General features: G+C 35.9%; 6 protein-coding genes across 11 annotated transcripts in view; 2 read left to right on the top strand and 4 right to left on the bottom strand.

The window, feature by feature from the left end:
- Window positions 1–351: 351 nt before the first annotated feature.
- On the bottom strand, window positions 352–14942 carry gkap1 (G kinase anchoring protein 1). The gene is made up of 12 exons (XM_051116931.1): window positions 14825–14942; window positions 13981–14215; window positions 9893–10054; window positions 9720–9797; window positions 6936–7068; window positions 6828–6856; window positions 4733–4876; window positions 4485–4571; window positions 1121–1184; window positions 971–1041; window positions 788–865; window positions 352–707 (listed from the first exon to the last, which is right to left on the bottom strand). Exons 1-12 carry the CDS (start codon window positions 14926–14928, stop codon window positions 666–668), a joined length of 1227 nt encoding a protein of 408 aa, XP_050972888.1. The 5' UTR covers window positions 14929–14942; the 3' UTR covers window positions 352–665.
- A 1897-nt stretch (window positions 14943–16839) lies between these two features.
- qng1 (Q-nucleotide N-glycosylase 1) lies at window positions 16840–27017 on the bottom strand. Its single transcript, XM_051116934.1, has 5 exons — window positions 26661–27017; window positions 22828–23170; window positions 22477–22733; window positions 18021–18216; window positions 16840–17242 (listed from the first exon to the last, which is right to left on the bottom strand). The coding sequence occupies exons 2-5, from the start codon at window positions 23162–23164 to the stop codon at window positions 17013–17015; spliced, it is 1020 nt and encodes a 339-aa protein (XP_050972891.1). The 5' UTR covers window positions 23165–23170; window positions 26661–27017; the 3' UTR covers window positions 16840–17012.
- Window positions 27018–28096: 1079 nt separating this feature from the next.
- Window positions 28097–39620, bottom strand: hnrnpk (heterogeneous nuclear ribonucleoprotein K). 2 transcript variants are annotated; one of them, XM_051116929.1, is made up of 16 exons: window positions 39522–39620; window positions 38511–38617; window positions 35509–35606; window positions 35378–35434; window positions 34723–34766; window positions 33871–33943; window positions 32394–32507; window positions 32185–32313; window positions 31773–32107; window positions 30921–30974; window positions 30739–30781; window positions 30246–30258; window positions 29605–29640; window positions 29444–29505; window positions 29198–29367; window positions 28097–29053 (listed from the first exon to the last, which is right to left on the bottom strand). In XM_051116929.1, exons 2-16 carry the CDS (start codon window positions 38566–38568, stop codon window positions 29023–29025), a joined length of 1317 nt encoding a protein of 438 aa, XP_050972886.1. In that variant the 5' UTR covers window positions 38569–38617; window positions 39522–39620; the 3' UTR covers window positions 28097–29022. The 2 variants fall into 2 exon arrangements, with proteins under 2 accessions (XP_050972886.1, XP_050972887.1); XM_051116930.1 differs by lacking the exon at window positions 39522–39620 and adding an exon at window positions 39416–39480.
- Window positions 39621–39701: 81 nt separating this feature from the next.
- rmi1 (RMI1, RecQ mediated genome instability 1, homolog (S. cerevisiae)) lies at window positions 39702–43862 on the top strand. Of its 2 annotated transcripts, none has more exons than XM_051116927.1 (2): window positions 39702–39951; window positions 41924–43862. In XM_051116927.1, exon 2 carries the CDS (start codon window positions 41955–41957, stop codon window positions 43629–43631), a length of 1677 nt encoding a protein of 558 aa, XP_050972884.1. In that variant the 5' UTR covers window positions 39702–39951; window positions 41924–41954; the 3' UTR covers window positions 43632–43862. The 2 variants fall into 2 exon arrangements, with proteins under 2 accessions (XP_050972884.1, XP_050972885.1); XM_051116928.1 differs by having other exon boundaries at window positions 39702–39946.
- A 6726-nt stretch (window positions 43863–50588) lies between these two features.
- Window positions 50589–108516, top strand: ntrk2a (neurotrophic tyrosine kinase, receptor, type 2a). 2 transcript variants are annotated; one of them, XM_051116919.1, is made up of 18 exons: window positions 50589–51308; window positions 51729–51803; window positions 51883–51954; window positions 52150–52218; window positions 52605–52747; window positions 57757–57893; window positions 59910–60042; window positions 61407–61706; window positions 61811–61837; window positions 62116–62127; window positions 62209–62246; window positions 63870–63969; window positions 94946–95134; window positions 101089–101219; window positions 101310–101482; window positions 101782–102022; window positions 104613–104771; window positions 108246–108516. In XM_051116919.1, exons 1-18 carry the CDS (start codon window positions 51103–51105, stop codon window positions 108429–108431), a joined length of 2391 nt encoding a protein of 796 aa, XP_050972876.1. In that variant the 5' UTR covers window positions 50589–51102; the 3' UTR covers window positions 108432–108516. The 2 variants fall into 2 exon arrangements, with proteins under 2 accessions (XP_050972876.1, XP_050972877.1); XM_051116920.1 differs by lacking the exon at window positions 62116–62127 and having other exon boundaries at window positions 50590–51308.
- Window positions 108517–124272: 15756 nt separating this feature from the next.
- The window catches only part of agtpbp1 (ATP/GTP binding carboxypeptidase 1), a 51613-nt gene continuing 31706 nt past the window's right edge, over window positions 124273–144179 (bottom strand). For all 3 annotated transcript variants that reach the window (XM_051116916.1, XM_051116917.1, XM_051116918.1), the window contains 3 exons: window positions 143005–143181; window positions 132044–132213; window positions 124273–126266 (listed from right to left, as the gene is read on the bottom strand). In XM_051116916.1, coding sequence (XP_050972873.1) covers window positions 126092–126266; window positions 132044–132213; window positions 143005–143181 — 522 coding nt within the window. In that variant the 3' untranslated portion in view covers window positions 124273–126091. The remainder of the gene's footprint in view (window positions 126267–132043; window positions 132214–143004; window positions 143182–144179) is intronic.

Consider the following 144179-nt stretch of genomic DNA (forward strand, 5'->3'; position numbering starts at 1 on the left):
TCAGGGAAGACCAGAGCGATGTGGACTCCAACAGTGACTTTCCAATGTTTTTTTTTTTTTTTTTTAATACATTTTTGAATGTTGTATTTTGTAATACTGGCATTGTTTACTTTTTTCTTATCCAATATTTTGAGGAGACACTGTCTCTCTTCCCTCCTTGGACGAAACGCCTCTGCATTCTATGCACCTTTAAAGAACCAGAAAGGTATCTTAATCCCTAGCCTATATGCATATAAACATGAAATGTAAAATGTATTTTGGTCCAACACATTCATTACATAAAACACAATACATGGCGAGAATGCAATAACAGTTTGTTTCATGCATAAACAGCCAAGAGACTTTGAAAAAGTAGATTAGCATCTTTATTGAAAAGAACTCAGGATTGTATGCCTTTGATTCATAGTGCAGAGAACAGAAGTTTATTTATTCAACAGTGCAGAAGCAGTGGCGCTGACAGATGAGCGTCCGTCCCAGCAAACTTCTGTTCTTCTCATGAGTCACTGTGATCAGGCTAACAGAAATATGCAGCAATTAGCAGGAGTGTGTGTGACGGTGGTAGTTTGGTTAAGAGAGTGTACGGTGTTTCAAACAGGTATTAAAGACATTAGCAGCTTGACAAAGGAGGTGAAACATTCAAGCTGTCTGTCCTCTAATGTGCATCTTCATACGTCCCCGTCTGATGCTTTTTTACCTTTCCGGTTCCCCTGCAAAAAAGAAAATTGAACATATGCTGATTTAAATACAAGTCAATGTGATAGTCCTAGCCGGTTTGGATGTACTGTACCTGATGTTTCGGTTGTTCTGACTGTAAGCCCTTCACTTTTGACCTCTCTTGCTCCAGAGCGGTGTGTAATTGTGTCACCTTTAAAATGAGAAACAAATTTTGGTATGCAAATAAAATATCACAGCAACACAACACTAGTCAAAAGTTGCTGTATCTAGTAAATAAGTGGATGTGCAGACACACCTGTGAGGACAGCTCTTCTTTAATGTTCTGGAGCTCCTCCACCTGCAGCAGAATTTCAGCTTTGTCCTTCACTGAAAATAAAGAAAGCTGAATAAGAAGAATGAATGCTAGACTGCAGCGTGTCAGGTGTGTGTGATGTTCTGCACTCACTCTCTCCCTGTTGAAGCATCTTAAGCAGCTGAGCGTTTCTGGCCTTTACTTCCTTATATCTATCCTGAAAAACAACAATTAATTAGTAAACAAAAACGTGCTATTAATCACACTGAAGTCTGAACTCTTAACCACAGTGAGCTGTTAATTTAGCATCAGTCAAAAAGACAAACTACACACACATTCCAGCAGAACATCAAAACTATCACAACAGTTATTTATCATCTTAATCCAAAATTAGCCAAAATGTATTTAAGGCACACATTCTGACAATACTGTAATTAGTATTGACACCTAATTGACACTTTTAATGATTAGATCCTCCCTGCAGTCGTAAACATTATCACAGTTGTTTTTCAATTAATTGTGCAGCCCTGTGACAGTATAATGGGAAACATGCATTCAGGAATAGTTTACCCAAAAATGAAAATGACGCCATGATTTACTCGCCCTCATGCCATCCTAGGTGAATATGACTTTTGTCTTTCAAACAAATACAAGTGGAGTTATACAAAAACATATCCTGGCTCTTCCAAGATTTATAATGGCAGTGAATGGCTGTTAAGTCCAATAAAGTGCATCCATTCATCATTAAAAGTACTCCACACAGCTCCGGGGGGTTAATAAAGGCCTTCTATAGTGAATCAATGCATTTGTGTAAGAAAAATATCCATATTTAAAACTTTTTACTGTTGTAAGCATAGGGCTGGATGATTAATCCTAAAGTAATCGAAATACTGAACCTCTAACCAACATAATTTTCCCATGTCGGTTATTTTGTTTTTAAATCCTGTTACAGCGCCGCTCAATGTCAGTTCCAAAACAGCAGACCAATCAGAAGACCAGAGGTGGGGCAAACATTGCCAGCTTTTGTTTACAGTAGCAGGTTGGCTTGGCAACTTTTGTATTTGACGGCAACATGGCATTAGGCATTCTACATTGCGCTTTTTTTAAAAACCATACCTGAGCACTGCGTCTCAAGATTTAGATGCAAAGACGCATTATGTGTGAAGGGCCAGTAAGAACCTACCTGCGCATATAGACAGACAGGACAAGATCACTGAGAGGAAGATCACTATTATTATATAATAATAATAATAATAATAATAATAAAAGAAAAAAAAAAAAAAAGCTGTTCATAATTTGTAATCGAGGTAAAACATAAAATTAATGATTTTATTCAGATTTTGATTTTAGGTCACGTCGTCCAGCCCTACGCATGTGCGAGAGTGCCATTCCAGTGGATGACGCCACATGTACAGTAAAAAGTTTTTAATTTTTATTATGGGTTATTTTTTCTTACCCAAATGCATCGATTTGCCTCAGAAGGCCTGTATTAACCCTTTTTATGATGGATGGATGCACTTTATTGGACTTCGAAATATCAACCCCCATTCACTGGCATTATAAAGCTTGAAAGAGCCAGGACATTTTTTAAATATAACGCCGATTTTATTTATCTAAAAGAAGAAAGTCATATACAAGTGCATAGCATAAATGAGTACACCCCATGATCTATATATATATATATATATAGACTGGATTGCTCATTGTGTTCTAAACAGGCAGTGAAGCCCCCGAAAGTGTTTGATCCACCATCTTACTGTTCCCTACCGGCAGAGAGCACCATTGACTCACAGCTAGAAAAAAAAAAAATTACCTGATTTTAAGCATATCAGTAACACAGGACTAGTTTTTAGGATACGTGTATGTAAATTAATTTTTACTTTAAAAGTTATCTGCAATGTTTATAGTCTTTTTGGGCAGGATAAGTTTTGAAATCGTTCAGGTGGGTGAACGATTGTTAACTTGCCAACACAGTTAACTGATCCAGCACAAAATATATTTCTTTATGTAAGGAATTATGCAGGAAATATTAAACATAAACATATATCTGGTATTAGTATATGAAACTGGTTTGAATATACAATAAATAATACAATACAAGCCTGTTACTATATTGCTCTATGTTGTATTGGACTTCAAATCTTGAAGCTTTATTGCTTGATGTCTTTATAATCATATAATTTCCTGTTCATTCAATAAAATGTTTGCGAATACTAGGGAATAGTAATATGGTGGCGCTGTGGCTTCACTTCTATGACATCATGAGCAATCCAGTTCTCTATTATACATCAGTCGTACACCCCCTCTAAAACTTAAATTTACCAATTACTCTTTACTTACAACATATATTAGGGTTCTTTGTATATATAATGTTCCAACAAGCCAGCTTGATCAATGACTGAAGACGAATGTCAAAATTATTTACGAAAACAAGTTCTTATCAAAGTAATAAAATGTTGTTGCAAAAATTAGTACACCCTCCTGAAAGATACTAAATAGAAAAAATAGTGTAGGTTTAAGGCAATTTTTGATCTACAGGTAAGTATATTGAACCAAAACTTTTAAAGACAAGTCATTTCTTGACAATTAAAAGTGTTAATCTTCACTTTAAGTTTTCATTTAATGATGAGTGAGTTTTCGCTAGAAAAATAGCAGGCATGTAAGTGTCTCAGAGCTGGCAAAAGCGATGAAAAGACTGACACTTTATCTCACAGAGTACGACGCAGCCTGCAGAAGTGACATGCATGGTTGCTGTCACCACTAGAATTACCTACTGTAAATAAAACACAATTAACTAATTTAACCTCTTGCAAGGCCCATATTTACAAAATATAGACTTCTGGGAATCCATACTCTGGTCTCTAGAGACCAAGTCAATCATTTCGGATCCAAAAGCATCCAAAATGTTCTGGTGTTGCTAGAGGAGGAGTACAGTGAGAGGGGCCTGGTACCCACAGTGACATTCAGTGGTAGTAAAGCTCTCATATAGAGACACATGAGTGCTGAAGGTGTGAGGGAGTTGTGCTTTATCAATGCTTCATGAATTCACACACCACTGTGTGATGTAAGACAAAAATCTGAAACAGAGACATGTATTTCACTCAATCTTAACTCTCTCTCGAGCAGCTGTGGGGGATTCTGTAGAGACGAGATGAGCAACATTCCCCATTAAAGACCAGGGCATTTAAGGAGCTCGTCCTCCAGGAGTTAAACAGGACAGATGTGAAAATTTGTCATGAACTTGTACACTTAGTGCCAAGAAGCGTTCAGAGCAGTATACTTAAAGTTATGGAGGACATATTAAGAACTAGAATATTATATATCTGCTGAATTAAATGTAGGGTGTACTAATTTCTGCAATCCTTCATTAAACAAAACTGGCTAATTTACTTATTTTCATTTTTGGCTGAACTAACCCTTAAAAAAAAAAAAAAAAAAAAAAAAAACTGCACAAGCACATGCAAATGTTCTTTAGAACTCTAATAAGAAAGGATCTCACCACACCACAGCATCTTACCTCCCATTGTGAAATTGTCTTTTTCAGCTTTACAATTTCCTGGTCTTTCTTTTCCAGTTCATATTTTAACTGCTCAGTTCTCACATCCTGGGAGTTTTAAGAAAGAAAACGAGAACAACAGTTGTGGTGTTACACTGAGCTTCATTCTAGACTGCAGTACAGTCTTGTACAAATTATTTTTTCAGGTTTTTGTTCTTGTATCTGACTCAAGAAGAGTGAATGACTGAGTATTCTGGCAGAAGTCTGACCTGCTCCTGCTCTGAGGAGGTGTTGACCTCATGGCCGGCGCTGTTGCTGTACTGCTCTCTGCGCTTGTCACGCTGGACGATTCGGCTCACATCATCCTCCAGCTGGTTGAAAAACTTGTCATCACGCAGCGCCGGATTCACAGGCTTTGAAAGACAAAACAGGAAGATGAAACTGCAAATCGGTTCACTGCACATTTTCAGTCAGAATCCACTAAATATTGTCACTGCAGTATGATCAGCATGTGACACACTGTATGATGTTGAAGTGGAAACCATGAAGGGTTTTCAAATGTTTTGATGCCAGGGGACCCCCTCTTAAAATCATGTATAAATACATTTAAACCAGTGCTGTTATTGTTAAATAAAGATCAAGCTATCTATATTTATTCATTTAGCGGACACTTTTATCCAAAGCAACTTACAAATGAGGAATACAAGTGATTTTTCATTAGGAATACTAACAATACAAAGTTTCAAACAATATCCAAAATAGAACAACACTCTAAAAAACAAAAAACACAATTTGTTGAGTCAGCTTAAAATAATTTGTTACCCTGCTGCCTTAACATTTTAAGTTCAGTCAACTCAAATAAGTTTAGTCAATTTGAAATGTTAAGTTGTGCTAAGTAACAACTTGTGTTAAACTTAAAAGCTGGGTAAGTAACCCAGCTGCATTAAAATTTTAAATTGAATCAACTCAAGTATCTAAGTCGTCACTTAGCATAACTTAACATTTCAAGTTAAATAAACTTTTTTGGAGTTGACTGAAGTTACAATTTTAAGGCAGACAGGTAACAAATTATTTTAAGTGACTCAACAAATAGTTTTTTACAGTGAAGTTGGAAGAAAGAGGGATATAGGTACAGTAAAAGCACTTTTTTTTAAAATAAATGAGTCAGCAGGGTGTCGTTAACTGCTCACAGACATTACAAATCTAATTCTAATCTAAAATGTAATTTTTATTAACTAAAAGTTGAAATAAAATAAAACAAATATTACATAAAAACTTAGTACTATGGAAGCCCGTTTCTGCCATTTAATACAAAAAAAAAAGTTTCTCACAATACTTTTTTGTAATAGATGCGCAATTCTGACAAAAAAATGTATAACTTAAGTTATAAAGTCAGAATTGCGAGATATAAATTCACAATTCTGACTTTTTTCTTAAATGCAAATTACTTTTGAAGATTTTTTTATTTTTTTTCTCAGAATTGTGAGATATAAACAATTCTGACTTTGTGCAAAAGAAAAGAAAAAAAAAGTCTTTCAATTAACTTTTTTTTATTTTTTTTATTCAGTGGCAGAAACAGGCTTCTATATAGTAAAATAATAATAGTAACTATTAGTAACAAAAATTAGAAATGTTGCCCTGACAAGTGATTTTCTTTTTTTTTTTTTTTTTGGTTTAAGCTTAAGTAATACTGCTAAATTACTAAACCTAAAACTTAATTTAGGCTACACAGAAAAATACAAAAGCACAAAAAACAATAAAACTAAAATTAAAATATACAAATAAAAGCTCATTTAAAATAATAATAAATACTACAATAGCATATTAAGAATACTAAAATAATGTTTATTAACACTATGCAAATGAAGACATAAATTATAAATAAATTAACATACATAATTATATAAACATTAAAAATCACTGTGTCAAAGACAAAAAAAGGGAATATAATATAATCAGGAGAACATTTATTTATTTTTTATTAAATGTACTTTTTTTTTTTAACTCATAAGAAATATGTACTTTTACTTATTATATATATATATATATATATATATATATATATATATATATATACACACACACACACACACACACACACACACACACTTTTACTTTTATATAAGTATATATAATAAAGTAAAAAGTTCTACTAGTTTTTACTAGACTAGTTTTTAGAACATTGGACCATCAAATTTGTTCATTTTGCTAACGCATTAAATATATTATCTTATCTTAACACATTGACCTCCTTAAAAATACATGTTGTAAAACTATTTGTCTTTTTTAACTTTTTTTGTGGCCCTCTGGCTGTTTCAGATCCTCAAAGCAGCCTGAGCTTGTATGTTCATATTAACCACTCACCTCCCTGTCAGGCTTCTTGTTCAGCTGATCTGTAATAGAGACAGTCAGTTAAAACGGCAGTACGGTCACAGTCATTTATCTCTCATGATAAGAACGCAGCATTCTCACCCACGCCACCCTCCTGCTGGAAATCTTTAAGAGATACAGTCACTCGTTTGTCCTTCCCCTGCTGATTCTTCTTCTTGTCCTTCTTTCCTCCTGCTTTTGCTTTTGGTGACGCCGTCTCTGTTTTTTCAGCATCCTTGAGAGATTATAACACAACATTACACAACAAAGAACATATACTGTAGTTAGAAAAAAAGAAAAAAAGAAAAATGCTTAAGTAAGCATTAAAATAGCTGATATAAATGGTTGCACAATCAACTGCAATTATTATATCACATTATATAAGTATCACAGAGCGCCTGACTTCAGTATCTCACTTTATCCACAAGAGGGGGTATTTGTCTTGTCAGTACATTTTAAAGAGCCAGAAATAAAGCTCCACAAGTATGAACATGTAGCAGATTGATGTTTTGGCAGTGTGGAGATAGCTCACAGTAGCTCACTTAAAGCAATTGAACATCTGTAATTTAAATTTCATCCTGTTCCTTAAACTATTGTATGGCCTTAGGAACAATTTTTTTTCTGTGCCTAACATCTACTTTGCTGTACCATCCAGCTCTTAATGCATTGTTTCCTTCTTGAGCATCAGTGAATGCTTTCACCATTTGTAATAGCTGTGTATGAGTCCATGAATTGTCCTCAAGGTAAAAAGATGGATCTCAAAATCATGCAGTCATTGTTGGAAAAAGGTCAAATATGCAGAAGATGCTGGAAAATCAAGGAATGTGTGGGATCTGAAGAATAGCGGGCAGTTTAACTGTTCACAGGACTCGTACAGATACTGTAAAATGAAATTCCAGGACTTTCAAAGACTTTAAGCACTACTTTTTTGATTTTTAAGGACTTCAAACAGGGATCTCACTTACTGAACAATGTGTTTATTTCAAATTCTAAACAACAGGCCTATTTGAAGTCCCAGTCTAAATCAAATGATTCGGATCCGTGCTCCGAAGTTCCGATCTAAAGCAAAAGATTTGCAAACCTGTTCCAAAGTTGCGAACTAAATCAAATGATTTGTGATCCACTCTCAGAAGTCCTCATGTGAATAATGATTCGCAAACCATTATTTCAGATCAGGACTTGGAGTGTGAACTGTGAATCATTTGACTTAGATAAGAACTTTGCGTACCACAATCTAAATCAAATGATTTGGAACTTCAAATGGTGGATCACAAATCATTTGATTTGAATCATTCAATTTGCAAAATGATTCACAAACCCATTCCGATCTAAATCAAATGTTTCGCAATATGTGTGCCGAAGTCCCGACCTGAATCAAATGACTCATGATACATGAAGTTCCAACCAAAATTAAATGATTCATGATATATGCTTTGAAGCCCCGATTTGAATCAAATGATTTGCGATACACAAAGTTCTGATTTGAAGTCCCAGTCTAAGTCAAATGGTTCGGATCCATGCTCTGAAGTTCCGATCTAAAGCAAAATATTTGCCAACCCATTCCAAAGTTCTGATCTAAATCAAATGATTCATGATCTATGCTCTGAAGTCCTGATTTGCAAACCATTATTTCAGGTCAGCACTTGGAGCGTGGATTGTGAATCATTTGACTTAGATAAGAACTTTGCATATCAGGAATCATTTGATTTGGATCGGGACTTCAAATCATGTAGCGTGAATCATTTAATTTGAATCATTCAATTCGCAAAATGATTTACAACCGATCCAATTCAAATGATTTGCAATATGAGTGCCGAAGTCCCGAGCTGAATCAAATGATTCACGATACATAAAGTTTCAATCAAAAAGAAATTATTCACAATATACACTCCGAAGTCCCAATTTGAATCAAATGATTTGCGATACACAAAGTTCTGATCTAAATCAAATGATTCACAATACGCGATTTGAAGTCCCGAGCTGAAACAAATGATTCGAAATAGGTGATCCGACTGGAACGCTTCGAAAAAGTGGTTTAACTGATTCAGAGTTTCGAAAAGCTCCATTTCACCCTATACTACGTGCTTACTAAAATCATTACAAGCGGAGTTCAAACGACGGAGATGCGACCTTGTTCGGGAAACAGTTGTGACTAGCTAGTTCGTTTCCACAACAATGCATCGTACTATGGAGGTTAATCAGTGAGTTACGTCGTTGTACGGGAAACGCACCCCTGAGCGGTTCCAGCATAAATGACTCAATTGATTTGATTCATCCGTTTCTCTTTTTTGCCCATTCAGCCATGGTTACACGACACTGTCAGTACTACTACTTGCTTAGCTCTATTGTTTTCTGCAAATAACGGAAATTTGCAAAAAAAGGTATGTTTTTTGAATTGCGTAAATTTTGTGTGAAGAGATGCGTGCTTATTGACAAAACTTAAAAACTTATTTCATAGATACATTGTCTTACAATAATTCAAGCACTTTTCAAGTACCTCTTCAGGAATATTGCTATTTGCAAGGGCTTTCCAGTCCTTACATTTTAAAAAGTCATATTCAAGTACTTCAAGCACCTTGTATGAAGTCTGTGTTCAGGACAAACAAGGGACTCGCAAACATCTATCACAAAACATGGATCATTCACGTAACTACACACAGTATTCAGATTCAAAGTTATGTAAACTTTCGAATTTTTTATTTTTTTTTAATTCAGTTATGTTGTTATATTTGCAATGTCTTGTGATCCCTCCTATTCTGTTAAAATTAAAAAAATATTTGCAAAACTTTTAAAAATGTGATTTATAAGTGTTATTACTTTGAACTCGATGGTTACAAAATATGATATTTTAGAGTCATTAAATTTAATCTTCCCTTGATGTGGTACCTTTTTATGCTGCTCAAATTCCAGTTTACTCAGCATCAAGGCCTTCTCAAGATCCGCCTCATACAAGTCACTGGTCAGCTGGGACAAACACAAACATGAAGATGTTTGCATAAAGCAGGAGGGAAATGGGCCATGCAAAAGTCAAATTCTGAGGTTCAGTGAGAAAGGTTTACCTGTTCATCTCTCTGTTTCCACTCCTGCCAGCTCTCCTGGGGCTTGGAGCCTTGCTGGACCGCTGCCGGGCTGACCAGATCATTGGCTAAATCCTGCAGCGTGAGTGTAGAGGGAGGTGCTGTTGACTTCTGAGGGATCTTCTTAAAAGCAAGACTTCTAAGCTGCAGTGTGTAACAACAAACACTCTTTGTTAGCAGGCATTAAGCTGACGCTTTACCCAAAACAACTTCAACCCAAAACAGAACTAGTACGACACGCCACCCTCTGTGCCTGTAAGGATGTTATAAACGTCAACACTGATTCATCAACATTGCTAGTTCATTGCTAGCCGGCAGAGGAAGGCAGACAGAGCCACACACATAACGACAGATAGTTACACAGACAGACAGATCCACAGTTAGAGATTATACTAACAGCAAACAACATATAGAACAACAGGCAGATGATAGATTAAACAGAAAGAATGACAGATGCATAAAAGAAAGAACAATATTTAGATTTAGGCTTTACTTTACTAGTTACTTTAAAAAGGTAATCTGATTATGGCACTTGCTTTACTTGTAATGTGTTACCCACAACTCTCGGATACATAAATTGATTATGCCACAGTTATTGGCACCCAATTATTGCAATGTCCTTTTCCAAAAATAACAGTTTCTCCTATAATGCCTGATGTGTTTGGAGAACGCCTGACAAGAGATCAGAGACCATTCCTTGATCCAGAATCTCTCCAGATCCTTCAGATTCCCAGCTCCATGTTGGTGCTTCCCCTCTTTAGTTCACCCCACTCGTTTTCTACAGGGTTTAGGTGAGAACTGTGACGGCCATGGCAGAAGCTTCATTTTGTGCTCAGTGACACATTTTTGTGTTGATTTTGATGTTAATTTTGGATCACTGCCTTGATGGAAGATCCAAACATAAGATTTCTAACAGAGGCATTTGGGTTTAGATTTTTTATCTGTTGGTATTTGCTAGAATTCATGATGATGTCTAACTAAACAAGACGTCCAGGACCTCCGGGAGAAAAACAGGCCCACAACATTAAATATCCATCAGTATATTTAACCGTGGTACAGAGTACTTTTTATCCCTGTTTGCACCAAACCCATCTTGAGTGTTGCTGCCAGAAAGCTGTTTTTTTATGTTTCTTCTGACCATAGAAGCCAGTCCTGTTTGAAATTCCAGTCATGTCTGACAACTGAATATGCTGGAGTTTGTTTTTGGATGAGCCAAAGTTTTTTTTTTTTGGCTATTGTTTTTTTTCTTGAAACCCATTTGAACAACATGTGGTGATGTAGGAGCTGTTTGATATATATGTATATAAAAGTGTTTTAGGCTTTCTGACCCCAAGATTCAACTAATCTTTGCAATTCTCCAGCTGTGATCCTTGGAGAGTCTCAAACTTTCCTCCTCAGCATGCATTAGGACGATATAGACACATGTCCTCTTCCAGGCAGATTTGTAACATCTTTAGTTGACTGGAGTATCTTAACTATTGCCCTGATGGTGGAAATGGGAATTTCCGGTAACACTTTATTTTACAGTGTCATAATACAGAGTAATTACCTAATTAAGTACGTAGCAGTAGCCGTTGTTCTTACATGAAACAAAATGTACTTACTATGTAACTAACTTATGGAACAGTCTGTAATTACAGTTTGTAATTATGTAGATGTAATAGGCAGCCACTGTTACAAATATGTAACAGACCGAGTCTGTTACACAGCTACATATGTAATCAAAAGACTGTTGCACACTTTATACAACGTAATTAAAAATGTAAGTACACAGACATAAGCTACTTAAAATAAAGCGCATCAAGACTGTCCTTAAGTGTACTTCTTGTGTATTTATACTGTACACCTTATCCAGCTGCACCTTAGTTCGAACGCACCAGAACACAGCTTAAATACATGTGATACCTTTCTAATTACATTAAAATTACAGAATTACACAGGCATAAGCTACTTAAAGTGCATCAAGATTGTACTTGTAAGATTGTACAAGTAGTTGTGTAACAGACTCGGTCTGTTACATATGTGTAACAGTGGCAGCCTATTACATCTACATAATTACAAACTGTTCCATAAGTTAGTTACATGGTAAGTACATTTTGTTTCATGTAAGTACAACGGCTACTACTAAGTACTTAATTAGGTAATTACTCTGTATAATGGATACCTTAAATAAAGTTTTACCGAATTTTCAAAGCTTTAGCTCTTTTCTTACAGCCACTTTCTATTTTGTGAAGCTCAGCAATCTTGTTCCATACATCAGAACTATGTTCTTTGTTTTTACTTCTTGTGATTAATGATTAAGGGAATTTGGCCTTTGTGTTCCTCATATTTATAATCCTGTGGAACAGGAAGTCATGACAGCACAATTTCAGTCACCCGGGTGTGCTACAAAATGTTAATATGAATGAATATACTTCAGAGATATTTTACTCATAAGAATTTCTAGGGGTGCCAATATTGGTAGCCAACATGCATATGAGAAAAACATTTATTTTATAATGTGAGTTTCCCCCATTGTCAATTGTTTTACATCAATGAAAGATTTTCGTGAATTTTTTAATGAAAGATCAAAAAGATAAATGATGCAGGTTTATTTTCACAGCCACCTTTGCTCATATTTACCAAGGGTGCCAATATTAGTTGGCGGCACTGTATATAGATAGACAGACAGACAGACAGACAGACAGACTGTGTGCAGAATTATTAGGCATGTTGATAATCTGGTCATATTTTTTTACCAAGCACATTTTACCAATTCCAAACCACAACAATCTTAATAACTACTATTAATTTTGTATTTAATAATTTGTAAGTGATATATAACTGTCCGTGAAGGCTGGAAGTGAAAAACTCCTTATATTCAGGTGTGCAAAATTATTAGGCATGTTTTCTTTCACAGATAAAATGAGCCAAAAAAAGATATTTAACCCAGAGTGAAAAGTCCAAATTATTAAATGCCCATGAGAAGAATGCAATACTAATGCATTACAAGAATTTGCAAAGTTAAGGCTTCACCATTGGACAGCGAAATGCTTGTTGAGTCTGCATGGTCAGAAAAAACAGGTGGAGAAGAAAAGATGCATGTTAACTGCAAAAGAATTAGGAATGAAGGTGAAGAATTAGGTGTGACACCATCAGGAACCATTTAGTCTCCAGTGCCACCATTTTCCAGAACTGCAAACCTACCTGGAGTCTTCAGAAGTACAATGTGTCAGGTTCTCAGAGACTTTGCTTGGTAAAAAATCCTAAAAAATGCCCCTGACTTAATAAGAATAACAAGCTGATGTGTTGTGAAATACATGAAGACAGTTTTTTTTTTTTTTTTTTTTAAATAGGCTTTATAGACATAAGTTGAGAGTGACTCTTGAAGGACAAGCATCACATTCTTATTAAGTCAGGGGCATTTTTTAAGTCTACCAAGCAAAGTCTCTGAGAACCTGACACATTGTACTTCTGAAGACTCCAGGTAGGTTGCAGTTCTGGAAAATGGCGGCGCTGGGACTAAACGGTTCCTGATGGTGTCACACCTAATTCTTCACCTTAATTCCGAATTCTTTTGCAGTTAACATGCATCTTTTCTTCTCCACCTGTTTTTTCTGACCATGCAGACTCAACAAGCATTTCACTGTCCAATGGTCAAGCCTTAACTTTGCAAATTCTTGTAATGCATTAGTACTGCATTCTTCTCATGGGCATTTAATAATTTGGACTGTTCAGTCTGGGTTAAATATCTTTTTTGGCTCATTTTATCTGTAAAAGAAAACATGCCTAATAATTTTGCACACCTGAATATAAGGAGTTTTTCACGTCCAGCCTTCACGGACAGTTATATATCACTTACAAATGATTAAATACAAAATTAACAGTAGTTATTAAGATTGTTGTGGTTTGGAATTGGTAAAATGTGTTTGGAAAAAAAAATATGACCAGAATATCAACATGCCTAATAATTCTGCACACAGTGTGGATAGATAGATAGATAGACAGATAGATAGAGACAGACAGACAGACAGACATAAAGTAGATAGATAGACAGACAGACAGACAGACAGATAGATAGATAGATACACCTCATTGGCTTCACTCTGCTGCTGTTCCCTCTTTTTTCTTCTCTTCTCTTTCTTTTTGTCGTTCGTCTGATTGTTCTTCCCGCTGGGAGATTTCCCCGAGCGGGACTTCCCTGCTCCCCGACCCGCCTTCGGCTTCCCCGCATCCGAGTCAGAGTCCGAATCCGAGTCGACCTGCAGCAGAGCGAAGCGGGACGCCGTTGTTGGCACTGAAATCACCACTGATGCCATCCTGAACCTGCCAATCACACGATCATCACATCACACCGGATTCAGCGCTGCTTCACATGCAATCACCGTGAGTCATTATCAGTGACACAGTTCGGCACAGGGCTGGTGTAAACACTCATTTACAGTGATTCGTAGCATTTAAAAGTCAGTGCTAAATATACACAGAGGAAAAACTCTTTGCATATTCGGTAGCATAATAAACTGATAGAAACAAATACAACCAGCTTTAAGTTGGATTGCAAATCACAGCTGTAGTGTCATAAGGACTTTACCATTAGAAGGTGTAACGTTAGTAAATAACCGACTGCTGCTGTATTGGTGGATGTTTCGCTAGCTGAAGAACAGCTCCGATATATGTTTGTTGTATATTTTAGGCTGTTTTAAAACACACGGACTGCCTAGATATATTGCAGTTTAATGATCACAGCATTTGATACCCGAAATGTCGCTAGCTTAGACTTTTTTTTAGCTCGGCAGTGCTGAACACAAATAACAAACGCGTGCTATCACTCTTATTTTTTCCCTGAAGATGTTTCATATTATTAAGCATGTATCGTGTAAACCTGCCGGAATTTTAAGGGCAGGCTTCGTTAAAATAAACTAAACAAACTTTCACCTGTTTAGGACTGTCGGTAGCCTCTGCTTCGTGCAAGTAGAAACTGCAAAAAACAGGCGAGAGTATGGCGGCCTGAACGGACACAAAAGCTTCAATGGTATCATTGGGTGGAAAATGTTGTCAGGGAATAACAGAGGTCTGGATTTATTGAGTCGTACTCACTCCAGGTGGCGCTGTGCGGCTCATGAAGCCAACTCTCAATTCATTCACATTAACTATCAATGTCACTTAAGATATTTGTATACTAAAACTTACAATCGTTTAATTTTATAAATGTATATACCTGATATACAAAGTAGTACCTGGCCCAGAATTCTATACAGGCTTATTAAATAAACGTTTTAACCAGTAATCACAAATGACTGTGATTGGTCTATCACAATCAACGATGAGAAAAGCAACAGATACCACGTGATACCACTTAACGGCTAATTCAGCAGCGGTCTGGAAAATAATTTACGTCTTAACAATGGCAATGTGAGACTATTACGCAACCAAATTAAATTTCACAAAAAGTTAACATATGAAGATAAATCCAACTAACCAATTAGAAACGCCGTTCACCATCAAACCCCGCCCATTTCGGTGACGTTTCATACCAAGCGTCATTCTACCTACAGCCTTTGTAGGCCCGTCTGTAAATAGTCAAAAGCGTTTTAAAAAGATGCATGAGTACGAGTTTTATTGTCAGCAGTATATTTGACAGTACTCGCTGTTCTCAATGTTTTTTTTAATCACCCTAGTTTTAAAATATATTTTAAAAATCGAGCGTACTAAAGTTTAAAACATCAAACCTTAAATGCTGCCTTTGTTCCTCCCTGAATGCTTACAGTCTTTCTGTGTTATTCTGTCTAGAGCTTTGGACTATATTTTTCTCCCATCTTCTCTGAGAAAGATGAGCCACCCAACCTTGCTCTGATCATCTTTTTACTCCAGAAATCAGAAATTGTTTATGGGCATATGACTTTTTTTTTATTTTTTATTTATTTATTTTTTTTTTGCCATTAAGAAGGAGGAAAACCCACTTGACATTGAAGCGGGCATAAGACTATGGATCTGAGAGTACATTTGTGAGGTTTGATCTTTCAGTGTTTAAACTGGAGTGAAATATCTATTTAAAAGAATAGGTAGGATAGGGAAATCTATGATCCCATGAACCCGTAAATACCTGAAAAACTCCTCTTCCAGAAGAGAAATCTCTGCATAAAAAATGCAAAGTGCCACCCTTTTATATTAACTATACATCCTTGGTGAATAAAAGTATTAATTTCTTAAAAAAAAAAAAAAAAAAAAAGAAAGAAACAATAAAAATGTACTGACCCCAAACTTTTGAACGGTAGTATATATATATATTATTCAAGCCAGTGGCTTCTGTCATCTGTTTGGTTACACACATTCCTCAAAATATCTTCTTTTGAACAACTTGAGGTTGAGTAAATAATGACATTTTCATTTTTTGTCTGAACTATCCCTTTAAGAGAGGTTTTAACTATCAGATTCTTATTGAAAGGTGATGTATAGGTCAGAATGAATGGGAGAGTATACTATAGCATTCATTGGTTTAGTGTAAGTTGCTCCCATTGTAAGTGCATAAATGTGCAAATGATACTTTCTGAAACAGCACTTCAATTTTCGTGATGTAAGGGTGTCTGCTACCCTCAAGTGGCTGTGAAAGAAAACACAACCACTCACCAGCCTCTTCAGGTCACTGAAATAATCATCTAATGGCCAAAGAGCTATGTTTCATTGAAGTATAAGTGGCATCTGCAAACAAATGAACAAACAAACTCCAATTTGCTGAGCTATATTTGCTTTTAACCAACTAGTTAATGAATAAAGCCCCAGCAGAGTTAAGCTACAGATGTAGTTGTTAAACATTGGGAGTCAATTATGCATGAAACTTAATCTGTCTTGCATAAAGAATTAAGTGTTATGTTAAATGTTTTTTGAAGTCTCTTAATCATTTTCACATTAAAAATAAAAACACATTACACATTGCATATATTTTTTTATTTTTTATGTATTTCAGTATGTGATAATATAATACTGTTTGTAATACACATCCTGAGCATCATTACTGTGCTCCATCTTCAGAAATGCACAACAGCTGATGCTCCTGTGGTCCTGTGGCTTTGTTTGGATTTTTTTTTTTTTATACAAAAAAAGAACTTGAAAAAAGCTGATGCTGTCAGTAGTAGATGCAGCGTGTGTGATGTATTGGAATGTGTGCCATTTCTTTATGGTGTTTTTTAGCATATGGCCACAGGTAAAAGTCAATTAGAGCAGAGTTGATGTGGCAGCTCTTCCCGTCTCTCTCCTCCACAAGCTTCCACAGATGCTGCCGGATTCTCTCCACACACCAGATGGAGCAACCCCTGATCTCCACCTCTCTCCTCTCACCTGAGCTCAACAATTCACCTGTGAAAGGACCAACAATCACTACAACAATACTGATGAGATGACCTGTCTATTATTTAAGGATAAATATAACAAAACCTGTCAAGAAATGTCCATATTTCACCCAACAAAGGAAAATATATTTGGTTTAAAGAACATGAAACCTATTTTAAGGGCAGTATTTTTATTAATATTAAGCACATTTTCCAAGTTCTCATTACTGTAATGCAAAAAAAAAAAAAATCCCATTTCTGCCACTGAATAAAAAATAAAAAGGTAAAAAAGGTAATTGCGACTTTTTGAGATATAAACTCGCAATTGCAAGTTATAAATCCAGATCTGAGGAGAAAAAAAGACTGATGTGTTGACAGAATTGTGAGTTTATATCACACAATTCTGACTTTGTCACAATTGCAAGTTTATATCACGCAGTTGCGCCTTTATTTCTCAGAATTGTGAGTTTATATCACGCAACTCTGAGAACAAAAGTCAGAATTGTGAGATAAGTCGTAATAATCTTTTTTTTTTGTTTGTTTTTTTATTCAGTGGCAGAAACAGGCTTCCATAGTATTTACATATGTAATTATAAAATATTATAACTTTAATATTGTCATTTTAATGAAAAAATACAATTATAAAAAAATTCTGTATTACAGTAATGAGAAGTATCAGAATAATGAGTTACAATTTTTTTTTTATTCACATATAATCAAATTAATGTTGCAGTCTAGTTGCAAATTATACAGAGAACAAAGGTTTTGAATTTTATTAAAGAGCTCTAGAAAAAGGCACAACAAACCATTTTTCAGTGTCTCCATAAGGGTATCTGAGTAGCGTAAAGCGCCGAGGTACACGAGGCCTTGTGGCACCCTGTAGTCAGCAAACATGGTCAGGTAGTCCAGGTTCGGGATGTTTCCCTCCCCTCGAGCCTCCATGATGCCCCAGAAGTCTGCCACAAGGATCTGAGCTCTCTTATAAAACGAGATCCTCTTACCCTGCAATATACACAAAATGTGAGGTTATCATGAGCTGATAGTACTTATGAAAAAGAAGTTTGGTTTAGCATTCATTTAAAAGGCAACGAATGAAGGGGCCAAATGGAAGTTTTCATGTTTTTAAGTTCATTTATTTTATATGCTTTAGACATGTAAAACATCCATGTCAATTCATGAACTAGTTTCACTGAAATGAACTGTCCAAAAGAACCAGTTTGTGGAAATAGAATCAGATTTCCCTGTTTGCCCGAGTTTGTGGTTTACAGGTAATAAAGTTGTAAATAATGTTCAGTTTGCACAGACCAGTCATTTCACTTCATAAGTCCTTAATGCAGTGCCCTCCACTAATATTGGCACCCTTGGTAAATATGAGCAAAGGCAGCTGTGGAAATAAATATGCATTGTTTATCCTTTTGATCTTCAAAATTCTAACCTTTCATTGAAGTAAAACAATAGAAAGTGAGGGGAAATTTTTATTATGTTTTTCTGTAATTCATTTTGGCCACAGTTACTGGCACCCAATTAAGTCCTTTTCCAAAGATAACAGCTCTGAGCCTCTCTTATAATGCCTGATGAGTTTGGAAAACACCTGACAAGAGATCAGAGACCATTATTTCATACAGAATAACTCAAGATCCTTCAGATTCCCAGCTTTTTCCCTTCAGTTCACCCCACTCATTTTCTACAGGGTTCAAGTCAGGGAACGGGGACGGCCATGGCAGAAGCTTCATTTTGTCCACATTTTTGTGTTAATTGTGATGTTTGTTTTGGATCATTGTCTTGATGGAAGATCCAACCACAACCCATTATAAGATTTCTAACAGTGGCGGTCAGGTTTAGATTTTTTTTTTTTTCTGGCAGAAAAATAGGCCCAGAACAATAAAGATCCAGCAGTATATTGGGCATAACCGTGGGCATGGGGTACTTTTTATCTGACTGCACCAAACCCATCTTGAGTGTTTGTTGCCAAAAAGCTCTTTATTTAGTTTCATCTGACCATAGAAGCCAGTCCCGTTTGAAGTTCTAGTCGTATTTGACAACTAAATATGCTGGATTTTGATTTTGGATGAGCAAGCAGGATTTTTTAATAAAACCCTCCTAAACAACATGTGGTGATGTAGGGGCTATTTGACTTTTTTTTAGGCTTTCTGGCCCCTAGATTTAACTAATCTCTGCAGTTCTTCAGCTGTGATCTTTGAAGAGTCTTTGGCCACTTAAACTCTCTTCCTAAGCTTGCATTAGGACGATATAGACGTGCTCTTCCAGGCAGATTAGTAAAATCTTTATTTGATCTGAACTTCTTAACTATTGCCCTGATGGTAGAAATGGGGATTTTCAATGCTTTAGCTCTTTTCTTACAGCCACTTTCTATTTTGTGAAGCTCAGCGATCTTGTCCTGCAGATCAGAACTACATTTATTGGTTTTACTCCTTGTGATGGACAATTAATGGAATTTGGCCTTTGTGTTCCTCATATTTATAATCCTGTGTGACAGGAAGTCATGGCTGGACAATTTCATGCTCCGAGTATTAATTTCATTTTTGGGTGAAAAATCCATTTAAGTATGACTTAAGCATGTAAATTGCTTACTAAATTGTAAGAATGTATAATAAATGCATTTTATTGAATTTAAAAGTGCATTTTTGACCCACTTATGTAGTACATCTTTATATACAATTTCATAATTACTTCTGTCTTTGAAATCTGGTTAAAGTGTGCTGATGAATGTACTGACAAGCATTATAGTAAACTAAAATTCAATGTAATTTTTATTGAATGTATTTATTTATATTTGTAATTACACATATGTAATGATGTTGCAACTTAGTACATTTAAAATATACTTATATACATACATTCAAAATATACTAGAGCTGCAACGATTCCTTGATTTTATTTGAGTATTCAGTTTTTAAAAAATCCTTGATTGCATTTTGCCCATATCGATTAATCAGCAAAATACCAGAAGTGGTGCATTCCACATATTTAACCCATTTAAAAATTATAATAAAAGCATAATGCTATTAAGAATTCACAAACACTATGATTCAATTAAATAAATATATGCAATGCAGGTTTAATATATAAGATTTAATTATTTACATGTGCAGGTTACGCATTTGCATCTCAGAGTGGCTCCTTTCACAGTAAATGCTGCTCCACGAATTGTTATCATTTACATGTGTGGAGCATCTCAAACTCTGTCTTGTTTGGGTTTATTATAACATTCATCTGTTACACATTATGCATTTTAACAGTTTTGTTCAATAAAATCATATAATTAATTGACTTTGATACTTTATTTAAACTAATTATTATTGCCTCATTGCTATTATATATATTTTTTAAGTCATTTAAAGGCTTTTGTTCACTTAGGTCTATCTTTATTACTACAAAAAAAAAAAAAAATACTGTCCGAATAATCGACAGATTACTCGATTACCAAAACAGTCATTAGTGACAGCCCTAAAATATACATAATCTAGATATTCGAATATAACACAAAATTAAAATTATAATCAATTACTTGGCATGATCTTTAGTCAACATTTTAAAATAAGTGAAAAATAAGAAATTTCTTTCAAGCACAACAAAAGTTTTGTTAAAACAATTTTTTAAAAAATAAAAGTGAACTTTTAATTTGATATTATAAGGGTAAGGGCTGGTGATTTCAGAGAGGCTAGCACTCTCCAAAGCCACGCCTCCTCCAAAACATGTGAATGTGCACAGGCAGACCAGAGGCTAACCAGGCTGAATGAGCTGTCAGCTTACCAAATGTCTCATTCACTGCTGAGAAAACATTACAGTAAAAAGCGCCTACTATTGCAATAATAATGCTTTCCATTCTCACTCTGTCTGCAATAGCGTAATGAAACATGCTGATGATGTACCATGTCTGTGCAAACACATACATTGACAGGCAGCTAGGTCTGGTCCTATGGTCCTACGCCTTCCACAGATGATATAAATACATATAAATACATTTAGACCAGTTAACTTAGTGACTGCTATCGGGATGTGAAAAGATTTTTAACCAGCATAACAAACAGGGTCTCTGCAGGTTTTATGAGGGTAAATCTAAGATTTTTAAAACCTTTTTAAGACCAACTAAAGAAAATTGAAGGGAAAAAAAATTGAAGGGAAAACAATACAGCAATATGTTCTCTAAGTATAGTTTGAGTTTTACTTTGACTTTCAAATTAGCAGCAATTCAGCGTCTAGCAATTGTTTGTCTTTAGTTTGTTTTAGTTTTCCCTCTGTTCCTTGCTTTTCTTTGGTAAAAGTGCAGTGCACATTTTACTTTCACTTTCAAATTAGTGCAGATTCAGTGTCAAGCAGTTATTTGTTTTTAGTTTGTTTGAGTTTTTTTGAGTTGTTCACTTTCCTTCGGTTTCAAGTATCTTGTAAAAGCATCATGAGCATTTTACTTTCACTTTTAAATTAGCAGCAATAACATAGCATAACAAACTTTTTTTAACAAAACAAATAAAAATACACCATGTTATATGTCTAATATAAAATAATAACTTACACAAAGTTTAAATAGGTACAAAACTGGAAATCAGTAAACACTGTGTAACCAAATAAATATTAAACTTCCAGTTTAAATAAATAGTCAAACACTGTGGAACCAAATAAATTTTCAAAATCTTTTCAAAATCCAAAATATTTTGAAACATTAAAACATGTGCTTTTGCATTTCGATTTGAAACACTTCTGCAATGGTCTTATCTTTCTCACCCCTTTCTTCTGGTCAGTCAGCTTGACTCACTCTCTTCAGGTGATAAATGAAATGTAATCTGTGATGCACCTGTAGTTTGGCACACTGCATTGAACAGCTGCATTCAGTTTTATTTGTGTTGTCTGTTCTCTAACTGAACTAATTGGTTTTTATTACTATAAAACAAAGTTTTTCTCTGGGTGACTGACAGATGAAGTAGCACATACCGCCATCTACCGTGTATTGTTTAATGAATGTTGAGCGACTTGTAGCACAGAAATTACACTTTCGCTTCACTTTAAAATAAAACACATGAGGAAACAATCGCTCATGAAAATTGCCATGTGAAGATCATATGAATTTAAGACTTGCTGCTGTGATTTAAGACCTTTTCAAGGCCATAATTCACGGAAAAGCGATTTATGACTTTTTAAGACGTTTTTTAAGCCTACAGAAACCCTGAACAAAACATGTTTCTGTACCAAATCACCTACCTGCCTTTAAAAGGCTAAATTGTAAACGTATGTGAATATTTTTACCTCATACGTGGCTTCATCTCTGTATGACGGTATGTTCTCCACAATGTACTTCACCATCTTCTCTGCATCATTCTCACAGTGACTCATGAATACCCGGAAGGATCCGCCATGCTCCATGAGCACACGTCCGGCCTCTGTTAGAGCCTGGTGACGCTCTTTCAGCATCGGCATGGGAGTATCGCTGTCTGAGCGCAGGACTTTCGCCAGCTCGGCCTCACTGATCTGAGAGAAGTAAGTCGGGTTTGTAATGGGCACACCTAAACAAACACATCACACACATATCAAAACGTTAAACATATAATGTTCTCATCAAATGAAAAGGAGAATGATTCAATTCTGTAATCCAGTCACCTTCATCCATAGCTCTGGTCACAGCAGCACACAGAGACATGTATCCTCGATAGGTGTTTCCTCTACACACGACCTCACACTGCTCTTCCTCCCTCTCAGGCCAGAAGGAGAAGTTCATGGTGTCAGTCACAAACACCCAGTTAATGGCTTCATCTGAGTCTGGTGAAGGAGCCAGAGGATTCATCATCTTCCAGCCGCTGGCTGTGAACTCCTCGCTCTCACGGAGCTCATAGATCATCTGCGCCACTCGTTTAACTCCATCTTCATCCACAAACACATCTCGACTGCGCTCGGCAACAAACTGACTGGACTCTCGAGGAGACAGTGGCTTCTCCATTGGTTTCTGTGTTAACAGTAAAAATGTTGTTAAGAATTGAATACTAACATACTACTTGCATACTGCACTGTACTGCATACTATTGAAACAAAGGTCATATCAGGATTGCAAGGTTTTTGCAATAAAACCCACCTATTTGCTACTCAAAACTAGCCAAATCAAGTTTCGAAGAGGATCCCCCAGTAAAAAAACGCATTCCGGGGGGTAAAATACACATTTTTGGGCTGGGTTCCCCTGGTACTGTTTGCATTCCAGGGCAGGGTTGCCAGGTTTTCACAACAAAACCCACCTATTTGCTAATCAAAACTAGCCAAATCAGAGTTGTCAAGAGGATCCCCCAGTAAAAAAGATTAATGGGGGTAAAATATAAATTTTTGGGCTGGGTTCCCCTTGTACTGTTTGCATTCCAGGGCAGGGTTGCCTGAGGTTTTCACAACAAAACCCGCCTTTTTGCTACTCAAAACTAGCCAAATCAAGTTTGGCAGAGGATCCCCCTTTTTAAAAATATATTCACCTAAAATATACATTTTTGGGCTGGGTTCCCCTGGTACTGTTTGCATTCCAGGGCAGGGTTGCCAGGTTTTCACAACAAAACCCGCCTATTTGCTACTCAAAACTAGCCAAATCAAGTTTCAAAGAGGATCCCCCAGTAAAACGCATTCCGGGGGGTAAAATATACATTTTTGGGCTGGGTTCCCCTGGTACTGTTTGCATTCCAGGGCAGGGTTGGCAGGTTTTCACAACAAAACCCGCCCATCAAGTTTCGAAGAGGATCCCCCAGTAAAAAAACGCATTCCGGGGGGTAAAATATACATTTTTTGGGCTGGGTTCCCCTGGTACTGTTTGCATTCCAGGGCAGGGTTGCCAGGTTTTCACAACAAAACCCGCCCAATTGCTACTCAAAATTAGCGCAAAAGTAGCCCAGCCATGCTTCAAGGGGCCATCATTTTTGGCTAAATATTACGTTATTAGGGATCACTTCTACCCGCAGACATGAAAACAACCCGCGGCAACAGTATGGAAGGAGCCCAATTCTGTGGGAAAACCTTGGACTTGGCAACACTGTTCCAGGGGCTAAATAAAACATTATTGGGGTCGCTTCAACCCACGGACATATAATACAACCAGCGGCAACAGTGTTAAAGTAGCCCAATTCTGCTGGAAAACCGCGGACTTGGTCAAGATGAATGCACTGCATTGTGGGTTTAGTGTTCTACACATGATGCCAGTGCTGAAGGTAATACATTCAAAGTAATGTGAGTTACATAGTCAGATTTTTTTTTTAAGTAACTAGTAAAGCAAAGCATTACTTTTTAATATCGAAGGAGTTACTTCTCCAATACTTTGTCTATACCAAGCAAAACGACACATTTATGTTTATTTTTTGTTATTGCTGTATAGTGTTGAACTTTTTTCTCCTGCGTCATATTCTTCATGCAATTTGTTTGAGGTGTGCCCTCTACTATACAGACATGAATTTACATTTCCTTAAGCCATTAATTTCACTTTTGTTGTGAAAAGGGCTTTTACATTTGTAAAAGAACTTTTTAATTTTAAAAACAAACAAGCAAGCCCTGCCCAGATTTAAAAAATAACTCAAAAGTAACGTAACATTACTTTACATAAAAACTAATTAACGTAATTAGTCACGTTTTTTAGTGAGTAATGCAATATTGTAATGCATTACTTTTAAAAGTAACTTTCCCAAACAACATCCGAATATGCATACATCCCTACTATATACAGTCATGGCCAAAAATACCGGCACCCTTGCAATTCTGTCAGAAAATGCAACCTTTCTTTTAGAAAATTCTTGCAGTTGCAAATGTTTTGGTACTGACATGTTTATTTATTTACTTATTTATTTTTTGGTTGCATTGGAACAAAATTCTTTGGTAATCATCAGATTTCATGATACCGTTTACACGCATTCAGTGCCAGAAGCAGCAAAGCATGTGTTCTTTTCTTTGAAGGCCTCATTTCTTTTTTTGTAAACAGTGCCATGATGTCCTTTACCAAAGAGCTGTCCACAGTACATTCTCCCAGAAGGACTGTGGTTTTGTCACATAGGTTTTGGCAAACTCCAGTCTTACTTTTTTATGCCTTTGTGTCAGCAGTGGTGTCCTCCTGGGTCTCCTACCATAGCATCCCTTTTCGAGGGATAGTGCGAACTGACACTGTTGTATCCTGTGTCTGCAGATCAGCTTGAATTTGTTTGGAAGTTAATTAGCGTTCTTTATCCACCATTCCAACAATCCTTTGTTGTAATTTTTCATTAATTTTGCTTTTCCGTCTACGTCCAGGGAGGTTAGTTACAGTGCCATGGGCTGTAAACCTCTTGATGATATTGTGCACAGTGGTCACAGGAACATTGAGATCTCTGAAGATGGACTTGTAGCCTTGAGATTGTCCATGTTTTTCCAGTTTGTTCTCTCAAATCCACAGACAACTCTTTACACTTACACAAAGGTTGTGTAAAAAAAATTGCCCACACATGTTATTTGCCACAGGTGTGTCTAAATACAAATTACAGGAGCATCACATGCTTGAAAAGCAATTATTTCTTACAATTTTGACAAGGTGTCAATAATTTTGTCCAGTTCATTTTTGACTTCTGTGTGAAATGTTTTATCAAGTTTGACTTTTCTTCTGTTTTTTTGTGTTGTTGCAGTGCAAACAAAACCAATAAGCATGTGAATACCACAACATTTGCAACTGGAACAATTTTCTGACAGAATTGCAAGGGTGCCGATAACTAACTGAATGACCTTATAGGCCCTGTCCCAAATTGCATCCTAAACCTTTGCAGTCTTCCTTTGAGTCTGCACCTTTGTGTCATAATGCCACTTTGACTGTAGGGTAGAAGTCTGCCATGAAGCTCGTCTCAGTGCTGGCTTGGCAGAAGCCCACATAGTAGCCGCAAAGGGGCTAAAATGATGAATGGGACACCCTACGGTCTCATGGATACGCACATGCAGCCGCCACTGTAAGTCTGCAAGACCTCAAGTGCATGTGAAGTGTGCCATTGGGACAGGGCCATTCTTCTGGTGAGAACTGTGTATTGAGTGCACACTTTGCTATTGCACGAGGCCACGGCAGAGCATTTGTGAATGGCAGTGAAGTGACACAACTAGTATACTAGTAGACACAACAGGACAATTTTACTGTAGTAAGGCTGGATTACAGTCATACTACACATAATAAAACTTTATAAAGCATACTTTTTTATTAGTCACAAAGTACTTGTTCGGTGTAAGAAAGTACTCAGTGGTTTTGGAACACAGCCATGTTGTATGTGTGTATCTGATTAGTTTTTAAATGCAATTCATTATATTAAAATATTCATAAACTAAAAGATACTTCAAAAAACTAACAGACAGTATACTTTTCCACCTTTGTATAGTGTGTTTTAAATAAGTATTTTAAATGATTCATTAAAAATGTTGTATATATTTTACACCTTATGTTGTCAAGTGACTCGTTAAAATGTACTTACTGAAAAGTCTGTGTCCAAAAACAGCCACTCAGTTGAAAGTCCTTGTAAATGCAAACAGACAATCTTGCATTAATTTTCAGACACGCTGTAATGGTTGTTAGTAGTCAATGCTCATATTTGCAGAAGTGAGGCGAGTGCACGAGGGGTGTGTGGATTTCTCTCTGTACAAAGTACATTAGGTTGTATGTCAGCTGCAGATATTACAGGCTTTTCTCCTCGTACGTAAAACACATATTACACCTTCTAACGCGTTACTTAAACACACACACACACACACACAAGCTGTAGCTTTTCCGTGTTTTATTTCTATTTGCTAAAACTGCACTCTAGAGGCGGATTGTGTCTGGCCGTTTTGGCTTCAAGATGATTACAGATGCGCAAAAAATGCGCAAATATACGGTTTATAGAAAAGTTGCAAAGCTTGCTAAACTACTAAATAATATTCCATTTGTGTGTATTTTCTGAACACCGATTTTTTATTCGATGTAATTTTTTTTTTTTTTTTTTTTTTTTCAAGATGTGCATGCATGCTATAATGAAAACTGTGTCAGACAATATCTGAACTTTTCTTTATCTTAAAGTTTAAAACCATACAGATTACTGTCGGCCAAAGTGCAAAAATGTCTGAGGCAACATTTCAGCTTTTCTTTTTTTATTACGTGCATTGCATAAATGTGCAGCTCAAACAGAGTAAGACCACAGGACAACATTTTCTGTAGTGTGTATTTATTTTTTTCCCCTTTTCTTTTCTTTCTTTTTTTTTTTTTTTTTTTTGTTTGCATATGTCTGCAGTTTTTGACAATACATCATACAATGCATTCTAAAGAATATATAATTAATCTCACACAAATGTGAAAAAGATCTGGACAGTTTGTCACCCTATTCCACCTTTTTCTTCACTTAAGAGCGGACACGGTCATTAGAACATTTTATGGGCTTGGCTTCCGGTCTCATCCACGTTCAGCTATTTTTAGCTGTATATTGCAAATTGGTTTCTTACCATATTATTTTAATGTTTTATCTTAATTATGGACACATTGGCGTGTAGTGCAAACAGTTTTACCGTTTACTGCATGCATTCTTCTCATTATTTCCCTATAGCAGCCAATAAATCGGGAGTCTCAACCATAACCTTGCTTCTGCATTGAAAAAAAAAAAAAAGTGGACAATCAAAATTGTAAAACTGTATTTTGCATATAGAAAATTAAGCCTGTTTTTCAAAGCCATAGAGACTCAATAATTTTAACAATAATTAAGCACATCCCACCACAGCTATTAGTTACTGTAATGCAAAAAGTCTCATTTGGACAAATGCATACATAATAATGGTTAAATATATTGTGAAGTAGGCCTATACTGGTATATGTCTTATAATTATTACTTAATGTGTAGTAATTAGCAGTATTGACATTATTAAATAATCATACCACACTGAAAAAATGGCAATTTCTTTATTATTTCAGACAAATGACAAACTCTACAAATGTGCCTGGTTGGAGAATTTTAAAGACAATTTGAGTAAAAAAATAAAGATAAGAAAAATAAAACAAAGAATAGGAGCGTGAAATTTATTGTCCTGTTCTGACACAAATATAGTCTAAAACTTCAAATCCACTTTTGTTTTCTTCTCTTCTTAAAAAGAAAAAAGAAAAGAAATACAATGATTGTGGGCCTTCTTTTAGGATGGCAGACCTACAAAAAATTCCAGAGGTAGAGCAAATTTTAAACACTAGATTTTAAAAACCCAGCAACAGACAGGAGAAAAGACATACAAAAAAGTACTGGGAGCCTTCAGTACCTGGTGAAAATATCATCTGTATTTCTGAGGATAAAACATCACAAGCATGGAACAGAGAGTGAAAAGGATATATTCATATGTCCATAGTAATCATTTTCCATAGTATCATTGGATATTTACATTTCATCATCTAATGCCGTTTCAGAACGCTCAGAAAAACAAGACAGGTGTATAAAACTAAAAAATAATAATGGTTGTGTGACTGTGTGTACATTCTGGATCAAGCATTTGGAATAGTGGAAAAGGTTTCGTAACTCACAAAACATTCATTCCGAAAGGAAAACAACAACAACAGCGTCCTGTTGAACAGCAGTTATCTGCTCATCCAAGATTTCTGTGAAGTGACAGTTGGCCCATATAAAATTAATATTTATAAAAACAAAGCAAAAGAAAGAACAACCCCACAAAATCCACAATCAAGAACAACCAGAGGGCTCGGGCTCATACGATTCTATGAGGGATTGGTATGAAGGTGACAGACAGGGACACGTCATGTGTCAGGCCATCACGTGGTGATGGGACTTGAGCTGCAGCTGGATGGATATCCTGAGAAAGGTGGGCTGGTTAGTTCTGGCGTCCCAAGAGGTGTAGAGCGCTGGAGAATAAAACATGGGAGAGATGATCAGCAAAGACTATAGATTTACAACTTACTTGTGCATAGGGGAAACAGCAATACGCAATATGGCGGAAAAAAATCAGTATTGACTGTCGTATTGGTGTCGTTGAATGTGTCACTCACCTGTTCTGTAACAGGTACTGAGCGTTCTGGATCTGGTCTTGGGTTCCGGTGATGGTGATGATGCGGTCCTCAGAACCCTGCAGGGGCTCGTCGATTTTGATTGACGCTCCGGACTCGTGACGAATCTGCTTGATCCTCTGACCGCCTTTCCCGATGATGGATCCCGCCAGCTGAGGATCACAGCAGAGGGAGGTAAACACCATGTTTTCTTGTGTAAAAAGTAGCACATTAGGTGCATTTACTCACATCTTTGGGAATCGTCACTTGTGTGGTGATCACAGGACCTTCACTGTAACTACTTCTTCCACCTGAGCATACAGAGAGAGGGAAATGATCATAATAGCAGATTTACAACTGGAGAATTTTAAAAACAGTTGGGCTTCTGTATAACAGAATGGTATACTTACCAGATTGATAAGAGGAATCCCAAGATGAATTATTTTCTGATTTGAGAAAAACAAATAGAAATGGTAAATAAACTTATGTAAAGATAAGTACACTTCAAAATTTAGACATAACTTAGGTACATTAGGTACATTTCACTGCGTGTTGTACCTGTATGACTATGTATGTGACAAATAAAGTATCTTGAATCTTGTAAATTGGGCAACTTTCTTGATAGTCTTTTCGATGTCAAAGTATCCAATTTGCATGAATCCACAAACTAAATTCTTAAATTCGAAACATCAAATCTGAAAAATTAACTGTACTTAATGCTTTTAGACAAACATGAACATTCTTTTTCATCATTTCTTTAAAATAATTTCAGATAAACCAACCCCTACACAGTATGCAAGAACAAAAAATGTGGTTGACTGCTTCACATGTTGTTCTGATGATCTTCCTGTCTGAATGTGTACTGCTTAGCCAGAACTAGGTAATCAAATACTTGATAAAGGTTTCCAAAGGCTTTTGGTGAGACTAAACATGACTTAAAAAGGTAAAACAAATAAAGACAAATAAAATATTCTAAGCCAGACAGACTTCTGTTATTACCCACAATCTTACAAATGCAGAAAACTAAATATGGATTTAAAGACAAACTTACCATATCCATCATTCTGCAAAGCAAGAGAGAAGAAAACAGAAAGGTGAGACTTAAAAACCTTAAACACAAATGTTTAAAGGCAACTTACAGAAAACAGTGTGTCCCCCCTTTATTTCAATGGCAACTAAATACTCTGTCATCATTGGTTACACAGTAACACTTCAACTGCTACATTGCATGCTATTGTTAAGGAAACTTTTCCCCTAAAGTCACAATGAAACTGGCTGCAAATGTTTACATTGTGACACACAGAGAGTAAAATCTCAAATTCTTATATCTCACAAAAAAAAGCCAACTCAATATTGATTAAATGGTGATTTGATTTTAATTAAATATTATTATAAAGGCATTTTGTTTTTTCTGAATACTTCAACATTCCAAAAAAATAACAACTGCCATTTTATTTTATGGTGATTTGTAATGAAGTAATGTGACCTGTGGTTTTTAACAGATCTAGTTTTGAGTGACATCTTGAAAAAGATCGAATACTGACCATGCTGCCTCCATAACGATCATTGCGCCCTCGTCTTTCCCCACTGGAGGGAGGGGAAAAAAAAAAAAAAAAGGCAACAGTTAGCTAATATCACATCCTACTATAACAAATATGATTTCACAACAAGAATACATGACTGAAAACAAGCAAAATCTTAATGCTGATTCAGATAAACAACTTACTGCCTCCGTTCATCCATGTGGCCACGCTGGGAGCTGTAGGAGTACTGATCATCACTGTAAAAATAAAGAGACACAGCATCCATAAACTGTCAGTCAACACAAAGCAATACTTAACGATTAACCAAAATGAAAATTCTTGGACAAAATTAAAAATGTATTGAATCAAAAAATAAAATGTTACTGAATCAAAAAATAAAATATTACTTCTTTTCTCAGAATTGCGTGATACAAACTCACAATTCTGAAATTTTTTTCCTCAAAATTGAGACACATAAACTTACAATCACGAGTTAAGTCAGAACTGTGAATCTGAGAAATTAAGAACTTGCATTTGCAAGTTATAAAATCAGAATTGCATATTAACTATATATAAAGTCAGTTTTACAAGATAAAAACTCACAATTCTGACTTTTTTTCTCACAAATGTGGATGTTTATCTCACATTTTTTCTAAAAATTGTGAGATATGAACTTGCAGTTGTGAGTTACAAGGTCCAATTTTGAGAGAAAAAAAAAAAAAAAAAACTAATATGTTCTCCGAATTGTGAGTTTCTTTAACTGACTTAACTCGCACTTAAATCACAATTGTGAGATATAAACTTGCAATTCAGCAAAAAAGGTCAGAATTGTGACTATTTCTCAGAAATGTAAGTTTATGTCTTGCAATTCTGACTTTAATTCACAATTGTGAGTTTATATCTTAATTCTGAGGGAAAAAAAGTCAGAATTGCAATAAATAACCAGAATTGTGAGATAAAAACTTGCAATTACCTTTTAAAAACTTTTTTTCAGTGGCAAACAGGTTTCCATACATAAGCATATGTTTTAATGTAATTTCATATATCTATCTCACCCTCTCCTGTGGTGTGGGGGTCCCATGGGCATGTTTCGTGGAGGACGACTTCCTCCTCTTCCCCCTCTCTGGGATGGAGGGGGGCCCCTACGAGGGCTCATGTCATCATAGTCTCTCCTGTTCTGCATGTGGTGGCCGCCACGACCTCCACTGGGGGGCATTCGATCAAAGCCGCCACCACCACCACCGCCACCACCACCGCCGCGCCCCCTCGAGGAGAAGCCTCCCATAGGCCGACGGCCGCGATCCTCATACATCATGCTGAAACCACCATAGTCATACGTCTCATCGTAAAAGTTAGGGTCGTACTGCTGAGCTCGGCCTTTAATGGGAGCCTAAAGAGACACAGAGAGTTCATGAGAAACAGGTCTAATGACACCGTGACAAACAGCACTGTCAAACTCAATCTGACCTCCACAATGAGCTCCAGCATGGTCTTGATGCACTCCACCACCCGCTCTGCTTTGCCCCCAACGAGGACTACACGGTCAGTGGACTGAGGACAGCACTCCTGAAAGAGCTTGATGGTGGTCTGGGTGCTCTGGAAGAGAGGAAAAAAGATTTTGATCAGAAATTCATTTTTTATTTTAGTTAGTTCAAATTCTTATCTCATTGTCTTACTTCACGAAGTTCCTTAATCTTAGCGCCCTTCACGCCAATGATGCTCCCAGCTAGACTCTGATGGATGAGCAGCCTCAGTTCACAGTCAAAGTCCACACCATTATGATGTTGATACTGTCCAACCAATCAGAGACAAGAATCAAATATGTCATTCAAGTATCATATAGTGAATACATGTACATGCAAAATTATTTAATATCTTTTTAATTATATATATTTTTAATTTTACTATTTTAAGGGTTGACTTAACATGCACAACTTCTCTGTATAAAATGTAAATTGAAACTAAGAGATTAAGAGTTACACTAACAGCAAAAGGTTTTTGAACAGTAATATTTTTTATGTTTTTTTTTTTAAAGTCTCTTTGAAGTTTCAGCATCATTACTCCAATCTTCAGTGTCACGATCATTCAGAAATCATTCTAAAAAGCTAATTTGCTGTTCAAGATCTTAACATCATTATCAATACTTAATACAGTTTGAGTTTTTTTCAATTCCTTGATGAATAGAAAGATCCAACGATCAGCATTTATCTGAAATAAAAAGCTTTTGTAACATTATACACTATACCATTCAAAAGCTTAATCTCAAGTTTTTTTTTTTTTTATTTATTTAATTAATTCTATTTTGCAAGGATGATAAAGGCATTTATAATGTTACAAAAGATTTTTATTTCAGATAAATGCTGTCCTTCTGATCTTTCTATTCATCAAAGAAACCTGAAAATATTCTGCTCAGCTGTTTTCAACATAATAATAATAATGTTATTAATATTTTTGAGCAGCAAATGAATGATTTCATATTAGAATGATTTCTGAAGGATCATGTGACAGGAATAATGCTAAAAATTATGCTAAAAATTCAGCTTTGAAATCACAGGAATAAATGACATTTTAAAATATATTCAAATAGAAAACAGTTATTTTTAATAGTAAAAAAGATTTTAAAATGTTACTGTTTTTGCTGTACTTTGGATCAAATAAATGCAGGCTTGGTAAGTAGAGGAGGAAAAAAAAGATTTAAAAAATGTTACTGTTCAAAAACTCCTGACAGGTAGTGTACATTTAAAAAAAAAAAAAAAAAAAAAAAAAGAAAAAGCAGAAGAAAAAAGGGTTTTTAAAATAACCAACATACATGTTAAGATATAACACTTTTTTCGGATGTGATTAATCAATTTGACACACCACTGTATATATCCAAAATAAATAAATATATTAATAAATGCATAAATAAATGTAAATATTTACTTTAGATATATACATTGGTCTTGTTTAAAAAAAAAAAAAAAAAAGTGCAAATATTTTAAAATGTTTCCTTAAAAATGTCTTAATTTAATATTTATAATAAATTTTTTTTTTTTTTTAATTAATTTCACATTTTAAAGTCAAACTTCAATGCTGAATTTAATTTCAAAAAAATATTTTTAATGACTCTTATTTGAATCGTGAGAAAAAAACAAAACAACAACAAAAACTCACCTCTTCCAGAGTAGGTATGACCTTCAGCAATATCTCAGCTACTGTGGGAATATCGGCACTGATGCTTAGGATTCTGTCAAAGTAATGAATTGCATTCCACGAGAAGAGAGAAGAGAACCCATATTAGACATACCAACAGCCTGAAGAATACGATCATTGTTTGTGTTAGTGCATATAACAGTGAGGAGAGGAACAACAGACCCCAAAAATGCACTCCTTTGTCAAAGGGGAGTGAAGAACACAGGAAAACAAAGAAAAACAAACTGAAGCTCCTTCCCGTTGCTGAAATGTCAAGATTCAGGGAAGGTCAGATATGCAGAGGGAAGTTAAAACTGATAGAGGGAAGACAAAGTGCAGAGAGAGAGAGAATGGCAGAGATGAACATGAAAGAAGCAGGAGCTCCAGATCCAATAGAGAAAGAGCAGAGACAGAAGAACAGACTGGGAGTGGAGTAAAGTTCAAAAGTCACCACAGCAAAACAATACAACGGACAAAAGGGAGAAATGTAATTTACGCTGCCCCTTCACCCTCAAAACATTCAGCCTTGTATTAGCAAGAAACCTTTAAAATGAGAACTGTGGAGGAAGTACATTTCCCAAAGGTACACAAAAGCTACTTCAGAGAATGTTTTTGTCATTGGAGAGGAAAACAGGGAAACAGGGTGGGAAAGGGCTTCCTTACATAACAGAAAAGACATTTGAACATAGCAAAACAGCATTTCAAAATTAATATTGACAGTCATGGCAGCATCATACTCATGTTTCATGGCAGTAAGGGAGTTAAAACAGTTCTGATATTGGCAGTAACAGAGCTGATATGACTTGGAGGTTGGAGTATCTGAGTGGCACGTACCGCTCGGGCCCACTGCTGTCTGGGACTGACACAGTGGCATTGTACTGCAGGGGGCGGGGCCAAGCACCCAGAGCAATCAAGCACACGGATGTCAATCAAGTAAGCCGCCCAATAGGAAGGGCGCGATTTTGGGTGTGGCCAACCAGGGAGTCAGGAGGTCAGGCGGCAACGCAGGTGGGCGGTACGAGTCGATCCGGAATATGGGAATTGGCCAAAAATGAACAGAAAAATAAAAACAAAAACAAAAAAACAAGGAAAAGGGGAGAGGGAGTGGAAGAGGAATACATTTTTTAATTGGAAACACTTGCAGTGTGACTTTCAAATCTCATAATGTTGGAGGAGAATGGAGAACAGGAGAGGAACACAGATTTTGAGAAAATATACTAGGCCAAATACTATTTCAGCCAGTATCATAGATTCACATACTCTTCAATTAACTAAAGAGTACAGTAGAATGTGGGGTATTTATGATACAAAGCACTGCTTTTGTAACACAAACTGCCTTGGTTCCACAAAATCTATTTTGGACTGAGATGATGAGTTTAAAGTGTTTTGTTGGTTTTTATATATATACTAAAACATGTGAGCTCCACCTACCACAGTTTGTGTGCGTGGAAAAAGTGAGAATGTGCAAACGAAACAGAAGAGTACTCACATCTGTGCGCAGAGCTTTAATATTCTTCCCACCCTTTCCGATTACCGCTCCGGCATTCTGGAGAGAAGAGCCGATGAGCATTGAGGAACAGCAAGAGAAACAAAACTGTGATTTGAAAATCAGCAACTTACTTTGCTTTGTAGCAGAATTCTGAGCTCCACCATGTCGTCGGAATTTCGGGATCGCTTATGGGGCTTGTCCTCGTCCATATCGTCAGCAGAACGCTTACCTGAAACAGCATTCAAAATACATTTCACATGGAAGTTGAGACAGATCTTTTTCTGTAGAGTATTATGATATTTTGGTTAAAAATAACAAGGTCAAAAATGAAACATTTATGGATGAATCACATTCACATTAACATGCATTTAGGGCCTGTTTACACATGGTCACTTCATGCGTTTTCTCTGATCGAATAGATATCTGATTTAACAGTGTTGGGGGTTACAAGTAACACAAGTTACGTAATATTATTACTTTTTCCAAGTAACTAGTAAAGTAACGCATTACTTTTTAATTGACAAGAAAGTATCCAAGTTACTTTTTCAAATAAATAAAAGCTTTCCTGTCCCCATGTTGAGAGAAATCGGGAGTAAGATGTTAGTTCTTGAATAAATGTAAACATGCATTAATTCATCCCACTCACAAAAAACAGATTCAGTATTCCTCAAAATGAATAAAAACAGTGAAATTACACTCAAGAATATGATGCAAACCTGCAATAATTAAATATGTTAAATAATACAAATATCTTTTATGTATTTAATCCCATTTTATTAACCAATGTCTTTGCTGCCAACCTTCAATGATCCAATTCAACCATAAAGTAAACATTACTCAAGATAATCTAACATTTGTTTTCCTTTTGTTTTTTTGCTGAATTGTTGACATTTTTTTCTTCTGCAGTTTACTGTACAGACGTGAATTTAATTTTCTCAAAGCCTGAGGCTTTTGGTGTGAAAAGGTTTTTACATTTGCTAAAAAATAACTTTTTATATTAAAAACAAACAAGAAAGCCCTACCCAGATTTAAAAGTAATGCAAAAGTAAAGTAACGCATTACTTTACATAAAAAGTAAGTAAGTAACGTAATTAGTTACTTTTTTTTTTAGGAGTAACTCAGTATTGTAATGCATTACTTTTAAAAGTAACTTTCCCCAACACTGTTTGTTAAAACGGTTCCATTTACATTACATTACAATTCCTGTGTTATATGCAAATTAAATAGAGTCCACGTCAATGAAAGCAACAGATAAGAGCCATTCTACAGAAATGGTCAAAAGTCAGAGCTGGAAACAATGCATGTATGCAAACTGTATAATATCCAAGGTACACATTTCTAGTAATTGTGCAGTTAATTCTCACAATGTATTTTCTGAAAATTTTGTAATTTCTGTCTCCCCAAACTTGTCACTACCAAAACATGGTAATATATTATTTAATTAGGGTTAATTAAGGGTTATATAGACCTATTAAGAATTTTTTTTTTTTTTTAATTAAATTTTTTCAGAGGTAAATCAATAATTACATTTTTAACAATATTTCAAGTGTAATTTATGAGATTTGTTGTATTTTGAAAAAACTTTGTTTCTGAACCAAACACTATCATATCATCTTAGTTGGTAATTCAGGATACTTTAGTTTGTTATGTATCACCGTACTAAACTTTTGTTGAGGATTATGAGGATTATGTGTTCTCTTTTGTCATTACCGAAACAATGATGACATGTTTTGGTTATGACTGTTTCGGTAGTGACAAATTTATGGGATAACACCCAAAAAAGACAGATTTCGCTACTGAAACGCCACCAAATGTTTCGGTAGGGGCAACTGTTTTGACAGTTTTGAACCTACCTCAAAAACGCTAATCAGCACATGGTTAGCTAACACAGTTCTAAATGGTTGTACACATATAAAAACAAAATGTTACGGAATAACTCCTAAAAAAAAATGTGCTTAACTGCAGAAAAAGGTGTTCGGTAGTTAAAGTTACACAAAGATTTTTCAGACTTTTGATTACATTTACTTCAAAATGATGGGGCCTATCTACTCTCCATGTAGGTATGAGAGAGAGTAACACATATTTACTGATCATAAATGTAGGGGTGTAGTTAAAATCAGTCTCAGCCAATGGACTAAACCATATGAAGTTTCGATATGGTGATATGGTGTTTCATTAGCTGCAGCTTGCACGTTGGCTTGCTGAAGAAATACTCAGCTACTCACCCGCAGCAATGCGTGTTGCATTAGCGCCATCACATCAGGCTATGACATATATAGCCTATAACACTCTCTCACGTTTATTTTTTTAATGTTTTGGCAGGAGTACAATTTACATGTGCGGTTTTAACAAACAGATGCATTTACACTTGTCCAGTTTCATCTGGAGCATGTCCCAGACCATCTCCTAAAGTGGTTTCAGCAATTAGATTTAAATTTGTGTTTCAGAGGGCATTTATCTTTACCTTATCTTTACACAATCGGATACCTATCCGATTAGAGAAAATGCATGAAGTGGATCAAAAAGGTTAATAAAAGCTTTCCTTTTGTTTTGGTTTTAGAAAAAACTTTGATGACAGGTTTTGATCCACCTCAAATGTTGACTACTGTAAACAGGCCCTTAGAAAATGAGTACATTTTCTTTTCATGGTGGCATACTGTATCATATTTGATACACAAATTTCTAAGTCCTCTAAATTATCAACATGATCAAAATTTTACTGAAAAACCTGTTGCTCACATTCTACATTCTTGCTCACATTCCTTCTGTCGTCTGATTGATAGTTATCACTTTTTAGTAAGTAAAATTTTCAGGTGTGGTTCATGTGTCTTTTTGCTGTGAAATATTTTATGGTTTTTATAAAGTAAAAATCACTTTCACAACTAATATTTACTGCTCTAAAGCAGCTTAGGTTTACTTGATTTCCCATACAGATTTTTTAGAAAAATCATCTTACAATGTGAGTAACAAAGACGAACCATCAGGCATGAGAAAAGTAAGATGGGATCTCAGTGAGAAAGTTTTTTTTTTTTTGTTGTTCTTCAAAAAACTATGCACAATAACACTTATTATATTGGTTCCTTCTTGATTTTGTTGCCTTAAAAAAGACAGAAAATAAATCACTGGATCTTACCATTACTCTCTTTGTTGCTGAAAGTTTCCTCTTCATGTGGGTCATTTTCTGGCTCCATTATCTATCTACAAGCGGAGATGAACAGCCCTCTCTGTCCAAACGGATGCCTAAAGGAAAATACAAGCAGTGCATGAATTAAAACATTATATGACCTGATAGGATGTTAATCCCAAGCTTGTGTAAAATCATTTTAGTCATCAGAATAAACAGTGCTCTTTGTCGGAGCATGATCAGAGCAAAACACAGGAGGAGGAAGGATTAAAACTATATATCGAGTTATACAAAAGCAGAACTAAAACTAAATGTTCTGGTAGCTTTTCTCCAACAATGGGAAATATGTACTGCAATGCACACACAATCAAAATTCAACTCGATTTACTTTACTGCCTGGCAAAGTATTGGAAAACAAACCTACACTTGGGGTTGTGTATCAAATTCTATTGCGCTACCTACCTAGACAGCACTGTGTACATCACAAGGGCAAATGAACGTTTAAACGCGCCTAAGATTCTCATAAACTATTCGGCAAAGTATTTCTAACAATATTTTGTAGATATGAAGCTCGCTGTGTTTGGTTACTGTAAATGAATTCGTTAGTCGCCATCTTCCTGTACTGGATCAGCTGCCTGACTAACGTTAGCTAATTAACAATAGACAGAACAGTTTCAGAACGAGCTAGCTAACTAGCATAAAGTATCTTTTTTCACCAACAATACTTGTGTTTATAACGCCTCGTTGTAAAAAATAGAAAAATAAATAAGAAATAAAAACACACACTTTTTATAGCAATTGTGGCAATTACAGTAGATGATTAGGGTTGCTAGCTTCCTTAAGCTAACCGAGATGAAGCTAGCTTATCGCAAGAAAACATAATGCAAATTGCGACCGTGTGCACGAAAAAGTACCTCAATAATTTAGGATTGTGAACCTCTTTAGCTCTGAAACATACTGGTTACTTGCGTAAAAACAATAATAAAGTGATTTTTTGTATCAGGAAATGTATCTACCGACCTGTTCCTGTCGTACTCCCCCTTCTCAACAACAATGACGCACAAAATCTTTCCAACGCCGCTGTACGCGGACCAATGAAAGCGCCTCCCTCCACAAAAGAAACGCGTTCTGATTGGTCCAAACCGCAGCATAACCGAAACTCGAAAAGCGTCAAGGACGATCATTGGTCAAATGAAACGTCAATCTTTTAAGAACACTTTTTATGATTAGCTAGCAGGACTGCTTGATGTCTCGCAAAGCAAAGCGTCGTTTTGTTATGAGGCTACCGTGATGTTTATTTGCAAGTTCTTCAATGAAGCATTATAAAAAGTAGATTAGTTGCTGTTAAGGAGTCACAAGAAGATCTGTAATACAGGTTAAGTCATCAATACACACATGAAAACGAAGTGGGGCATCATGCAGCCTGCATGTGGAATGATTTTCTGGTAAGGTGTGTACTTTATCATAAAACAGTTGTAAATAGCAGTGAACAGTAAGATGTTTAAGTCTTTTATGCTCATTAAAGTTCCATTTATTTGATCATAAATACAGAAAAGTAATATAATAAAATATCTGTGCCATTTAAAAGAACAGTTTTCTATTTTAATATACTTTAAAATCTAATTTATTTCTGTGATGCAAAGATGAATTTTCATCAGCCATTACTCCAGTCTTTAGTGTCACATGATCCTTCTGAAATCATTCTAATATGCTAATTTATTATTAGTTATTATTATTATTATTATTATTATTATTATATGTTGTAAACAGCTGTGAAACTGACACTTTTTCAGGATTATTTGATGGGGAAAAATTATATTGAAAATATAATTTTTTCTATCACTTTTTGTCTGTTTTCAATCCCTCTCAATTATCTTTCAAACAAAAACGAAAGATACAATTTACTCACCCCAAACTTTCAATGGTAGTGTATATTGCTACAGAAGTTTTATAATTTAAATATATGTTGTTATTTTTAATGTTTTATTCATCAAAGAATCCTGATAAAAGTATCACAGGTTCCAAAAAAAAAAAAAAAAAAAAAAAAAAATTAAGCAGCACAACTGTTTCCGGCATTGATAATAAATCAGCATATTAGAATGATTTCAGAAGGATCATGTGACACTGAAGACTGGAGTAATGATGCTGAAAATTCAGCTTTGATCACAGGAATAAATTCTATTTTAAAGTATATTAAAATAGAAAACCACTATTTTAAATTGCAATAATATTTCACAATATTACTGTTTTTTTTTTTTTGTTAGTTATTAATATTATTATTATATGTTTAATTTTTTTTTTTTAAATCAGTGTTAAAGAGCATTTAAAATCTTGCTTATCCCTAACATTTGAATGGCTGTATGTGTGTGTATATACAGTGTGTATATATATATATATATATATATATACATATATATATATATATATACAGTACTGTGCAAAAGTCTTAGGCCACTAGTATTTTCATCAGCTAAAAAATGGTTTAAAGTCAGTTAAAGTCGGTCTGTTGCTGTAGTGTGTCAGTAAGAAATATCGGTTTACATTTCCAAACATTCATTTTGCCATTAATTATAATAATCCAGTGAGATTTTTGTGTGGAGCACAGGCTGTTGTCAGACTCCTTGTGCAAACAGAGATCTGATCTCTCCATCATTCAATCCAGTCTGTCTTAAGAAACAGAAAAAACGGAGACAGACTAAATCCAGAAGAACTGTGGCAACATCTCCAAGATGCTTTAAGAGACCTACACCTACAAAGCTACAGTACTGTTAAAATTTTTAGACAGTTAGGCACATAAAATGAGGATGCTGTCAAAAACAATGTCATAAATAGATTTTCTTTATCAAAGAACTAAATTTACCAAATAAACTAAAATAAACTAAATAAATACTAAATACTAAATAAACTTTATCAAATTAACTAAAATAAATCAGCATTTGATGTGACCATCCTTTGTGTTTAAAGTAGCTTTTGCCCTGTGTGCACTTGTGCAGAGTTTTTCAGGTAGCTTTGCAGGTAGGTTATTTGAAACATCTTGGAGATGTTGCCACAGTTCTTCTGGATTTAGTCTGTCTCCGTTTTTCTGTTTCTTCATGTCATTCCAGACAGACTGGATGATGATGAGAACAGATCTCTGTGCAGAGCACTCGCTGTTGTCAGACTCCTTGTGCAAACAAAAATCTCAGTAGATTATTACAATTAATGGCAAACAGAATGTTTGGAAATGAAAAAACGATATTTTTTTTTACTGACACACTACAGCAAAAGATCGAAATAACTTACTTTAAACCATTTTTTATCTGGTGAAAATACTAGTGGCTTAAAACTTTTGCACAGTACTGTATATGTTTTAAAATTGCTCTTTACTTGAATCTTAAATCTTAAACCTTTAATGCACATTTGCCTCTTTCTGTGTTTAACAGATGAAGCTCTAGTGTTCAGGACGGTCAAAGGATGTCAGTGGGTGAAGTCCAGGTTACCCAGGCATGGCTGCGTTCTCAATGGCACATCCAGGTCCCTCATGCCTGGCTGGACGCTTGTGTGAACTGGATAAAGGAGGAAGCGGATAATGAATCTGTGTCTCAAACGCTGCTGAATCAACGCGTCCTGGAGCAATGGCTACTGACTGACCTGCGAGATCTGTCCCACCCAGTGCTCCCCGAAAGAATATCGGAGGCACAGAAAACAGAACTGAACAACTGTTACTGTCTTCAGATGGACTCCCTACTAGATGTCAGCCAGCCTGCCTACACTCAGCTGCAGAGCATACGGGGCACCGACTGCTCCAATAATGAAGTCTCGGCGGTTACGCCAGAAACGCAAAGGCCGTGGGAGGCCAAACCGACACGTATGTTGATGTTGCAGCTCACGGATGGAGTGCAGAGCCTGGAGGGTATGGAATACCGGCCCATTCCGGCTCTAAATGCCAACTTGCCACCCGGGACGAAGCTACAGCTAATCGGACCCATCATCGTCCGTCTCGGAGTGTTGCTTTTGAAAGCAGAGAACGTGAAGGTGTTAGGTGGGGAAGTGGAACAGTTCTTGGAGATATACTCTCAGAGGAAAGTGCTTTGCAGGACACTTGGTTTGCCTGAGGAGAACCATCCACAAGCTGAGGAACCGGATGACCAGGACCTCCTAGAAGCTGTGGTAGATCATCAAGTAGCTGACAGCGGCTACAGCAGCATGGCTTCAGAAGCTTCCTTAAGACCACCTCATCGTGAGTCACAACCCCGTCCCCAAGCGACACCCATTTCCAGGCAAGATGACTGGGAAATGGATGAAATCCCAGATGATGACTTTAGAAGCATTCCAGACAATTTTGACGACGTTCCACAAAATGTGGCGGATGTTCCTGAGGACTTCGATGACATCCCGTTAGAGGAGCTGGAAAGTGTGATGTCGCCTATAGATTCAGAAGTCATGCCAAGCAGACAGGAACACTCGGAAATCAAACATCTTAATGCAGACTTACCCAATACTGAAGAACGAAGCCTTGTAAGTTTTAACAACAGAAACCTAAATGAAGTTCCTGATGTATCCGTTGCAAGTTCCTCCATGAATGCAAACTTACCTGAAGAGCCAAGCCAAACTTTTCACTCTAAAAATCTGCTTAGCAACGCCCACCGTAATGAAGTTCCTCAAACATCCGTTGCAACTTCCTTTACAAGCACAGCAGGATCTTCTAGTTGCGAACGAGATGCACCTACTCCGCCGTACCTCTGCATGCTACAGGCTGGCCGTTGGCCGCCCGCCAAAGTTCAGGTTTTACAACTACAAGCGTTCATTGTCACCCTAATAGGAAATTTGCGCAGTAGCAGTGGTGTTTGGAAACTTGGGGCCACCATATCAGATGGAACCGGGTACTTAGATGTGGATCTGTCCGACGCCATGCTCACCAAACTCATCGGCTACACGGCAACAGAGGCCCGAGTGCTGAGGAAAGACCCGGCGAGACGCGGTGAGGTGGACGGTGGGATTCTGCATTGTCAACGAGAGCTGGTGGATATGTGCTGTATGATGAGCGTGCAGGTGGATCAGACGGGAAAAGGAGTCGTGCTGTCTGCCAGTCCGCTCTCTAACAGGGAATGCTCCGAGATGCAGGAAAGAGTGAAAGCGAGGAGGAATTAAGCTGTACTTAATCTCTGGACTCTTTTAAGCTAATCAGTCAGTAGTTTCAATAAGGTTTAAGTGGAATAACTCCAGTTTCAGTTCTCTCAGTCTGTCTATAATGCACATCACTCATATCCGTTACATTTCAGAACCCAGTGTGTTCCGTTTTTGTTTTGTTCGATTTGTTCTTTTTATGTTAATGTAACAGATGTATGAATGTAATTTAATAAATGTAAAATAATTTCAGCATCATTTGATTTTTGTTTTTCTTTAGAAAAATTAAAATTTTTACATTTTCTGAAGAACATTTAAGGTGTTGTGGGTGGTTTCTTTGTGGTTTCCGTGTTCTGAGAAGTTTTAATTATTCTTAGAAGGAAAAATACTCTTCTCAGTAAGCTGTATGATTTGAGGTAGTACTTTACTTTAGTATAGTTGAAACAGGGTGCATTTGGAAATCTTTAAGACTTGTTTATAATAAAATCTTTACAATGTACAGTGCCTTGCAAAAGTATTCACACCCCCTCTTTTTTCACATTTTGTTATGTTGCTACCTTAGGTTAAACTGCTTTATTTTTTCCACATCAGGCTACACTCCATACACCATAATTTCAAAGCAAAAAAAATTGTTTTTTAACATCTTTTTTGCTAATTTGTGACCCTGGACCACAAAACCAATCATAAGGGTCTTTTTTTTTTTTAATGTATACATCATCTGAATAAATAAGCTTTCCATTGATGTATCATGGTTTGTTAGGGTGGGACAATATTTGGTCAAGATTCAACTGGTTAAAAATCTGGAATCTGAGGGTGCAAAAAATCTAAATATTGAGAAAATTGCCTATAAAGTTGTCCAAAAGAAGTTCTTAGCAATGTATATTACTAATCCAAAATTAGGTTTTAATATATTTACAGTAGGAAAATGTACAATATATCTTCATGGAACATGATCTTTACTTAATATCCTAATGATTTTTGGCATAAAAGAAAAATCAATAATTTTGACCCATACAGTGTATTTTTGGTTATTGCTACAAATAGACCAGTGCTATTTGACTGTTTTTGTGGTCGACTGATTTTGTGGTCCAGGGTCACATTTATTAAAAAGAAAAACCTTAAATGATTCCACTGCATAAGTATTCATACCTGCAACACTTAAAATTAAACTCAGGAGCATTCATATTGCTTGTAGATGTAACTACACTTCGAGTTAACCGGTGGCAAATTCTTTTGAATAGTTAAGATTTGGAAAGGTACACACGTCTTACAAGGTCTAACAGCTAAAAATGCATATCAGGGCAAAAACCAAGCCCTGAGGTCAAAAGAACTGACTGTAGAGCTCAGAAACAGGATTGTATCAAACCACACATCTGGGAAAGAGTACAGAAAAAATGCTCCAGCACTGAAGGTTCACAGAAGCATTTAGTCTCCATTACCCTTAATGGAAGAAGTTTGAAACAACCAGGACTCTTCCTAGAGCTGGACTCCTGGCCAAACTGAACAATTGATGGAGAAGGGCTTTGGTTAGACTCGTGACCAAGAAGCTGATGGTTACTATAGTTGAGCTCCATGATCATATATGCAGATGGGAGAAACCTACAGAAGGACAAACATCACTGCAACACTTGTTGTGGAGCAAAGTTGATGAATTTTCTCAATGAAGTCAATAAATCTCGAAAAGCAGAGTTCCAGATGTCAAAATAAGACTTTATTGAACAAAGCAACAAAGCCGAGATGACAGCAGCTGCATCTAGTCTCCGCCTGTTCGGGTATCCCTACTTATACCCATCCATGCTTACCAAAATTGGTAATTCCGGTTACTCCTATCTGTTTTGGTGAGCCCACCTGGCCCATCTTCAATGGTGGAGTTTGGTTATCTCGGTCACGATGATCTTGACTCCTCCAACCCAATTAAAAATGACCCTTACTTCACCATCTCCAAATGGTTGGAGGTGGTCACATGGGGCATACATCATAAATTGGAAGTTACCCAAAGTTCATGAGTTCACTTAAGTTCACTGATATGATCCAGTGAAAATCACCAGTACTGCCCAACAGAATACACATGAGACTCTCAATCTATGTTAAGACATCCAGTATTATAACAATCAACATTTTGATCAGTCTATTGATTGCTGTTGTGACCATACATTATATGTTTAAGTAAAATAATATCATATTGAGTAAAATAGCATAATATATTTACACAGAATACACAATACACTCCACTGATCTGGGTTTTATGGTGGTGTGGCAAGACTCAATCTTCTCCTCTGTGAAGACACATTAAAACCCACTTGGGATTTGCAAAAAAACACCTAAAAAAACTATCAGATTTTGAGACTCATCACCTGCAGAGTACCATTCCAACAGTAAAGTGTGCTGTGGGTTGTTTTTCAGCGGCAGGGACTGAGGGACTCATCAGAGTAGAAGAAAAGCTCAATGCAGTTAAATATTGAGATAGCCTTAATTAAAACCCAGTCCAGAGCATTCAGAACCTCAGACTGGGCAGAAGGTTCACCTTCCAACAGGACAATGACCCAAAGCACACAGACAGAGTGGCTTATAGACAACTCTGTGAATGTCCTTAAGTGGCCCAGCCACAGCCTGAGCTTGATCCCAATAAAATATTTCTGGAGAAATCTGAAAATGTCTGCCAGCTTCTATCCAAACTGACAGAGCTTGAGGGGTAAGGAGGTGAGGAGAAGAACAGCAGATATTTGCCAAATTCAGAATGCTCGTTACATCTTTGCCAAAAACACTTGAGGCTGTAAAGGTGCTTCAACAAAGTACTGAGTTAAGGTGTATGAACATTTATGCAATGTATCTATTTTTGTTTGTTTTTGATACATTTACGAAGTTGTGACAGTTCTGTTTGTGTTTTGTCATAAAAAAAAAAAATCTCTTATACAACTCCTGTAACTGGTAGAAAAAGTACATCACAGCTTTTGCAGTCAAAATAGCATCATCTGCTGACATGACATTGCAATTTCGACTCCCTACAAGCAAATCGTTCCCTTCTCATGCAAGTTATAACTGTCATCATATGTGTGCACATTCACATTTGCATATTCTCATGGAAAATTTGATACACATGGTCCACATTTCTTCAAAGATATGCAACAAAGGGCTTTTGGTGGTTAAGCTCTGCATTTTCTTGCTTCTTTTACTGAATAGATTATTGTCGCTGTCTGTTTTGCTGAAAAGACTAAATTAATGAATAAATAAAAAATAATGAAATGCACCCTAAGCTGTTGACTGGTCTTAGCTGGTCTTCCATACTAGTCATTGCAGGTTTAAGAGGTTGGTCTTAGAGTGGTTTTGACCAGCAGTTTGATCATAAAAACAGTGCTTTATTTGTTTTCTTTTCTCAGCTAGGTGGTAACAGTGTTATGGTATGTGGTTCCAAGTTGACTAAACTGAAGGTGGGGCAATTATTAAAAAAATAAATAAAATTATTAAGAGCACAAAAATACTGAACTTGTTAAGTTAAAAACATATATTTATTTTATATTTTCTTTGTAAAATAATTAAACTTTACGTTAAAAAAAAATAATAATAATAAAAAATGTCCTGCATTTTCATGTCAACTACCAAAACAGTCCGAAACAGTTTTAGTCCATTGGTTGATTTTAACTACACCCCTACATTTATGATCAGGAAATATTTATGCGTGTCTCTCTCATATATCTACTCACATGGTGAGTAGATTTTGAGGAAAATGTGTTCAAAAGTATGACAAATCTGTGTGTAACTTCAAGGAAAATCACTGAACACCATTTTTCCGTAATTAAGCACACTTTTTGGGGAGTTATTCCATAACGTTTAGTTTTTATATGTGAACAACTGTTCAGAACTGTGCTAGCTAACCATGTGCTGATTGGCATCTTTGAGCTAGCTTCAAAAGTATCTAAAATGGTCACTACCAAAACATTTGGTAAAGTGGACTTTGTTTAGTTGTTGTTGTTGTTTTTGGGTGTTATCCCATAAAACTGTCACTACTGTAACAGTCACAACCAAAACATGTCATCATTGTTTCAGTAGTGACAAATGTCACAACATTCTAGTACAGTTATTAGTCATTTTTAGTATTGTAGTATGTTTTAGTATGTGGGTTAAAATTCTGTAATGTGATGTGGTTGCTACCAAAACATTACTGTCACTAGCAAAAATGTGCTGTTACAACCTAAACATGGGATGTGTTGTGTATATTCAAACTAATAAATCCTTAAGTTTGAAATCAGTATGATCAACTTTATGCCTTTTACAAAGAAAAATTGGATTAAATAATACAACAAATCTCATATATTACACTTGAAATATTGTTAAAAAGTAGTTGTTATTGAGCTACGTCTGAAAACTTTTTAATAAAACAGAAAAAAATATATATTTACAAGTAAGATGTAAACAAAATCTTAAAAGGTCAATGTAACTCCTCTTATTAAATTATATATGACTGTGTTTCTGTAGTGACAAATTTGGGGAGAGTACAAATATTCCAAAACTTTCTGAAAATACAATATGAGAATTAACTGCACAATTACTGGAAATGTGTACCTTAGATATTATACAGTTTGCATAAATACAAAATTTGTGGAATAAGACTTTTTTCAATACGTTTCCAACACTTAAACCAATTTTGCAGGGGTTTTGTTTAGTAGTTAAAAGCATTTAATCACAACAAAATCTGGGTAGTCTTTATGCAGCATGTTGAAGCTGTACTTTTTTACACGTCTATAGCACAAAATGGCTGTGGCAAAATTGAATACTAAGGTCTGTGGGTTTGCAAATCACCCTAAATATAAGAAACAATAACACTACTGTTTGCTATAGCAAGCAGCATCACATACATAATTACCAATGGGCACCAACAGATGGCAGCATTTTTCTGTGTAAAATGCAAAGCATCCATTGCCAGCCAAACACAAGCCATACAGACCTTTTAATGAAGCAGCTAATGACAGGCTATTCTTCCTGCTGTTTACATAAAAGGTAGGCAACATAAAATCTCCATCTTGGAAAGAAAAGTCTGCACAGCTGAAAGCCAGAATGCCAAATGTTGACTAGGCAGGGCTTTTATAATGAAGTATGTCTCATACTCCATCAGTTAAATTCAAGCATATAGTAGACCTGGCCTTAATCATAGAGATTCTACAGCTTTATCTTTACGGTTTATGTTCCGGGCCTAAATATACGTGAGTGTCATTAACTGAGTGCACCGTAAATTGCCCCTTCACGAGACTCCCACTGCGCGCGCACGCTCATCTAATTCACCACTAATTTATATTCCCGCGTCGTGCGTCACTCCTGACGTCATTAGAACGGTGCGTGACCCAGGTAACGGGTTGCGAGAGCTGCTATGTAGACTTGTTTAATTGACTCGAGTCGGTTTAATAAAACGAGTCGTTCACTCACCCTAGGTGGCATCATTCGATTCATTAGAAATGACTTGCCATGTGATCAAAACAAATCTTAGGATCCTTTAAAATTTGCTGCTCTACAAATAAACCAGATTTTTTCCGCTCACCCAGAGTTAAAGTAATACCCACAAATTAAAAATATAATAATTTACGAGTTTCTTCTGTTGAATGCACACACAAAAAACAACATAAGAAAACAAAACAAAACAAAGCCACTGATTTACTTTTTCTTTTCTTTTTTTTTTATACTATGGAATTCAGTGGCTGTTTGGAACAAGGTGAGCATGAGTAATTGATGAAAGCATTTATTATTATTATTATTTATTTATTTATTTATTTGGGTGAAGTGAACTATCCCCTTTGATATAAAATAAAATAAAATAATTAAATTAATTAAGTTAAATTAGTAATAAAATAAATTCATAAATAAAATTGGTATAAAATTAAATTATTAATTAAATTAAATTAAATTAAATTAAATTACTGTTAAACTTATAGATTACCCCCAGATTAAAAACACACACACAAAACAAAACAAAACAAAACAAAACAAAACAAAAATAACCAAACAGTTGCTGGTAGCCATTGACTTCCATAGTTTCTTTTTTGTTTGTTTGTTTGTTTGTTTGTTTTAGGTCAATGGCTACCATTAACTGTTTGAAACAACAAGAGCCATTGATGACAAAATAAAATAATATGATAAAATGATAATGAATGATATTATAAAATATGATAAATAATAAATTAAATTAAATTAATAAAATAAAATAAAGTAAAATAAAATAATTGTGCGATAAAATAAAAATAAATTAATAAATAAAAACTCAAAATAAAATAAATACATTATTTAATAAATAAAATAAAATAAATTTCATTTAAATTAATAAAAAATAAAAATAAACTAAAATTAATAGAACAAATTAAATTAATAAATAAAATAAAAATATAATGAAATTAAATAATTTATTTAATTTAATTAAATAAATCAATTAAAATAAAAATAAATAAAACAAAACAAAACAAAATAAATACAATAAAGTAAAATAAAATAAGTAAATAAGTAAGTAAAAAAAAAAAAGATCTGCAGCACGGGCTTATTATAAACATTTTTATCGTGCATTGGTGTGGGAAACTGATAGTTATGGTTTTAGTTATCGCTGACAAATCGAAGCTTGGTCACGTGACTGACGATAAATATCGAAAACGCAATTGGAGAGAAGCGCTGATGCGTCACCGACGCTCGATATCTAGATCTGTCTACGAAAACATGATCATTAATTGCTTATTAATTTTATCAAGCTATAAATAAAAATGTTAATAATAATAATAATAATAATAATAATAAAACAGTAGCCTAAAATCCAATTTTAGTTTCATGAACGCTCTTGGGCCATTTGTTTATAGTCATTTTTCTACGCATAATTCTTTCTATTTTTCCCCTTGTTGTGAATCAGACTGAACGCCCTGCAAAGAGAGAGAGTCGAGAAGTATGAGTCAGTGCACTGAAGACACCAGAACAATTCGTCCACTTAAACATTCATTCACGAACGAAACACAACTAGTGCTGTGTGTAAACTACATCTGTCTAGCGCTTTGCTAATTAGTGCGTCCATTAACATAATCTGAGAAACAATTAGCCTGAAAGGAGATGATTTACGCACACGCGAATTATCCGTAATTCATACGCCTTCGGTCTTAAGTCTTGATCGGTGTAATAAGGATGCTACACGCTGTCAATAATCAATGAAGTGTTTGAATGATCTCCTCTCCTCGTCTCCTCCCCTCAGATGCGCTGCGCATCATCCAGCGCTCCGCTCCCTCACTTCAGCACTCGCGTTTCTCCAGAGCGCGTCTGAGCTCACCGGACGCGTCATTTAACGCCAGCATCTCGGTCATTCATCCTAGGCAGAGCGAGGCACACGCAGCGAAGAGGAGGAGAGGAACACGGACACTTCACGCAGACAGACGCGCCAGACAAGGTCGACTGAGCGCTACGAGCCCTTGTGTGTTTTGCGCTCTCTCTCCGCGCGTTGGATTCCAGGAGTCTTAAATCTGGAGGCGAGGACCCGGGGATGAGCCTGCTGTCGGGGGGCTTCGGCATGGCGGGCTGGGGGTTCGGTTGGGTTCTGATGCTGCTCGCACTCTGGAGGCCCGGCACCGCTTGCCCGGAGCTCTGCACGTGTACGGGCGTGCGGATCTCGTGTGTGGATGCGGAGCGCAGTATTATGGCTTTTCCCATGCTGCAGTCCGAGGCAGAGATGGAGAATATCACAGACATGTAAGTTGTGAAGAAGAGGTCACGGAAGATCATGCATGTTGTGTCAATCAATTAACTGCTTGATTTCTATAATTGCGCCGGAGTAATTTGTAAAGGTACACTTTATTATAACTGCTTCTCTTATGTGCATCGTGTCATTGAGTTTAATTAGGTAAGCAGTATTTTGAAATTAGCTGCTGTTTGAATCACACCACAGCAGTTGGGGTTTATTTTAAGTGCATTTGTTTAAATGTAGAATGGGAATATTGTTATGTTTATGTCTTTAAAAATTAACTTAATTTATTAGAAATTATTTAGATGGTTTACTACACTCTGTTGATCAATTACTGAATTTCTTTAATTAAAAGATGAAGTATTTTTTGTGTGTTGGAATTCGCACTGAGTGACTCTTAGTGAAATTGTTCTTATTGCTGTTTGCAGATACATTGTAAATCAAAGCAGCTTGAAATCCATTAATGAAAAAGATCTCGACTCGTACCGCAACCTCAGAAACTTGTGAGTATAAAATGTGCAGCTTTTATTTTATGCTGTTGAAACACACATATATGACTTGCGTGTTTGTGTTGTCCTGCAGAACTGTAACAAACACGAGACTCGCGTATATTTCAAGACAGGCCTTTCAAAGCAACCTGAAACTACAATATCTGTGAGTGCTTTGGTTTTAAAGAAGCTTGAGGTTTAGATTAGCATGTTTTGATTGTTTAGAAAGTCTCATGTTGTGAAAAAGTAACTATTGAATTATCTATCTATAACTATATTATTAAAAAAAGTTACTGTTAAATTAAATTTAGTATGTTTTATACAGTTTTTCGTCAGCGCTGATCATTGTCTCCTTTTACAGGAATCTCAAAGAGAACAATCTGTCAAATCTATCCTGGAGGACGTTTCGGCATTTAAACATTTCATACCTGTGAGTCTCAGACTTTTTATTGAAGATATATTACAGTGTTTTTTGCTAATAGAAAAACAATGGATGCAGCACACAAAATAGTATTATGCATTTATAATATATTTTAAAATCATTCAAAAGTAGTATTTATTCAAAAATATTTAAATGCATTTACAGGTTGTTGGTAAATTTGGGAATTTTTGTAATCAGCCAAACGGTACTGGTTGCCAGTCAGAGCCGACTTTCTAAAACATATTGTCCGATAAACCGCAATCGCTAATGTATTAATGCACACTGTAATGATATGTGGTCCTATCAGGTTACATGCAGAGTTACTTGTGTATTTTCTTGCACTGTGTGTTTTAGGGTGCTGTCATAATAAACACGTGTGTCTTTGTGTGTTGCAGGTTGCTGGCAAGCAATCCTTTGCAGTGCATATGTGAAAACGTGTGGCTGAAGCAGTGGAGAGGAGAGGAGGCCGAGGACCTGCTGTGTGTGGAGGAGGGAGGAATGAGGAGAGCGCTGTCTACACTCACACTGCCCAACTGTGGTAAGAATTCAGATAAAGGGCCATTAACTAATGACGAATGAGTAATATAAGCAAAAGTTGGGTCAAACGATGTATTTTCTGGAGCCGCTGCTCTGGATGTAGTTCTGAAGGATCTTGAAGTTTAGTTTTAAAAAGTCCCTGGTCATTTCAGATCTTTTAACAGTGTTTACAGCAGAAAATTCACCACAGATTGTTTTGTGAACCCTTTACAGAGTTCTGTAGATATTATAACCGACATTAACCTATATTTATTGGAACCATAGCTTGTAAACAACTGCAGCACAGTGAGTGCCGTATCCTGTTTCACAGTCAAGTGCGTTAACATAAAATTTTAAAATGACCACAGCAAATATTGTGTTTAAATTGAAAAGGTGAAATAGTGCCAAAAATTGTGGCTGTTTTGTTAAATAAATAAATAAATAAAAATAAATAAATAAGTAGACCCGAGGGAAGAATTAAATAATAATAATATAGATTTATAGATAATTTGCATGTATATAAGTGTATCAGATGTGTGTTTATCAGTGTTATATTAATATTTTATTTATGTATTAGTATAGTATTTATTAGTAGTATTTTAATTAGCTTTTTTATATTTTCAGTTTCATTTTAATTTTAGTTTATGCTTTGGTTTAGTTTTTGTAAGTGCACTGTCGTTGTTATTTATAAAAAATATATATATTTTTTTTTAAATTATTTAATTAATTAAAATTTTTAAGTGTATATTTTATTTCAGTTAGATGCTGAGGCAACTTTTCTATATTATTTCATCTAATTTTTTATATATTTTTTTAGCTTTGTTTCAGTTACTGAAAGCTATTTTTAATTTTGTTTTTAGATAATGTTTTAGTTTTATTTAATAATGCTAACACTGGTCTTTACAAGCTACCATGAATTTAATTCCTCAAAACTAATTGTCAGCTAGAGGCATTTCTGTGATGAAGCAACTGACTAGAAAGAATAAACTAAAACAATCTACTAAGGCCTGGATAACGGAGGATCAGCATATGCAAAAAGAAATTTAGGTAACACTTTACCTAATTTGTTAACATTAGTTAATGTATTAACTAACATGAACAAACAATATATCTATTACGCTATTTATGAATCTTTGTTAATGTTAGTTAATGAAAATACAGACATTTATTGTTCATGTTAGTTCACAGTGCATTAACTAATGCTAACAAACACAACTTGTGATTTTAATAATGCATTAGTAAATGCTAAAATTAACACTAAGATTAATAAATGCTGTAGAAGTATTGTTCATTCTTAGTTCATTCTTTGTTACCTACTGTTAACTAATGAACGTTATTGGAAAGCGTTACCGAAATGTATTATTGTTTTACTAAAAGCAGAAGTCATTTAATATTTAAGACTGAAGTTTAGGTTTGTTTGTTTGGTAAGATGTGATTTGTCCAGGCTGTAGTTTTATGACTGCGGCTTGAGACGCGGATAATTATTGATCCAAAGATCAGCCTCCAGCCAAGCCTATTTTAAGCAATACCACAGCAGAAGGCCCTCGAGGGAGGAAGAGAGGACAAGAGAGCGAGGGAGGAAAAGGGAAAAATAGAGACAGACAGGGGGGATCCCCAGAATGCAAAAACACTGAGACATTTAGCACAGAGCGTCTGCTGGCCTGTGGCCAAATGCTGCCTTTCTTTTCCATTTTTTTTTTGTGCCATGAAAGAGAATGAGCTGCTTCAGTGAATTGTTTCAGCTTACCATTTTTGGAACATCTAGAGGACCAAATGTACATGAGAGATTTTCGCCAGTGCAGCTTAAAGTAGAAAAGGAAAGTTTGGACTCATTGGCATTTAATCGCAAAAATCAATCACTCATGCTCATGTCATTCCAAACTTGTATTACTTGCTTTTTTCTGTGAAAAGCAAAAAATGTATATATTTTATAAATTTGAATATTTTAAAAATTTGAATTTTTTTGATTATACAGTAAAAGTCAGTTTTAGACCCAATTAAGTTCTATTTTATGGACAAAAACAGTTGAAACATTCTTCAAAATATTGTTTGTGTTCCTCAGAAAGTCATATGAATACTCACAATCAAATCAAATGAATACTCACGTTAAGGCATTCCAAGATGTAAATGAGTTTATTTCTTTATTGGAACAGATTTGGAGAAATGTAGCATTACATCTCTCGCTCACCAGTGCATCCTCTGCAGTGAATGGGTGCCGTCAGAATGAGAGTCCAAATAGCTGATAAAAACATCACAATAATCCACAAGTAATCCACACCACTACAGTCCATCAATTAACATCTGGTGAAGATACAAGCTGCGTGTTTGGACGAAGCTAATCCATCATTAATGGGTTTTTACTTAAAACTCTTGCCTACAGCTAATATACAAATTCTTGAGCCATAATACTGCTTTCCCCTGTTAAAGAAGTCCACTTCCAGGACAACAATTTACAGATAATGTACTCACCCCCTTGTCATCCAAGATGTTCATGTCTTTCTTTCTTCAGTCGTAAAGAAATAATGTTTTTTGAGGAAAACATTTCAGGATTTTTCTTCATATAATGGACTGATATGGTGCTCCGATTTTGAACTTCCAAAATGCAGTTTAAATGCGGCTTCAAACGATCACAAATGCGGTTGTAAATGATCACAGACGAGGAAGAAGGGTCTTATCAAGTGAAACGATTGGTTATTTTCATAGAAATAATACAATTTATATATTTTTTAATGTCAAACACTCGTCTTGCTCTACCAGAACTCTGTTTTTTTCGATTCATGACAGTTAGTGTGTGTCGAAAAACTCCCATCTCATGTTCTCCCTCAACTTCAAAATCATCTTATATCGCTGTACCTTTTTTGTTAAGGGTGTTTAATCTTTTTTCGCTTGTTCACTTTGTAAAGACTGGGTCGGAACTTCTGCAGCGATGTAGGATGATTTTAAAATTATTTTTGAAGTTGAAGGAGAAAATACAATTGGAGTTTTTCAACATACCCTAACTGTCTTGAGTCAGAATACACAGAGTTCAGGGAGAGAAAGACAAGATGAGCAGTTGAGATTAAAAAGTATTTAAATTGTATTATTTTTATGAAAATAACCAATCATTTCTCTAGATAGGACCCTTCTTCCTCGGCTGGGGTTGTTGTATATGTGGGTTTTTAAGGTGAAAGGACAATAAGCGATAAACTTTTTTTTTTTTGCTGGAGAGAGTGCTATAGATTATGGATTTGTATTTTGGCTAGAAGCAATGGTTTAACTCCTGAGACCCTGCGTCCTCAGATGAGGACATTATATTAAAGTGAATTTCTCTGAGACTGTAGATGCCACAGTTTTATGTCCTGTACAGAGCACATTCAGGGCTTTTCAGAGACACTAAATGTTGGTCTTCAAAAATGTGTAATATTAATTTAGTGACGCTCTTATGTAAATATGATAATATTTTGTAATTATCATTTAAATCGGAATAATTTTTAACTGTGTGTCATAAATCAACATCTCAGGAAAATGGGGTTTCAAATAAAAAAATGACTTTCTGTGAGGAAACAGGACGTTGATTTCATAATTGTCCTCATATGAGGACACCAGGACTAAAACCATGTTTATAATGCATTTTGGGAGACACAACAAATGAATAGGGAAAGAAATTATATTTCAATATTCCTATTAAATATTATATATTATTATGAAAATTTAGTCATTTATTACTCCCATTATTACACTTTGTTTTTTATTACATGTTGCCCCAAAAACACATTAATATGCAAATTAGATTTAGTTTATAAATACATTGTAATGAGTAAAACTGTTTATGGTCATTTTACGCACATTTTGCATTAAGAAAAGTGGTATATAAAGTCATTCTGTTATAACATATTTGAGACTCATCTTTATACAAAGTTTTTTATACAAAAATCTTGAAAATTAAAAATGTATTGGTGATTTAAAAAAAAAATCAGTTGTTTTTGTTTCTTACAAACACAGCTTTTCACTTCTTAAGATGTTAATTGATGAACTGGAGTGGTGTGGATTACTTGCGGATTATTGTGATGCTTTTATCAGCCGTTTACACTCTCATTCTGACGGCACCCATTCACTACAGAGGATCTATTGGTGAGCAAGTGATGCAATGCTACATTTCTCCAGATCTGCTCCTATGATGGAACATGACCAGAAGTTAAATACACTGCAAAAGTACGTTCAGTGTACATTTTTAGCAAATTTTCATTTTTGGGTTAACCTTACGTCTAAGAGTATAAGAGTTGCTGAGAGAAAACCATTTGTCTGGTCTGAACAGGCTGAAGGTCTGTGTTTTGTGGTGGATGTTAAAAATCACTCCAAGATTAACAGCATAAGAAGCCATACACGATTCTTATGAAAAAGTTGCGTGACCTGCAGTTTCCTGCAGAAGCAAGTGATGCCATGGGACGTGGTGATAAGGATGTCAATTGGCGCAGCCTGAGAGCAGATAGAGATAGAGATCTGGTTTGGCTGTCTGTTCATGACAGAGCCGGTCAGAGCTGTCTGCACTCTTTGGCCTTGAATTTAGCGGAGCGCCCGCAGGCTAGAACGCCATTCCTGTGATGCAGACAGAAAAGCACAAGCGATCTGATTTCTGAGCTGGAATATGAAATATATTGTACACTTCAGTGTCACTTTAAGTAAGAAATAAAATAAGAACTAATATTTAACTTCAGTAATGTAATATAATATAATACAGATTGATTCTGAGTATGTATCTCAAAAAGGATTTGGTTTGTTCAAGATAAATTATAACAAGTTAATCACTCAGAAACACATTTATGTAAAAGAAAGCGTAATGAGCAACTGAGAGAAGCTGTCAGAAACAAAGGATGGAAAACTGGAAATTATTATTCAGTACATAGTGAATGGCACACTATATGAGGAAAGTGTGTGTTTTACTAAAACCAACGAGACAATAATTCAGATTAAGAATGTGAGTTTTTTGAAGTGTCATACTTGATTGTTAATTAGTGTATGAACTGACTTGTGGTGTGTTTTATTTGTGTCTAGTTCTCCCTACTGTGACTCTCAAACCCACTAAAGTGACCATGCAGAAAGGGTTAAATAAGACGCTGGTGTGCAACAGCTCAGGAACGCCCACACCTACTATGAACTGGACCACCTGCAAATTAAATTCAACTTACGAGGTAATTCTGATCTTCATCTAAAATTTACGAAGCTGATTCAGTTGTAATTTTGAGTGGCTCTTGCGGTTTGTTTTCATGTGGATGTCACAGAGGACATACTATGGAAGCTTGTTTCTGCTGCTAGATAATAATAAATAATTGTAAGAAATTATCTCACAGTTCTGAGAAGAAAAATTGGGAAGTATAAACTAAAAAGTACAAATCTGAATTCTGAGAAATGTGTAGAAATGTTCTGAGAAAAAAAATGATCTGAATTGTCAAATCTAAACTTGCAACTGCAAGGGGGAAAGAATTCTGAATTGTGAGTGGAAAAGTTGTAGCTTCTTTTTTTATTTCTTCATAAAAATAATTATTAATATTAATTTATTTTTATTTATTTTTTTATCTCAAAACCAAAAAAATAAAAAAATTGAGAGATGTAAACTTCAGAGGAAAAAAAGTCAGAATTTCAAAAAAGAAAGTTGTGAGTTTACATCTTGCAGTTTTTCCTCAGACTTTTTTCTTGAAATTCTGCATTTATATCTCATAATTTTAAGAAAATTTTCGGAATTGTGAGAAAAAAGTGCAACTTTTTACTTTTTTTTTTCAAGGCAGAAGCAAAAAAAAAAAAGAGCTCTGAAAAAAGTCTGAACTGCGCAATGTAAACTCGGAATTGCAAGAAGTTCCAAAATTTTGTCAGATAAAACATTCCAAATTTGTCTTATTACTGTTATTTTGGTAATACTTTATTTTAAGGTGTCCTTGTTACATGTTACATTTACTCATTATTATAATAACAATTAAGTAGGCACAATTACATGTAAGTAACCCTAATCCTAACCCTAACCTTATAGTAAGTATCTGTACATGTGTACACTGTAAAAAATTTGTTGAGTCAACTTAAAATAATTTGTTACCTGGCTACCTTAAAATGTTAAGTTCAGCCAACCTGAAAAACTTGAAATGTTAAGTTGTACTAAGTGACAACTTAGATATTTGAGTTGATTCAACTTAAAATTTTAAGGCAGCTGAGTAACAAGCCCAGCTTTTAGGTTTAACAAACCATATTTTTGCTTTATTCAACTTAGTACTTCTTCACTTAGTACAACTTGACATTTCAGGTTGACAAAACTTGTTTGAGTGGACTGAACCTAAAATTTTAAATTATTTTAAGTTGATTCAACAATTTGTGTTTTTTTTTTGTTTGTTTGTTTTTAAGTACAGTGTACTTAATTAATATTACTCAGTACTTAAATGTATAATTACACTGTAACAAGGACGTCTTAAAATAAAGTGTAACCGTTATGTTTGTCCCACGCATGGCAAAAACAAGCTTTCATACAGACTGTGGGAGAATAGGTAGCCATACCATTTATTTTTACTGCAACAAATAAATATAGCAGAAATAACCTGCTATGTCTTGCCAGATCTCAAAAATGTTTTTTTGCAAGTCAACACACTCAACATGTAATGAGCCTTTGACAAGGTTTCTGAGCGCATTATTCTGGAACCAGCTTTTTTCAGCCCTTAGACATTTTGATGATTCATTATGAAATAAGCATTGCTAATTCCTTTCATGTTATGTGACATTTGCTTTAGCTTTTTACTGGGAAGATTTCTTGTAATTATTTTATCACATTCATAATATGTGAAATATAGAATTTTGTTTATTTTAACATATTTTAAGGCTTTGATTTATGGAACGGGCCAGAAATACCTAATATAAACAGCCATTTGCAAACCATTTTCTTAATGTGGCGTAACAGGATATTCACAAAAAACGATGCCCGAATAGCTGTTGGTTAACATTATCCAAATGGTCATCCGCCTAAGTGACGCCAACGGAAAAAGAAAGTCATTTCGGAAGAGTAGCAAATGATTACATTTTGATTAAAGACATTTTCTTTTCTTTGGAATGACATGCAACAATGAATTGTGCACAATAAGGCTATAAGAATCTGTAAATAGGGAGGAGTTGGATTGCATGTAGACTTTAAATAGAAATGACATTGACATCGCTGTAACTCACACCCACAGCACGAGCACTCAGGTCAGATGTCAACGCTCAGACTCATGAACGTCTCTTCCCTGGACAACGGATGCAAAATCACCTGCAGGTCGGAGAACATGGTGGGAGAGGCTGAGGCCTCTGTGGATCTGGACATACTGTGTAAGTTAGCAAGAGAATTTGTGCATAAGACTGCTACTTATTTAACAAACACTCTTTATACTTTTTACCTTTTATACTTTATACTTTTTATTATTATTATTTTTTAATACTACCCAAGGATTAATGTTTTTAAAAGAAGCCTCTTTTGCATGCTTAGCCTGCATTTATTTGATTAAAAATGCAGTAAAAAAACAGTAATATTGTGAAATATTATTACAATTTGAAATAACTATTTTCCACATGAATATATTGTAATATAATATTTTCCTGTGACGTAAAGCTGATTTTTCAGCATCATTACTCCAGTCTTCAGTGTCACATGATCCTTCAGAAATCAGTATAATATGCTGATTTGCTGCTTGAGAAACATAACTATTATTAATGTAGAAAACTGCTTAATATTTTTTGTGGAAACCATAATACATTTTTTTTCAGGATTCTTTGATGAATAAAAAGATAAAAAACAGCACTTTTTTGAAATTGAAAAGTTTTTATAACATTATAAATGTCTTTACTGTCATTTTTGACTGATTTAATGCATGCTTGATAAGTATTAATTTCTTTCAAACAAACAAATAAATAAATGAATGAATAAATAAATCTTATGACTTTTGAACAGTAATGAATCCAACTCATAAATCCAAGGTTTCTCAAATATTCAGAATTTTGTGTGACAGTTTTTTAGTTTTAAGACGGTTGTTTATTGGGTTGTTGAATACAAATTGGGCAGCCTTTTTTGGACTTTTTTTGCAGCTTTTTTTCAGTAAATGTTTTGAGTGGACTGCATTTTATTTCTTATTTTATTTATTATTTATTTATTTTACTTCAAAAGAGTTAAAAAACATGTTTTCTGTGATATCCCTTCATAATCCATTCATTAGCAACAAGAATTTCCTCAATTTGATTCTTTAATCAACTAATAATGCATTTCAGTAAGACGTAATATAAGTATTCAAGCTAACACCTTACAATACGTTTCATTAGTTAACATTAGTTAATTACATTAGTTATAAACTACAAATAAACAAAGAATGAACAATACTTCTACAGCATTTATTAATCTGAGGTAATTTTAATTTTAGCATTTACTACTGCATTATTAAAATCACAAGTTGTGTTTGTTAACATTAGTCACTGTGAACTAACATGAACAATAAATGTCTGTATTTTCATTAACTAACATTAACATAGATTAATAAATAGAGTAATAAATGCATTGTTCATAGATAATTTATGTTATTTAATACATTAACTAATGGTAACAAGTGTTACCGTATTCAAGTATATTAGTATTCAAATTATATACGTTTGTATCTATCATTCATGCTGTGTTTTTTTCTGTGTCATTTATTTTGGGATGCCAGTTCCACCTATAATCAGCAAGCTGATGGATGCGGTCTCAGACCACCACTGGTGCATTCCCTTCAGCGTGTCGGGCAACCCAGAGCCCAAACTGAGCTGGTTATTAAACGGCAAAGCTGTGGAGGAGGGACCATTTATCCGGACCATGATCCACGATTACTCAGAGGGCGAATACCACGGGTGCTTACACCTGGACAGTCCCACACACATAAACAACGGAAAATACACACTGCTGGCCAGTAACTCATACGGAGAGGACCGCAAGGCAGTGTTTGCACATTTCATGCATGAGCCGTGGAACGGTGAGCTGAAATTTACAAATCAAAATAATTACAGTAAATATGACAATAACAGACAGTGACTGAAAAGTTGCCTTGTTTTTTTCTTTTCCATGTTTGTCCATCAGAATCAGTTACTGATCCACTGTATTATGGTGCGTCTCTTTAAAGTCTTCATAATCAAATTATACAATAATATGAATGATTATCATATTCAGGGTTCATTTATTTGTCATAAAAAACCCATACGACTTATTTCTTGTGTTTTAAGCAAAATGGGTTTTGATCAAGTTACACAAGTATTGTTGAACCTTCTCTGTTTAATCATTTATTAAGTAATACATTCATTATTATAATGTCATTAAGTCTTTATCACAAGTATGCGTTATTAAAAAAAGTTTCTTCTTCTTCTGTTTGTCTTCTTGTGTGTGAGATCCCACTACAGGTAGGAACAAAAGACACATGCACATTATAGATTTGTAGTCTAAATGCACATGTATGTTAATGTTTTTTCTCTTTTAAACAGATGACACCCCTCTTGGACCGCCTGAGGACAAAGTTGCTGTGAGTGAAATTTAATTATTTTGCGTTTCTGTTGAGTTTTTACTGTGTCAGAACGAAAAAAGAAAAAGTCTGTGTGTTAGTGATTTTATCACAAATATGATTTTACACATAGTGTAAAGTGCAGTGCCTAAAACCGCTAAACCAGTGCACAATCATTGTTACGCACAATCTTAACTAGCTTATTCCCTTTAAAATGACAGCAATATAATAAATGACACTGATTTTACTTTTATGGTGACACTTTAGATTAGGGAACACGTCCTCACTATCAACTAAGAGTTTTTTTCCTCAATAAACTCTTAATTTACTGCTTAATCCTGTAACAGTAACCACATCATTTATTCATGCTGCAGTGCATTCTGGGAACTCACTAACCCTTAACATTTCAGCAGTGTGAAATTGTTTGTTCAGCCAACTGTGTTTGATTAGTCGGGTCAATTTAGGGGAATTCTTTTGGTCTGACATGGGTTTTTATGTAGAAAATTCAGTTTCTTAGTATTTGAGACAAAGCATTTGGTAAACTGGAAAATAAGTTGTTGTAGAAAGAGATCTCTGTCACGACAACTCTCTGAGAGTTTTAACATATGTGACACTGGACCACAAAACCAGTAGCATGGGTATATTTGTAGCAATAGGCAAAATACATTGTATGGGTCAGAATTATCGATTTTTCTTTTATGCCAAAAATCATTTGGATATTAGGTAAAGATCATGTTCCATGAAGATATTTTGTAAATTTCCAACTGTAAATATATCAAAACTTAATTTTAGATTATTAATATGCATTGCTAAGAACTTCATTTGGACAACTTTAAAGACGATTTTCTCAATATTTAGATTTTTTACACCCTCAGATTCTAGATTTCCCAATAGTTACATTCCGGCCAAATATTGTCCTATCCTAACAAACCATATATCAATGGAAAGCTTATTTATTCAACTTTCAGATGATGTATACATCTCAATTAAAAAAAAAAAGATCCTTATGACTGGTTTTGTGGTCCATGGTCACATATTAATATACATGGCAATGTTAATGTGTTTGGTCTTGGCGGAAGAGATCTGCTACGCTGTTGCTGCGGCAGACCAAGTACTGAGACTTATTACTGCCAATACATCCACAACATGATGCTGTGAGCATGTAGAAATACTGCTGCTGCACATATAACATATGAAATAACCCCCATAAATAACATACATGGAATCACCCTGTAGCAGATCTGTACAGGTGGAGCTGGGGAAGGTGGAGGGTTTCTGATTCACTGCAACTGCTACAGCAAACACTAGTAAAGTATTTGAATGCTGAGCAGCAAGCTCATTGGCTGCTGATGTGAAAAGAACCAATCAGCTGTGCCATGTGAATGATATAGTTATATCAGTGGCCTGCGCCATTTAGAGTATCATAACAGAACTTTGTATTTATTAAGCTATATGTCTGTGACCTCTAGATGCCCAATCGGTTTCTAGTACAGTAAACTCTGAAAACCCATAAACCGAATGACTTGTGTAAGAGGAAATTGTCAAAATCCTTGAGTAAATGTCTTTTCCTCACAGAGAGCATGTTTTTCACTCAGCTTGTGCTTCAAGCTGTGATGGCTCATTGAAGGCTCTTCATTCTTCTAGGTGTACGTGGTCGTGGGAATCGCGGCGGTCACATTCACAGGCTTCATCTTGATGCTCGTCATTCTGAAGTTTGGACGCAACTCAAAGTTTGGAATCAAAGGTAAGCACCTCTCAGCTCTGTGCGCGCCTCTGCCAAAGCTTCATTACGGACTGTAGCTCTGGAAAGACACATTGTTCTGGGCGGAATAAGTGGGTTTTCTTTTGTGAAACCTGAAAAAGAGGAATGCTTAAGGAAAGCTGTGCTTTGACTCTAATGAGCTCTACTAATTACTAATGCACACCTAATCTACTATAGCATGTGTTTCTCATAGAGATTATTAAAGTGCACACTAATATTGAATAATCCTTATTGACAATAGATGACTACCAAAGTGTTTTCTTTCATTCTCATTTGTCTCTGCTAATGGTTTGTGCCATGCATCTTGACTAAATGACTTCTCATAGGGAATAAACATGTGGACTGTGTTATGGAGGGCTGACATGGAGTGTTTTATTTAGTATGTTGGTTTAGAAGATGTATAGTTTTTCTTTAGAAAATTATGAAAGTGCAGTTGTTGCTGTCGCAGGGCTAGGGTTGTTGCCAAACCGTTGCTATACGGTGCTTAAGGTGCTCGAAGTAGTTTCAGCTGACCCTTCGCAAACAGCTTGATTGACAGGCGATCTGACCAATCATAACGCCGAATCTGACATTCTGTCTGACAAACAGATCAGACAGGATTAACTTCGGTGGACTTGTGTATATTGCCATCTTTCCACGGTTGAAATAAAATATGTTCTGATGTTCAGTCATGTTATCACAACACATTAAAGAACCACAAAATTTTATTCAATGTTTGAATTTCTTAAAACATGGCAATGTTTTAAAGCTGAGACCTTGTTTAATACCTGAAGTAAACTGCTCTGTCTTGTGTCGATGTATTTTTCACGACGTGAGAACATGATGTGTAGTGTGAGAGCGGCATTGTTTGTCGGACATGGCAACAGTAACTAAGGAGGGCGGGTTTTTGTGAAGGGTCAGTTCCATTGCTATGTGGTTGCTAGGGTGTTTTGAGTTTTGAGCCAAGTCAAAAGAACTGAATCACAAGGTTCAGTGATATTCTGGTGACTAGATATGGCTTTGGTCGCTCCTTCAATGGAAATCCAAGAGATTTTTATACCCATTTTATCATCCAGGAGATACAAATTGCTAAAAGTAATTACACTTGAATTGCTTAAACTATTTGCACTTGAGAAGTAATTGCACTTTGTCCTCAACATATTACACAATTATTTGTATCTGAGTCACAAGCAATGCATGAAGATTTACACAGCAAAGTTTATTACTAAGTGTTAGGTGCAGTCACATTAGCGGACTAAGCACATTGCAACGAAACTTCATTGTCTACGTTCAGTACTGTAGCAATTTATAAAGCTCACACTAAAGACACTTTCTATTGGTCAACACAGTGAATGCACATGAAATTTTGATTCAGATTGCATGGATTCCTATCGAAATGACTGGATTTGCCATCCCATATGACTGTATAGCTCATTTGTCTCTTTTTTGAAATATGACTCAAAGGAGCGTCTACTAAATTCATACCACAGAAATGTTTATGTTAATACATTGTGCTCGCTATCTGTGTTAGGATCAGTGTTGGGCATGTTACTTTAAAAAAGTAATTAGTTATAGTTGCTAGTTACTTCTCAAAAATAGTTTGTAACTGAGTTACATCATTATAAAAGTAACTAATACCAAGGAAAGTAACTATTGTGTTACTTTAAAACTTAAAAAAAGTTCAAATATGTCAAATAACTTGGATGCCCCCAAGTATTATATATTGTTAAATGAATAAAACATTGTACACTAATCTACACTATTTTAATGTTGCTGTGGAGCAATGTGAGAGACACCTTTCAGCCTTCCAGGGGTTAAATATCAAGTTATATTGTTTAAAACTGCAAAGTCTACTTTTGTGTATAGTCATAATAACAACAAAACATTGTGCTTTTGTAAAGGAAAAAAACAGGGTGTGCTCTCTGTCTCTGTCTCTATCACCTCTCTTTACAGACATGTAAACAAAACAACTTGAATTTCATCAAATACCTGCCACATAGAAATGAGAAATATATCTATAGAAAGCTTGAAAAATATCTGATTTTAAAAGAAGTAAGTCATGTCGAAAACAAATATTCTCTGATAAAGTAATCCGTATGATACCATCGCGTGCTCAGATTTTTCCTGTCTAAACTCATTGTCTCTAGTGTATTCATGCCCACAAGCGGCTCCACTTTTTAGATTTTAAACATTCACTTAAGATGAAGCATGATGAACATCATCACCTCTGTAAATCAATGTAGACCACGCAACGCAATGAGAGACAGCCAACTCAGATGAAAACCGCTTCAGTGAGCTCAATTATAGTAACGGCCCATTTTATTGTCAGTAAAGGTAATGGCGTTGTAACAGGGGAAACAGTAATTCGTTCGATTACTTGTTACTGAAAAAAATAATGCCGTTAGTAAAGCTGTCAATTTATAACGCCGGTATTCCCATCACTGGTTAGGATGTCACTGCAAAAAATGTTTTTCTTACTTACATTTTTTGTCTTGTTTCCAGCCAAAATATCGAAAATAATTTTAAACCAAGAAGGATTTTATGGACAAGCAAAAATTACTGTCTTGTTTTCAGAAAAAAACAAGTCAAAATTAAGCGAGTTTTTGCTTGAAACAAGCAAAATAATCTGCCAATGGGGTAAGCAAAATAATCTTGTTTTCTGTTTGAAATAAGATTATTTTGCTTACCCTATTGGCAGATTATTTTGCTTGTTTTAAGCAAAAACTCACTTATATTTGATTTTCTGAAAACAAGACAATAACTTTTGCTTGTCTAGAAAATCCTTCATGGTTTACATTTTTTTTTTTAGATATTTTGGCTGGAAACAAGACAAAAAATCTAAGTAAGAAAAACATTTTTTTTGGAGACTGGTAGAGCATTGTGTTACAGCAGTGCAACAGTCATGGGTTCGATCCCAGGAAATACATACTGATAAAATGTATACCTTGAATGCACTGTAAATTGCTTTCCAAACCATCTGCTAAATGAAAAGTCCACAAAATGCATTTAAACAAGCCTGCACTTTGATTGTAACGACAGTCCATGCGTCATTTCGTGACACACACAGCACAACACTTTGTTATTTTTACGATGGTGTAAATATAGATCTGTTTGCACATATGAGTCGTTTTTTGGAGGAGGACAGTCTGAAATTTCCCCAAACATCATTAAATGTGACCACATCTTTAGAGATTTGTTGAATTCACTAATCCTGAGCAGTAGTAATAGCGCTGCTTGCTTTAGAAAATAATCTCAGGACATTCTCTGTCATTTACTAATTAACCTCTAAAGCAGATTTTCAGTTTGATGCTTGAACATTAAGCCGGCTGGCCTTTTTTTTTTTTTTCACATGAACAAGTGTTTGCGTTTGTCTTGGCTGCTGACAGCTTGATAGTCAGTTGGTCTGAGTGAGAGCGTGTGATTGTTTTTGTGGTTTCTCTGAAAGGAAGTGTCGAGTTAGACGTCCTGAGGGGCTTATATTCGCACAGTGGTCTTGAGTGTGTGCGTCAGAGCCTCCTTGGTTGTCCACAAGGACGAAATGCATGATTACTTACCTATATAAAGGTTTCATTCTAAATTCCCATTTTGTTTTGCTTCTAATCATGCTTTCGTGATTTTTATACAACATAAAAATCACAATTTGGGTAAAAATGTTGTAGATTTTTGATCCCAGATTGTTCCAGTGTGTTCCCAAACTTTCAGACCCCACTGTAGATACACACAGAAATGCAGTAGGTCACTGCAGCGTATAGAAACGCAGACCTTGCACCACGGAGAGAGGAAAGGAAGTGGAGTGGGAATGGAAGGAGGTGAAATTGTAGCCCTCAGGTTCAGGAAGTGAGGCTGTCTGCAGAGATGCAGCGCTCCATCTGCCTGACACACACACAGAGAGAGAGAGAGAGAGTCAGCAACCTTCTGCTTATCAATGATTCAGAGGGCAGGTATCGGTTTTCTCTGGTTTGGACGAATCAAAAAAATCAATGAAGCTTGTCAAGGTCAGAAGTATCATCAGTCCTGGACTCGTGGCCTTTGGTTAACAAACTAAAGGTGCATCTCAACCACTATCCCACAATTCTCCTCTCTCCACCATCAGATGTGAAGCTTTTTATAGGAATGTTCCTGTCGGTTCCTTCAAAGCAACATTTATATTTTCAACTCGACTCAAGCTAACCAAGAATATGTTGTAATATATAATGTTATAATGATGTTATAATAATGCATTTAAAATGGAAGTCTATAGGGCAAGGCTTTGCACTGGAAACAGGTTTAAAACATCACATATAGCCACATGAGAAAGTTAATTCCAAGATTACGTCTCCTGCCTACTCTGGTAAACCAGTGACTTTCAAATGGATATTAGAAAAATTCTGTTTGCATATAGAAAAATGGGCAGAACAATATGATTGCGCTACCTGCACCCATGGTACGGCAGCAAAGTTCCTTGATTATTATGCCAAAATATTGTTCCTAGCCATATCGACCTAGAAAATTGCATTTCATTTTTCGTCCGTCTTTGTACACGATGTAACTACAGAAGAGTCAAGTTTTAAATAGGAAAAATATCGAAAATCTTTGGTCATTTTTGAGCAAGATGCTAACGGTCAAATCAGATTCAATGATCTATGCTAAGATATGCTAAAAGTGCTACTGCCAGACCCGGAGATTGGCTGAATGGATTTGAAAACTCTAGGGGAGCTGGAAAATGAGCCTATTTTCAAAAAAAGTGGAGTGTTCCCTTAATGTTACTCTCTAAAAAAAATGCTGGGTTAAAAACAACTTAACTTGGGTTATTTGGCAACCCAGCACTGGGTAAATATTGGACAGAACACATGCTGGGTTATTTTGACCCAGCTGGTTGGGTTAAATGTTAAATGTTCATTAAATGGACTGGAACTTATAAAAAAAAAAAACACAGAGAATTATTAGAGGGAACAGTAATCAAAAGATGAACATTTATTATTAAGCAATGCCCATGGACAAAAATATTAGACAAATGAAATTTATTTGGGTGAATACAGCATAGTTTACAACAGTACATACATTTAAACTCATTTAACAAGCATTTTAGACATAAAAATTTAACATTTAAAAGTAGCATTTTAATTTTAGTGTATTCAACTGTTTTTTGTAATCACTTTTTACAGAAATATCGCTAATTCTCATGCCGGTTTGTTGCCAGAATCTGAGCTGATAAGGGGTTCTGTTCAGCAGGGTAACTGCGAACTTCAGACCACTGCCAGAAAGATGCCAAGACTGACTCTAAAACCTCCCCATAAACAAACAGTACTGAGATTAGAGAACATTTTGACATCAAATTAAATTAAACTCAGTACTATAATGAATAAAATCCATTTATTTTATGCAAGGCAAAAGGTGTTTCCATCATATAAAGTGACTACTGCTGACGCAGCTGACTGACACTTTGTCTTTATGTTGCATTGCATGAAATAATACAATTTACAGCACAGTAAAGATTTTACAAATGAAATAAAATGTATACAAACCTTTATTTCGCTGAAAAAGTGCACTAAATTGGCGGCACTGAGAACCGCTCTCTCCTTTAGAGAACTCAAAAAGCCTGTGTTCTGACTGTAATTCAACAGCTGGGTTGTTCCATCAGAGACAGGCTCAACCCAACGATTGGGTAGAAAGAAAATAACCCAATGTTAAAAACTACCCAGCACCTGGGTGAAAAATATTTAAAAAATAACCCAATAAAATGAGCAAGTCTAATCTTGATCTCACAGGAAAACATAATTATTTTTATGAGAATGCAGTTTCATATGTACAATGTGAATCGAATGAAAATGAGTTTAGAAGTGAAAAAATAAACAGGAGAGTCCACCACTAAACATAACAGTTACTGGAGCGTAAGCAGAGTTTATGAAAACATACAGATGAGACTGTACTAATTATTGAAACATAATATAGTCATGAATTGCCATGAGATTGTGTTAGAATGTACACCACTAAAATATGAATTTACAGCTAAACTAACACAGAAGAATTAATTGAAGTGCTTTAACCAAAAACAAGATGCATATTTCTACCTTTAAAGCATCTGATGCACTTGCTCCATAGACGTTCATTGTATTACTCCAAAAGCAATTTTTTCTTGCCTTTACAAACTGAAGGATGCGTCAAAATGAGTTTCTGCGATCACTAGTCTAGTACTAATGTGCGTTTTGTAACTGTAAAATATTAGGTTCTAAATGTATAAGCGATTTCAACTATTTTGCTCACATTATTTTAAACAAGCATTAATGTCAACCTGTGTCACTGATCTATATGAGGCGTGTGACTGCAGTGGATGTTGGATTTATTGAGCGCAGTACCACAGTAAATGTCCAGCCGGGAGGTCAAGGTCACATTACAGTGTATCTGAGCGCACTGATGCTTCATTATTGTGAAGAGAGCATTCAATATTCAAGTGCATTCGAGCGTTTAAGCGCTCGACCGTTACGGGATGGCTAGAGAGCAAGGTGGCAATGACCATTATAATGTCAATATGTACATTCAATAACACAATTTTATGATGATAAATTAGATGCACACTGTTGTTTAAAAAAAAAAAAAAAAACCACTTACTGTACACAAATATTTACCCAAGTTCACTAATAAAAGGTCATTGACAGATTTTGGAACAGACAGAGATGTACAACCACTGATGTAAATATATATATATATATTACATTTCTTTCTTTCTTTCTTTCTTTTTGGTGAAGTAGAAGTCTAGGTTACAAGACATTTGCAGTGAAAGTGAATGCTGCCAATTTAACAATGTTAAAATTTTAAAGTTTCAACAGTACCATGACAGCATGTAAACAATATGGATGGTAACATGATTTTAGTGTTACAAAAATAAAATTGTGAAGTCATACCCAATATAACTAAAGCAAAATGTTATTTTATTATTATTTATATACTAATTTCCTTTTGTTTTTAAATTTTTTGCTTTCATTTTAATTTTAGCATAATTTTTCTGCTTTTGCCATTTTCATTAGTTTCTGTTTAACTTTCATTTTTTTATTACAGTTGTGGTTTTAGTACTTTTAATACTACAACTCAGTTAATTGTTGCTGTTCAAGATTTTTTTATGCTTCAGTGTTTCGTCTAATATTTAATTTTCGTTTTAATTCAGCTTTATTTCAATTGGAAGCAAATAAATTAATTAATAAATTAATAAATATAATTGTTAACAATAACATCACTGAAGTCAAAGTGCCTGATCATAACATAAACATTTATATTTTTAAGAAAACAAGAGATAAGTCTTAATTATTTTTGAGTAATCAACATTATAGCTTCACTGCAAATAAATGCTTTTCTTACTTGGATTTTTGTCTTGTTTCCAGCCAAAATATCTAAAAAGTCTTAAATTAAGAAGGATTTTCTAGACAAGAAAAAATAATTGTCTTGTTTTCAGAAAAAAAGTCAAAATCATCTGAATCAAGCAAAATCATCTGTCAGTGGGATAAGCAAAAACATGTTTTCTGTTTGAAATAAGATAATTTTTCTTACCCCACTTAATTTGGACTTTTTTTTTCTGAAAACAAGACAATAAGAATTTTTAGATTTAAGAAGTTTTTGATATTTTGGCTGGAAACAAGACAAAAAAAAAGACTAAGTAAGAAAAGCATTTTTTGCAGTGTTAATTTGCCTATAATTATTCTACTACATACCATATGATGAACAATTCTGTTAGCGTTCATATTACTATGTGATTACAATGTAATTACTAAGTAATTACAATATATAACTAAACCTACTTTTGTGTGTCTGCTTGTAATTATAGATTCTTAATTGCATTTGTAACATGGGCACTCTAATATAAAGATATACCATTTCTTTTATTCTTTTTCATACATTTCATACAAATCCAGTTTGAATGTGATAATTTTGCTAGTGGTGAATTTGTCAGGAAAGGGTTAAAGGACTCATGTAGTTAAATTCTTTAAGACGACCAGAATAAGCCCTGATTGAGCGATATAAAAACTGTCATTACTGAACGGCAACTTCCGTCTGTCATTCAGAGTGCATCGGCTCTTGAAGCGCGCGCGTGTGTGTGTGTGTGTGTTAAGAGCTTGGGGGTGGACCTGCCTTCCCACCACATGCACTGTTGCCATAGTTACAAGCGTCATAGTTACTCTGTTCCAACGATGAATCATTCTCACAGAGCATGAATCACCATTAGCTGAGATCACACACACACACACACACATTCACTTGCGTAACAAGCACATCACGCATAAATGTATGTGCCTAAAAAAATGACAGTTATATATTTGTACCAGTAAATGCAGGTAGATAACAGGGGCCATTTGGTGAAAACGTCAGTTTATTCTGTTGCACTGTTAACCCTTGTTTGCTTCATGATGTTTTTTATTATTGAGAGATTCTGTTCTGTCTTCTCTTTGGTTAGAGATCATTGGTGCAGTACAAGCAAAACTACATCAATAAAGCATAAAATAAAGCATAAAATTGTTTTTGTTTTTGAATCTGAAAAATGGCTTGGAAAAAGGTGTACCTTTCAGTACAGATCAGTGTGTTGGGTTTCTGTTATTTTCTGGTTTTAACTGGCACATTGAGCATTTTGTTATTAATGTTGAGTGTTTGTTCCATAAAATTTTAACCATTAACTCCCTCCAGGGACAATTATGCCTGTTTCAACATGGGAAGCGCATTGTAGCTAGTGGCCACTTAAGTGTCATCAATGTTATGTGACGTAATTAATATTCATGTGCTCTTACCATCATACACTTGGTATACTCCAATCAACTGAATTTCCAAGTTTTGTTAACTAGAACGGTAACACTTTGTAATAAGGTTCTACATTAGTTAACATCAACTAACACTGAAAAATAAAACACATGTAAAACATTAATTAATCTTTTTTTCATATTAATTGCAATGCATTATTAAAATCAAAAGTTTATCTGTTAATGTTATTCAATGGTCCTGAGATAACATGAACTAGCAATGAATAGTGCTTTTATGAATGTTAAGAAAGATTAATAAATACTGTAACAAATGCATTGTTCATTATTAGTTAATATTAGTTATAGTGCATTAATTATTGTTACGTAATTAACCGTATTGTGAAGTGCGTAACACTTTACAGTGTCATTTTGTTAACATTAGTTAATGTATTAACTAACATGAATAAACAATGAACTATACATTTATTACACTATTTATTCATTTTTGTTAATGTTAGTTAATAAAAAAAACTGTCATTCATTGTTCATGTTAGTTGACAATGTATTAACTAATGCTAACAAACACAACTTGTGATTTTAATAATGCATTAGTAAATGCTGAAAATTAACATTAACTTAATGAATAAATGCTGTAAAAATGTTGACCATTCTTAGTTCATGTTAACTAATGTAGTTAACTAATTGTCACTAATGAACCTTATTGTAAAGTGTTACCACTAAGGTAAACTAAAATAATAAGTGTTAAAACTGTTTTAGTTAACTAAAATAAAATAATAAAATAAAAACATTAAATGAAAATATTAACTGAAAAATAATTATCTAATATTAAATCAACTTTACTTAAATGAGTAAACTAATATTAAACGTAATAAACTTTTAAAAACTTAAAGGGGTCATCGGATGCCCATTTTCCACAAGTTAATATGATTCTTTAGAGTCTTAATGAGAAGTCTATAATATACTTTGGTTAAAATTTCTCAATGGTAGTGTAAAAAAACACCCTTTTTACCTTGCCAAAATCAGCCCTTTTCAGAGCGAGCTGCTTTGTTGCATTTGCCTTTAAACGCTAATGAGCTCTGCTTACTTTAGCTGCGTTTAGCCATGAAACTTCCTAACTAGCACATTATTAAGAAAGGCGATTTGCAAAGATGCATAAAAAAACCCTTATACTCACTTCTGCTGTAGGTAAAAGTGGATCACAAATGATTTGTGCGAACATAGATGCAAACATTACGCGAAAGCAACGTTAATCCGCTGCGTCTTTAGCAGCTCAGATGTCGAGAGTAAATGACGACTGCTATGTTTATTATTACATCACACAACAGAACACCTCAGTCGCTTAGGACACATTCTTGTCTTCCACTGCACCATTGTTTTGTGCTATGCTGAGAAATGTAGACGAAGAATTAGGTGAATTTAGATAAAACTGAGTAAAAGTGCAGATGTAATGCTGTAGAACCACTTCCAGTGTTGTTAGTGCTTGATTGTAAGTTTAACATCTTTTGATTTTGGTTCGTGACTTCTTTGTTTCATACTAAAGCACTAGGACTAACTATATCACTCATCTGTACGTCTGCCATTAACCTCTGGATACTTACAACATTCGAGTTTGATTATTATAATGACGCATTCCAAAAAGCCTGGAACAGTTTGAAATTATTTTTTAAAAGTATTTCCTTTTCTTTTTATTAATTAATTTATTATTAGATATTTCAGTTGTCATTGCTTTATATATTTTCTTGTTCTTTTTATTGTGTTGTTCTGTCTTATTTGTTGGTTTCATTATGTTAATGTTGTGTTGTGTTTTTTATGTTCTGTTGTGTTTTGGCTTCTTTTTAGGTTTTGTTTTATTTCACAATGTTCCCGTCGAGGTTGTGGCGAGATAAGAATGACTCTGGTCACACCAGACTGAACTGGACCAAGAATTTGAGGCTGACCCCACCTGCAGCCTGCCAAGCCTTCTAGCCAATCATACGATAGCTCACTTTAGACAGGGCGGATTCTTATTGGCTGCTGCAGAAGAACGGTTCTCTAACTAACCCGGTCTGCAGTGGGGAACGGTGTGACCTGGTCTCGTGCTTTTGCTGAGTGGAAAAAGTGGGTGAATCCATCAGTGGGTTTGTAAGCTGCTAGAATCTGTGTCAGTGGGCAAATGAACCCTGGATGCTTTAAGACAGAAGCCCAGATCGCACCCAAATGGAGTCGCTCATAAATGAATCATGCCAGATGGGCCTTTTTTCACCCTGTTCACACATTTAATGACCAGATAGCAAAATGACAGCTGAACCATAAAGATTTGCACGCACTGAAAACACACACACATATGTGCGAAACCAGACAGTGTGCTCATTTTAACAAAACACTGATATGTACGGAACACAGTGTCTTCCTTTCATATTTTGTATGGTAAAAATGCAGATAAAACACTTTTAATATATTTCTTGATTGTGCATATTTGTTGTTCACACTATTACTAAAATAATATCAGATGACACACAGGTTGTTCATTTCATTTGAGGCAGGAAATCGGACCACCAATTAAATAGAGGATATTCTTAAAGAAATAGTTCACCTGAAAATGTGCTGAAAATTTACTCCAAGATGTAGGTGAGTTTGTTTTTACATCAGAACACATTTAGAGAAATGAAACATTGCGTCACTTGTACACCAATGGATCCTCTGCAGTGAATGGGTGCCGTCAGAATGAGAGTCCAAACAGCTGATAAAAACATCACAATAATCCACAAGTAATCCACACCACTCCAGTCCATCAGTTAAAGGAGAAGTCCACTTCCAGAACAACAATTTACAGATAATGTACTCACCCCCTTGTCATCCAAGATGTTCATGTCTTTCTTTCTTCAGTCGTAAAGAAATTATGTTTTTTTAAGGAAAACATTTTAGCATTTTTCTCCATATAATGGACTGATATGGTGCCCCGATTTTGAACTTCCAAAATGTAGTTTAAATGCAGCTTCAAATGATCCCAAATGCGGTTGTATACGTCCCCAAAGAAGAAGGGACGAAAAATAAAATACAATTTAGAGATTGTTGATGGAGAAAAATGCTGAAATGTTTTCCTCAAAAAACATAATTTATTTACGACTGAAGACAGAAAGACATGAACATCTTGGATGACAAGGGGGTGAGTACATTATATGTGAATCTTTGTTTTGGAAGTGGACTTCTCCTTTACCATCTTGAGAAGCGAAATGCAGGATGTTTGTAAGAAACACATCTATCATTAAAACGTTTTTAACTTCAAATGAGTCCTCTATCCACAATAATGCATTTCATCTGAATCAGGATAAAAATAGTTGCAGATCAAGCACTGTTTACAAGCCAAAACAGTCCAAAACAGTTCTAAACAAATATGTTGGTGGATTTTGAAGTGAGAGGACAACAGGCGATGGACTTTTTCACTAGGGGAAGTGTTATTATGGATTAAGGACTCATATTTGTAATGTTTTGAAGTTAAAAACATGTCAATGATGGATTTGTTTCTTACAAACATGCAGCTTTTCACTTCTCAGGATGTCAATTGATGGTCTGTAGTGGTGTGGATTACTTGTGGATGATTGTGATGTTTTTATCAGCTGTTTGGACTTTCATTTTGACAGCACCCATTCACTACAGAGGATCTATTGGTGAGCAAGTGATGTAATGCTACATTTCTCCAAATTTGATGAAGAAAAACTCATCTTACATCTTGGATTGCCTGAGTGCAAGTATTTTCAGTCATGTATTTCACTCTTTGATTTACCTTAATAATACAGTCTTTAATAAAAAGTCTGTTGAAGTCAACTTTACATACACCTTGCAGAATCTGCAAAATGTTATTTTTTTTTTTTTACCAAAATAAGAGGAATCATATTAAATGCATGTTATTTTTTATTAAGTACTCACCTGAATAAGATATTTCATATAAAATATGTTTACATAAAGTCCATATAAGAAAATTATAGTTGAATTTATAAAAATGACCCCATCCAAAAGTTTACATATGCTTAGTTCTTAATACTGTATTGTCACCTGAATGATCCACAGCTATGCTATTTTATTTAGTGATAGTTGTTCATGAGTCCCTTCTTGGCCCTGAACAGTTAAACTGCCTGCTGTTCTTCAGAAAAATCTTTTAGGTCCCACAAATCCTTTGGTTTTTCAGCATTTTTGTGTATTTGAATCCTTTCCAACAATGACTGTATGACTTTGAGATCCATCTTTTCACACTGAGGACAACTGAGGGACTCATATGCAACTATTACAGAAGGTTCAAACACTCACTGATGCATCAGGAGGAAACAAGATGCATTAAGAGCCGGGGGGTGAAAACTTTTGAACAGAATGGAGATGTGTACATTTTTCTTATTTTGCCTAAATATTATATAGATTTTTTCATTTAGGACTGCCCTTCAGAAGCTACAGAAGATACTTACATGTTTCCCAGAAGACAAAATAAGTTAAATTTATGCTGATCTTCAAATTCAAAACGTTTTCTCCTGATGCATTGTTTTTCATTTTGAAGTATCAGTGAGTGTTTGAACCTTCTGTAATAGTTGGATATGAGTCCCTCAGTTGTCCTCACTGTGAAAAGATAAATCTCAAAATCATACAGTCATTGTTGGAAAGGGTTCAAATACACAAAAATGCTGGAAAACCAAAGAATTTGTGGGACCTGAAGGATTTTCCTGAAGAACAGCAGGAAGTTTAACTGTTCAGGACAAACAAGGGACTCATGAACAACCATCACTAAAAAAAACACACAGCTGTCGATCATTCAGGTAACAACACAGTATTAAGAATCAAGCATATGTAAACTTTTGAACAGAGTACTTTGTATAAATTAAACTATTATTTTCTCTTGTGGACTATATGTAAACGTCTTTTATGTGAAATATCTTATTTAGGTCAGTACTAAATAAAAAATAGCATGCATTTTGTATGATCCCTCTTATTGTGGTAAAATAATTAACATTTTGTAGATTCTTCAAGCTGTGTGTAAACTTTTGACCTCAGCTATACATTTTCATGATCTTACTGCAAATGATTGATTGGTGTGAAGAAAAATGTCCACTGTTGAACGGCCTTACATTTTGGCAGTCACCAAATCTTCATATGGGAACTTTTTCACAATTAAATTGTGTGTGAAATCTCATTTCATACAGAAATGCATCACATTACGAAAGTAAAATTTGGACGAATAATGTTTAATGTTGATTTTAAATGAAAAAGACTGCTTTTGCATTTTGCATATTTGCATAATTGTTTCAGCACTGTATTTTGTGAAAACTGTATATATTGTTTATCAGCACAAACAAACTAACATAAGTGTAAAGTGTAGTTCATTTTAACTGGACGTGCACAGCTGCTTTGATGTAGTCATCATTTTATTCCTAAATGATTTGATGTTTTTCTTTGTTTGATTGTCTGTGTTTTGTACATTGAATTGTTAAGTTCTGATTTTCTTAAGATTATAGATATAACAGCTCCAAGTTCTTTGGGAGTGTAAACTATGATGTATTGTTATTTCTTCAAAATCAAATTTAAGTGTCTGATTTATCAAGATCTCATGAAAACAAACAAGAGATGGTGCTGCATTTAATAAAATGCATTACTTTAAAAAACACACTGCTGCTGCTGCTATCATGGTTTCGGTCGGCCAGATAGAAACGCTGTTCAATACGCTTAAAAAACAACCCGTCTCATGTCCCAAAGTGAGGTGGAAGAATTTCCTCTTTTGCCCCCTCTCCTACTCTCTCTGTGTGTCTCTCACACACAAACACAGATGTGAAAAATGGGAGGAGTAATGCAGCTTGATATTATAGACATCTGAGCACAGAAGCAGTGTTTGGATTAGACGCACAAACTGGAAGGTAAAGTTTCTGGGACAGGCTGCGTTTCTGCAAAGACCTTTAGGCGTCTTTGAGTGTTCGAGTTCCCCGGGTGCAACTCGGAAAAGGCGAAAAGCTCTTTTGAAATGAGGTTTTTGTCCCTATTCAGTTCATTGTGAGTGGTAATTTGTACAAGGCATGACAATAACACAACCAGCCTCACTACAGCAGGGCAGTTACTTGGTGGTTTACAGCCATCTTTATTGGTTTGTAAGGAACCAATTTAAAAGTGGAGATTAAAAGTGGTGTATGCTAGGGAAGAAAATCACTCTTATACTCATATTAAGTATAAATGCAGGTATTAATTATTATTAAAATGTAGATATTAATGTAGGTATGAATTAAGTATTACATATAAACTGTAGGTCCTGCACTGTTGGCTCTATAGACGATCGTAGCTCATGTGGTTTGTAGAGGAAAGGTATCTTATTGCTCTGTGATGGACACTTTTGACCTGATACTAAGCAGTGTTAGGAAATTCTTTAGGGAAAAAAGTGCTTACATAATGTTTCTAATTACACTGAGGCGACTTAGGGCAATATTGTTTCATTTGTATAACTAGCATTGATATAATTTATAATGTATTCAGATTTATTTATTTATTTTTGTTTGGATCTGGTACAAAAACAAATGAACAGACAAAATAAAACTGATATATTTACACTTAAAACATAGTAATAAGCTGTCGACTGGTGTAATGTTTAGTTACTCTACACCTCTAATTAGGGCTGCATGATTTGGGTGGAAAAAAAATCTGAATGCAAATTTTCTGATAAAATTGCAATTGTGATTTAGTAGAGTTTTTGAATTCTAGGTTTGCTGTTCTTGTTTGTAGTGCCAAACAATTTGGCCATTACATTTTGTATTTTCATTTATGCATTTTAACCCAAAGCAATTTACATTACATTCAAAGTGCACATTTTATTAGTTCATGCATTCCCTGGGAATCAAAACATTACTAGCATTACTAGCACCATACTCTATAGTTTGAGCTACAGGAGTAAATTAATATATAAAAACGGGGTTTATATATCAATATTATTATTGTTGTTTCTTATCACTGATATACTACTACTACTAATGATAATAAATTTAAAAAAAAATTACTGTTGTAATAATATTTTATTGTAAAATAAAAATACATAAGAAAATACTAAGATTGATAATAATAATAATAATAATAAAAAACTAATTATAAAAAAACACATTATTGTTATAATACTATTTCATTGTAAAATAAAAAGGAGTATTTAAGAGAACAAGTATATTAGTTTATATGTTTTTGTTACATTTTTACAGTTTACAGTTTTACAGTTTACATTACAATACTAATATTCACGTCTTAATACCTTCAGTTTCAAATGTTACACTATTAAGCTTTTACAGTGCCTTGCAAAAATATTCATACTCCTTTTTTTTTTCACATTTTGTTATGTTGCAGCCTTATGTTAAACTGCTTTAATTGACTTTTTTTCCACATTGGTCTGCACTCCATACACCATAATGACAGCACAAAACAGATTTGTGATAACTTTGCAAATTTATTAAAAATAAAACACTGAAATAAGTACATTGCATAAGTATTCATACTCTTAATTCAGTACTTAATTGAAGCACCTTTACAGCCTCAAGTCTTTTTGGGTAAGATGCGACAAGCTTTGCACATCTGCATTTGGCAATTATCTGCCATTCTTCACCTCACCTCTTCACCTCTTAAGATCTGTCAGCTTGGAAGGGGGCAAATGCACATTTTTAAGTTTCCCCAGAAATATTTGATAGTGTTGAAGCCCAGGCTCTGGCTGGGCCACTCAAGGACATTCACAGAGTTGTTTATAAGCCACACTTGCTGTGTGCTTACGGTCATTGTCCTGTTGAAAGATGAACTTTCTCAATATTTTGCTGCATTATGCTTTCCTTCTCCTCTGATGAGTCTCTCAGTCCCTGCCACTGAAAAAAAAATCCCCACAACATGAGGCTGCTACCGCCACACTTTACTGTTGGGATGGTACTGTGCAGGTGATGAGCAGTGCCTGGTTTCCTTCAAACATGATGCTTAAAACTGACCAGAGAATCTTGTTTCTCACAATCTGACAGCTCTTTAGGTGCTTTGTTGCAAATTTCAAGTTTGTTTTCGTGTGTCTTCACTGAGGAGAGGATTGAGTTTGGCCACACCAACATAAAGCCCAGATCAGTGGAGTGTTGCAGTGATGTTTGTCCTTCTGTAGGTTTCTCCCATCTGCATATATGATCATGGAGCTCAACTAGAGTAACCATCAGCTTCTTGGTCACTGGTTTAACCAAAGCCCTTCTCCATCAATTGCTCAGTTTGCCAGGAGTCCAGCTCTAGGAAGAGTCCTGGTCATTTCAAACTTCTTCCATTAAGGGTAATGGAGAGTATTGCTTCTGTAAATGTTCAATGCAGCAGAATTTTTTCTGAACTCTTCCCCAGATGTGTGGTTTGATGCAATCCTGTAGGGTCATTGTCCTGTCAACACGACAATGACCCTAAGCACACAGCAAGAGTGGCTTATAGACAACTCTGTAAATGTCCTTGAGTGGCCCAGCCACAGCCTGGGTTTCAACGCTCTACAGGCAGTTATATTGACCTCAGGGCTTGGTTTTTACTCTGATATGCATTTTTAGCTGTTAAACCTTTTATTGAGACATGTGTGCCTTTCCAAATCATACTCATTCAAGTGAATTTGCCACAGGTTAACTCCACTCAAAGTGTAGTGGAAAGTGATATGAATGCTCCTGAGCTAAATTTCAGCTGTCCCAGATAAGGGTATGAGTACTTATGCAATGGAATAATTTAATTTAATTTAATTTTTTTTTTTTTTTTTAATAAATCAGCCAAGATGTTAAAAACCTGTTTTTCGCTTTGTCACTATGGTGTATGAAGTGTAGGTTGATGTGGAAAAAAAGTAATTTAAAGCATTTTAACATAAGACTGCAACACAACAAAACATGAGAAATGACAAAACATGAGAAAAATGAAGGCGTATGAATACTTTCAGGCACTGTATTTATTTTTTTTAAATAAGCACTTCTCATTACAAGTTTAAGTAGATGGTTTGAGTGTATTGTGGTCCTAAGAGACCCAAACTTTTAGATGGAGTCACTGAAAAAAGTGGATCATGTGTTGCTCATGTGTAAAAGAACATGATGCTCTAATATCTTTATTTGATAATTGCACAAAACCAGATCATGATTTTGATTTTATTTGATTATTTGTTCAGCCCTTCTGCAAATCATTAGAAAATAGCCAGTTACTGGAAAAGGACATTTTCTTGGGATGCTGAGAATTTAAATGAACTATAGACTAGTGTTAATTAATTTATTTATTATTAGAGTTTTTAGTCTATATTTTCTATATTCATTTCATTTTTTTTTTTTTTTTTTTTTTTTTTTTTTTGTTGTTGTGTTTTGTCATTTTTGTCTGTACAGTTTTTATTATTTTTATTACAGTTTTCAATATGATAAGTATTTCCTTGGCAACTAGCTGAAATAAAATTTTATTTATTTAATTGAATTTTATTTTAGGTTTTTGGATATATTTAATTTCAGTTAATGCTTATTGGATTTAAAACCATAATAAACCAAAAACCATTAATAACCAAAGTGCCAGAAAACTGCGGATGTAAGTGTGACAGCAGATTTTTTGAGGTGTGTTCATTGGAAGTTTATATTTTAATCCAATCTCCCGTATTCTGATTTCAGTGGTATAATGTGTTGTATTATGTATAAACCTGTTAGGCAGCCCATTAGCCAATCCCTGATGTCCTGCATGGCAGTTTTATTTAGGTGGTTGCCATCCTCCCTTCTGTTCACAACATCTGTTCTCTCAATATGATTTCTCTCTCCATTCCTGAGAGCCACAGTCCCTCCACTGACCCTGTGAAAGCGCTCGCTTTATGACAAATGTTTTCTTTTCTGTACCCTGAAAATATCCAAAGGGTCTCGTGTTGAGACAAATCTCTCAGCGACTCTGAAAAGAGGACATGTGAAAGAGTCTCAGTAAAACTTTCTAATCTAACTTTTCACCTTTGGACTATGGGGTTACCTTCGAAGCGGTGAAGATGCTGAGTGATGCGCTCCAGTTTAAACAACACTCAAGGTGACGACACCTAGATAGAAAAGAAAATCATTAGTACTGTCACTTTAAAAAGCTCGGCTTAGGGATTCAACTGTAGCATTCCTCTTATTTTATGTTTGGACAGAAGGATTGTTAATGATTTTAGCAAAGTTTGCTTTCAGATTACTCTGTTGAATTTCTGACCATCTGTGTTTTCATTGGACATATTCGTTCAAAGCGAAATGCTCACGAGGGAATGCTGGGCTATGTTTGGAAAAGCGTACTACCATACGTCGCTTGATTTTTATGTATGTATACTGCTTGTAGTTTTATGGATGAGTTTGGGGCCAGTTTATTTACATATTGTCACGGTACGTGCTGGATAGATGAGTCGAGAGACGAGATACGATACAAATAACAATTTAATATAACTCTTAGTAGGAACAGGCAGGAACAGGCAGGAACAGGCAGGAACAGGCAGGAACAGGCAGGAACAGGCAGGAACAGAACGATAATCCACACACATCCAAATAACGTCAAGGACCGACAGCAAACTCAAATCACAAGCAGACTTATAAAGGGTGGTGATTAAGACACAGACAGGTGTAGTAAATAAACTAATCAGGACAAAATGAGGACAGGAAGAACCAAATATGGGCACAATGGGAAAAACAAACATAAACAGTCCAAATGGCACACAGAACTCTGACATTACTCCCCCCTCCCGGAAGGCGCGACCTCGCGGCGTGGAAAGGGAGTGAAAATAATAAAGTCATTGTGGGAGGAGGCTCTGGTGGCGGACGGTCTTCCGGGAGGAGGACAATAAACAAAGTCCAGGGTGGTGACGACGGAGGGAGGAGCCAGGGAGAACTCAGGAGGGACCCGGAGCAGGAGGAGCCATGCGAGACCCAGACCACAGCCATCATGACGACCCACGGTGGAGCCGACGGAGGGAGGAGCCATGGTGGAGAAAAGGCTGACGACTCCAGGGGGCGACCGACGGAGGCGGAGCCGCTGGCGGAGGAGCTGGCGGAGGAGCCCGAGGCGGAGACGGAGAGCCGAAGATCCAGGGCGACACCGAGGATCCGGAGGGCCAAGGCGGAGCCCTAGGCTCTGGCGACCGAGGCGTAGGCGGAGATCCGAAGGTCCGCGGCGGAGCCGGAGCGACAGAGGATGGAGGCTGTGCCAGAGGGAGGAAGGAGGTCCACAGAGCCGGTGGGACGGAGTGACGAGGCGCAGCCGTAGGAACAGAGTCCTGAGGTGATGAAGGGCCGACGACCGACCAGGGCGGAGCCGGAAAGACGAGGGAGCCCGGTGGAGCTGGTGGACCGATGGGCGACGATGGAGACGAGGGCGCTGAGAGCCGTGGTGAAGCCGCAGGGTCGGAGGGCTGAGGCGGAGTTCTGGACTCTGAGGCTGGAGGCGGAGATGAGGGATCCTCCAGCCCTGACGCCGATGGAAGCTGGCAGACCCGCGGCGCACCCACTGCACAGGTGGTGGGCTGAGGGTGAGCAGAGGGGCTGTCAGGGGACAGCGGTGAGCAGACAGATGTTGACATAGGCAGAAGAGGGAGGGTGGGTGGGGATTCCATACAGGCAGGCATAACGAGACAGGTAGATACTTCTGTAAAGAAGTCTATTAAATCCCCAGAGTTATTCTCTAGATCTTCCGTAGAAAAGTCAATCAAGTCCCCAGAGTTATCCTCTAGATCTTCCGTAGAAAAGTCAATCAAGTCCCCAGAGTTATCATCCAGCTCACCCCCAGCAGTGGTGCAGTGGGCAGGGCTCTCCATAGCCCTCACTTGCTCCATCTTTCACTCCCCGTCATGGTAGATGTAGCCGGCTCTCGCACCTGATCGGATGTGTAGGGCTCTGGCTCTGTGGCGATCTTTAGCTCTGTCGCTCGTGGCTCTGGCTCGTCATCCGCGGTGGGCTCGGGCTCAAACTCCGCGTGTCGGGGTGCTGGTTGGCTGGGCTCTGGGTCTTGAGTGGGGCTGGTGTCATCCTCCGCGGTCAACGAAGATCTACAGGACACCAGCACCCACTCCATGTAGTCGGCGAAGCTCTCTCGTGGACCCTCCCCGGACAGCTGCGCTTTCGTGGCGATGTTCAGTCCTGCACGGTAAAATGTGCAAAGGCTGCTGTCCGGGAAGTGTGTGAGTGGTACGAGGTGGACAAAGTCTCTAGTGTGGTCCACGAGAGAGCGATTCCCCTGCTCCAGGAGAAGGAGGAGGACAGCAGGGTTATCCATAACGAAAAACAAAAAAACAAACACTGAGAAAAAAAAAAAAAAAAAAATAAAGCAGGGAAACGCCGGGGATAAACTGTAGGGTCGGTCCTTCTGTCACGGGACGTGCTGGATAGATGAGTCGAGAGACGAGATACGATACAAATAACAATTTAATATAACTCTTGGCAGGAACAGGCAGGAACAGGCAGGAACAGGCAGGAACAGGCAGGAACAGGCAGGAACAGGCAGGAACAGGCAGGAACAGGCAGGAACAGGCAGGAACAGGCAGGAACAGGCAGGAACAGAACGATAATCCACACACATCCAAATAACGTCAAGGACCGACAGCAAACTCAAATCACAAGCAGACTTATAAAGGGTGGTGATTAAGACACAGACAGGTGTAGTAAATAAACTAATCAGGACAAAATGAGGACAGGAAGAACCAAATATGGGCACAATGGGAAAAACAAACATAAACAGTCCAAATGGCACACAGAACTCTGACACATATTTACATTTTTTTTTTTTTTTATCTTTATTGATTGATTGATATTTCTTTCTTTATATATTTATTTATTTTAACTATTTTTTTTTTACACTTTTTAAGTTTTACCGTCATCAAAGAATGTTGAAACAAATGTATCATGGTTTCCACAAAAATTAGGTTTTTCAACATTGATAATAATAAGAAATATTTCTTGATCATCAAATCAGAATATTAGAATGATTTCTGAAGGATCACGTGACACTGAAGACTGGAGTAACTATGCTGAAAAATAAGCTTTACATAATTTTAAATATAATATGATTACAAATTAAAATAGCTGTTTTCTACTGTAATTATTACACAATGTTACAGTTTTTACTATATTCACAGTCTTGGTTAGCATAAGAGACATAAACGTTTAAAAATCATACCAACTCCATTTTTTTTTTTTTTTTTTGAATAATTATTTGAATATTTATTTATTTTAAATTACTTTTAAAGATATTTACGTATGTATGTATGTATGTATGTATGTATGTATTTATTTATTTATTTAAAATACTTTGTAAGCTTTACTGCCATCAAAGAATGCTGAATATAACCATATAAAACAGCTATTTTAAATTGTAATAATATTACACAATATTACAGTTTTACTATATTCACAGCCTTGGTTAGCATAAGTGACAAAAACATTTAAAAATCATACCAAATGTTTGAATATTTATTTCATTTATTGTTATTATTTTTATGCTGGCTTGGCAAAGCCAACATATTGTTATTCTATTTAAACTTATTTAAATTATTATTACTATTTTCTAAAGACATTTATTTTATTTTACTTTTTTATTTATTTGAATATTTATTGTTATATTTAAGATATTTATTTATTTTAAGACTTTTTAAGTTTTATGGTCATCAAAGAATGCTGAAAAAAATGTATCATGGTTTTCACAAACATTTTCAACATTGATAATAATAAGAAATATTTCTTGATCATCAAATCAGCATATTGAAATGGTTTCTGAAGACTGGAGTAATGATGCTGAAAATTCAGTTTTACATCACAGATATAAATGACATTTTAAAAGATATTAAAATAGACAACAACTATTTTAAATTGCAATAATATTTCACAGTATTACAGATTTTAAAGTATTTGTCACAGCCTTTGTTAACATAAGAGACAAAAACATTTAATCATTAATCATCAATTAAATCATACCAACTCCATACATTTGAATGGTAGTGCAAATTTGCCAAAACGTGCATCCCATTATGCAATGCATCTTACTTGATCTTCCGTTTCCAGTGTAACAAATTAACCAGACACAATATGAGCAACATATTAAAATCACTTGCTGTATTAAACATAAATTGTGACAAGACCATGTGGCAGCATATGTAATGCAAAGTGTTTTTTCAAAAAAGTACAGCCAAGTAAAGTATATACTATGCAGTATGTAGTACATTAGTATTTCATTGTGAACACAGTCCTGGTGTTAAATATGAGTAAGATCTAACAGCAGAATATATTTTTGACTTAATTTAGTTGTGTGGGGTTTTAGGATCTTTTTTCACATCAGACCAGTGAAAATGTGAATGCAGAACATGAGACAGAAAAAGAGAGTGTTTTCCATTGTTACTTGAACTTCCTGTGACCTTGGGGTCTTCAGAAGGAAGAGGGGCTGGAGTTTTACTGTCACACGAGAGGATGAGAGCGTTTTCGGCCTTTAAAAATAGCAGCAGGCATTAAAAGCGAGAAAAACAATCAATCTCTGTTATTTTTGGGAATATGATATTTTCCTCTGTGTTCTGGCCTGAATGTGTCTCTGAGAGTGTTTGGCGCTGGGGTCCCGGTCAGGACTGCTGTGTAACCGAAATCCAATCCTGAAAACAATCCATCCGCTGCTGTCCTCTCTCAACGCGCTCTCCTTCCCCCCTCATCCATCATTCCATCCATCCATCCATCCATCTATCTATCTCTTCTCATTAACTCCTCTGATCGATAGATCACTTCCTCTCTGCTACCAAGAAGAAAATAAGAGTTTGAGAGTGTGCAGTGGCCGGGTTTCCTTACCGGATACACACACACAGACACACTCTCGGTTCAGTCTGAGAGGATCGGTGTGTATTTTGGCCCATGCGCTGAATGTGTAGACTAACTTCCTTATTCAAAACACCTGAAATCAAGCCAGTGTGTTTCACCTGTGCCTGCTGCATTTTTATGTACAATGAACATTTTTAAATACATAATGAAAATATTTAATAGTTATTATTAATGCAAAATAGTACAAAAATAACACTTAAGGGCCAGTCACATAAGCAAAAACTTTCACAGGTAAAAAAAAAAAAAAAAAAAAAAAAAAAAAGCATAAGGACGGTTAATAAGCTTGTAGACCTCATTATATCCTAAAAGAATGATTGATGTACAATGCTTCATGGGATTGTAGTTCTTTTTTACTTACTAAAGGAGTTAAGTACACAGTCTTATACTTTTGTCTTTTTGTTCAATTTTCAAATACTTTTTGATTCAGATAAAAGTTTGAGGTGTTGTGATTTACCACATAGCTGGTTGGTTTGGTTTATGGCTTAAAATGTTTTAACAAAGACTTTTTTAAGAAAAAATTTCTATGGAAAAAATGAATGCAGTAGGAGTCAGTAGCAATGCAGAAGTGGGTGGCGCTAATGCACTGGATACTATGGAAGCCTGTTTCCACCACTGAAAAAAAAAAAAATGTTGCAATTCTGACTCTTTTTTTTATTGCAGTATTGACTTCTTTCTCAGAATTGTGAGATATAAACTCGCGATTCCGGGTTATGAAGTCCAATTTTGTGGGGAAAAAAGATGTTCTCAGAATTACTGACTTGTAATTGTGTATCATGAACTCAAAATCGTAATATAAACTTTGAATTCTGGGAAAAAAGTCGGAATTGTGAGTTTGCATCATGCGATTTTGAGAAAAAAGACAGACTTGTGAGTTTGTATCATGCGATTCTGAGAAAAAAGTCGGAATTGTGAGTTTGTATCATGCCGTTTTGAAAAAAAACGTCGGAATTGTGAGTTTGTATCATGCGATCCTGAGAAAAAATTCAGAATTGTGAGTTTGTATCATGCGATCGTGAGAAAAAAGTCAGAATTGTGAGTTTGTATCATGCGATCGTGAGAAAAAAATCGGAATTGTGAGTTTGTATCATGCGATTTTGAAAAAAAAAGTCGGAATTGTGAGTTTGCATCATGCGATTTTGAGAAAAAAATCGGAATTGTAAGTTTGTATCATGCGATCCTGAGAAAAAAATCGGAATTGTAAGTTTGTATCATGCGATCCTGAGAAAAAAGTCGGAATTGTGAGTTTGTATCATGCGATTTTGAGAAAAAAGTCGGAATTGTAAGTTTGTATCATGCGATCCTGAGAAAAAAGACAGACTTGTGAGTTTGTATCATGCGATGCTGAGAAAAAAAAAGTCGGAATTGTGAGTTTGTATCATGCGATTTTCCTTATTCAAAACACCTGAAATCAAGCCAGTGTGTTTCACCTGTGCCTGCTGCATTTTTATGTACAATGAACATTTTTAAATACATAATGAAAATATTTAATAGTTATTATTAATGCAAAATAGTACAAAAAAGAGCGAGAGAACTAATAAGTCTTTGCCCAAGGTTTCAATAAATCAGCTCAGTACAGAAACTGTTTGTAAAGCCCATGCAAGATCCAAAGCAGTGTTACAAAGCTGATTGCTTTAACCCAGCATAATTGTATTAGATGTATTATCATGTTTGAATAGGACAATTGTGAGTTTAGATTCAAAGACAGCATCATGTAAATCACTGAGTGTCATGTATCTCAAGAGACCTTCAACATTCAATTACCCCTTGAGCAGTAGAGAGGATCAATAGTACAGCCTGAGAGTCGTCCGGCCTCGGGCTCATGCGCTGTAATGTCAGGACCCCACTCACTTGGTCACTCCTGATCGTCTCCTCTTTCGTCTGCAGGCTCTCTCTCATTATTTTGCCCTCTTCACCCTCACCAGACTGCAGACTGACCCCTGTCGCTTAACTCCATTTGCAATGATTTTTGCAATGAAACAAGTACTTAAACCAAAGGTCAATCAATCAAATGCATGTAATGGCTCTGTGTGTCGATAAAAATATATAAATATAAATGCTAAAATTATTGAAGCTGTATATATACACCCCTCTTCAAAAGTTTGGGGCTGGATTGAAAGAAATGTATACTTTCGTTCAGTGAGGACTCACTAAATTAATCAAAACTAACAGTTTGACAGCAAATAATTATTACATAATAATAATAATGTTTCTTGAGCAGCAAATCAGCATTTTAGAATGATTTCTGAGGGATCATGTGACATAAAAAATGTAAATAACATTAATAGATTGGATTTTAAAATACACTAACAGTCAAAGGTTTTTGAACAGTAGGATTTTTAATGTTTTTTAAAGAAGTCTCTTCTGCTCACCAAGCCTGCATTTATTTCATTCAAAATACAGCAAAAGCAGTAATATTGTAAAATATTTTTATTATTTAAAATAACTACGTTCTATTTGAATATATTTTAAAATGTAATTTATTCCTGTGATTTTAAAGCTGAATTTTTAGCATCATTACTCCAGTCTTCAGTGTCACATGATCCTTCAGAAATCATTCTAATATGCTGATTTGCTGTTCATGAAACATTTATTATTATTATCATTGTTGTTGTTGTTGTTGTTATTATTAATATTTAAAACAGTTCAGTACATTTTTTCAGGATTCTTTGATTTCAAAATTTCAGCAGATATCTGAAATAAAAAGCTTTTATAACATTATGCACTATACCATTTAAAAGCTTGGAATCAGTATAATTTTTATTTATTTTTTTTGGGAAAGAAATTATAGCAATGAATACTTTTATGTAGCAACAATGCTTTACATTGATCAAAAGTGATGATAAAGACATTTATATTATTACAAAATATTTCTAGTTCAGATAAATGTTGTTCTTCTGAACTTTCTATTCATCAAAGAAACCTGAAGAAATTCTACTCAGCTGTTTTCAACATAATAATAATAATAATAATAATAATAATAATAATAATAATAACAATAATAATGTTTTTGAGCAGCAAATCAGAATATTAGAATGATTTCTGAAGGATCATGTGACTGGAGTAATGATGCTAAAAATTCAGCTTTGAAATCACAGGAATAAATTACATTTTAAAATATATTCAAATATAAAACAGTTATTTTACATAGTAAAAATATTTCAAAATTTTACTGTTTTTTTCTGTACTTTAGATCAAAGAAATGCAGGCTTGGTGAGCAGAAAAGACTACTTTAAAAACATTTTAAAAATTTACTGTTTAGAAACTTTTGACTGGTAGTATATATTCAAATAGAAAACAGCTATTTTAAATTGTTTTAAACTGTTTTATTGTATTTTGATTAAATAAATGCAGCATAAAAGACATAAAAGTCTTACCAACTCCAAACTTTTGAACAGTAGTGTGTATATGTATCTTTGCAAAGACCGATATTTGACAAAAAAAAAAAAAAAACATTGAGGAGTCCCTGTTGAAACGATCCCTGATCAAATTCAAGAACCAGAACTGCCACAGTGGCAATGGGTCCATCATTTGCTCCATTACTACAGCTATCAGTATCTTCTTCAGCAGATGATGTCATAATGACTGTAAAAACGGTGTTGACGTCCTCTAAAAATTGGTCATTACTTTCACAGACACTTTTGCCAGTAACAAGACGCTTGGGTTTTCTAGTAAATGCTTTAAGCTGTCGCGTGCCATCAGAGGGGTCATCGCAACATGGCCGATCTCCAATTTCCTGTTTTATTCTCTCAGATATCACTGAGGCTAATGCACCTACTGCCGCTATATCATTCAACATGCCGCTGGCTGATTCAACCAAATGTTCTGCCTCCTGACAGCCTCCGTCTTTCACTTGCTGATGAATAACACAGTTGAAGAAGTGCAGTTGGCAATCTACGAGTGAAGAATTGAGATGATTTCAAGGTTAATGTGATTTACCCAAGTATAAGACAGGTTCCTGGATCACTTGGTCTTGGAAGAACAATCAGATTTTAGGCTCTGGGCTGGAATTAGGAGATTCAGCAATATTCTAATCAACCAGTCAGCATTTTCACTGATTTAAGGGCTAGATTATATTCAGGGTTAACGATGGATATACTTGGTCACTTGTGTCTTATGAAATAGCCACCCGTTCCTGCAAAGAACAAGTGTAAGGGGACATGAGTAGTAATCAAACTCAGGAGTCAGGAGGTGGTGTGAGATGCACACGAAACCTGACTCAATCTTTCCAGTCATTCAAGCTGTTTCTGTCTTCTGCACAACACAAAAGATACTATTTTTGACCATATAATGAGAGTCAGTACATGAGTATTGAATCCATTTCCACCACTGAATAAAATATGTTACTGCGACTTTTTATCTAATACTTGGGTGATAAAAACTCAAAATTCTGACTGATTGTGAGATATAAACTTGCAATTCTGAGAAATGAAGTCAGAATTGCGAGATATAGTCACAATCCTGACTTTTTTCTCAGAAGTGTGTCATATAAATTCACAGTTGTGAGAAATAAAGTCAGAACTGCGAGATAACTTGGACTTTTCTCACATTTGCAATTCTGACTTTTTTCTCGCAATTGAGTTTTTTCAGAATTGAGTGATAAAAACTCACAATTCTGAGATATAAACTCGCAATTGTGAGTTATAAAGTCAGATTTGCAAGATATAAACTTGCAATTCTGACTATTTTTGCATTCGCAATTCTTTTTTCTCATAAATGCGAGTTTTTTCAGAACTGGTTTGACTCACTCAAAACTCAAATTCTGACTTTTTTTTCTTAGAATTAAGAGATATACACTCACAATTGTGAGTTATAAGGTCAGAATTGCGAGATACAGATCTGCAATTTTGAGAAATGAAGTTAGAATTGCAAGATATAGTCACAATTCTGACTTTTTCTTAGAATTGCGTGATAAAAACTCACAGTTGTGAGTTATAGGTTCAGAATTGTGAGATATAAACTTGCAATTTTGAGAAATTAAGTTAGAATTACGTGATATAAACTCACAATAACTTGCGATTCTGACTTTTTTTTTTATCACAATCGAGAGTTTGTATCTCACAATTCTGACTTTTTTCTTGCAATTGTGAGTTTTGTCCCACAATTCTGACTTTTTTCTCAGAATTGCTAGTTATACAGTCCAATTTTGAGGGGAAAAATGGCATATATTCTCAGAATTGCAAGTTTATATCTCACAAATTTTGAGAAAACAGTCACTGAAAAGAATTGTGAATTTATACCTTGCATTTCTGACTTCATAAACTTGCAATTGTGACTTTAATCGGGACTTCCATACAGTAGGCCTGAAACAGCAACTGACTTTCATTGTCACACTACAGGTACAAAAAAAGGTACAAAAGCTGTCACCGGGGCAGTACTTTTTCAAAAGATACACTTTTGGACCTTTAAGGTGCTAATATGTACAATTAAGGTATCAATATAGACCCTTTAGGTACAAAGGTGGACAGTGACAGCTCACTGAGAGTGTATGTTAAAAAAAACAAAAAAAAAACAACGCCACCACGGATCATCATGAGAGTGAATAAATGATGACAGAATTAATTTTGTTGATGAAATATCCTTTTAGGACAATACAACCATTGTGTATGTTGTGTTTCTCAGCCTCATTTTCATTTCAGTGTGGCATCTGACACCTGAGGTACACTACAGGGTTACGATATGATAGATTTTGCTGCAGTGTGATCTCCTTCTTTTGCTTGTTTAACTCGGGTTACTGTTGTGTAACTGAACATGTACAAGTAGATGTTCCAAAATCAACATCCTGTGTTGTTCCTGGAACAGCATTCCTATAAAACAATCATGTGGACTGATTTTATGGATGGGTTGTGATTGGTAGATATCCTGTTTGTGTACAAAGACGGCCAAACCACTGAACTTAGGACAGCTTTTTTACTATTTTACTTCCATAACTGGCCACCTTTCAGACTTGTGGAAAGAAAACACTTCTTTATGACTATCTTTAGAGGTCATTTTCTCAAAATGAGCAGAGTTCTTATTTACTTATTACTTTTATTTACTTACATTCTTTATACAGTTTGTTAATATATCAATCACTTGATTTATGACAAAGTAAAATAAAATGACAAAATAAAACAAGAATTTTGATCCTGGCTTCATTCAGTGTTCAGATTTGTGTTCTGGAAATATATGCAAACAAGTGCTTATTTAATTAGATAATGCCTCACTTGCATATTTAAATATAATTTCAGAAAGCTTTTAATACAAAACAAATGTTTTAATGTCTTAATTGCCTTAATGTACTGTGATTAATCAGCCCTATTCTTGCCTTAAGGCCACTGGGATGTTCTGTCCATCAGTCATGATTTTATACTAGCTGTCAACATGAAGACTCTGAAGTGAAGTGGGACATACTGCAGTGATTTGGAAGAAAATGAATTATAGTCTCAATAAAAACAATTTTTAATCTAAAATGTTTTTTTTTTTTTTTTTTGTGAAACTGTATGACCAGCTAAAATGGCCTTTTTTCCCCTCAAGTATATTTTCCTGGGAATAATTGATGATGGATGTATTGTTAAACATTCCAAACTTCATGCAAATGTAATAACTACACCCCTGATGGCAATTCTTTTGAGCCTTTTTGACTTTTCTTTGGAGCTTGAAGATGTTTAAATGTACAGTATTAATTTCTTTTAGTTGGTTCCTTATGTTTTATTCAGAAAACGGATTTGAAACTTGATTGATTCTGGCTGGCTGAACACTTTGTGTCATTCTGAGGGTCTTGTCTGTAGAGTTTATCAGTCTGTTAGTTATGTTGTAATGACAGCAGCATTTGAGCTCCATGAACTTTGTGTTAAACCCAATGATCATGTTCTCCAGTATGATTTGAGAATGAGCCAAAGAGCATCTTGTGCTTTAATGGAATCAAGAACATCTAACCATCTCCACAAAAAAGTTCACATTATTGTGCTTATTTGATTAGTGATCAGGAAATAATGTAATTTTATGTCCTAAAGTGTACTTTTTTTTAAAATGAGTGCTCTGAACCTTTCTGTTTATTTTCAGTCCCACATTTTCAACATGTTCTCTGACATTTGGACCCCACTGTACAAATATCCTGTCAGACAGGAAGCCCCCCACAGTTTTCCTTTTTGTATTAACATTTTTCCTTTCTGATTCTGCCAAATCATTTGACTTTAAACTGGACCCGTGTCAGTCTTTTTGAATCGGCATGCTGTCCCTGAGAGACCTCGCTCTGATGTTTTTAGTTGAACAGTTTTTATTGATGATGTTTGTGTTTAATTTTGTTGAGGAAATTGTTCATTGTGGCACTGAATATTACACTTATTTTGCAAAAGATGGGGACGGGATGCTGATACCAAAACATATTGCATTTTAATAGCAGTATGCTCTTGCCAGGGATGAAATGTTTTATGTACTGCTTTTAAATACAGTGGTTCTGAGTGCAAATCTTTGTCTTTGACGCAGGTCCTTCCTCAGTCATCAGTAATGACGATGACTCTGCCAGTCCTCTTCATCATGTGTCTAACGGCTCTAACACTCCCTCGTCCTCTGACATGAACGCGGACGCCGTCATCATTGGCATGACCAAGATTCCCGTCATAGAGAACCCACAGTACTTCCGCAGCACCGGCAGTCTGCTCAAATCTGATACTTGTGAGTATGAGTCTGTCTGTTTTTTACATTTGTGTATTATGAAACAATGTTATTCCAATAACTAAAGATTAATAAACCTATCCACAATATGTTACAGGAAATAATAAATTATATATAGTATACATATATACTACAGTCAAAAGATTTAGTGATTGGGATTTTTAAATTACGATTTTAATTAGGAAATTACAGTAAAAAAAAAAATGAAATATTATTACAATGTAAAATAGCTGTTTTGCACTTGAATGTATTTTAAAAATGTAATTTATTCCTGTGATTATTGCTGAAAACTTAGCTTTGATCACAGGAATAAATTTAACTGTAAAATATTTTTAATACTTAAAAATATTATATATAGACAACAGTTCTTTCAAACTGTTATAATATTTCACAGCTTTACTGTATTTTTCATTTTTCCAATAATTGGAAAAAAAAAAAAAAATCATAATTACTCCAAACTTTTAGACCCAAAGATCCAAAGATCAAAATAAAAGCTTTTGTAACATTATAAACTATACTATATTAACAAATGATAGAAATTAATACTTTTATTTAGTAAGGATGCTTTAAATTGATCAAAAGTGATAATAAAAACATTTATAATGTTACAGATGATTTATAATTCAGATAAATGATGTTCTTCTGAACTTTCTATTCATCAAAGAAACCTGAAAAAAAAAAATACTCAGTTGTTTTCAACTGTTTTCAATAATAATAATAAAAATAATAATAATAATAATAATAATAATAATAATAATAATAATAAGAAGAAGAAGAAGAAGAAGAAGAAGAATACATGTTTTTGAGCAGCAAATCAGAATATTAGAATGATTTCTGAAGGATCATGTGACACTGGAAGACTGGAGTAACGATGCTAAAAATCAGCTTTGAAATCACAGAAATAAATTACATTTTAAAATATATTCAAATGGAAAACAGTTATTTTAAATAATAAAAATATTTTAAAATTTCACCACTTTTGCTGTACTTTGGATCAAATAAATACAGGCTTAGTGAGCAGAAGAGAAAAAAATCTTACTGTCCAAAAACTTTTGACTGGTAATGTGTGTATGTATATTTAAATATATAGTATAAAGAAAATGAAGCCAGTCTTTAGAACCATTAGGGTTTTATTTTTACATTTTTTTGCGCTGTGATCATTTCCTGAGTAAATTTCATTACAAACACATTTCATTCATTTTCTGGTTTATTTTGGGTTGAAAGTGAGATGGCAAATATCATTGCCATTACCCACTTTATTCCCACTCAGTATTTTGTGCTTTTATGTCTGTTCTGTAATACAATTAAAAACAGCATAAAGGCATTAAAGGTGATAAATAACTCACAATTTAAATAATATACTTAATTTTTATACTTATAACTACTTATAACTTTTTTATATTATAGTAATGAGCATGACTTTTTGTCACATTCTGGTAATGGGAAGTTGGGTAGAAAATCTGTTTGAATGTTAAAATACAGACCCTTGTTAAAATATTCAGGGATGTATATGACAGGTTTATTCATTAGTGAACATATCTGCATACACAAACACACAGCATCTTAAATATTTATTTTAAAGCCCTCCTCATTTTTTCGTTCTCTGTGTGCTTTCCTCACCACTCTAGTTACTTTTAATATAGGGTTATGGTGTACAGTGAGTTACTGTAGATCGATGCAGCCTCATCATCTAGCTCTCGCTAATGTAATCAGCTGACTGGCTAGTTTTTCTTCAAAAGCATTTCTTAATCACATTAAGGATAAATCTCTAAGAGTGCAGTGTCTGTTCAAAATCTTCTCTCTCTCCCTTTCTTTATCTCTCTCTTCTCCAGCACACTAAACGCCTGATTAATCTCGTCTTATCTCTGTACTGTCCTCACTCTCTTAAGGGACGCCTGGGATGAGAAACATCTCTTTTCCACCATATCTGAAATAATCTCTAGTACACCTTTTATTAAATAATGCCCAGTGTCCGGATTCACACGTGTCGTGCATCTCATAAATGAAGCTTGCAGACTCCCATTGTGTAGTAAAAAACATTGAGAACACAAAACAAGATGTTTAGAAGAATGTTTCATCTGTCCATACAATGAAAGTCAATGGGGGCCAAAAGTTTCAACTACAAAAAAAGTCCTAAAGTGGTGTAAAAGCAGCCATATCCAGCACTTTAATCAAGAGTTTGGAAGTGTTACGATCACGCTGTATCACCTTTGAATCAAATATGGTGACAGATCAAGGTGTGATGTAATTGAAGTGTCAACCATATTTGATATGAGCTCTGTATACATGAGTTTGATCATGAGCCTCTATTAACCAGCTGATGAGTTAAATCAGTTTCTGCAGGATGGTAGCTCTCCAGGAGCAAGGTTGGAGACCCATGCTCTAAACCAGTGGTTCTCAACTCCAGTCCTCGAGGGCCCACTGCTCTGCATACTTTGTATGTCTCCCTCATTTAACACACCTGATTCAGATCATCAGCTCATTAGGAGAAAGATCTATGAACTGAACTGAGTGTGTCAGATTCATAAACATACAAAATGTGCAGAGCAGTGGGCCCTGAGGACTGGAGTTGAGAACCACTGCTCTAAACAACATGATTTTCCATTGGGTTCTCAGCCTGCTCAATCCCTATCCATCAGGCTTAAAACCAGTCACTCATTTGATATTGCTCAACTTACCATGACTGAAGCACTAACATCTATCAGGGTGCCTGTACAGATCTCTTGCACTTATTGCTGTAATGCTGACAACACCAATCCAACATACTCACCATGTCTAGCTTCCAAACAAAGCTCAGCTTCTTCGATTACTTGACCTTAGTGCTGATTAACTTTAGGTAAGGTACAAATGTATACACTTTTGAAGTGCTGGGACTGACCCTGCTAGTCTTTTATCAACTGAGTTTGAGTGAGGGACTTTTATCATGTAGATTAGTTTGTACTCTGAAAAATTTCCAGTCCAAAATGAGTTTGTGTCAAGTCCGAGTACAAATCCACTTGAGTTCATATGAGTCTGAATTTATTCATAATTGCAGTCCAAGTCCGAATTCAAGCACCCAAACTCTACAGTTTTCACACATTCAGTATTAATACCTTACTAACTCAAGTGTGCACAAGCATCTGCAGAATACTGGGTTGACATAATAGCAAATCCTTTGAACTGATATGTGTTAAATCCATCTGGATTCATGTAAAATATTTTTATGATTGTGGATTTACAAGAAAAGAGAAAACTCACACTGAGGGTATTCATCCACATCACTCCGGAGAGTTTGTTAATGCCGTTTTGCCAGAAGCACACCACAGCAATCCAACACCTAAGGCTACTTATATCCCTAAGTTTCATTTGCTGAGTCATATCATGGAGGCTGCTCTGCTCCGTGAAATTCCTGCATCAGCCATCCCAGAATTACCTGTACCTGAGGACCTTGTTTAAGTTTGCTGCTGGAAGAAATGTTTCTGATTCTCATGTTACTGAGACGGTTACTGAGTTTCATATTTTTTTTCAAGCATCCTAAGCAAAATCCCTTATGTTTCCTTATTTCAACACCCCACTGAATCTCCAGCTTTTAAAGTCTTCAAGTCTTGAGTCTCTAGCCTGTGAGCCACATGTTAATGCCCCACGGTCACATCCCAGATTCACCATGTTTGGCTCCAGTCCTATTACACTATTTTGGAATTGAAGGTTACAGAGATGAAGGGCAGAAATGACCTTAAAGGGATAGTTAATTCCACAATTTTGTCCTTAACCACTTCCATGTTCTTCCAGATGTGTATGCTCTTATTTATCTGTCAAACCAAGCGCACTCTAAAAAACGCTGGTTTAAAAACAACCCAATTTGCATCATTTTGGCAAGCCAGCAATGCCAAAAAGGGACAAACCCGGCCTTGGGTTGTTTTGACCCAGCTGCATTGGGTTAAATGTTTAAACACACAAAGATTGACTACAGTGGCAAGAATGAAATAAAATACTATTAATAATCAAGAACACCCAGAAATGAGCATGATACAGGCAAAAGTAAAAACAATGTGTACATGTGTATGTGAATGAGAAAACGTGCAAAGAAGATTTCATTATTTTTTTTCTTCCGTCAATGGAAAAACTAGAAAAATCCTTTTTTTTCTGTTTAAAGCATTTTAGTCACTTTCCTCTAAAGCCATTACAGCTTACCACTCAAGTGATTTTGGTTTGAGAGAAAACACTCCAGTTTTAAAAGAACACGCTTCATGCTGCAGGCATTTTAAAAGTTCTGTCTTCCATCTGCCTCGATTACTTTTCTTATTTTCCACACATATTCCTGAGCGCCACAAACATGAATAGGCAAAGTGGTATCGGCATACTCACAACCCAGCACTATTGTGGTTGGTGATTATGAACGATTATCAACTCACATTGGGTCAAATCAACAGCTTCTTTACCCAACAGTCTCAACTCTTGCTTGGTTTGTTTTTTAGAGTGTAGTCAGTGTTCTTTTTGACAGCTGCTCCTATTTCCTACTGCTCTGAGCAATTCAAACCAGCCGTAACCAGCACGGGAGGCCTCTTGAGGACAGAGGTGTGAGGTTTACCTGTGCAGTTTTTACTAGCTGACCTCAGTAACACTCACTTCCACCCTGGTCAAGGCACCAATCCGGGTCACGGCACCAGTGTAACTAAAAGCATTGTAGATCATAGAACCATTGCCACCAGTGGTCTCTTCAATCTATGCAGCTCATGATCCTTAAGAGAAATGCAGCCCTGAGCAGGATTAACACCAATGTCAACTCTGAATGTCAACTCAAGACCACAGTGTCTAATGTCAGTTCCTACCATGCCTCTTGAAAACAGGGGAATGAGGATTACCTGTGCAGGTCTTACTAGCTGACCTCAGTAACACTCACTCCCACCCGGGTCATGGCACCAATCCGGGTCATGGTACCAATGTAAATGGTCCTACTCTCGCCACTCCAAGCATAATTAAAACCACTATCAACTGGCATGGAAGGCAAGTGTGCTAACAAGGACTCTAAAGACCACAGCATCTAGTGTCAGTTTCTAGCATGCCTCTTGAGGACAAGGGAGTGAGGTTTACCTGTGCAGCTCTTACTAACTGGCCTCAGTAACACTTAATCCCATCCGGGACATGGCACCAATCTGCGTCACGGCACCAATCCAGGTCATGACACAAATGTAACTGGTCACACTCACACCACTCTGGGATGCCTTTCTCATTAGCATCATAAGATTGTAGATCGTAGAACCATTGCCACCAGTGGTCTTGACGATCAGCATAGCTCATTAAGCTTTTGAGAAATGCAGCCCTGCGCAGGATTAAAACCAATATCAAACGGCATGAGAAGCAGGTGTGCTTACAAGGTCTCTAAAGACTACAGCGTCTAGTGCCAATTTCTGACTTGCCTCTTAAGGACAAGGGAGTGAGGTTTACCTGTACAGCTCTTACTAGCTCAGTAACACTCACTCCCACCCGGGTCATGGCACCAATGTAACCGGTCCTACTCACACCACTCTGAGCTGTGTTTCTCAAAAACATCGTAGGCCTTAGTAGATCATAGAACCATTGTCACAATGCTTTTGAAAAATGAATCCCTGAGCAGGATTAAAACCAGTGTCAACTGGCATGGAAGGCAGGTGTGCTAACAGGAACTCTAAAGATCACAGCATCTAGTTTCGGTTCCTAGCATGCCACTTCAAATTTCTCAGTAAGATAAAACCATTTTTTTAACAAGGGAAGTGTCACAACAAATGAATTTGAGAACTGAGGGACAAATTCTGTCAAATCTAAAGTCAAATATATGACTAATAAAATTATGTGACTAAGTATAGTATCCTGTTCAGTAGATAGCATACAACTCCAAAGAATGACCCATACATGAGATTCGCTTTTTTCTTGCGAGTCATTTTGATATAAACACAAATGTAACATAATTGTGTAACTGTGTTGCGTTCTTTCAACAGTTGTTCAGCACATTAAAAGGCACAACATTGTACTGAAGAGGGAACTTGGAGAAGGAGCGTTTGGGAAAGTGTTTCTGGCAGAATGCTACAACCTGTCCACAGACCAGGAGAAGATCTTAGTGGCTGTCAAGGTTGGCTGATGAATTTAGTGTTGATGTTGGCATACTAAAGTTTACGTTGTCAGTATACTCAGTGTATTTGTACACATTTTGTGTTTGTAGACTTTGAAAGAGGCCAGTGAGAACGCCAGGAAGGACTTCCATCGTGAGGCAGAGTTGTTGACCAATCTGCAGCACGAACACATTGTCACGTTCTACGGAGTGTGCGTGGAGAGCGATCCCCTTATTATGGTGTTTGAGTACATGAAACACGGTGACCTCAACAAGTTCCTCAGGTACAGCTGCCTGAACATGCCTGCATGTTTATGCTTGTATTGGATTCCAATAGTGCTTAGTCACATCTTTTCTACAATTGCTTTGTCCTTGTAAGTCAATAATAACACATCATTTTTCATGTATTTAAAATTTAATATAAAGGAAATCACTCAGAGCATAGGAATTTCATTCCTCCTAGTTAAGCAAGTTTGAACTTGTAAATGGTAAATGATAAATGATCTATCAGGTTACATATTACCAGTCTCTGACTCTAAGATGAATGTTTGTGAATTGAGGTCTGTTTGATGTCCACCCGCAGGGCTCATGGTCCTGATGCAGTCCTGATGGCTGATGGACAGGTGCAGCAGCAGGCAGAGCTCACTCAGTCTCAGATGCTGCATATTGCACAGCAGATCGCCGCAGGCATGGTGTATCTGGCTTCCCAGCACTTTGTTCACAGAGACCTGGCCACACGAAACTGCCTAGTTGGGGAGAATCTCCTGGTGAAGATCGGAGACTTTGGGATGTCCCGAGACGTCTACAGTACGGATTACTATCGGGTAAGATTTGCTTTCTAGTTTGTGTTTTTGACCAAAGAAATGTTTTTGGATTCACTTGATAGATATAGTACACACACACACACACACACACTTACTTATATACATGCAAGATTATAATCAGTATCAGGAAGCCTTTCGCCGCCTACAGATTCAGATTTATTAGTCCATTCTGTTACAGTTTCATTAGTTGAAAATTAATGCTGACTTCACAAGGACACTTAAAGGCGGTATTCAAGTCCTTTTCCCAGTATGTGTATAAATCAATATGCTTCTCATGTTCTTTGCAACACAATGTCTACTGATCACTGAATACTAGCTATTTGAACACCTTGACCCTACCGACTCTCTTCCTGTATGATGTCAGCAGAATTTTACTGTGTGTGTGCGTGTGTGTCCTGATTCACTACTGTCAGTAAGTCTCTCCTAGATTAGGAGTCAGGGAGGAAAGTGGCGTGGGAACGGGAAAGAGGGGTTACTATGGCAACAGCTAAGAAAAAGAATAGAGCGCTTGCGCTGTCAGACAGAAACTGAAAAAGTCATTAAAGATCTCTCATTAGTATTCACACCCATATTCAGCATGAGGGCCTACCGAGAACGAGAGGGGCCTAAGTTAGGGATAAAAAAGTAAAAACAAACCAAAAGATGCAGAAATATAATGGCTAGAGGGAAGAAAATCAAGAAACCAAATCATACAGTTTGGAATATAAAGCATTCAAAGAGAGACTGACAACTTAATTTATTCTTTGATAGCATAATGTTCTGCTATTGTGTTCCATTCATGTATTCAGCGTGAATCATCTATCCAGTGATTGAATATGGGTTGAATGATGTTGATAAATGCAGAGATGTGCTATTAGATAACTCTCTTCACTGACAACTGTGCCAAGTTCATTCAAGTTCATTTATCTCTGAATACTGATGAATATCATGACACATCTCCATTATATGAGCCTCCATTGAGATTTAAATGCAGGTCAGTGGATTTGTGTGTGTGTGCACTATGTGTACACCATTGATTAGGCCTATAGAACATCAGTTTCCATAGAAACAGCTGGTCAGGCAGAGGCTGATGGGTGGAGTTATGTTGTAAAGCATGTTGTGTAACCACAGAACTTCTTATAAAGCTACATTAGTATAACCCATATTCAGAAGCTTTATAAACATGATTGATGATCATCATAAAGTCTTTTCCACCTGTGTCGTCCTTCTTTGTCTCCATATACCGTAACTCTATGGTCACAGTTTAGTTTGGCAACCAATTCTCACTATTAACTAACTATTAACTACAACTTCTACTTAAATGAACTTCCAATTTGCTGCTTGTCAATAGTTATTAAAGTAGTTGTTAATTCTAACCCTGTTCCTGGTAGTATAGGTCTAAAATATGGTCATGCAGAATAAAGCATTAATATGTGCTTTATAAGTACTAATAAACAGCATATATGCTAGTAATATGCATGCTAATAAGCAACTAGTAATAGTAAGAATTGGTCCCTAAATAATCATCAGATTTCATCCAAATGTTAAGTTGCTCCAAACTTCATAGAAACACAGAGATTTTATGAACCACTCAGTTCTTGATGTCCAATATCCAAATTTTTCCAATTATTAAAGTAATTAAACTGATGACCTTGTAAACAGCTTTTCTTGTTGATTTTGTGGAGCAAAATGTTACATCATGAAAATCTACATACTCTTTACAAGGCTTTTAAAACCATCCTACAGCCTTGAACTGGCCTGCAACAATATCTGGCTTTGCCAGTAACTGTCCACCTAAAACCAGTTAAGAGAAATTTAAACTGGTGCAAACTGGTCTAAGCATTTTAGCAGGATGTTGATGTGTGGATGAGCATGTAAGTGTGTGTGTTCGATTGCAAGGGAAAAAGGTTTCTAATAGCGCTTGGTAGTAGACCACTTTTTAAGTGACCCTTCCAGTCTGTAGCTCCACTGTGGGACTTGAAAAGCCTAAAAGCTTTTGACCTTAATATTTGATGAGTCCAGTATGTTAAACCAATTAATCTGAGACTAATCCACATACTGGACCACAATCTTATAATTAATATTTCAGAGGCAGCGCATTATGGAGAAAGCTAATAAATGAAATGATTGGTTTTGGGGTTGAGCTCCAGGCCAGACCAACTCCCCAAGCTTACAGCATCCAAATCCTGAGAGGCGCAACTTACGGCACCATCTGAGGTCCTGAACTGGAAATACTGTCAGCATTTGCCTGAGAGCTTTTTGGACTGAACAATGCTCCAATTGAAACAAACTGTCGACTGTTGACTGTCTACTCTCGCTCTAAAAGTCTGTATGGATCTTATCCATTAGCACTTGTCAGATACAGAGAGTTATATGGGAGTAGGTTGATTTTATGATATCTTTTGTTTTGGCAATTTGATAACACCTGAACATCTTAATGTCAAACCCCAGTTTAACATATACAATATCCATTTCTTTTTGTAATTAATTACATTGTTTGGCCATTATCACATTTATTGATTTGACAGTTTCAAACTCATGTCGGCTACATCTGCATAATGACTTAATATGTTGGATGACTCAGTGTGCACTTACTGTTTTACATGTGTAGGTTGGAGGTCATACCATGCTCCCAATCCGCTGGATGCCACCAGAAAGTATCATGTACAGGAAGTTCACCACAGAGAGTGATGTCTGGAGTTTGGGAGTGGTGCTGTGGGAGATCTTTACCTACGGGAAACAGCCCTGGTACCAACTGTCAAATAATGAGGTACTGATGCATTATAACATCTACACGCAAGTGCCATCTCCACAAAATGCTGCAGAGTTCAGCTCCAACGGTAATCAAACTGGGGCTAGTCGCATAAACATAGTCACTATGATAAGACTGTGTCTTAAGAAATCATTCTACCAGCTAGCAGTTGGCCAAGGGATAATCACTTTTTACAGTCTTACTTTTTAGATTCAGATTAGACCAATCTACCTTTTTATAAATTTAATGAAAGTTATAACCAGTCTTGAAGACAAAAACTGGTCTAAGAGTGGTCTAAGCAGGTTATGCAGCTGGCCCCTGAACCAGCTAATCAAGGTCTCCAGGATCACTTGAAAATCAAAGGCAGGTCTAGAGCAGGTTGGACCTGAAGTCTGCAGAAAAGTAGACCTTCAGGAGAAAGGTTGTCTACCTCTGCCCTAGAGACCACCCAGAAACACCCAGAAGTTTTTGGGATAGACCTGACCTTCTAAAGAGAGTCATCCACCCTTCGGTTAGAGTGCTACTCTCCTTTCTGATATCTGGCATGTAGTCTTTGTAGTGTTTGTTGACTTACAGTACCAAGGCCCAGGTCCAGAATCAGAAAGACTGGCTTAAACGCCACCCCTGCTAGCTGCCTTCAGTAGTCACATAGCTCATATAAATGACAATATTATCCTATAAATGAGCTCCCAGGAACAGGGTTAGTAAGCTATGCCACAAAGACCATCCTGAACACCCTACATTCTCAAAAATAAAGATACAGAAGCTGTCACTGGGGTGGTACCTTTTCAAAGGGTACATATTTGTACCTAAAGGGTCCATATTGGTACTTTAAATGCACATATTAGTACCTACAGTGTGCATATTAGTACCTTAAAATTACAAAACTATACATTTGAAAGGCCCCGCCCCAGTGACCGCTTTTGTACCTGTTATTTCTGAGAATGTAGCAACCACACCGAACACATTAGCAACCAACTAGAAGATGCCAGAAACCACCCAGAAGACCTTATGATTTCCAGTCATACTCCTGGAGGGCCACTATCCTGCTGGAGTTTAGCTCCAAATAAATAAAAAAAAGTGTCTAGTAGTATCTTCAGGATTACTATACACGTTCAGGAAGATGTACTGGAGCAAGCTGAAGGTAAATGCTGTAGGACAAGGATTGTCAACCCTGCTCCCGGAGAGCTACTGTCCTGCAGATTTCACTTCCATCCCCAATCAAACACACCTGAACTAGCTAATCAGCTAATCAAGGTGTTCAGGGTTACTTGTTAAATATAGGCAGGTCTTTTGGAGCAGAGTTGGAACTGAAGTTTGCGGAATGGTAGCTCTCCAGGAGCAGGGTTGGAGATCCCTGTTTTAGGATTCCCTTGCCCTTGGAACCAGCCAGAACATCATAACCAACCAAAAGAACCATAGAAACCATCTAGAACACCTAAGCAACCACTTAGCAAAGCTTACATCAATTCTGGCCCGTCTTGCAGATTGTAGGTTCAACTTGCTTCCTAGTGAGTCTGAAGACTAATCTAATATGTACATATTAGTATCTAAAAGATACAAAACTGTACCTTTTGAGAAGATGCCTCCCCAGTGACCTTTTTTTCTGAGAATGTGACAACCACATAGAACACTTTAACAACCATCTAGAAGATGCAAGAAACCACTCAGAAAACCATATGACAGGAGTGTCCAGTCATACTCCTTTAGAGCCTAGAGTTTAACTCCAACTTCAATTAAACACACCTGAACCAGCTAATGAAGGTCATTAGAATTACCAGACAACGCCAGGCAGATGTACTGGAGCAAGCTGGAGGTGAACTCTATAGGACAAGGATTGACAACCCTGCTTCCGGAGAGCTACCGTCCTGCACATTTCAGTTCCAACCCCAATCAAACACAAATGTAGCAGCTAATCACAGTATTTAGTGTTACTTGATAATTACAGACAGTTTTGTTGGAGCAGTGTTGGAACAAGATGGTAGCTTTCCAGGAGCAGCGTTGGACATCTACTGTTTAGGACTCTGCACCCTTGCCCTAGGAACAACCCAGAACATCATAACCAACCAAAGGAACCATATGAACCACTTAGAACACATAAGCAACCACTTAGCAAAGCTTACATCCGTTCAAATCTCAGATTTCTCTACAAATAACCCATGTATTCAAACTCCCCCTGTTGAAAAAAACAGCATATGCTGGTAGGTAGGTTTTGATGCTGGGATGCTGGTTAGGTAGGTTTTGTTTTGATGCTGGTTTAAGCTGGTCCTTAGCTGGTCATGTTGCTGGTCAAGGACCAACATAAACCAGCAAAGGACCAGCTTAAACCAGCATCAAAACCTACCTAACCAGCATCCCAGCATCAAAAGATACCTACCAGCATATGCTGTTTTTTTCACCAGGGTCATAAGACAGGGATGTCCCACCTTTTTTATGAGAATGTGACAACCACATAGAACACTTTAACAACCAGCTAGAACAGTGGTTCCCAACCACGTTCCTGGAGGCCCCCCAACAATGCATGTTTTCCATGTCACCTTAATCAAGCACACCTGATTCATATCATCAGCTCATTAGTAGAGACTCCAAAACCTGAAATGGGTGTGTCAGGCAAAGGAGAGATGCAAAATGTGCAGTGTTGGGGGGCCTCCAGGAATGTGGTTGGGAACCACTGAACTAGAAGATGCAAGAAACCACCCAGAATACCCTATGATAGGGGTGTCCAATCATACTCCTGAGAAAAACTATCCTGGTGTTTAGCTCCAACTCCAATTAAATACACCGGATCCAGCTAATCAAGGTCATCAGGATTACTAGACACTTCCAGGCAGATGTATTGAAGCAAGTTGGAGCTAAACTCTATAGCACAGGGCTCTCCAACTCTTCTCCTGAAGAGCTACCGTCCTGCAGATTTCAGTTCTAAATTCCAATCAAAAACATCTGAAGTAGCTAATCAAGGTGTTCAGGGTTACTTGATAACTGCAGGCAGGTGTGTTGGAGCAGGGTTGGAACTGAAGCTTGCAAGACGATAGCTCTCCAGGAGCAGAGTTGGAGATCCCTGGTTTAGGTCTCTACACCCTTGCCCTTGGAACAACCCAGAACATCATAACTACCGCACTTACCGAAGCTTACATCATTTCAAATCTCAGATTACTCTTTAAATAACCCATGTATTCAAATACAGAAGGCAGGGTTGTCCAATCCTAGTCCTGAGGGGCCAACGTCCTACAGATTTTAGTTCCAACCAGCTTCAGCTCACTTACCTGAAAGTTCCTAGTGAGTCTGAAGACCTTGATTAGCTGGTTCGGGTGTGTTTAATTAGGGTTGGAGCTAAACTCTGCAGGAACACATCTGGATACCCCTGACACAAGGCTACACTATAAAACTTTAAACTGTTGTATATTTAGAGTTTGTCATACCTAGCCATAGTTTACCTCATATACTTCTGGTCATTTATTTTGCTTAACATTTCACTTCTTGCCCTTTTTGTAGGTGATTGAGTGTATCACCCAAGGTCGGGTACTGCAGCGACCCCGGACCTGTCCGAAGGAGGTGTATGACTTGATGCTAGGATGCTGGCAGAGAGAACCACACACCCGACTCAACATTAAAGAGATCCATAACCTGCTCCTCAACCTGGCCAAGGCATCACCGGTGTATCTGGACATACTGGGATAAGAGAGCACGTGCCACATGTGGGACTGGAAGTGGATACTTGAAACTGTCCCCTCCTCTATCCCACCCAAAATCTCTTTCTTCTACAGCTTTAACATCTCCTTCCTCGTCCAGCTCCCCATCAACTGCACCTTCTTCTCAATATCTAATGGAAATGGGATCTTGTCCATGTACAATGACTATGAATGATGATTGAATGGAAAGAGCCGCATTGAAGTGACTATAGTTTAGTTACCAAGAACCAAATTTTCAACCATCCTCAACTTCTGGAGCAAGTTCACACCTGTAAATTCCAGTTTGGGAAAAAAGCATTCAGGACTTGAGGGAGGGCATCCCCTCTGAAGAACAAAAAGGAAACAGCAGCTCCATAAACAATGACCGAACACAAACGAAGGGAGAAATAAACAACTTTCTTGCCCATCAGATGGATTTGGTCCTGTCGGCTCCCACCTGTTTCATCTTGAATCTGATACAAAGCACAGAAAGTGAAATTAGCATGGTGATCATCAGTGACAAACTGCGACTATATCTATACGTATACATGTGTGTTTATAGACCTGGACGTTACCAATGTAGTTTCACAGTTGAGCAACTCTAAGCTTCCGGACGCTGACAGGATGTTGTTGCTGCCGAGCTCATCTGAAATGGAGAAGTAACCCACTAAAATGTGTCTAGGACATAGGTGTAATTTATAGTGGGATACGCCCCACCACTTTGCCATGGCCAATTTTGTCCCTCCATTTCCAGCAATTTTGTCCATGAAATAGCTTGCAGCAGGGTTATGTCTAGTGCAGCGGACGCGTCTCCAATTGTCAGGCAAGGGTTTTCATTTTGGTGATGGAATGAGTTATGAGTCATTTCTATACATAATGTCACTTTTGACTCTACTACAGACCTGATTTCCAGACCAATGCTTCATATTTATCGTGAGAGTTAAGATCGTGTTAAATTATTTGTGCATAACTTTATTAATATTCATAAGCTAAGCCTTCACCATTTTGTGATGTCACAACCAGCGTGTCTGTGCTCCTATGCCCACCACAAAAACAACGCCATATCTTCAGGTTTGTACTTGATATGTGCTATGGAGGGCTAGATGGAGTCATTCGAGACGAGGCAATGCCTCAGTGCCGTCAGCTTGCATTTCTTACAGGAGCTTAATTACGCAGAGTGGCCGATTATGATGATGCGGGCTAAATTACGACCTTTCTTTCTCTCTTTCTCATTCGCCATGTTTTACTACTGAGTGGACGGACTAATGTAGTACTCAAGCTTCGGGTTGTACAACTGCTACAGTGTAATATATATTTCATTACAGGACAAATGTCTCCTATTAGCAGCAACTCCCTTTAGACTCATATACGCTATCAGTGGGGAAAAGACGAGAGACGGGAGGGGACAGGATGGAGAGAATGAGACGAGGGGAATGAAATAATGTTAAACAGAGTTAAACATGAGTCACCTCACTAAAACTCACATTTCTTCTTCCTTTTATCGTACATAAACGATTATATCTATTTAGCACTATAGAGATCCTATCCCAGCATCCTTTTTGTTTGCGTTCATTATTGCACTGTCAATCCCCTCTCCCATGGGAGATTTTGCACACTGGACTTTGTCAACAAAAATCTTCCAATCAATACGGTTTTTGAGCGTGAAATCCCAAAAATAGTTAATTAATTAAATTCTTTCTTTCTTTTTTTTTTTTTGGAATCTTGAAGATGTGTAACTTTTGATTTTGTATTTTATTTATTTTGTACTTAATGTGAAGCACTTTTGTTTTGACTTTTGCCTGTAAATGAGTTTATGTAAAAATTATTCCTAATATTATTATTTTTTTTCTTATTTGGTTGGGAGTGAATATAGAGGTGTTTTCATGGAAAAAAAAGACAGAAAGATTACATATTTTGGATGAACAATGAGAAAACTAGGTTAAATGTCCAGGTTACATTCACATTCAAGTTTTTTTTTTATATGATCATTAAGAACATTTTCTCCACTTTTTCTGTTATTCTCAGTGGTAATTCTCATTAATGTAATACAGTCATTTTTGCTGTAGAACGATGTTTTTCATTTAAAATTGCGTAATTTCAGGACAAATTATCATGAAGTATCAGTATTGTACCATTTGAAAGTACTTTTTTCCTCATTACAGTGATGGCTATGATTTATTTTATTATGGGATATATGTGACAATGGGGTGAAATGTGCTTAATTGTCATGAAAATAATGCCACAATGCAATTCCTTTGTTTGTCAACGTTTTCATCATGAAACAGAGGAAAAATGTTGTTTGAAGATACATATATGAATGAGTTTCAGTGGTTAAGATTAGTCTTGCCTTACACAAAAATCTCCAAGCGTCCTCCGACAGAACAATAAACTGTGACTGCATATCAAACATCTTCTACATGTACAGAACAACTTCTGATGTTTCAGAATGTCTATAAGCTAAACTACCTTAAACAAGCATTAAAGTCAACATGAAAGCAAAACTGACCCTCTTAACGTTCCTGTTTTTTTTGTGCACATTATGACACATACAAAAATCATTGTGTAACTCAGAAACAACTTGCCTTTTTTGTTAACATACCAATTTACAGAAGTAAAATAGCTTTCGAAGTCTTTTTCATGTTGACTTTAAGTCCAAAAATTTTTCCTCCCTTTTCTTAATACTTTTTAACACAGGTCTACTGAAACCTGGAAAGAAGATTTCTGCAGACTATCAAGCAGTGTGATAATTTCATTTATGGAATTATACCGTTATACGCTCAGCTACAAAAGTACAATCAAATGTCTTCGTCTGTATGAGATATATGGACCAGTCAAGTTGTCCGCCATTGTATTTAATAAAAGTGTAATGTCTTACCTCATAATGAGTGTGTGTGTTGAGTGTGTTATTGTGACAGTGAGTTACGCGTATAGGTTCATGTTTATAGGTTGGTCAATAGAGGTTCATACAGAGTGCTTTGACAACACAGGCCGAACGTATTGACCTACAGGCACTAAAATGCTTTATTGACAGCCATGTTTTTTATGTCTTATTGGCTGCCAGCCTGAAAATTTACTTCATACAGTAACGTGATGGAGACCAGAGCAAGTTAAAAACAATTTATGATGAAACGGCACAATCTATAAAGTTTATGCAGCATTAGTGTTGCTATAGTTGATGCAAAGCTTTAAGAGAATAAAACAAGAACTCGTTCCAATTCCCATTTCACTGACGTAGGCAGAGGGGGGAAAAGAACGGGAGGGCTGATCAATCGGCGGATCGATGGCTTGTTTTGACATTGTACATTAAGACCTAACTAATTGCCAGAGGGCTAAATGCTTTTAAAAACACATCCATGGCGCTCAATGCAATCACTTGGATTTTTCAAAGCGCGCAGCAGAATTCTCGAAGGACCGAGTGTGTGTGAGTGAGCAAACAACCGCAGCTCTAAACAAACAACGATCTTCTGATGTCATCGCCTGAAACCAGTTCTTGCTGTTTTATATATGTGAGTTTGTGGGGTTGTTAGAGTATTGAATTATAGCATGCCAATCACCAAGCAATATGTGTGTTACAAACAGGAATGAGATCTCAAATAATGTGGTTTTTGAGGAGAGATGTGCTGTTAAGTGATCAGACTAATATTTTGTCCCATAATACACTGACATACAATAATTAGAATTGAATAAATGTACTATGACGGAGGGATCCAAGCCATATCTAGAGACCACAGTAGTGAGTAAACCCATTTAATGGGTTAGTTTAGCCCAAAAAGAAAATTCAGCCATGATTTACCTCCCTTATGTCGTTCCAAACCTGACTGACTGTCCTTGAAAGTCAGTGAGATCCAATGTCGTTTCGGACCTCACTGTATGGACAAAAGCAGATAAAATATTCTTTAAATATTTTCAAATATTCTTTTTTCTGTTTTGGATTAACTATCCATTTACCAAGACTCAAAAATCCCACCCAGAGTTGTTATTAAAATTTAGAAATTATATATATACAGTGGGTACGGAAAGTATTCAGACCCCCTTAAATTTTTCACTCTTTGTTATATTGCAGCCATTTGCTAAAATCATTTAAGTTCTCTTTTTTTTTTCTCATTAATGTACACACAGCACCCCATATTGACAGAAAAACACAGAATTGTTGACATTTTTGCAGATTTATTAAAAAAGAAAAACTGAAATATCACGTGGTCCTAAGTGTTCAGACCCTTTGCTGCGACACTCATATATTTAACTCAGGCGCTGTCCATTTCTTCTGATCATCCTTGAGATGGTTCTACACCTTCATTTGAGTCCAGCTATGTTTGATTATACTGATTGGACTTGATTAGGAAAGCCACACACCTGTCTATATAAGACCTTACAGCTCACAGTGCATGTCAGAGCAAATGAGAGTCTTGGTGAGAGAGGTAAAGAAGAACCCAAAGATCACTGTGGCTGAGCTCCAGAGATGCAGTCGGGAGATGGGAGAAAGTTGTAGAAAGTCAACCATCACTGCAGCCCTCCACCAGTCGGGGCTTTATGGCAGAGTGGCCCGACGGAAGCCTCTCCTCAGTGCAAGACACATGAAAGCCCGCATGGAGTTTGCTAAAAAACACCTGAAGGACTCCAAGATGGTGAGAAATAAGATTCTCTGGTCTGATGAGACCAAGATAGAACTTTTTGGCCTTAATTCTAAGCGGAATGTGTGGAGAAAACCAGGCACTGCTCATCACCTGTCCAATACAGTCCCAGCAGTGAAGCATGGTGGTGGCAGCATCATGCTGTGGGGGTGTTTTTCAGCTGCAGGGACAGGACGACTGGTTCCAATCGAGGGAAAGATGAATGCGGCCAAGTACAGGGATAACCTGGACGAAAACCTTCTCCAGAGTGCCCAGGACCTCAGACTGGGCCGAAGGTTTACCTTCCAACAAGACAATGACCCTAAGCTCACAGCTAAAATAACGAAGGAGTGGCTTCACAACAACTCCGTGACTGTTCTTGAATGGCCCAGCCAGAGCCCTGACTTAAACCCAATTGAGCATCTCTGGAGAGACCTAAAAATGGCTGTCCACCAACATTTACCATCCAACCTGACAGAACTGGAGAGGATCTGCAAGGAGGAATGGCAGAGGATCCCCAAATCCAGGTGTGAAAAACTTGTTGCATCTTTCCCAAAAAGACTCATGGCTGTATTAGATCAAAAGGGTGCTTCTACTAAATACTGAGCAAAGGGTCTGAATACTTAGGACCATGTGATATTTCAGTTTTTCTTTTTTAATAAATCTGCAAAAATGTCAACAATTCTGTGTTTTTCTGTCAATATGGGGTGCTGTGTGTACATTAATGAAAAAAAAAAAGAACTTAAATGATTTTAGCAAATGGCTGCAATATAACAAAGAGTGAAAAATTTAAGGGGGTCTGAATACTTTCCGTACCCACTGTATATATATATTAGAATGTTGCCTTTGCAACTAAATGAAACAAGTTGAGGTACTAAAATTACTAAAACTGAAATTAAAATAAATTAAAGCTGAATTTAAATATTAAAAAACCCAAACATTTATAAAAGCACTATAAGCATGTAACAAAAGTATTCAAAAAGTAAATGATGAAAATATAAAAACTAAAGTTGAGATAATATTTGAAATATTAAAAAATACAAACCCACTTTATATTAGGTGGCCTTAACTTCTATGTAATTACATTTAAATTTATAACACACAATAACTTATTGTGTACATACATGTTTTTAGATTGCAATATTTTAAAAATACCTGCATGCAATTGCATCTGCAGTTTCTGCAATTACATTTATAATTACACTGTTGACCCATCCCTTACATCTTAACTCACCTTTAAACCTACCCATACCACCAAACCTGTCCCTAACATTACCCATATCCCACCTTAATAGCAGCAGAAGTGTTTTGCAATACAATGTGAACACATATAAAAGTATAAAATAGCCACCCTATATAAAGTGGGACCAAAAATACTATATATAATACTTCTTTGTCAAGAAAAATGTAAAAATTGTAACACTTATAGTAGTATAGCGACCAAGGTAACACTTTAGAATAGGGTACACTTATTCACTATTAACCACGACTTTTCCCTCAATAAATTCCTAATTTGCTGCTTATTAATAGTTGGTAAGGTAGTTGTTAATTTCAGGTATTGGGTAGGATTAGGGATGTAGAATAAGGTCCTGTAGAATAAAGCATTAATATGTGCTTAATTAGTACTAATAAATGGCTCATTAATGTGCATGCTAATAAGCAACTAGTTAAGAAACCGTAAAATAAAGTGGGACGAATTCTCACTATTAACTAGTTGCCCATTAGCATGCCTATTATTAACATATTGGGTGTTTATTAACATATTTAGCTAATATTTATAAAGCACATATAGTAAAGCATAAAGCACATAAAGCATATATTCTGCATGAACATACATCTACATCCCCAACCCTACCTAATACCTAACATTTAACTATTAATTAGGAGTTTATTGAGACAAAAGTTGCAGTTAATGGTCTGTTAATAGCGAGAATTAGACCTTAAAATAAAGTGTTACAGTAAAAAATCATATATATATATCATATACATATCATATATGTTATGCATAATATGTCATATATCATTATATACAGTAACACGGAATAGTACCCAGTTATAACTTTTAACAAAGGATAATTGTTTTGTAAGGCTGAGAAAAAAAGGATGGTTTCATCAAAATTTAAAGAGAGGGCCACTTTTTTTTGACAGGCTCTTCCTCTTCATTCCTAATGGATTTTTCCACCTTGCTTCCTCCTCAGAGATATTAACTTTTAAATGCCACTCCAATACATTGTGGACAACTGTGAGGTTTTGTGGTCTGTTTAAACAGTAAACACAGATTCATCCTGATGTCAGAGCTTTTTTTCTGGGAGAGCGGGGAAGATCATTTGGGATATTAGCATGTGCTGTCTATTCATCAAATTGACCACATTAGTGGCTGCTTAGTGTCAACATGTAGAGAGAAAACAGTTGCTGACAGCAGGCTTTGGGTACTCTGGGTCAATGAGTATTACCACAGTAGAAAATCTGTGATGTGGTACCATAGCAAAGCCTATAAAGCATTTGCTTGGTATTAGTTTTATTTTAGGTTTAAGTTTGTTTTCATACTAGATCCTATGCAAAATGATGACAGAATTTCATAATGTGGTTACAGTACAAAGAGCTTCAAAGAATAACATAAAACCATGTCCAAAAACCATGGTAGTATCATAGTACTTGTTAGTGCAGGCTTTGCTCCAGTGTTAATCAACATGAACTGCTCAGATGATCAGAACTATGAGGACAAACTGCTAATGCTGATGAATGTTGTGCCAGTAAATTCAGGCATCATCCAAAACAAAGTATTGTGTAATTCAGTATGAAGTACATATTGAGAACACGTTGTGCTAAACGCTGAGGAACTGCCACTGAGTTGAATAGGGATGCTAATGGGGAAACTCTTTAAAGGTATTATAGACCACATTCAGTACAATGATCAGCCAGTCAGGTGTGAATCAGCGCAATAGCTCATTTAATGTAAGATTTAATTATTTAATGTAAGATAACCATCCCAGATAGCACACGTACGTCTGCAAGATGTCTGTTAAAGATCTGCTGTGTACAAACGTCTGGCAGACATCTGTAAGATGTCAGTTTTACATACATTCTCAATCATAAACATCTTAAAGACATCTAATAGACGTCTATTTGACATCTGATAGAAAATATCCAATAGACATATTGCAGATGAGCAGACTACATCTTGCAGATGTCTTGCAGATGTAAATGCAGACGTCAAATAGAAGTCTCTGAGATGTACATATGCTATCAGGGATTAGATGTACATGAGTGTCAACGGAAGTTTGTTTATATCATTTTATATGTGTGTTTGAATACTACAAAATATCCAGTGGGAACCAACAAGTTTTATAGACAATTGGTTTTCTACTAAGAGGCCCAAATGTTTACCCCAAATTAAGCTGAAGAACTACATATATATTATGATACCATGTCAGAATTTATTGGTTATTGGACAATCCATTATGTTGAAAAGACCCATGTTTGGAGTTTTCCTGAGCCCTGCATTCTGGTGAAATGTATGGGGGACTGAATATATCCTGCCTCAGTATGTTTTGGTTTTGTGTTTTCTTTAAAACAAAATACAGTTGTTAACCACAGGGGTGTCCTAACCTGCTCCTGGAAGGCCACTATTCTGCGGAGTTTAGCTTCAACCCTAATTAACCCACCTGACCTAGCAAATCAAGGCCTTCAGACTCACTAAAACTCGGTCGTGCAGGGCCGGTGTCCTGCAGAGTTTAGCTCCAACCCCAATTAGACACACCTGAACCAGCTAATCAAACTCTTACTAGGCATACTAGGCATAAAGGACGTTGGCCCTCCAGGAGCAGGATTGGACACTCCTTGTTAACCATGGCCTGTGTCACGTGAATCAGTTGCAGAACAATACACTATAGTGTACAACCGCAGATGCTTTAGAGATGCATGTGAATACCAGGTGGAAGCAGCAATGCATCCTGGCTGACAGCTTGTGACCAATTATGACCTTAATACTGGATGGAAACAAGACCACAAAAACGTTTGAGTAGACCAGGGGTGTCCCATCCTGCTCCTGGAGTACCACCTTATAGCTCTCCCAACACACCATGAGTTGGTTCAGTGTTTGAGTAGGGTTGGATCTATACTCGACTGGAAAGTGTCCCTATAAGAATAGGATTGGACACCCTTGAAGAAGTAAGAAGCTGCAAAAGATAGAGGTACTTGAATTGATTAGGGTTGGAGCAAAACTCTGCAGGACAGTCGCTCTCCAGAACCAAAGTTGCCCAGTCCTGCACTACCCTGTGCCAATGGTCAACCAGCGCCCTGCAGAGTTCAGCTCCAACCTACCAGAACATATTGTTTGCAAGTTAGGACTGAAGCTGAACTAGTTATCCAGAAGTAGGACTGACTGACGTAGAGTTATTTGGCAATTCCTGTTGACTTAAAGGAGAACTCTACTTCCAGAACAACAACTTACAGATAATTTACTCACCCCCTTGTCATCCAAGATGTTCATTTCTTCATGTCTTTAGTTGTAAAGCAATTAAGGCTTTTAAGGAAACCATTTCAGGATTTTTCTCCATATAATGGACTTCAGTGTTTACAAAGCGAACACGCAAAGACTAATGAAGTGCAAGTAAGTCAAACGCTGTTTACAACCAAAAAGGTACAACGTCAGACGATTCTAAAGTTGTAGGAGAAAATGAGATGGAGTTTTCCGCCATACCCTACCTTTTGAGCCAGAGTACACAGACGATGAACTTAGACAGAAAAAGGAGAGTGCTGCGGCGACACAAGTCTCTCAAGCCTTGGGCAGACCACATTGAAACAAGACATGGTGGTGCACGCGTGGAAAATGCCAACCATTGCCAATGGAGCAGGAATCTCATGCTGTCAAGAATGGACCATATCTATTCTACTGTCGGAAAGAATCAGCAAAGCAAGTGGTGAGTCATGTGTGACATTTCGATGTGATTCTGTAGTACATAGCGTTGTGGACGCACATCCCAGAGCTAGTGCTACACAAGCTTTTGTACTTAAGTATACAAATTTAAATAAAAAAAAAAAAGACAGATCTTTTCGCTAGATAAGACCCTTCTTCCTCGGGTGGGATCATTTAGAGCCCTTTGAAGCTGCATTTAAACTGAATTTTGGAAGTTCAAATTGGGGGCATCATTGAAGTCCATTATATGGAGAAAAATCCTGAAATGCTTTCCTTAAAAACCCGAATTTCTTTACGACTAAGGACAGAAAGACATTAACATCTTGGATGACAAGGGGGTGAGTCAATTATTTGTAAATTGTTGTTCTGGAAGTGGACTTCTCCTTTAATTACACAAACTGGAGTTCTCTATGAGTTCACAGTCAGGGTCAAGATGTGGCATGGCTTCATGTGTGCCACTGCTGTGCAATTTCATCACCAGCATTCCTTGAACTCCATGAATTACCTATCAATAGCTAATTAGCAGTGTTTGCTAAGACTATGGCTCAAATGAACCTCGAATGACACCTCAAATCCTGTAGAACCTGTTTAGAAACATCCAGGAAACCACCATCCAGCTTTTTCTGTATTTTATTTTGACTTTGTATTCTTTGTAAATCTTGGTATTAAAATTAAAAAGAGCACATTTCTGCCTACATGGTATTTTTTTCCTGAAGAAAACCAACTGCACATGATGGGATCTTATAGCTTGAGAACAGCCTGCACATCCCCTTATGTATCCAATGTCCATGTTCAATATTGGTCTGAATGTAAAGGATGCAATGTCACCGTTTTTCTGTAGGTCTTGGTCGAGTACCAGGTTTCACTTCCTGTGCTTGACCTCTACCCATCTTCTCATCTTTACCTCCATATATTTCTCACCGCATTCCTCATTTTTACAGGATACTCTCCCTCCCTCTCTCTCTCACACACACACCACCCCCGACCGGCATCTTCACAAATTAATAATTCAGAACACAGATAATCAGTCAATAACGTTCTTTCATATACAACTAAATAATTCACTCATCCATAGAGGACATCTGCATTTATGTGAGTATGTGTGTGTGTGTGGGTGAGGCAGGATTTATTTGTTAGGGCTTCTCTATCTATCTATGTATGTATGTCTTTATAAAGCTGTGAATACTACATATCCCATTATAAACATCTGCAGTGGCTCAGAATAGATTTTAGTCATTTGCATATGCCACTTGGTTTAATATTTTTTATATTTTTATTTTTTAAGAGATAAGCATTTTAAGCATCGCTTAAAGGGGTCCTATTATGCTCTTTTACAAAATCTTGATTTTGTTTTTGGGGGTGTACTAGAACATGCTTCCATGCTTGGTGGTTCGAAAAATTCATTATTTTTACCATAATTTACATTATTACAATACATTTCTCCCAGCCTGGCACAAATGGCTCGATTAGTTCCTGATTTAATGAAGGCCCGCCTTCCAAAAACTAAGTGTGTTGTGATTGGTTAGCTGTCCCACTGTGTTGCGATTGGCAAACAGCTTAGACAGTGTTTCAGTACTGTTAGCGCAAGCTAGATTAAAGTGATTCTTACATTTTAAATATGGATATTTTTCTTACAAAAACATATTGATTCGCTACAGCAGGCCTTTATTGACCCCCCAGAGCCATGTGAGGCACTTTTTATTAAGAATGGATGCATATTATTGGACTTGTTTTGGACTGATGAAGAGAAACACCCGTCTATGCCATTCTAAAGCTTGGGAGTGTCAGGATAAATTACAATATATCTCTAATACGAGTAAATAACACGCTACAGTAGTGTTGGCTTCTATCGTCAGCCTGCGAGATTGTGCTAATTTATTTAATTATTTACATACTTAGTTTCATTGCCTGAAACCAGCTCCAGCATAAGGCTAAAAGCAGAAGAACTCAAAGAACATCATCACTGATTAGCCTAGCCTATTCTAGTGCAAGTTTATGCATTTTAAAAAGCACTCGTGATATAAGTGAAACTATCTACACTGTATAATGAATAAATCTCTTACCACACACTGCACACGACACAGCAGCCGGAGTAAACTGCGGCTTCAGCATTTGTTTCGACCCCCTGTACTGCACACATCTGTGGCGCGTTACTGATCTGAAGCGGCCACTCTAGTCAATGCTTGTGTTTATACCCGCCGTGCTGTGGCTCCTTTGCATTGCTAAAGTCAGGCTAATTCCTCACCTCGTCCCTACCCACCCCCCAACAATTTGAATTTCCGTAGGCGGGATTTATATTAATGATATTCTAATGGGCCGTGTTGTGACATCATTGCATGCAGAAAACAAATGCTGTAGTCCAAAGGAGCCGTTCGTTGTAGTTCTTGAAAAGGGATTTTTTAAAAAAACGAAATATCTCCCTTTGGAGTGGACTTTGAGATTTGTAACTTTGCAAATATTTTTTATGCCCAAAGATACACACCACACACTGACTAAAACTCAAAAGGTGAAAAAGCATAATAGTACCCCTTTAAGTGTCCAATTACTTTATGCAGCTACTGTATAGTAAAGTAATCTACCAGATTCAGCAGTGAATTATGAGCATCTGGGATTTAAATCCACAACCTTACGGGGCCCAGAAATGTATCCTTTAAAAAAAAAAAAAACTACTGAATTGTCTCTATACCAAACAAGAGGGTTCAATTAACAAAAAAAGTATAAACCAAATCAAGCATGGCAATAAATTGTTATTTCAGGGTTCTCCAATCCTGCTCTTTAATGGCCACTGTCCTGCAGTTTAGTTTCAACACATTTGCCTTCCTATTTCTATTAATCCTCAAGAGTTTGATAAGCCGGTCCATGTGTGATAATTTAGCATCATGTTTTATTCATAGTTTATTGTAACAATTCTTATTATTCACAGAATCCTGACTCTAGAAACCAAGAAAGCACTTTTAAAGGAACACGCTACTATTTTTGAAAATAGGCTAATTTTCCAACGCCCCTAGAGTTTCGAACCCATCCAGCCAATCTCCAGGTCTGGCGGTAGCACTTTTAGCATAGCTTAGCATAGATCATTGAATCTGATTAGACTGTTAGCATCTCGCTCAAAAATGACCAAAGAATTTCTATATTTTTCCTATTTAAAACTTGACTCTTCTGTAGTTACATTGTGTACTAAGAAAGACAGAAAATGAAAAGTTGCAATTTTCTAGGACGATATGGCTAGGAACTATACTCTTATTATGCAGTGCCTGAAAATAGGCTAACTTCCATCAACATAACCAACGTGACCACCTGCTTGCACAGGAAGAATATTTTCAGACGCTGTGTAATATCATTGCGCCTGCTGCACCCATGGTACGGCAGCAAAGTTCCTTGATTATTATGCAGAAATGACAATATAGTTCCTAGCCGTATCGGCCTAGAGAATTGCAACTTTTGTTTTCCGTCAGTCTTAGTATACAATGTAACTACAGAAGAGTCAAATTTTAAATAGATAAAATATCGAAACTCTTTGGTCATTTTAGAGTGAGATGCTAATCAGATTTAATGATCCATGCTAAGTTATGCTAAAAGTGCTACCGCCAGACCCGGAGATTGGCTGAACGGATTAAAAAACAGTAAAACTCAACTGTTTATCTCTAGGGGAGTTGGACAATGAGCCTATTTTCAAAAATAGTGGTGTTTTCCTTTAAGGGTTTATTCACATATTTGTTTTTACATTTAGAAATGTAAGACGCAAGCTTAGAAAAAAAAAGTAAATTCATGAGATAAATATTCCAAAATTCTAAAAACTTATTTTAACTTGTTATAAAATACAGAACTTATGTACAAGAAACTAGTGTAATGGTCAAAACCAACCATCTAGTGCAGGGATGCCCAGTCCTCTTGAAAGAAAGCTACCTTCCTGCAGAGTTCACTTTTTAACCCAGCTCCAACAGTGTTTGTTAAGGGTTAGAGCTGCACTTTGCAGGAAGGTAAAGATCTAGGAAGAGGATTTGGCATGGTCAGGGGGCAAACCTGTCTTGGAGGTCCCCCAGCAGGGGACCCATCTAAATTGGAATTAAATGGACCCATTAAATTCTAATTTAGATGGGTCCAGTGCTGGGGGACCTCCAGGACAGATTTGAAAACCCCTGGTCTAGGGCATGTTTACACAGCGAAACAATGGAAAAGCAGTAGTGGAATGCCAAACCACATTCCGTGCAGACAGCCCCCTAGATGTTTTGGTGTAACCAAGATCTGTTTGCATTGTTCTTTTCTATTCCTGCTACGAACAACTCGGCAGTGCCAAATCTAGTGGGCTTAACACGACAGGTCAGGATTGGGCAACTCTAGTCCTCGAAATCCACTCTCCTAAAGAGTTTAGCTCCAACCCTAATCAAACACACCTGAACAAGCTTGTGCAGGTGTGTTTGACTAGACTAGGAGTTAAGTTCTTCAAAACAGTGGGCTTCCAGGACTGGTGATGAATAGCCCTACTTTTTAGAGAAATAATTTGTGCCGAAAAGGGCAAATTCCAAACGATGGTCTATGCCCTTGAACAAAGCTGGCTTTGATTATCGAGAGCCATCGTCCTGGAGAGTTTAGCTTCAACCCTATACACATCTGAACCCAATAAAAAATATCTTCAAAATCACTAGAAAGCTACAGGCAGGTGTGTTTGATTAGAGCTTGAGCTAAACTCTGCAGGACAGTAGTTTAGCTCCAGGTTTGGTTAGGGTTAGGGTTAGGGTTAGGAGTGGAATTCACTCCATGGAATTGGGGGTTCGTCCGGGATTTGAACCCACAACCTCTCACACATTAAGTGCGCAGCGTCTCCCTCTGTTTTCCAATTCTGGAGTCACACCAACAGTACACATTTTACATGTCTCCCTTATCTTATCCATCAATTTCCAGTCTTGGAGTTTTTAATTAACTGATCATTTAAATCATGTGTGTTTGATTAGGAAGAGTCTAAAAACATGTACTGTTGGAGTTCCTCCAAGAACAGGGCTAGGAAGCACTATCATACACCGCTCCAACTTTCAGAGAATTAATCTGGGTTGTGACAGAACATATATGTAATTGACTGCAGAGAAAATTCTATTTTTAAGCACTAGTTAACTAGAAAAACAGTTGACTATTGAAAAACATGGTGCTGTAGCCTTAATGCTGCATTAATTTTTCTTTAGGTTTCATTTGTCCTCTGGTTTATTTATGTAGTGAAGTAAGGAGTAACAGCCAGCATAAATCATCATACAAATTCTATTTTGCAAACAGTAGTTGCCATGTATATGCTTTTTCGGTAACACTTTAGTATAAGGAACAATTCTCACTATTAACTAGTTACTTATAATAGACATGCTAGTCTATTATTAACATATCGGCTGTCTGTATGACCATATCTTGCATCCCTAATCCTACCCAATACCTGAATTTAACAACTACCTTACTATTAATAAGCAGCAAATTAGGAGTTTACTGAGGCAAAAGCCGTAGTTAATGGTTTGTTAACAGCAAGAACTGGACCTTAAAATAAAGTGCGACTGCTTGTATGAGAATGGTGTCTTTTGGCACAGATGGCTTAGCTTTTTAACGCCCTGTTTAAATTGCTTATGCCTTCGGACAATGTAATCAGCAGGTCATATATCTCTATAAAAACTATACGCAAACAATAGAGGATAAAAAGCTCTTACAACCTCAGTCTCGTGAAAAACACTGATAAAGATCTGCACAATGAATGGAGTTACATGAAAGCCAATGAATGGGTTTTAAATTAATAGTCAGGGGAGCATCAGATTGTGTTGACATATGCATGTCAAATGTATTGGTGTGGTTAATTAGGGGTCTGATGTGAATGCAGCTGTCTTTGAGGGCCAGCTGGGACTGAGTCTTTTGTTTCTGCGCTGTGGAAAATGAAGGGATGCTGAAAAGAAAGAGGAAGTGATGGAGTTGAAAAGACGGGAGCTTTCGTTTGGCATGACGACTGTGGATTAGCATTCTTCCGCTGCTTAAGACACGTCCTCCCGCTCCCACTTATTCATTCTCTCATTTCACTCTTTCCTGTCTGATCGGCCACTTGTCCAGTGTTTCGGGTTCAAAACAAGTTAAGCTTTATAGATGGCATGTTGCAGTGCCACAGTTAAAAACAAGCAAAAATAGCATTTGCACTAATGCACGTACAAAAGAAGCCTAAGGAATTTAGGAGGGTTTAAAAACCTAAATGTCAACATTCTAATTTTGCTAAAGTGGATACATTAATTCTTTCATACAAAACTGTATAAAACATTTCCTTTTTTTGCCAAACATCAAGTAATTTAAACACAAGACAAGTCGGATCAGTTTAACTTAGTTGTTTATTACCCATACTTTCAATCAAAGATTGACAAACATTCAAACACAACCAAACTTATACATTTTTTCTCTACCGCATACACACATTTAGTACTTTGGCCAACTGCTGACATCAAACAAACACGAATACAAACAAGCACACTCACACACGCTGTACCGCCAGCGTCAAAATCAAGTTTGACCTCTCTTTTCTCCCAATAAACAAATAAAACTAATAAAATAAATTAAAAAGGCAACTTCCAAAAACCATGCACTACTTATACAAATGCAACAAATAAATATTAACATCTAAATTAAAATACAGAAGTTCTCCCAATTAAAATGCAAACACAGCCACAAAATGTGCCGTGAACACGCACTCGCACGAACAATACTGATGTAGCACTGCGACCTCGCGGCGATCCTATCAGGATGCCACAGGAAGCACGCAGGTGAGCGTTTCTCGTGAGAATAAGGGTGACGTTACATTCATTAGACTGCATTGTTGTACTGTGAGGCGTTGTTATGTGCGTGCAGTTTTGATTTTATCCTCATGGTAAAGTTATGTGACACTGTAATTTGTTAGATGACCGTACATTGTGTTGCATTAGGATTATAGTGGTAAGAGCTGTTGAACATGAAATGTGACTCAAGGAAACATCAGTATTTATGGTCATGGCCTTTTATAATATAGCACCAGAATTTTCAAATTCAAATTAGAGAACGTTTAGCACGTAACATTTCAATTTTTGTTAATGAGTATAATTTATATTTTCATCCAATTTCTTGTTAGATTTCAACTTTTCAATATTTTAATCTCATGTCCTTCCAAATTCTTTTCTGTGGAACATAAACCAGAGCTTAAAATGATAGTTCGCTCAAAAATGAAAATATGCTGTTAATTTACTCACACCCAGGGCATCCAAGATGCAGTTGACTTTCAATAGAACAGTAAAGATGATTTTTTGGTTCATGGTGATTCATAAAGTGCAAGTCAATGGCTACTGTCACTTTGAGAGTCAAAAATCATATACAGACAAGACAAAATTAATACCCGTGTCTCCTGAAGATATCTTATGAAGTGAAATGATCAGTCTGTGCAATAAACTGAATATTATCTAGAGTTGTGAACACACTTGCTGTTTGTCTGAGGCTATGCATTACAGATAATGTAAATAATGTTCAGTTTCTTGCACAGACCGTCTGTTTTGCTTCGTAAGACTTTAATATAATCATCAGGAGTCACAAGCATTCAATTTTTGTTGCCTATATGTGCTTTTTGACACTTTAAAGTGACAGCAGCCACTGACTTGCATTTTATGAATCAACCACAGTTTTAGCTAAAAAAAAAACTTCTGTGACTGAAGACATCTTGGATGAGCTTAGGCTGAGAAATGAACAGCAGATTTTCACTTTTGGGTGAACTATCCCTTAAAACTGTTGTATGTAACAGAAAAGTGTGAAGGTTCTTTGTAACATCTACGTTTGTGTTCCACAGAATTTATAAAGTTAAACATTGTTAAAAATAACGACAAAAATTGTCCTCTGTTTTAATAATGACCTGTTCCTGATTAATATGTAACATTACGAATAATACTATAACTTGTAAAGCATCTATAAGCATTGTGGTCTCGTAAGAATCTTCTGCATTATGTAATGTTTTTTTGTTAGAAAGCCGATCTTGAAGTTCTAATTCAGGTCAATTTTCTGAACAAACAAGTTTCTATAAAGTAGGCAATTAGGCAAACACAGGTGACGTAGTACACAGGCAAACGAGAGGTGAGATCAGCTAAAGCCTTACACTAAAGTAAGCCTGGTTTAGTTTCAGTTAAGTGAGTCTTGGCGGCTCAACTCTGAGTCAGAATGAAGGTCCGGGAGGGCATGGTTATCCTGGAGATCAGGTTCAAGATCGGGTTCATTCTCATCATTGCTTTCTGCGCTGTAGTCGACTTCCTCCAGGAATGCTGGCTCATCTTCTTCCAACACGTATGTGGTGGGACTGCAGGAAACACACACACACAGCTCTCAGTTATTACATGTCAGCTAAGTATATGAGAAATCAGATCCTCTGACAGAAACAGATATAACAGAGCTGTTTATTCCCATAAGTCACAAACAGCTTTCATCATTTCTATTAACATCTCTTTAATACTTATTTGCGCAACTGCAAGTGAAAACACAATTCCTTGATGTTAGGGTGTTGCTGTTAATAATATATTCTGGGTAATTGCTAGGTTTTTTTTTTCCCCAGTCGCAGTGTTCTCACACCTTTCGACTAATGAACTTTCATCTGCACTAACAGAGCAATCACACCAGCATTAGTTTAAAATGAACCAAACCTGCCAAGTGTAAACATTTCCTAAGCTTTACTTGGATGAGATGTTAAAAGTCAAACACACAGTGTGAATCAGTGCATATCTGCATAGGGTCTAAGCATCAGCATTAGCATAGCCTTTTTTTGGCATTTTTGACTTCATTGGGTCCTTGAGTCGGGACTCGAACTCCGGTCATCTGAATTGCAACAGCTTTACATGTCGGAGCACTGCTCATGAGGATATCAGCTTTAAGCTCATCTTAAGATATTTATATAAGTCAATGAGCTCAATCTTGTGTGAGAAACAATATACAGTATTAATGTACTCATAGATCATATTAAGCAATGCTAAGTGTGAGAAAATGACGTTAATGGAATTATAACATTTGTGAGGCTAAGTAACTAAACAATGCTATGAATGAAAATTCATGCTTATGAGAGATGAATTCATTCATGTAAATGCATAACAATTGTAATTGCATTAGGCTATGCATGTGTAGCTTTCATGAAGATTGGCTCTACCAACATCAATAGCTCCTGTGTGGGTCAGCGGTTATACAGCAGCTACTGTGCCATCAGGTTAAACCTGCAGTTTTATGTCAATAAACATCTTTTGAGTCAAGTGCGCATCAATTATCATTATATTCAAGTGAACATACTTCTTTGCAATCAGAATGGATTCTACAATTTGAAATCAATCAGTGGCTTCATAATATCCAAGAAATCCATGCTGTCTTGAGCTTTGAAGCATGGAATAGAATATCATAGGAAAGTACTTTAAAAGCAGTGCATTCATTACTAATATTTACATTTTACCTACAATTTATATACGTTAAACTTCTGGATATAGAATTCATTAAAGTCCCTTTTAGGCAAAGAACACTTCTGGGCAGCTATATCATGCACACAAGACCAACTCCTATCCACTTGAATGGGGAATAGCTGAATACATATCTATCTATCTATGCTTGACTGATTCACATTTGAATATTTTCCAAGTCAAACTCTCATCAATGTTGTTTCTGGTGCTTGAATGGTATATTTATATATAGAGTAATATATATTTTTGATGAATGGCTATGCTATTTTTAATTCTGTCATTTCATCTGAATATCAACATTTGTGAGATTTTGTCAGCTGAAACAGTTTTGAGGTTAACAGATCTAATTTTGTGTCTTTGGAAAAGAGTGATCAATTCATTTGTTTACTTTTAAATATGTGACCCTGGACCACAAAACCAGTCATAAGTGTAAATTTTTTGAAACTGAGCTTTATACATCATCTGAGAGCTGATAAATTATAATAAATAAGCTTTCCATTGATGTATGGTTTGTTAGGATAGGACATTATCTGGCCAAGATAAAACCATTTCAGTATATGGAATCTGAGGGTGCAAAAAACTCTAAATATTGAGAAAATCCCCTTCAAAGTTGTCCAAATTAAGTTCTTTGCAATGCATATTACTAATCAATAACTAAGTTTTGATATACACTACCGTTCAAAAGTTTGGGGTCAGTACATTTTTATTGTTTCTTTTTTTTTTTTTTTTTTTTTTTTAAGAAATTAATACGTTTATTCACCAAGGATGTATTAAGTTATTAATTAAAAGTTTATTAAAAGTTAATAATAAATAATTTACATTGTTATAAAATATTTATATTTTGAATAAACACTGTACTTTTTAAACTTGTTATTCATGAAAGAATCCTGAAAAAAAAAAAAAAAAAAAAAAAAAAAAAAATCACAGGTTCCAAAAAATATTTGGCAGCACAACTGTTGATATTATCCAACATTGATCATTCTAATAATAAATCCGCATATTAGAATGATTTCTGAAGGATCATGTTGCACTTAAGACTGGAGTAACAGCTGATAAAAATTCAGCTTTTCATCACAGGAATAAATTCTATTTTAAAGTATGTTAAAATAAAAAACATTATTTTATATTGTAAAAACATTTTGCAATATTACTGTTTTTTTTCTATATTTTTAATCAAATAAATGCAGCCTTGATGAGCATAAGAGACTTCTTTAAAGACTATTACAAGTCTTACTGACCCCAAACTGTTGAGTGGTAGTGTATTTAAAGTAGGACAATTACAAAATATCTTCATGGAACATGATCTTTACTTAATTTCCTAATGATTTTTGGCATAAAAGAAAAATCTATGATTTTGACCCATACAATGTATTTTTGGCTATTGCTACAAATGTACCCCAGCGACTTAAGACTGGTTTTGTGGTCCAGGGTCACATATGTAAATATTTATATGCCTGTATTTAAGACAAAGAGTAATTTTAGCTTTCAGATGAATCTCTTAACCTCTTTTAATATTTTAAATTTTGTACTACAACAACTAATAAGCAAATGTTTCTGTTTATTTCCTATAACAACACACTGGCTCATCATAATCATGCATCATCATTCTGTACATGCACAAGAAAATCCACATTGTTCTTAAGGGGACATAACAGCAATGATGCAATGAATTTTGCCAGTGGTGAATGGCTATTATTGCATGTTGAGAAAAAAAAAAAAAAAAACACGATCTGGATTTAAACACTAAAGATTTTTAGACTGAATCATTTTTGCAGTGATGAATTTGATTATGGCATTTGGCAACAATTCTTTTAACCCTAATTGACGCAGTGTGTAGTTTTACATGTCAAAAGACATACTCATATACATATACACATACATATTCCAGCAGGACAATGCTAAGATTCATTAGGATCAATTTTTGAGAGATTGGCCACCACCTTAACCCCACTTGAAATTCTTTATGATGTGCTGGACTCGACTTTACACTGCCTGTCCAAAAAAGATTGCAAACTCTAATACTTCATTGGACCGACTTTAGCTTTAATAACATTCTGCTTTCATTGTGGCATTGTTTCGACAAAGTTATGCAACATCAAAACATTTATTTCCAATAAAGGATTAGTTCATTTCCAGAAAAAAGATTCCTGACAATTTACTCATCCCCATGTCTTCCAAGATGTTCATGTCTTTCTTTATTTCTTTATTCGAAAGTTCTGACCCAGTGTTTACAAAGTGAACATGCAAAGAAAGTCAAACACCCTTTACAAAAAAGGTAAAACAATGATGTTGGACGATTTTGAAGTTGGAGAAGAAAATGAGAGTTTTTCGCCCTACCCTACCTTTCTGAACAAAAGTACACAGATGAAGAACTAACCATGCATGATCTTTCCAACGTAATGCATTAAAAAGACGCCCATTGCAGAGCAAGTGCAAGATGGGCATTTGTGGTTAAAAAGTATATCAACTTTTATTTTTTTAAGAAAATTTTGCTAGGTAAGACACTTATTCCTTCACTAGAATTGTGGCTGAGATGCACTGAAACTGCAATTTGTACCTTCAATCCGTTGATCCACATTGAAGTAAACTATAAGGGGAAAAATCCTGGAATGTTTTCCTCAAAAAACGTAATTTCTTTTTGACTGAAGAAAGAAAGACATGAACATCTTGTATGACAAGGGGGTGAGTACATTATATGTGAATCTTTGATTTGGAAGTGGACTTCTCCTTTAACATACAATATGAAGAAGACAAGTTTGTACAAGATGTAGTTGTAGTTCATGCATCTTCTCTGCAAAAGATATTTAACGAGTGATTTTTTTAACATTTACATCATGTTGACAACTTCATGTGTGACGCACTTGGAATACAATTTTCTTTAACTAGAGCGTTAATAAAGAAAAAAGTCACTTGAATCATGTTGTAGTTACATTTTCAAGTTGATTAGTTAAAAAAAAACAAAAAAAACAAGAATCGGACAAACGTTCTCGAAACAAACGAAAACAAAACAAAACACAACAAAACACAACAAACACAACAAACACAACAAACACAACAAACACAACAAAACACAACAAAACACACACACACAAAATTGCTTTAAATTTTTTGCAATATCGCCCAGCCCTACACCCTCCTCACTTAATGTTGAAAGAATTGTTGCTAAACATATAACATGTTAATCCCTGTCTTTAGTATGTGCTTATTTGTGACCCTGGAGCACCAAAAAACAAAACAAAAAACAAAAAAACAAACACAAAAAAGTCAGAAGTAGCACGGGTAGCAATAGCCAAATATACATTGTATGGGTCAAAATGGATTTTTAGGATATTAAGTAAAGATCTTGTTCAATGAAGATATTTAGTATATTTCCTACTGCAAATACATCAAAACTTAATTTTTGATTAGTAATATGCATTGCTAAGAACTTTAAGTGGACAACTTTTAAGGCGAATTTCTCAATTTTTAGATTTTTTTGCACCCTCAGATTCCAGATTTCCAAATATTGTCCTATCATAACAAACCATACATCAATGAAAAGCCTATTTTTTCAGCTTTCAAATGATATATAAATCTCAGTTTCGCAAAATTGATCCTTATAACTGGTACAGGGTCACATTTAAATCCAAAAGGAAGGCTGTGTGTACTGTATTGCAAATTTACCAGATATTCTTATGATTGTTTGGTACATTGTGGACCAAGTAAACAGAGCCCACCCCAATTCTCCATGATATTCTTCCCTCTAGATAGATACCACTCGGGACCCCCACTCAATGCAAGTCAATGGGATTTCCCACCTCATGATTCATGCACGTAGCACAAACGCTGCGGGACGAGTTACGAGCCACAGTTTAATGCTTTAGGTTAAAGGGTTGTTCAAATCTCTACCCCTAATTTTGAGCTCTAATAAATGACCGGTCAATACAACAAAACCAACAAACGACTCCTGCAGGTTAGCGGTCGAAAACCTCATGTGGCGGCAGAGGAGGCATTTCTCTGCATGCCTCTCGCTCGGTGCCTTTCTCTCCTAACGCAATAACCTTACTAAGAGTGATGATGGTTTTATGGCTCTCTTGTTAAGCAGTTAAATGGTTTAATGTGTGGTCTGGTGGTTTGGCTGGTTTTAGTGGGTTTTTAATGGTTTTAATGGTGTGAGGGGGAAGAAACTGGATCCGAGCGAGACGGGCCGAGGGGAGGGGGGGGCAGACTCAAAGTGGATTAGCGGGCGTTTTGATCAGGTGATTAGATGACTATAATGAGCAGAGTGCTTCTCTCTTCACTCAAGTGCGCTGAGCCCCATGTGACCGACGTCTCCTCAAGTGGTGCCGGCCATTAGAAGAGGCCTGCAAGATTGTGTGTGTGTGTGTGTGTGTGTGCGCATGTTGTTATCCATTACAGAAATACACAAGTCGGGAGGGGCCGAAGTACGTTCCCAAGAAGCTTCTAGACTCTAGAAGCTTCTGACATCATGGACATCATGGCTATTATTGTTCTGAACATTGCGGGCTCCGAGCTGCTTAATGTTGTATTGAAATTCGATATGGCAGCTGTTGCGTCCTCTACGCTTTGGTTCATGCGGCAGAAGAATAACAGGATGTCCCGAGTCTGGATAGCGTCACTGTACTGGTTTGCGAGCGCTTACCTGGTGATGTTGGGGATGTTGCGGGTCTCTATTAGGTCGCTGTCCATGTCCAGCAGATGGGAGTTGTGGTTGTGGAGCTCTAAGGGGGTTGTAAATCGTCTTAGCCTGAGCAGAGCCACACAAAACTGAGCACCCATTTCCTCCAATTCGTTTGTACCGATCTGGAGGCCCTGTAAACACACAAAGATCACCTGTTACATGCAAGATTTGTTTGCAAAATGACACTGGGGTTACATTTATTAACAGAGGAAGTCTGTGATTTCATGTCACAGAATTAGGGTCTCTCAGTGTACACTGTCAGGATGCGGGACATTTTTAGCTAAAGACTCTTTGTCCATCGATTTTAACTAAACTTCCGCTGATAGATGTGCTGTATTTGGTCTATGCTTGCAAGGCTGCTTTAGAGAGGGCTGTCTTGCAGTGTTGCCATGTCCTCATATTTACAAGCGCTTTTAGGCATGTTGTTTGTTCTTAGCTCATAAAGCTAGACACTTTATGGAGTTAATAAAGTGGTCTGTTGCGGATATGAGATATATGTTTGTTTTGGAGTTATAAAACATTAAGCATTTAGGTGTTTTAATGTTTTTGTGCTTGTTTGTTGTTTTTTTTCCAATGAAGATTTGGCACAGGGTTGCCAGGTTTTCACAAGAAGTCAAAACTAGCACAAAAGTAGCCCAGTCATGGTTTGAGGGGGTCCCCTATTAAAAATCGCATTCCAGGGTGTAAAATACACATTTTTTGACGGGGTTCCCCTGGTAAAATTAGCATTCCAGGGGCTAAATATTACATTATAGGGGTCGCTTCAACCCACAGACATGAAATACAACCTACGGCAACAGTGTTAAAGTAGCCCAATTCCACAGGAAAACCACAGACTTGGCAACACTGATCCGGCAACACTGACATTTTATCGCAGGGCTCGTGAGCGCAATTAGCCCTGTGTCAAAATGTTAAGACTTATTTCACTTATGTGCTTTTAGGCATGTTGTTTGTTCTTAGCTCATAAAGCTAGGGACTTTACGGAGTTAATAAAGTGGTCTGTTGTGGATATGAGATGTTAGTTTTGGTGTTTGTTTGTCGTTTTTTTCTATGAAGATCTGGCACAGGGTTGCCAGGTTTACACAACAAAACCCACCTAATTGCCAGTCAAAACTAGCCCAAAAGTAGCCCAATTGTGGTTTGAGGGGGGTCCCCCATTAAAAAAAAATTGCATTCCGGGGGGTAAAATACACATTTTTTGACAGGGCTCCTCTAGTAAAATTAGCATTCCAGGGACTAAATATTACGTTATAAGGGGCGCTCCAACCCACGGACATGAAATACAACCTACTTTAACAGTGTTAAAGTAGCCCAATTCCGCCGGAAAACCACAGACTTGGCAACACTGATCCGGCAACACTGAAACTTTACCGCAGGGCTTGTGAGCGCAATTAGTCCTGTGTCAAAAAAATGTGCTAAGGTTAAGACTTATTTCACTGTTATTATCTTGCATCTCATAATCAGATGATGACACATTTCTGATGCACGTTTAAATACGTCATTAACAACTAATTGATCAGTTCGGGTCCATACGCACTGCATAGAATTTCTGTAAATGCGGTTGTCACTACTTGTCTTTTTCGGGAGAAACGGTTGTCAAATGTGGTTGTCACTCCCATATTTTACGTGTACATGGCCATGATAAATTAGATAAACGAAACAGTATGCATAGAAAATAATAACATTAAAAGAAAGAAATTAATTCAAGGTATATACCAGGTCCACTACAAGATACAGTGCAATATATGTGTTTTTTAAAAAAATATTTATTTAAAAAAAAAAAAAAAAGAAGGCCCAAATACGGTAACGCTTTGTTTTTAGGACCAGTTCTCACTAGGGAGAAGTCCACTTCCAGAACAAAAAATTACAGATAATTTACTCACCCCCTTGTCATCCAAGATGTTCATGAAACTTTTTAACCTCAAATGCTTGTCTAGTCTTGTCTCTGCGATGCGCATGCAATCGCAATTTTTCCTTAAGAAACAAAATTTCTTCGACTGAAGAAAGAAAGACACGAACATCTTGGATGACAAGGGGGTGAGTAAATTATCTGTAAATTGTTGTTCTGGAAGTGGACTTCTTCTTTAGCTATTGCTTATAAGCATGCATATTACTAGCATATTGGCTGATTATTAGACTTATAAAGCACATACTAATGCCTTATTGTGCATGACTATGTTCTAGATCCCTTACTCTACCGTAATAAGCATGAGATGAGGAATTTTATATAGAAACAGTACTAGAAACAGTAGGGTACAGTGGGGCTAAGGGTGCCCTGGGGTAAAAGGCGCCTTTGATATTATTTTCCTCCAAACCACTAGATAGCACAAAACGTGGCGTAGCACTTCCTAAAACATTTGCTTTTCAAGATGCACGTGCAAATCTGTCTGATCCTTGACGGCGATCGTGGGCAGCAGCACAAAGTTGATTCTGTGCTTACCTGATCTAATATTTGGTGTTTTTATAAAATGTTGTAGATTTAAGTAGCAAATGAGAATTGCTAAAATGGATGCATATATTTTGAGACAAATGTCTTCTTAATGATTTTCAGTTTTGTTTAAGATAATTAAAGCAAAAAGTTTTTAAATGATGAAAGAATATGTAAAAGTATGGTATTTGGGGTAAAAATCTCCCCTGCTGTTGGGGCTAAAAGGCACAATAATTAACATGATAATTAATAGATGGCTGACTGTTCCATTTGTTGACATGACATGGCTAGATTCAGATGGTAAATATCATATATTATGTTGGGTGTCCATCTTAGAGATAATCACCATGTTTAGAATGAAACCATCATATCTAAAACCATGCAATGATATCATATAATGATATCATTTGTTGTTACTACTGTAGATCTATATTAAACTATGTGATCTACTTCAGTGCTTTCAGAATCTTTACATTTTAAAATGATTTTGTTTCTGTATTTTAAATAATATTTTTATATTAACATACTTTAATGACAATATTTTTTTTTAACAAAAAATAATTTTTATTTTTCAAAATAAGCGGAAAGTAGTACAAACTTTTTGTTCGTTTAACTTTTTTAATGTCTAAGTTAAGTATTAACTTAGACATTATAAAAACAAACAATAACAACAACAACAAAAGTATTTATATCAATACTGTGTGCCACCTCATACATTTATAAGATTTTAAATCAAAATAAACAACTTGTATGATTTATTGTCACACAAAATCTGTTGCTCCATAAATATTCAATACAAACATATATATTTTTTCTGCATTTCTACATTTTAGGCACAGTAAATGACACATTTTTTCTTAAGGTGTGCCTTTAGCCCCGTTGTACCCTATACATGTGGATTTTCTCAAAAATTATTTAAATTTGTCCATCCTTTTATTTAATAAAACAAAAAAAGCAAATCGAGATTACAGTAAGGCACTTAGAATGAAGGGAGACAATTTCTGGAGGATGCAGAAATGTGAAGCTTATGATATTATAAAATCATTTAGACTAATTCTTTTGTTAAAGCTTGAGATTATTTGAGCTTTAAAGTTGCTCTTGTCAATTTTATTGGCGTTTAGGGTTTTAGGTGTTATGCTGACATTGTAACAAAGTTGTAAAATTGGATAGAACTTCATACATTAAAGGTTTACAAGTGATTTTTGTTGCGGCAAAATCATATTATCAAGCATTTTGTTTACATCTACAGACCGGAGTCTACAAAAAACATTTTTTATTTTATAAATGGCATCCTGCAAAAAGTGTATGCGAGATAAAAACAGACGTTTCAGCACATTGTTATCTTCAGTGCTCACTCCTTTTGTTCACTTTTAAATATTTAATTGGCTCTACGCACCTGAAGAAAAAGGATTTCTTTCTTTTATTTTTATTTTTTTATGCATTTATTTATTTATTTTTTTGGAGTGCTGCAATTTCAATTTTTACAATGTTTTTGGAATAAAATAATTTTTTTTGTAGACATCAGCATCATGGCTCAAAGAATCAATTGAGCTTGTATTGAACAATGAATACTGGTAACAATTTATAATAAGGTGTCATTTGTCAACATTAGTTAATGTATTAACTGACATGAGCAAACAATGAACAATACATTTATAACAGTATTTATTCATCTTTGTTAAGATTAGTCCTTCATTGTTTATTCGTGTTAGTTCACAGTGAATTAACTAATGTTAACAAACACAACTATCACTTTTTACTAATTTAACACATCCTTGGTGAATAAAAGTATTAATGTTTTTTTTAAATAAACAATAAAAATGTACTGATCCCAAACTTTTGAACAGTAGTGTATATTATTAGAAAACCTTTCTATTTAAAAGAAATGCTGTTCTTTTTACCTTTTATTGATCAAAGAATCCTGAAAAAAGTACAGGTTCCAGAAAAATATTAAGCAGCACAACTGTTCTCAACATTGATAATAAATCAACATATTAGAATGATTAGAATGATCACGTGACACTTGAAAATTCAGCTTTGCATCATAGGAATAAATAATATTTTAAAGTATACTAATATAAAACTCATTATTTTATATTGTAATAACATTTTGCAATATTGCTGTTTTTATTTCTTTAATTTTGATCAAATAAATGAAGACTTGATGAGCATATATATTACAAGTCTTACTGATCCCAAACTTTTGAGTGGCAGTGTAGCTTTTTTATCTTTTTGTTCACCAGGGTTATCAAAACTGAAACTTACATTAATCCTGTTAATTTGATAAACAGTTTATAAATAAAACAACCCAAAAGACTAAAGAGAATCTATAAATACAACTCAGCAAAAAAATAAACAGCCAAAATAAATGATCATTTCTGCAGGCTAGAAGCTATCTTCACATATTGAAATAATCTGATTTGTCTGTGAAACTAACTAAAACAGTCTGTGCACTAATCGGCTGATCTCTGATGCGTATTGCACACTAAACTGGAAAGTACTTTCTCAATCTGGCAAAATCTATGATTGGCAGGCTGTACGCAACTTCCTGAAGAAAGGGCACACAGGTGTTTTTTTATTCAATCTCCTTGGAAGCAAAGTCATGTTTACGACTACACTGAAAGCACTAATCACTGGATTTGCCAAAGTTTGTTATTAACGACATCAGATCTTTCAAAGACTCTTAGAGTTTTGCTTGAGGTACTTAGCAGCAAGTAAACTAGACACCCACAAGCTGACTTGTTTTGTGTCTGTGAAGTAAACAGCACTTACTGTATTGTTTTTGGATCCTGATCACAACAGCTAACATTTTTCACAACATTTTCTCATTTTTTTTCATCCCCTCATTCCCCGTGTTTATTATTATTTATCAAGTATTACTTTTAACCTTCTGCTAAATGACATGTAAAAACAAAACGAACTGTAAAATGCCTACTTGACATCAATCACTTACAGTCTAAAGCCGGCAAATTGGACTAGACTTTTTTGAGTTTTTGTCAAAATGAAACTTAAATGAACTAAAAAACTTTTAAAGAGGAAAAAAAGAAAAACAATAACTTAAATCTTTAGCACAAACTTGTACAAAAACGAACAGACAGTAAATAATGATATTCAGTTTCAGATTCAAACATGTAGTGGCCACATGAGCCAGTATTTGATATCTGATGTCTCTGACAGATACGCATGCATTGTTATATAACTATAGAATACAGTGCTGCTTATTAAGTTTTTTTTTTTGTGGTAGTGTGCTAGTATAGCACTAATCTTGTTACTGTAAATGTTCAGTTTGTCACTGGTATAATCAGATACACTCTTAAAAAAAGATTCCAAAAGTGTGTTTTTGCTGTGATGCCATAGAAGAACCATTTTTGGTTCCCTATAGAACCTTTCAGTGAACAGTTCCTAAAAGAACCATTTTGAAGAATATTTAAAAAATCTAAAGAACCTTTTTCAACTAGAAAGAACCTTTTTTGCATTTGAAGGTTCCATGGATGTCAGGGTTCTTCATGGAACCATCAATGCCAATGAAGAACCTTTATTTTAAAGAGTGTAGTGGGCAGAAAGAATCTTCAGCCATGTTCCTTGAACTCACAGAGACGCCATTATGTGTCCTACAGACAGGAGACTGAGTCACTATTACAGACCTGAGACGACTGCATCTTTCACACACGGCCTATAGCGCCATCTACTGTTCACATTCAGTATGAAAACATGTTATTTTATATTCATCCATATTTAAACATCATTTAGTTAGAGAAACAAGCAGTGGTCATCACTTCTGATAACATTAATCAGTCAGTGAACTGGAAATCTTTTGTTCAGCTCTTGTGTCTCAGTGGATTCACCAGGAAACTGTTTTTAGGTTACAGATTTGCTCTATTTGGCAGTGAGATGCAAAATATCAAATATGCAACTACACTAAATGACAGTCGCGTTACATTTAGTCATTTAGAAGACACTTTTATGTTACATTACAAAATGCTAATGCTTTGTTTAAAAACACTTAAAAGGCTTCATTATGCCTACATTAAATCTGGTCCATGAACTTTTGCATCTATTCCTTTTTCCTTTTAACCATAAAGGAAAAAAGCTGTTGCATTTTAGATCTGTACACACTAAATGCAGATTAATAAAAAATAATAATAATTTTGCTAGTTTTCTTTTGCTAAATAAAATAAGATGTAAATGTTTATCTTGCAATTTTAAAATCAGACTAATGTCTCTGGAACCAGAAAGTGAACTTAATTTTAACTTGATCATTGCAAAGCATCTGTCTCAACCTGGTTACGGGGTTGTTCGCCTCTTGCTCCCTTTAAAAAGTCAGCTGTTCTCACTCCCAAGGTGTCCGATAAGAGAAATGTGGTCATTAACACATTGCTTTCAACATCAAACCTTCACTCAGGTGAAGAGCATGGGACTTTTATCATAAAACAATATACTGAGGTGCAATTTTTGAATAGCCACACATGGTAACGCATTTTTAAGCACTTAACCTGACTCCTACTCCTAAACTTAATACTCCAACTTGGGTCACTCAAAGTGCAACCCATTGGAGCACAGGCTATTTTTAGGTGGTTTAGAATGGTCAGGTTTAGGGTTAATAAAAAACAAAACAAAACAAAACAAAAAACAAATCTACTTTTCAAAATACAGGAGCAGCTGATTAAATGCAAAGCAATTTAATCAATATGTCACTTTTGGTATGTTATCACTATTTAATCAATAGATCATATAAGTTTTATAGGCATGCAGATATCAAGATATTTTGAAAAACTACCATCATGATCATAAAATGTCAGATTCCTATCTGAAAGCAAAGGGTTGTTGGCTACGTCAGTAAATAGACGATAGAGGGCGCATTTAAGTGACATTGAAACATGCTAAATTAAAGGAGAAGTCCACTTCCAAAACAACAATTTACAAATAATGTACTCTTCCACAATGTTCATGTCTTTCTTTCTTCAGTCGTAAAGACATTGCTTTTTGAGAAAAACATTTTAGCATTTTTCTCCATATAATGGACTGATATGGTGCCCTGAGTTTGAACTGTCAAAATGCAGTTTAAATGTGGCTTCAAACGATCCCAGCCGAGAATAAGGGTCTTATCTAGCGTAACGATCGGTTATTTTAAAAAAATAATACAACTTATATCATTTTTAATGCCAAACACTCGTCTTGTCTTACTCTGCCTGAACTGTTTGTTTTTTTCCGGTTCATGACAGTTAGGCTATGTCGAAAAACTTGCATCTCATGTTCTCTCTTAACTTAAAATCTTCCTATAATTGCTGCTTTAACTTTCTTGTTAAGGGTGTTTGATCTTCTTTGCATGTTCACTTTGCAAACACTGTGTCAGTACTTCTGCAGTGATGTAGGATGATTTTGAAATGATTTTTGAAGTTGAAGGAAAAAATACGATTGGAGTTTTTCAACATCCCCTAACTGTCTTGAGTCAGAATACACAGAGTTCAGGGAGAGCAAGACAAGACGAGCATCTGACATTAAAAAGTATTTAAATTTTAATTTTTTAATGAAAATAACAGATCGTTTTGCTAGATAAGACCCTTCTTCCTCGGCTGGGATCGTTTAGAACCACATTTAAACTGCATTTTGAAAGTTCAAACTTGGGGCACCATATCAGTCCATTACATGGATAAAAATGCAGAAAGGTTTTCCTCAAAAAACATAATTTCTTTACGACTGAAAGAAGAAAGACATAAACATCTTGGATGACAAGGGGGTGAGTGCATTATATGTGCATCTTTGTTTTGGAAGTGGACTTCTCCTTTAAACAAGTAAAGAATACAGAAAATAAGATTGTATTTGCTTATTTATTCACTAGTGAACTATCCTAACATCCTCCATGCTCCATTTCAGGTTTAAAAAAGGAAAAATTAATGGACGCAAAAGTACATGAACCAAAAATTCTTTTGTCTTTCCAATATTGAGTAAAAAGCTCATAAAAGCGTATTAGTTAGCAGAGCTGAATCTAGACAACAAGCTGCTCAAAATATAAAATGTTTGGTCACTATATGATTCTATTCATGTTAATTCAGAGTTTTGACAACTTCACTATTACTCTAAAGAGTACAAAATAGACATGAAAATGAAAAGTAAGTGTGGCCATTTTATTGGTATTATGATTTTGGACAGGTTATGTGAGTAATTATTTTCACTTTATGAAATCCAGTGATGAAGCTGTTTTTACTTGGAGGATTGCAGGAAGTCTTACAGCATTGCTTCAGAACAAAACAACTGGTGAAAACATTTCTCATATCAATCTTCTTTTTATTATTTTGAAAGGCAAACACACCACTATACACACACACACACACACACACACACACACACACGTGTACAGGCTTTTCACATAACTTAACGCGGGGTTTTAAAAAAAAGGCTTACCACCACTTTTAGTACTGGGTTAAACAATGTGAAAGGGGCTTAGTGTTGTTTTTAACTGTGGGTTGTGAAGCCAAGCAACTCTGAATTGGTGCCAAATTGAATACAGCGTGAATTGCTAACACAGGATAAAGTGTGGCATCTCTGTCTGGATGAACACTCATCTCAGATGGCTGAATTTTATCACAAAACAAGCTGTTGTTCATTCCAGCCAAGAAACACTCTGCCAAGACCTTGTCATTTCATAAGATAACTTCCCTATCTCACCTACACAGAGAGCCAGGAACCTTGATGTCACACTGGTTTAAGTTTTATTTGCACCCCACATATGGTTAAAAACAATCTTGTGTTTTTTCGTGTTTTTTCTTTGCCTGTTTGCACAGCATTCACATGGGGTTACAATGTGTTCTATTTTAAAAGTTTCTTGTCTGTTTGTTTAGTGTTCCCACATCTTGTGAAAAACACATTTCCATTAAAATGACTAGATATTACAAAAGAACAATAACAGCAAGGCAAGAAACACTTAACATGTGTGTAAGATTCTAATACATTTATAAAGTAATTATTTTATGACAAATAAATCTTTTAATGAGTAAACCTGGCTGTCTATTATAGATTACACAACATTATTATATTATTTTCAAATACATTTTTTTAAATTATTATTATTTTAAATTATTGTCCCTGGGTCAGTAGTACTCTTGTAATAAAGTAGTAGTGGTTGGGACAGATTTTAAGTATCAATTCTGCTTAAATGCAATTTGCTTAGATGCAATCTAATCCTGTTTACATGAAATAAGCCTGCTCTTGAGCAGGTTCAAGCTTAAGGACCTGTTGCTATGACAGCAAGTCCCGGATGAGCTTTGAAGAACCGAACGATCCAAGATCACGCGAAATCGTCAACAATCAAATCCAGCTAACTTAGTTAGCGAGGTATGAAGAACGGACCCCTGGTTGGACTTGCTGCTTATATTTTCATGGCTCATTTTTATATAATATAATATAATATAATATAATATAATATAATATAATAACTTCTTTCTATTTAAATGTATTTTAAAATGTAATTTACTCCTGTGATTTCAAAGCTGAATTTTTAGCATCTTTACTCCAGTCACACGATCCTTCAGAAATCATTCTAATATGCTGATTTGCTGCTCAATAAATATTATTATTTTTATGTTAAAAACAGCTGAGTAGAATTTGCTCCTTTGATGAATATAAAGTTCAGAAGATTTCTTTTGAAATCTGTGTAACATTATAAATGTCTTTATCATCACTTTTGATCAATTTAAAGCATGCTTGCTAAATAAAAGTATTGATTTCTATAATTATACTGTTTTAAATAATAATAATAATAATAATAATAATAATAATAATATTATTATGTATATATATATATATATATATATATATATATATATATATATATATATATATATATATATATATATATATATATATATATATTTTTTTTTTTTTTTTTAAAGCAAATCAACATATTAGAATGATTTCTGAATGATCATGTGACACTGAAGACTGATGCTGAAAATTTAGCTTTGATCACAGGAATAAATTACACTTTAAAATATATTCAAATAGAAAACAGTTATTTTAAATAGGAAAAAAAATACTTCACAATATTACTGCTTTTACTGTATTTTGGATCAAATAAATGCAGGCTTGGTGAAAAGAAGAGAATTCTTAAAAAAAAAAAAAACAAATCTTACTGTTCAAAACTTTCTACTGATAGTGTATATTATCACAAAATCAATAAACTTAAACACAAGTCATATAAAGACTTGAACTGCCCTGATTGGGAGATTCAATAAACTCATCTGAAACTCTCTGACACTGCCCCATGGCCATCATTGAACCCTGGATTGTACTTATGACGTCAGATCCCTGTTTGTTAATGTCGATTGTTTCCTGCCCCGGCTCTGAACATGAAATAATTGGATAACCAGAACCAAATGGTGATTTATATGCAGTGTGTGCTTTTGTTCTTTATCTGCAGTTGTCTTGGTAACCCGATATCTTCTAAACATTCTAAATATTACTGATCTGTTTGTGTGTAAGAATAGCCACCCCTCACCTTGTATTTGCCCTGGTCACAGCCGCACAGCGTGCTCTCCATGGTGTAACTGCGCTGCACTCCGATCTCTCTCCACACCACCACACGCGCTGTGGCCTCTTTGGAGCGTTCAACTACAAAACTGCAGCTGGACAGGCTGAACGCTGGAGCCATCTGAGAAAGCAGCTTAGGCAGAGTCTAAAACACATGACGCACAATGAGCATCTTCAACCTCAAGTATATTTTAGAAAGCTAATTTACTTGACAAGATCAACACTGACAAAGAGTCAATGCAATATTTGGTTATCCTGCAAATGCTTCATTTTAAATTGGCTGTGATCATGCATTAGTAACAAGCCTCCACAAGCTTTCATGCCAGTTCAGAGATTAATTCCCCCAATTAGAGCCCATGGGTTTACCTAATATTCCCAACCTGGCAACCATGCACACTGGTTCTCTCTACATTACGGAAAAAGCACTGATGAGCAGTTTTGGGCATGTTACTAAAAAGTAATTAGTTATAGTTACTTCTCACAACTTGTAACTGAATTAGTAACTGAGTTACATCATTATAAAAAAAAACTAATTACCAGGGAAAGTAACTATTGTGCTACCTTTTAAAAAAAAACATTCAAATACGTCAAATAACGTGGATGCTCCCAATATATTAAATAATCTTAAATGAATGAAATTTTATTGAAATTAATGAAATTTTTAGTTTACATCTTAATGACACCGTTTTTTTCAATATCTGACACTTTGCATCAGTCAGTCAGTTATAATATTACATTACGATAATTTAGCATTAAACTTGAACTTTAGTAATTAGAATAACTATGAACGCATATTTGGCATGGTGACTGAACTTAGCACACCACTTGGTGGTGGTGCTTAAGATATTGTTTGTCATTTAGTATTTCTATAAAAAAGGAAAAAAATAAAATAAAATTAATACTGATAAGATAACGAAACTACTATGAATTCTACTACTAATAACAATATAAAACGCACCAGGGATTAATAAGCTGCTGGGTTCATGAATATTAATTGCGTTGTCTGCGTTTGCTCAAACTGATTTGGCGAAATCAAAACAGGGATGATAATAGGTGAGCACCAGCCAATGAGAAACCGGCAGTTCTTAAAAGGGTCATCGTATGCCCATTTTCCACAAGTTGATATGATTCTTTAGGGTCTTA

The sequence above is a fragment of the Labeo rohita genome, chromosome 8 (assembly GCF_022985175.1).
Source record: "Labeo rohita strain BAU-BD-2019 chromosome 8, IGBB_LRoh.1.0, whole genome shotgun sequence".
Lineage (NCBI taxonomy): Eukaryota > Metazoa > Chordata > Actinopteri > Cypriniformes > Cyprinidae > Labeo > Labeo rohita.

Bases quoted from the DNA above. Each gene is read 5' to 3' on its own strand.
- hnrnpk (XM_051116929.1), bottom strand. From the start codon at position 38,568: ATGGAGCCAGAAAATGACCCACATGAAGAGGAAACTTTCAGCAACAAA. The intron at 32,508-33,870 runs GTGAGTTTTTGT...TTGGTTGGACAG, and splicing joins TCATACCTACTCTGGAAGAG to TATCAACATCATAATGGTGT. The intron at 30,975-31,772 runs GTGAGATAGATA...TTATTTTTACAG, and splicing joins CCCCCACACCACAGGAGAGG to TGATGATCAGTACTCCTACA.
- ntrk2a (XM_051116919.1), top strand. From the start codon at position 51,103: ATGAGCCTGCTGTCGGGGGGCTTCGGCATGGCGGGCTGGGGGTTCGGT. The intron at 51,804-51,882 runs GTGAGTATAAAA...GTTGTCCTGCAG, and splicing joins TACCGCAACCTCAGAAACTT to AACTGTAACAAACACGAGAC. The intron at 60,043-61,406 runs GTAAGTTAGCAA...TTGGGATGCCAG, and splicing joins TGTGGATCTGGACATACTGT to TTCCACCTATAATCAGCAAG.
- rmi1 (XM_051116927.1), top strand. From the start codon at position 41,955: ATGTCAGTGGGTGAAGTCCAGGTTACCCAGGCATGGCTGCGTTCTCAA.
- gkap1 (XM_051116931.1), bottom strand. From the start codon at position 14,928: ATGATACCATTGAAGCTTTTGTGTCCGTTCAGGCCGCCATACTCTCGC. The intron at 1,185-4,484 runs GTAAGATGCTGT...GTTGTTTTTCAG, and splicing joins AGACAATTTCACAATGGGAG to GATAGATATAAGGAAGTAAA. The intron at 1,042-1,120 runs GTGAGTGCAGAA...CTTTATTTTCAG, and splicing joins GATGCTTCAACAGGGAGAGA to TGAAGGACAAAGCTGAAATT.
- qng1 (XM_051116934.1), bottom strand. From the start codon at position 23,164: ATGGAGAAGCCACTGTCTCCTCGAGAGTCCAGTCAGTTTGTTGCCGAG. The intron at 22,734-22,827 runs GTGACTGGATTA...GTGTTTGTTTAG, and splicing joins GACCAGAGCTATGGATGAAG to GTGTGCCCATTACAAACCCG. The intron at 18,217-22,476 runs GTAAAAATATTC...TGTATATTGCAG, and splicing joins GAGATGAAGCCACGTATGAG to GGTAAGAGGATCTCGTTTTA.